This window comes from Saccostrea cucullata, unplaced genomic scaffold, assembly GCF_032062105.1.
Source record: "Saccostrea cucullata isolate Sc308-1 unplaced genomic scaffold, CSIRO_AGI_Scuc_v1 ctg1561, whole genome shotgun sequence".
Classification (NCBI taxonomy): domain Eukaryota; kingdom Metazoa; phylum Mollusca; class Bivalvia; order Ostreida; family Ostreidae; genus Saccostrea; species Saccostrea cuccullata.
The window spans coordinates 1-118,987 of record NW_026940401.1 but is presented as its reverse complement, the minus strand read 5'-3'; the positions used below and the strand labels follow the sequence as shown (position 1 = coordinate 118,987).

General features: G+C 32.9%; 2 protein-coding genes and 2 long non-coding RNA genes across 9 annotated transcripts; 2 read left to right on the top strand and 2 right to left on the bottom strand.

The window, feature by feature from the left end:
• Nucleotides 1-17,207: 17,207 nt before the first annotated feature.
• Nucleotides 17,208-20,602, top strand: LOC134255349 (uncharacterized). The gene is made up of 4 exons (XM_062737870.1): nucleotides 17,208-17,574; nucleotides 17,964-18,197; nucleotides 18,374-18,515; nucleotides 19,835-20,602. Exons 1-4 carry the CDS (start codon nucleotides 17,483-17,485, stop codon nucleotides 20,582-20,584), a joined length of 1,218 nt encoding a protein of 405 aa, XP_062593854.1. The 5' UTR covers nucleotides 17,208-17,482; the 3' UTR covers nucleotides 20,585-20,602.
• On the bottom strand, nucleotides 18,674-21,856 carry LOC134255348 (uncharacterized). Its single transcript, XM_062737869.1, has 4 exons — nucleotides 21,505-21,856; nucleotides 20,844-21,013; nucleotides 20,611-20,690; nucleotides 18,674-19,752 (listed from the first exon to the last, which is right to left on the bottom strand). The coding sequence occupies exons 1-4, from the start codon at nucleotides 21,706-21,708 to the stop codon at nucleotides 18,689-18,691; spliced, it is 1,518 nt and encodes a 505-aa protein (XP_062593853.1). The 5' UTR covers nucleotides 21,709-21,856; the 3' UTR covers nucleotides 18,674-18,688.
• A 28,195-nt stretch (nucleotides 21,857-50,051) lies between these two features.
• Nucleotides 50,052-52,904, top strand: LOC134255350 (uncharacterized). 2 transcript variants are annotated; one of them, XR_009989520.1, is made up of 3 exons: nucleotides 50,052-50,145; nucleotides 51,761-51,934; nucleotides 52,173-52,904. It is a non-coding gene; the product is annotated as an uncharacterized LOC134255350 (long non-coding RNA). The 2 variants fall into 2 exon arrangements; XR_009989521.1 differs by lacking the exon at nucleotides 50,052-50,145 and adding an exon at nucleotides 51,332-51,399.
• On the bottom strand, nucleotides 51,842-55,679 carry LOC134255351 (uncharacterized). 5 transcript variants are annotated; one of them, XR_009989524.1, is made up of 7 exons: nucleotides 55,579-55,679; nucleotides 54,585-54,734; nucleotides 53,942-54,086; nucleotides 53,012-53,306; nucleotides 52,562-52,757; nucleotides 52,237-52,407; nucleotides 51,842-51,964 (listed from the first exon to the last, which is right to left on the bottom strand). It is a non-coding gene; the product is annotated as an uncharacterized LOC134255351 (long non-coding RNA). The 5 variants fall into 5 exon arrangements; XR_009989522.1 differs by having other exon boundaries at nucleotides 53,954-54,086; XR_009989526.1 differs by having other exon boundaries at nucleotides 53,954-54,086; nucleotides 54,585-54,695.
• Between the last annotated feature and the right edge of the window lie 63,308 nt (nucleotides 55,680-118,987).

The following is a 118,987-nucleotide window of genomic DNA, read 5'->3' as shown; positions in this document are numbered from 1 at the left end:
AGAATTATAACTATTGGTTTTGGAAAATAATTCTGAATATTTATTTTCATTAAAAGACATTTCAAAGTGTTGAGCCTGGCGTCGGACCATTGTCTCTGGAACCCGAGAGGAACCCAGTGTGCCACGCAGCCCGTTATTAATTAACATTGTTCCGTGCAGCCATACAAAAGGAAACTGTAAAAATCTATTCTTAAAGGATTTCTGCACTTACGGAAGGACCAGGACAAACGGGACCTATTCATACCAAGGGACATGCGCACTGACTGACTGAGGACCAGGACCAATTAACAAAGACATTTTCAATTTATTTTATTTTTGTACATTTTTTTTGTTGGTTAAATTGTTTGTTAAAATTTCTGTTTACTTTGTTCTTTAATTTTGTTATTAAATTTTGTTAAAATTTTAAAGTTCTTCTTTTGATTTTTGTAAGTTCATCAGGGTGTATAACCCACACCCTCACAGGGGAAAATCATAGCATGCTCTGAAACATTTTGTTGCAGGTAATGTACATGTCAAATATAAAAGTCATATCTCTTTTGAATCAAAATTTATATATACGATATAAAATTTTTTAAAAGTAGGTTAAATTCTAGGTCAAGGTCAGAGAGTCAAAAGTAATGATATCTTTAGAAAAGTCTTTTCACATATAATAAACATGCATAATTTGAATGCCCTTTCTTTTCTCTTTCAAATTGATCAATTTAAAATGTTATTATTTGGAAAGTAGGTAAAACTTTAAGGTCAAGGTCTCACTTGGGTTAAAAACTCATAGTATATTTAGAAAGTTTTGTGGTAATGTACATGTGAAATAGGAAAGCATTATCTCTTATTTATATTCAAAAGTTATGACCAAGGTTAAATTTATTGTGACAGATGCACATGCTAGCTGTCATTAAGATGGGCAAACTGACAGACAAATGAGATTTAACGTCCCCTCCCTTTCCCCAAAACAGGGGACAATAATGCCCTTGCTGTTCTTGAGAAGAAGATTTATGATGGAAAAAATCCCCTGCATATTTCTTAACGCAAATCAATATTGTGTTTTTATGTCATTTTGTTTGTTATTAAACATCCCTCTCAGGAATTTTTCACTCATATGGAGACACAACCACTTGAAAAATAATCAGAACAAGTTAGATTTGAGGTCAACATTCATTTTAGGAGTTTTTAACCATTAAGACATAAAGAAATATTAACTCGATCCTTCCCCTCACCCCTTCCCAGACCCCTGTTTGTTTATGTATGCAAACTACGACTTGCATTACATTAAAAAAAAAAATTATACGAATAGTTTAATTAATGTGGTCCATCTCTGAATGATTTTCCTTCCTATTCTAGGCCGCCGCCAGAAGATAAGTTGACACAAACTCATGAATAAAATGTCAAGTAATCTATCATTGATGCACTTTTATTTAATTTAATGCAGTCATATTGTGAACATTTCCAGCTCATTAGGAGTGGGAATGACCTCCAGGGGTTCATAACCTTTATACCATTAAATTAACATAACATAATAACACAAGAAACAAAATTATGAAGAGTCAAATGGAAAAACTTTCCAACTTTTTAGGAGTCACATGATCATTTGTGAATACAGGGACAGGGAGTGGATTGGGTGATCGCCCTCTCACCCCCCCCCCCCCCCTTGGAATTTGCAGGACTATAATGTATACTGGAGGAAATAAAATGACTTTGGATGCCCTAAGCTTCCCACCTTAGAAAACAGACCCAAACATAACTTCTTTTTTTTTTAGCTTCTCAGGAAATTCTGGTCTGGAAACCCCCCTCCCACCCAGTCCCAGAAAAAAATTCTGGATCTTGTAGGCCTAACTGAATGTAACGTTGATAACGGGGGATAACTCTTCAGAATGTCAAAGCATCGGATACCTTTGATCCTTTAAACTTGAACCTAACCGTTTGCATTTCAGACTATTTTACAAAATCTATACCAAAACTTTGTACTTACCGATTGTCATTATTTAGGTCCCGTAATCTTCATGAAATATAATCCAATTAAAACACAAAATGAAATAATTCCTACTGACATATATATGCAATGATGTGTATGCCACACTAAGTAGCCCACTGCACGTGCAGTGAGATCTAAAAATGATAATGCCAGTGGTAAAACTAGTACTTAAGTTTGGTACGTGACGCAAGCCCAATGTGATACAGGTGTTCAAATACATGTATAGTGCAAGAACAAATTGAAAATTATCATTTACGAAAGATGTTTTATCTTAACTTTGCCATCTAGGCCTATTTCCAAAAACAGGCAAATTAGGTGTGTTTGTGTGTGTGTGTTGATGGGAGAGGGGTGGGGGTTGACTAAATTGATTGTGTATATGGCAGCTTTCAAGAAGTTTAGAACTGCCTTGTCAAATATAAATAAACTTTGCACATTTTGAAAAATTCATCAAAAACTCTTTACACTAATTTGAATAATATTATTTGTTGATCTATAGATATGAGAAAATAGATTTAAAAAGTTCAAATTATGTGCCAAAAATTTATACCCCCCCCCCTTTATCAAACCGTATTTACATCATTAATTTAATTCTGTTGTTTAATTTCAGACTGGTAATGAATTAAGGATATGAAATACCTATCAAAATGGAGACCATGGGTCACATGGTCACCTGAGCATATTATGCTCAATTTGATAAAACATGTAATATGTAAACTATTGAATTGACTTTTTCCTTGGTAAAGCCCAATATGAAGGAGTGTGCATTTAGAGGCAAACACCTTAGTGCGAGTATTACTGTCTCATGACAGCATCTAGTTAATATATATTTCTTGAAAAGATGTATCTTGTTTTTGTATGACAAAAAAAAATATTAAAGAAAAACTTCTGCATGCATATATTTGTGGAAACAGATGCTTATTTTCATTACTTTCTAATGTTTATTTTTTAAATCAAAATCTATTTTTAAAGCTTTATATTAAAATGTTTATTATGTTTTGAACTTCCACAAAATTATAGCATTAGGGTATTATTACGACGGTAAAACCATCAAGACTAGACAAAAACAAATCTGCTTTGCTCAATCGTGCTTCATAATTTTTATACACATGTTTAACTTCATGACTGTCAATATATGTTGCATATATTCTATTCAACTAAAATTAAAATGTTATGTCTGATAGCTTCTTACAGCACACAGATAATAAAAAAACATGTCTAAAGTGACGTCACATTATAACTCTGTTTTAATTCTAGGGATATTAAACAATCACACAATCACACATGCGAGTTCCCATCTATTCCTCCAATAACCAATCTCAAACTTATATGCTAACTTATGAAACCCTTATTAGCACATTCGTGAACGTTTTTTTTTTCTCACTGAACTAAATATGTGGTCTAAAATTTAAGTATCTTTCAAATTTGCAAAATGCTAATTTTATGCATGTTTTAAATGCAAAATATACAGGTAGACTCTATTTAAAAGTTGAAACATTCAGTGAACGCATAATTGAATTAAGGTCTTGAAAAAAATAGGGATACAATTGAATGTCTTAATTAATTTAGAATAAGAAAATCATAAAACCAGTCTCTTGCATTGTTTGCAAGAACTACCACAAATCTTCTGGGCAGATACGTCAGACCATGTGTGAGTAGTATAATGAAATCCGCATATACGAGGGTTGTTAGAAAAGTTCGCGGACACATTGAATTACAGAAAATCTATTGTTTACTGTGAAGTATGACCTATGACTGAATGAATTCTTACATTTTGTTTATTGGTATGTAAAAAATCAGGTCAATATAATAAAATCTTAAAATTTTACAACTATTTTTACTATGGGGTTATGGGATTCACGGAGCAATCACTTGACGTAAGGCGACGTGACAACCAGATTTCAACCCTTTAAGCTTTGTCGCAGTTCTATGGATCTTTAATTTCTTAATATTTTTCTCAAATTTTTTCTACTTTAAAATTGAATATCTAAATCAAGACATGTTACTTTTCAACTATAATGTCTTTTTATCTGTTTCGGATATTATTGAGATCTTAAAAAATAAAAAGGCTGTGCATTCAATCAATCAGGTATGGAAACTATGCAAAACATAGGCAAAACGCAACGTCCATGCGATAGAGGGGTATTGAAGTATCGATGTAGTTAATCATTTAAAATGTTTCTCCTTCCATTCTTATGAAACTACAACCACTTGAAAACTTGTTCTTTGTATGTGTAGGATATTCCCGGCAGCATCTTAAACATTTTAGTCTCTTTTTAGACATTTTCCTGTCTGCACACATAATTTTTACGTAGTGCACTGCTCCATGACGCTCAATGACGTTCCGATTTTTGGCTGTGTTCTTACGCGTGGATCATTTATAAACAGCTATAAAACAGCCATATACCCTCCAATTTAGTTCAAAATTTTTCCCAGTGACGTTTCCTGCATACTTTAGCGGCAGGTAAAATATCATAAATCTCTTGGCACTACAATTGTGCAATTTTTAATTTTGATAAAGAGTCTTTGTGATGTAAACGTGTCACAATGCAGCATGCTCCGTGAAGCAAGATTTATCAAAATAAAAATGCCGTATATTTTTCAATAATCACCAGAGAGCACCAAATTCTTGTATATTTATTGGAAAAAATGTGAAGATTATATCTGGAAAGTTTGACCGGTTTCATGGAAATAGCGCGATCACAATAGAACTTGTCCGCGAACTTTTCTAACACCCCTCGTATCTCTGATTGATACATGATAAACTATTCAGGTATGTTAGTGACCAAGATCTAAAATATGATCTTATCGTCGTTTTAAAATGTAATATTATTTTTTTTATTTGTGACAAATTAATTGAATGCATGTAGAAAATGTAATATAATGTACGTCAAATCGCATGTATCAGCTGTTTGTAAGGTGACTAGTATAAAAATATAAATTTTTAAGCTGAATGTAAGAAATAGAAAATGAAAGAGCATTCAAAAAAGCTTGTTTCGTCGCTTTATATCTCTTTTCATGACGTCACAATTAAACTTCCTATAAGGAGCACAACAAATGTAATTTCGACCATCCTTGACGTAGGCCAGGCAGTTAAAAATTTCTACAAAGACTAACCCTTACCTATGAGATGTATGTAGAACTAACCTTTATCAGTCTAGAATTGTGCAATACTAACCTTTTTAGCTCACCTGAGCCGAAGGCTCAAGTGAGCTTTTCTGATCACAATTTGTCCGGCGTCCTTCTGTCCGTCTGTCTGTCTGCAAACTTTTCACATTTTCGACTTCTTCTCAAGAACCACTGGTCCAATTTCAACCAAACTTGCCATAAAGCATTCTTGGGTGAAGAGGAGTCAAGTTTGCTCAAAGTAAGGGCCACACCCTCATTCAAGGGGAGATAATTAGGAATTAATGAAAATTTGGTGGCATGTTTTAAAAATCTTCTTCTCAAGAACCACTGTGCCAGGAAAGATGAAACTTATGGGGAAACAATATCAGGTAGTGAAGATTCAAGTTTGTTCAAATCATGACTCCCGGGGTAGGGCGGGGCAACAATGGCTGATCAAATTTTTACATAGAAATACATAGGAAAATTCTTAAAAATCTTCTCAAGAATAACAAAGCCATAAATGATCATTTTTATATGGAAGCATTTTCAGGTAGTGTAGATTCAAGTTTATTCAAATTATGACCCCGAGGTTAGGGTGGGGCTACAATGGCCAACCAAAGTTTTACATAGACATACAGCCTACTCCCGATATATTGAAATTCAGGGGACCATGCAAATTATTTCAATATATTTATAATTCAATATAAGCGAAATCGTGAAGCCACCATTTTTTTTTTATTAAAAGTTCATTCCCGATCTTAAAATAAAGAACAAACCCGAACAAATTAATTTTGTCATCGTTTACCTGTAACAGTGTACAGATTACATGGAATATTAGTCCTTGAAAGTTTAAATAAAATTGTTTATTTCTTTTTTATCGATAAGACAATCTTTAACCTCATTATTATTCCCCGATAGCATTTATTTACATTTTTGGTTCAATTTAAGTGAAGTAAGCTGTATATAGGAAAATTCTTTAAATCTTTTTAAAAAGGAATAGCAAAGCAATAATTGATAATTTTTATAAGGAAGCATCTTCATGTAGTGTGGATTCCAGTTTATTCAAATCATGACCCCCAGGGGTAGGGCGGGGCCAAATGGACGACCAAAGTTTTACACAGAAATATATAGGAAAATTCCTTAAAAATCTCCTTCTAAGTAATAGAAATGCCATAATTGATCATATTTATATGGTAGAATCCTCAGGTAGTGTAGATTCACGTTCGTTCAAATTATAACCCCCAGGGGTAGGGCGGGGCCACAATGGCCGTCCAAAGTTTTACATAAAAAATATATAGATAAATTCTTTAAAAATCTTCTTCACAAGAATGGAAAAGCTATAATTAATCATATTTTTTTGGCGGAAGCATCCTCAGATAGTGTAGATTCAAGTTTGTCAATTCATGACCCCCGGGGGAAGGGCGGGGCGACAAGGGCAGATCAAAGTCTTACATAGACTTATATAGAAATTTTTTTAAAAATCATCTTCTCAAAAATAGCAAAGCCTTGATTGGTCATGGGACTACTTTTGGTTTTAAACTTTTCAATAATAAACCAATTTCTACTTTTTCCTAGCCACGGTGGTCAGGTGAGCGATGTGGCCCATGGGCCTCTTGTCTCATACGTTTTGGTGATACAGGCCATTAGATAAACTTTTGCTTTATCCACGGGTAGATGCTTTATCACTAGCACTTCCGGTTTTGACACGATCCCTCGCTTCAAGAACTTATTTGATTGAAACTTTTATTTGTGAGAATTTTTGCCCTAATAAAATGAATGCGATTTTACAAATCCTCTCAACTGGTGGGCTTTTTTACCCCACCTGCTGCCACTAGTCGATTTTTGTGTAAATACACTTATCTGATACTTTTTGATACATGCTTTATAGATATTCATTATGTTATGCATTTTTGTGGATATCAAGCAGATATTTCGTTTCTTGTAATTTTTGTATTATTCTACTCTTTTGATTTTATATGTGATATGTTTGCGGATTACTGATGTTCCTTTGCATTGACAAATCCCTCCTTTGCGATACTGTAACTTCATTTGCAAATTTACATTGTAGCATCCATTTTGATACAATGGAACTGTATTAACAATTTTACAATGTTTAATCCATTTTTGTATAAGGAAACTGTAATTTGCATATCAACATTTTGAAATCCATTTTGTTATACTGGAATTATTTTTAAAAAATTGTACAAGTTTATGATTTGATTTGATCAGAATATAATCATAAACTTTTTTCAACATACCTGTGAGTTTGCCTAATTTTGATATGTAGGTAGGGAAGAGGAGGCATAAATGCAATTTATATGTATAAATGATTTTATACAGACGAATGTACTGTTAAGTCTTTTATATGTTTTATTTCATGAAATATGAACCTTTAGGAGACCTCATGTAAATATTTCCCATGGGAGCCCCTTAATCATGATATCTCCGTATGCGCATTTTGATTGGTTGAAAGATAGCGTCTCCTTTGTAGCATCAATTTACCAAAGAAGTACAGTCTGTATTGTTTTCAATTTCCCTCCCACCTCCCTTTTCACATTTTTGATTTTCAGTTTATTTTATATTTTGTTGTCTTTAGTCATTGTAGTTTTACATGTTTTGTTTTTTTTAGATCCTAGTCATTTTTAGGTGGGGCTTTTTTACCCCACCTGCTGCCACTAGTCGATTTTTGTGTAAATACACATGTCCGATACTATTTGTTACATGCTTTATAGATATTCATTATGTTATGCATTTTTGTGGATATCAAGCAGATATTTTGTTTCTTGTAATTTTTGTATTATTCTACTCTTTTGATTTTATATGTGATATGTTTGCGGATTACTGATGTTCCTTTGCATTGACAAATCCCTCCTTTGCGATACTGTAACTTCATTTGCAAATTTACATTGTAGCATCCATTTTGATACAATGGAACTGTATTAACAATTTTACAATGTTTAATCCATTTTTGTATAAGGAAACTGTAATTTGCATATCAACATTTTGAAATCCATTTTGTTATACTGGAATTATTTTTAAAAAATTGTACAAGTTTATGATTTGATTTGATCAAAATTTTATTATATTTTTATCAATAAACTTTTTTCAACATACCTGTGAGTTTGTCTAATTTTGATATGTAGGTAGGGAAAGAGGAGGCATAAAATGAATGATAAAGAGCGATAACATTGTTAAAAGCAAGAAAAAGACTCATGTATGTCAAAAAAGTGTGTTATTCTTTCAAGGAACCAGTATTGGCTACTTGAAGACGGATGTTACCCCCCTCCTTTAAATTGTTTTCGGAGAAGGTAAAGTCTAGCAATTAAGTTGTTATAAGGTTCCTTTAACATCTTCAATAATGCTTCTTATATTATTCTACGTATGCCTACCTAGCAATGTGGGTGTAACTCACCATGGATCAACAATGAATCTACAAGTAAGCCCCTAGCCTTGCCTAGCACATTTTATACTGCCACTGTACAAAGAGTTCATTTTCACTATTTCATGGTCATTACAAATTTCAGTCAGAAATCGTTTGATGTTAATTAAGTTCCATTGATTGTCATATAATGTTTTCAAAGACACAGATTGCAAAAATTCTAAATTAGGAACACGATCTAATTTCTTTCGATGCATGGCAACATCAGCGGTGCTACGTCATCAAGATATACGTCATCAATTTGAATTGGCAATCATCCATGTAGTTTCGCAGGGGAAGTCTCAAAGTTTTGTTTAAACAAAGGGCGTATGAGATAAATAGAATATCTATAATTGTGTGATTTGATATTGGTTTTATCTACATGTAACTCGTTGAAATAATGTATATTCGCTCGGCAAGCTCCGCGAATATGTACACCATTTCAATTCGTTGGATAAAGTCAATATCAAATCACACAATATAGACATCCTCTATTTATCAGTGGAGTGATGTAAATCTTATGTAATTGTGCACTCTGCGAGAGGATCTTGCGGATGTGGGGAACTGAAAAGCAGTTTTCCCTCTCATCTTATATATATCGTTGAGAAAAATACTGCACAAGATTGAATTACCATTTATCAACAGTTTCAATTTTGATTGCATTGTAATATTTCTTCCGAATTCCTTGAAGTCTCAATTGTTTTAATGTTTCACATACCCAGTAGATAAGCATTGCATATTCACACAAACATGTAAATTACTCAATGCGTATTAAATTGAGAATTGCAATTTTCTAAGATTCACTTAGTTAAACGCTGCAAAGTCTGATGTGTTTTACAAAACCTGATAAACTTTTTTCTCTTTTACTAGGATCATTTCTGCAGCATTTTTGACTTTTGAAAAATATAATAATTTTCAATTTCATTTTTTTTATCCTTTTTTATGACGAAATCAAAATAAAAAAAAATAATAACAATAGCGTCAAAAGATGTTTACAGGTGATTTTTTTTTAAATTGAAAACAATTTTTCAGAATGGTAAAAAAAAAAATCTTCATAAAATCAATCAATATCACCTTATTAAAAAACAAAATATACAAACAGATTTACAATTTTTTCATAAACATTTGTAAGTTAACTGTTTTCCTAACGAAATACTTAAGTGATTAATGTTTTGGGGAAAAAAGTCTATCGCTGTTTTGGTAAGAGTGAAATATTAACGATATTAATTAATTATTTGACTTCAAAATAAACTTGCGACAGTCAGTGGTATTTAAAATCGGTTACTCACCGTATGATTCGGTAAAGGAAAAAAAGACACAGCAGAATGTACAGTACGTACATGACTGGTCTAACATGTAACCTTGAGTGTCAACACGGAAGAAATGACAAAGACAAAAAGGTCCCTGTTTATTATCTATTCATTTTTAATATTTCAGATTAAAGGCTTAATTTTAGCTAAATATAAAACCGATCATGAGAAGGAGCACACAGCGGGTGAGACCGGTCGGAAGGGGATGCTCATTCATCCATGGCACATGATCCAACCTCTGATGTTTCGGGGGTCCGTTTTTGCTCAGCTCCTATTTTGTTTTGTTTTATGAACTTTGATATATAATACTGCTCGTTATCTGCATTTCCTTCTTAATTCCAAAATTTCGGTTATAATTTTAAAGTTTTAATGTCAAAATTATCTGATTTTTTTTTCACTATATTGATTGCACCTGCGTAAATAATATGTGAGTAAATATATAATAGTAGTTGTTCAATTTAAAATTTTGAAAAAAAAAATAGTTTCCAACATGGAAAGGTGTTAATTTTATTTATTTTTTTGTCTGTTGTCCCTATCTAGATTTTTGTAGTCCATTATTTACACATACAATTTGCGAAGCATTTCACCTAGCACACAACAGATATGACTTTTGGGCCGGGGATACTCACTCCTCCATTGCACCTGGTCCAACTTCTGATGTTTTAGAGGTCCGGATTCGTGTTTGCTCTGATGAACTTTTGAGCTTAAATACTGTCCCTATCCGTTATCTCAATATATTTCATTATAACTAAAGAGAGACACAATCGCTTACCCACAGAGAGCTGCCTACATATAATCAGCACACAGGACTATTGAACGTTGAAAAACCTTTTTTTAAAACATATTAAGAAGCTCGGTTGAAACGGACTCATCTTGAGAACAAGTCTCCATGTCTCACAGTGGATTTGAGCCTGCGACGTAACGATCAGGTCCTGCTCTGTGATTCAAGAACAGGAGCTCTAATCAGATCATCACGCAGGCGATGATTTAAAAAAAATGTTACTGAAATAAACTATAGTATTTTAGTAAACTATCGCTACCTATCGGGATTTAATACGACACTTAAAGTTAACTATTCTACCGTGCATAATGACGAAGTACCAAACGTGAATTTGAATGGCAATATATTATGCTACTCATACATGATTATTTTTACGTGAATTTACGGAAAATCATAAAGGAAGATGTACTAAATCTTTTTTTGTATTATTTTAGAGAAACGACTCCATGTAATTATTTCCACTAAATTTTATTACACTTAATTAACAATACGCATTTTACGATATACATAATTTACGTGCGATTCAATTATATCATAGATGCAAGTTTTTTCTCACAATGAACAAATTTTGTATTTTTGAAGGCAATATTTCATAAATTAAATCACACAAAAATTATATATGTCACTGTGTACCATAAAAACCACATATTCCCATTAAATCGTAAAAAGAATAACGCAAAATAATAAGAACTGTACAAATTTGCCCCCTTTCTTTAACAAATTTCCATCACGCTTGAAAAAAAAATAATACACAGTATAAAAAATACGTTCATGTTCTACATGTATACGTTGTTTAAGAAATCATTGTTATTTTTTAAATTTATGTAACTATATATATCAGAAAGAAATACTGGACATTTTTTTTTTAAATATTTGTCAATACATTTAATTGATAACGGGATTAGGAGAGCTACATTAATCTTAGTACTATGTTTCAGCATACAAATCAACCAACACAGTAACTATCATGTCACAATGTATAAATTCCCTGTATTGTTTTCCTGTTCTTTAAACCCAAATCGGACTTATCAGCTGTGTAAATGAACTATTTTGTACAGAAAAAAAATATACGCACAAAATATTGCAAATAAAAGAAACTGTTGTTTTAAGAAGAATCATTGACAGGAAAAAAAATATGACTTACGTGAGAATTTTTTTCTCTGTTTTCCTGTAATATGTTTATTTTATACTCATGTATATAGCAACCTATTTATATAAATGCTAACTATTTTTCACTATAAAAGCAGCTCTCTTTCTCTTTGAATCATGTTGTGTTTGAATACGAACTATCCGCATTTCCACTGATTCGAAAATTTGTTTTTCTTTCTAAAAAAAAAAATGTACTAAATTCGAAAAAAAAAAATTGTTTAAGCGATTTGAATTTCATAACATTATTTATCGTGTGGATAAAAAAATAACATAACATTTTGAGGTTTGTGTAAAATTGTTTAATACACACCTGCGTGATTTGAAAAAAAAATGTACATTTTATTGTATATAAAGCAAATTCTTGAAAGCAGTATTTCTAGTTATTTTTCTGTGTTTACAATTTGTAAATACTTGCTATTTCTGATAATATACACTGCTTACCTTTAACTTTAAAGTAAAAATAGATTAAGGAATGTGCATATACGAGGGGATATCAAAAAGTTTGTGGACTAGCGCCATAAAATTAAAACCGCTTTAGGTACATCAATGAATTTGGAAATGTCTATTAAGCATCATCTTTTCTATCTATAGAAAAAAGCACAAGTCATAAATTTTATTCTTTAATAAATTAGTAATGTTTTCTAAAGCAATGGTATGTCCAGGCGGCGCAACCTCGAAAACGACATTTTTCGACCTAAGTGTAACTGAGAAAAACACGTTTGATATGTACATTTGACTTCCAAAAATCCCTTTAATTCAGGTATGCGTTGGGACACTACAGTGTATTGTTCCATAAAATGTGGAATTTTTGCCTCATTCTGGAAGTTCTTTGAAATCTTAACATGGAGTGTCCGAACAATTAAGGATTGAAAATGACATCAAAAAAGGGGAGATGTTACCTTTTCCAACATTCTTTGAAGTTTTTCCCCTGAAAAAAAAACTAGTATAGGCCTAGGAAATGTTTAAACTTGCTACGAAGAAATAATATGCATCCAGAGTACTTGTTTTATAATACCAAAATAAATTCAAAGAGAAAGTGATGCAAAATTAATGTCGATTTGAAGTCAAGTGTGAAAAATTAATCACGTCAAAAATGATGTTGCAAATGTGTTGTAGCTATTGAACTCCAAAAATCAAAATATGCTGGCACAATCAAGCCATGATCTCTCCCAGTATAAAAATCCATTGGCAATACTATATATGCATTGAAACCCGCTGTACATGACTGAAAATTCATATGAACAAGACGGATTCAAGTCCTTACTCAGCTCTAGGGAATCTCATCAAAATCAGTGTATAAGGTAGAAGAAGCTGACAATGAAAAACAGTGACGTTGTAGGTCGTCATGAATTTAAACGGCGACAGCACCGGGTGATCATATGATGTCATTTTTATTTTATAATAATTTAGCAAACAATGAACGTATCAAGCTAAAATTTTCAATATTTCTTTATTTTTTGTTGTTTTATGTTCCTTATAAATTTCAAAAGCACAGACTACATAGTATTTATTTTATAGCCTCAGTCCACGAACTTTTTGATAACCCCTCGTATATTTAAGACTACATTACATTAATCTCAATTATATACTAGTATAATAACAACTATGATATTCATTTTTTATGTAGCTATCAATTTATTTACATTTGTAAAAAGACAACATTTCGAAAATTCATAAGTTTTCTACAAAAAAGTCGTTCAAGGTTTAAATGAAGCCTCTTTCATGATAAAAATGTGGGCTTTCGGTTGTATTTCATCTTGTGAATATTTTGGTCAAGAGTTAGAGTCATTTTTTTATAATTTAATTTCAAAATAAGTTAACAACTGTGGATTTAAAGTTGTATTGCTTCGAGTTCAAATTTACCGTTAAATAATAAACCGCAGTAACAGAAGTTACTGGAAGCAAGGGGAGGTAATAACTGATACATAGGCCTAGTAGGCATGTCTTTTTTATATGAGTTTTGATCGAGCTGCTGTTTGAAGTTAAAGGTTCATTTTTAAGGAGGCTTGGGTTAACAAATTAACACCAAATATAACTTTTTATTTAGATATGATGTCTAAAGTTGATAACTATCGTTTGGCAAAGAAAATTTCAAATAAATAGCTGTAAAATTTGATCATTTTTTTTTTAATCTTCATATGGAGTTCTTCTTCTTAAGGAGATCAATATATTCTAGAATTGGCCACAACCACCAGCCCGTTTACATCTGGAATTTTCCATGAATTTTGAGTACATGAAATGAGAGGATTGCATGGATACATGTACAGATGATTCAGCTGGTTGTCAATGGGGTGTGTCCCCATACCAAGCCAGATTTAACAGAAGAATTTGCGTTTCTTATCGGAAATCATCCAATGAGAGGCTGGGTTACAAACAAAATTGAATTATATAGTACGCATTATCCGTCGTGTAAGCAAAAGTTAAAGGATCAGCCAACGTAACAGTTTCTGTTCAATTTGAGCATGATCTTCTATTTTCGCTTATGACGTGGCACTTCCTCGGCGTTCAACGATTAAGATGTCAAACTAAACGCATGCTTTAACCTCTTGGCCCTGTTATCGTGTTTTGATTGCAATAGATTTCCATTCACGTTATATGCAAAAACATATTTAATGTAAATATTGCTCTTCATATTGTTATTGGGATCTTGTGAGTCTGTATATTTGTAAATGTGTTCCTGCTTATCTACTTCGTCTACTTCAGGTGTATTTAAGGAATCACTGTCTAGTTAGTACATGTATATTATGCCAGGGCATCAACGATAGTGGGAAACATGTGATAACTTGCATAACGGACGAAGCCCATTATACATAAATTATCAAATGTTTCCCACTATCGTTGATGTCCCTGGCATACTACACTAGCTAGACAGTGATACCTTATATTCCCATTTCATTGTGAAATAATTGTAGATTAAGATTTTAAAAATGTAGACATATATTTAAATTACACGAGGACTCCCCTGCCAATTTCAATTTGGTCTTCACCAACTGACGTCAAACACAAAGGAAGCCGCACGAGATTTACATGCATAGTTCGCCCCCTTAGCGTCAGACACAGAGAGAGATGCGCACGAGATTTGCATGCACTTTAGTCCTCCCTAGCTCATTACCTATTCACCTGCCTTATTTACATTCCGGTAAAATTATCAACAAATCAACTCAACTGACTTTCAAAGAGTTTTCACAGAGAAAAAGAATTAGATATGGATATATGTAAAAACAACAATAATTATGTATAATTAATATTTCCTACAACAAAATGATCTGAAATTATATTTTAAAATGAATAAAGCTGTTTTTTTTTAAATATCTTCTCATTTTAATTTTTTCCCCATCTTTTTTAAAGCGGCAATTGTAAGCGTAGGATAACTATCTATACATTCGTCGAAAAAAATTCATGTAGTCCGATCGTAGGAAATTATGCGTATGGTTCTGTACATAGAAGTTCTGATGTTGTGGAGAATGAAACAACACATTTAGAAGCCAATTAAATCGTAGAAATTGAAACACTTTTGTCAATTGACTCTCTCGTAAAAGAACACTTAAATTTCCTTAAATGATGTTTGATTGATTGATTGGCCTGGATTTTTATTGTAGGTTGTCGTACGTCCGATTCATCTTAAAACAGACGTTACAATAAATCGCTGAGGGGCTTTGCATGCATGTTGTCCTTTACTCGGCAATCAATGCCTGTGAGAGATCTTTATCATGACAAAAACCTGTCGTGCCATCGGCCTTTTCTGATTTTTCGGTATCATCTGCAGGACCTCTAAGTTACATTTCAAAGCTCCGAGCTCAATGTGGAGAAACAGGTGTTACCCATTTTTTTCGACTTAAGTCAGTCGTGGCCGAGATTCGAACTCACGACTTACTAATAACAGTTAGAGCGCTCTTCCGAGTTATCGTGAACGGTGTTAATAATGTTAATAAGGAAAAAAAAGAATTTAATCTCTATGATGTTCACCTTCTTTTAAGTATTCATAGGTATGCTTTGCTATATTATCCATTTTATATATTAAAGAAACTTGTTTTTGTCGGTAAATGATGAATGAATGATTAAGCAAGTATGTTTAACTAGTCGATCTTTATTTGTTGGAAAAAAGACAACAAGGATTCTTAGTAAAAAGATGGATTTTATATATTAACGAATTGTTAAACTGAATCAAACTTCTATATGTTCAGCTTACATTTTTTAAGCCATAGAGAACAAATGCATACAATAAACAATCGTTATTTCATGAATAATGACGCATATTTCACTTCGATGTTGCCAAAATTTCATGCAAGTATCTCGTCAGACTTTAAAGCAAAGTGTCAAGGACATGATATCCCCTCTAAATGAAAATTCACATTAAAAAATCGCTATAGAATAAGACCTCCATTCGTTTTAATTTATGATTTGGTAGGCCAATGCTTTAAACAGATGCTTTTTGGTTAACATTTAGAACCTCCTTGGGCGTCTCGCATGTAAGTATATCTCTTTATGAATAATTCAGACTGTTTGAGATGATACTGGACTGCATGGAGACCAACTGGTGTTATTTCTATACGGCTAAAGGTGCTAATTAAAATGCTTCTAAAGTGGTTGATGACTATGTATAACAATATTTCAAGCTGGTTTTGATGCAAAACATTGACTTCGGACGAAGATTTAGACCACTTCCGGTTTGGTTAATTTAAACTTTGTCCAAAGCTTTCAAATTGCGATAATTCGACCAAAAAAAATGGCACAGAATCTATAGAAAACTGTGTTTAAATGGATTTTTATACTTGTTGTTTATTTTTAAAGTAATATCAAGGACAAAGAAATACAAAGATAAAAGTAAAAAAAAAGTGTTGAAACGACGATCCAGATATGAACAGTCTAACGACTCTCCCTTCTACCTAAATGGCCAATTTCCCCATGTGTCTGTGCTTTTTTTTTTTTTTAGTTTTTCCAGTTGTTAAAGAATAACGATGGTCACAAAATATACTGATTACACAAAACACGTGCTGCAAAACGCGGATTTATTGTTTTTTTAGTTTCGTCACGGGACATTGGTTTTTAGCGGACATAAATGGTATTCGTTCAACAATTGTTGTGAAGACTCATTGGTTATGATAATTTGAAAATATCAAACCGTTCTATTGTGTAGTTTTTTTAATAAGAGTGAACACTTAATAGTTTGGTTAAGTGCTTTTGTATCATAACCGTTCATTTGCTTTTTTTTTTATTTTAACATTTAACATTTAACATTTACATGTATCTTGTACATTGTACGATAAAGATGTTTCAGGCAAATACTTTAGTAAAAAATGGCATTATGAAATATACAAGTTGTTTTTGAAATGGTTTTCAAAATTGCATAATTTTTTCTCAAGAATTATATTTAGAGGTCTTGCTTAAGGAAAATTGAAGAGTTCAAGTTATTCAAATAAAATGAAATCTGATAAAAAAAAACTGATAGTAAGCTCAAGTTTCGTATTCTCAATTCATAGTTCCGAGAGTTATCTTTAAGCCCCGCCCCTTTACGTCATCTTCGACGTGCATCACAAACATTCAACATGGCGAGCGATTCAGCCTCGGCAACAGATTCGGTGGTAGATGTTCCAGATACGATATAGGTGTCGTATCTTGATCGAAGTCAAGATTTATCCCAAAAAGTGTTAGAGAAGGGTTTAAATTATTTCACACAAGGTTATATTCATAATATTCGAGTGTCAAAGCCTGAAAATAGGATACGAGTTGATGCAAAATGCTGGCGATCCATGAGAAAGTCACAGCCGCCGTATTCGCTGCAGATCGAAATAAATGTCGAAAAATCAACTTTGACAGAATCGTATTGCAAATGCAAAGCTGGGTAGGTTTTTTTCACAACTATTTGATAAATCAAATTGAAAATTTAACGGAAAAATATTCATAATAGTTGCTGATAAACGTCAAAACATAGGCGCTTGTTACAGGATGGTGTATTTTGTGCATTATGTGTTTTTCTATGTGTGTCTGAATACCCTCATTAAAATAAAAATTCGCCGAAATTAGCACGTTAAAACGTGCTTATTTCGGCGAATTTTTATTTTTATTTTATTGAGGGTATTTAGGCACACATAGAAAAACACATAATACACAAAATACACCATCCTGTAACCAAGTGCCTATGGTCAAAACAAAGTGAATGCACTTTTAGAAACACTTTATTAGTAAGAATAGTATATTTATCCTCAAATTAGGACTTTCTTTTCCTTACAGACTCGATGGTCACTGTTCACATATTGTTGGACTTCTTAAAACGCTGCAAGGCTTAAAACTGCACAATTTCAAAAATGCACCTGATCACCAAAGTTGCACTAGTTTACCACAACAGTGGCATGTTCCCCGGGGTACCAAAATAAAACCTGTACCCTTAAACCATGTTGTTGTTGCCAGGCCAAAAGAAAAAAGGAAGAGGAAACCAGTCATTTGCCATTTTGACGAAAATTACAAGTAATTCAAATTTTGACTCTACACGTGTACATTAAATAAAAAAAAAATAAACGGTTATATCAAGTATCATTGTATTCAATGTATTACTTTCTAATGGGTCCCTAAAATACATGATTTTACACATTTTGTTGCACTAATACATGTAATATTCAGTCTCTTTTTCTTAAATTTTGAAGACTTCCACGAGTAGACAATGATGACATAGAGAAGCTTCTAAACATAAAAGGTACACCGCTGGAATACATGATTTCTAAAGAAGCACCGAAATCACAGTCACACTTTGGAGAAGTTCAAACTGGCTCCATTTTGTCATATCAGGTAATTCAGTGTATTGAAGATGACAAAGAAGTCTATAAAATCACGCTCATGAATTTAAAAGCTACAATTTCATATCAAAATCAAGACCCCTTTACTTTTCAATCACCAATATGCAAGTTTCACTGAATATTTCATAGAGAAAATAACACAAGAAAAAATTAGAAGACAAGGATTTAATGCTTATCTTTAACAAAAGTGTCCTGAAAAAGTGTTAAAAAACAACAGATAGACCAGATTTTGTTAATCTTAGAAAACATTGAAGTTGGTATATCATGCTTTACAATTAAAAATTTCTTAATCTTGGCAATCAATCTCTCTATATGAATTCTATGTTTGGCTATTTTTTGGGTCATTTTAATTTCTCCAGATGTCATTTGCTTTCCTTCTTTTATGAAAGGTGGAATGTTGAGTTTTATATTAAGTTTATTTAGTTCTTCTTCAATTGTGAAGCCTTTGTCTGCCATCACTGCATCTCCATTCAGAATGTGTCCACAGTCTTTTAGAATTTCTAAAAGTTCCAGAAAACCACTGTCCTTAGTTAAAGCCTTATCTGAAATGGACCCCGTAAAAAGTTCTGAAATGAACATTACACTACCACGAGGATCACAACCAATGAGGCATTTGAGGGTTATGCTGCCTTTGTAATCCGAGTAAAATTGGCTCTGTAATCCTAGTGCACAAGGAGTTTGGGTTTTCATTTCAGTGCCATCTATGATTATCAAAGTGTTTGGAAAATCTTTCTTAAATTTTGATGGCATATTCTTTATAATTGTTTCTCTGTGTGGCCAAATTGATAATTGTCCAAATTTGAAATACATGTGGTCAATCCAAGTGTTGAAAACTACTCCAGCAGACTGAATTTTGAGTCCAAATTTTGTTGCTAAATCTGCCAAACTAAAATCACGTCTACAGCGGATAAGAGTAAGAAATAGACCATCGTCATTCGACAGATTTTTCAAATCACTACGTCCTTTTTCATAACTCAAGGTAAAATTGTCAGGGATCAAAAAAGATAAGAGTGCCAGAAAGCGAACATAGGTAATGCCAGCATAGTGTTTAAATAAGTTTTTATGATTGGTCTTGTTATTTAAAACATGGTTCACACCAAACTGTTCTGTTTTTACTTCCTTTATCTGCTGTTTTTTAAGGTCAGAAATGATGTTTTCTTGTTCTTGAACTTTCAGTTTTAGTGATTGTACCTCTGCTGTCATGGACAAGAATTCCAAAGGAGACACAACTGAAATAAATAAAATTTATGTATTACATGAAATGTATAATCAATGTTTGATAAATTGAATGTATTTATTTTTTTTTTACAGACTAGGAATCTTAAACATCATGAACCTGTTGACAGTGTAGGGTGTGGAGACACTACCCTTCACCATAAATCCCCCATTAGTTTGCCTCCAGAATTTGTAAATTTAAATAAAATAATGACAAAGGAGGAACTTAAAAAAATAGAGATTGATACAAGGAAACAAAACAATTCTTGTGAATGGTATCAGCACAGAAAGGGAAGGCTAACAGCTTCAAACTTTGGGAAGGTGATGCACAGGAAAGCAAGGCCTTCAGATTCATTTTTAAGAGACGTTTTCAACAGGTCTTCTAAATCATCCCCTGCCATGGATTACGGTCGCAAACATGAACAGGATGGAAAAGCCAAATACCTCGAAACATTTCCTTCTCGACATTTACATGAATGTGGATTAGTAATTAATAATGAATTTAATTTTTTAGCTGCATCACCAGATGGTGTAGTTTGCGATAATGGGAATTCTGGACTCATAGAAGTGAAGAGTCCTTATAGTGTAAGAAACAGGCACATAAATGAGGCATGTGATTTACCAGGTTTTTATTTGAGAAAAAATGGCAACAACATTAGTTTAAAGAAAAATCATAACTACTATGCACAGATTCAAGGGCAACTCATGATAACAGGCTTTACATTCTGTGACTTAGTTGTATATACACAGAAAAGTATTTTTGTAGAACGCATACAACCCGATATTGACTTTATGAAAACAATGTTGTCAAAACTGAGTAACTTCATGAAAGACTATGGTAGTTAAATAAAATAACCTACAAAATATCTTACATCTTTCACTTGTCTGTGTGCTTTGCTCAAAGGTTCCACTGCACTCAGTTTCATTGAGCTCTTGAGGATCCGAGTTTTCCCTAAAAGACACATTGTCACAATGTCAGTTGTGTATTAATTTCAATGTTTATTCATGTATCTGATAAATAATTTGATCAATTTCCTACTCTTAGAAAAATTCTATAAAGCATATGGGTATAATAATGAAGCTTGAAGGATGAAAATATTCATACTTATCCAAAAATACTTCCTCCAGCTTCTGTTTTTTTTCCTTTGGTGTTGGTTTTGAAGACTTGCATGCTTTCCGTTTATTTGGTAAGGGTCGACTTGGAGTGCATGTACCTCCACATGCAGGAATAGGATCTGGATATGACTGAGTTGGTCTATTTTCCCCAATGAAGTGCTGTTCAAATACACAAAATATATTAAACAAATTTAAATAATGCGTGTGTATTCTTGAGATGTTCATTTCTCATTAATCAAAGCTTATGCCTCACATGTGTATTACACTATCAGTACACAGTTTAAGGGTACTTGTATTAAACAGGTCCAGCAAAATCTCTCTTTCTCTCTATGTATATATCTATATTGCTTAGTCAAAAGATTGTGATGGCCCCGTTAAACAGTGTATGCTAAAAATAGTTTATATATGCAACTTAGCAATAACCTGATCCATCCCAAATCTGGGCTTGACACCCTCGTTGAGTAAATATTCACCTATGCTACATATATTAATAGCCTAGTACTTCCGGGTATTAATTTCGACATCTTTATTATGCCTACATACAGTCTGTATGTGTAATACATAAACAGATAAAATGTCTCTCACTCTGAATTAATAACACCACAGCACAAGCCACAACCACCTGCATTTGGCATTTTACACATACTTACTTTACTGCACACAACTTTGTTTCTATTTCCGTCAATATTGTTTACATTTAGTTGATGATGAGGACGACCACATGCTTTAATCCATCTTAAACACTTTTCTTGATCCTGTTTAGGCTGGGGAAACGGAATTAATCGAACTCCAATTAATCTTTCGGGATATCTTTCGTCTGAATTGCAAGTACCCCACACACATCTTCTTACCATCGTTGAAAAATATCACGTATCACATTTTCGCCGCATTCTGTTTGTGATGCATATGGCGTCTCATGAAAGTTACAGATGCGGGCAGAATAAATCGAATTATTTGATTGGCTGAATAATCATATCTCATTTAAATATCGGATCGATGAATTATATATATATATATTTTTTTTTTCCAAAGAAAGGGTTATAGGCTAAATAAACCTATAATCAAAAAGGGAAATTTGTATTATATTACATGTCTGGCTAATTTTGATTATTGTATGAATGATTTGTTTTTGAATCAAATGCTTTTAATCAACGCAGGGGTAATACGAAAGTATACAGAATATTCTACTTTGACTAAATCATTGAAACATTATGACTTCATAGTAGGTAACATGACGTCAATTTAAAAACACAAGCTTTCGTAATATTGGTATATAGAGGTGTAATTCAATTTTAGAAAATGAATAGAAACGTGTAAACATTAATAAAATAAAATGTTTTGATTTTTTTATGCTGTATCTGTCATTTTGATTAAAATCTACCACCGATGACATCATGTGTGTACATCAGGTAGCTTGGGAATTGTTCAAGTCGTGTAAAGAGAATTTGGATAAGACCGCATGTACAGAGATGCGTAAAATGTTTAAAGCAAATATCGTGAATATTATGTGAAAATCATAAAGAGTTCAGTGAGTTATACAGGTATGCTAATTTATTTTCATTGACTTATTCTCGCTCGAAGACAGTCAGAAATATAGTAACGTAACCCGGTCGGCCTTTCCTCTGTCAAAATACGCAACAGAACACCAAAAACCTGGATATTACAAAACATAAGATTTGTACAGATTGAAAGCTTGCCTTCTAACATACTTGGAAAGTGCCGAGAGAATACTGAGTTAAGCATGGTTTTACGAATAATCTCGGTTCATATGTATAAAATTCAAAATATTTGGTAAGGTTTTGTGCAAATGTGTGGAATAATTATTTAACTGACAGGACAGTGGGATACTATTAGCACTTTTTAGGGAAAATAGATGTTTTTCAACTAAATTATAAACTCAAAAAAACAAAAAAAAATATTTAACTCCGGGGTCTTGTTGTGTTGTAAGTTTTTTTAAGTAAGGGATATTTTGCTATTAATAAAAATCACGTGACGCCATGGTGCTGATGCACCTTTTTGCGTTATACACTCTTTTATCTTTATACAATAGTTAATTATAATTTACATTTATCTGAGATTTTGGTAAATTATCAAACTTTATTTTTTATAATGTCTAAATTTCCTTAATATTCCCGCGAAGCGAATAAACGCAATGATAAATACAAAATAAATGACACGTTTTCATTTGAAATTAAAATATCTGCGAAAAGTATATGTACATTGTATTATATAATGATATTAAGAATATTCGTGACTTGCAGTTGTTTTTTAATTGCCTGAGACTTTTTGAAGCTATCAAAATAAATGATATTTTTAAACAAGAACTAAGATGACAATGAATAATAATTCATCATCATATAAATACTGAATAGGATTTCGATTTCTTACAAATGACGATTCTTTTTAATTATAAAGTTCAAAAATGATTATCTGGTCGGAATTCCATTTGATTCCCATACTTATATATGCCTTTTGTCACTTCAATCAATAACTTTAGTTATGAGCAGAGGACATCTTTAGATCCCTAGTATTGATTCCTGCTCAGAAATTAGTTTCCTTTAAATTCATGTAAAGGACCCTTAATCTATAACATAAGAAATATTCAACAAAAAACTAATATTTCTTAGAGTCACAAGCAATAAAGTTTATAATTTTCATTAGATGGTAGAATATCATGTGGTATTCTTCTATTCTTGATGTTGATAAGAAAGTGTTCAAGCAGAATATAATTATAAAATTGTACATTGTAGCTTTTGTCTAAAATAAAAAAGAATTAGCTCAGTCCAAGCAAATCAAGGACTGCAACCAGTGTAGATTCTTAATTGTACGCAAAAAAATTGTTTTTGCGTAATTTCACGAGATGCATCACTCGCGAAAATGTGTTACTCGCTTACATTTTAACTTTGCTGAAATGTATGTAAAGTCTGTTGATCAACTGATCATTCGCGAATAACAATTCTTGCGATTTGATGTTAAAGAGCCAGTTCGCAAAAAAAAAGAAAAAAAAAACACTTGCAAAAAAATAAGGAATCTACAGTATATGTTAATTAATTTACATTGTCAATATCAAAAACTTCATAAAAAATCTGTTAGATAAATCTGTAGAATGCATTGATTTCAATGAGACAAATGGGAAAGTGTTTCACGCTTCACATAATGTAGATTTAATTTCCAGCCCTACTCACAAATCTTTAATTAATAAATAAAAGTGTTACATCTGGATGTTGTTTTCACACTTTTCACGTCATTAATTTTTTCTGAGCCTCGGTAATTGCAAAATTCTCTTCTTTTAGTGGAAACATTCCATCTTTCTTATGTAATGTCTTTTCTATCATAACGTGCAAGTTGTTCATTCTGTAGATTCCATTTAAAATATTACTTTTGAATTAAAATGTGGTTTTAAGATATTTTCCCTTAAATTTGTATCGTTTTGAGAAAAAACACATCAAAATCAGAACATATATAACACAAACTCATATAATTTTAGCTAATCTGGTTTGATCCTATGCTAAGAAAATGTAAACGTGAGACATTTTAACGCTACCTTTTATATATCTTCACATGAATTCTGCTATTCCAAAATTCTGTAGAAAATGAAGTAAAAATAAAGTAAAAGTCAGGAATTATATTAAGAGTAGAACTGCAATGTGCTATTATTGCACATTTTTAAACGAAATTTCAAAAAAGATTTTTTTTTTTCAGTAAGGAATAAAATCAATGTATCAAGGGTAAATGAACTTAAGTAAAAGTCCATTACTTTCATACATGTATCAGTACAATCCTTTCCATTCTGAAAACAATCATTGGCACAAACAACATCTGTTATTTGGCATTCTTTAGATGTTTTGTTAACCAATTTTCTTCAGAGTACCCCACTGGACAAGGTAAAGTAAGAGTCAAATAGGGAAAAAGTAAATATTAAGCTGTACGAGGGGCGTTCAATAAATAATGTCATTAGGGCTCGGAAAGAAACAAAAAAAAAAAAAATAGAAGAGGTCTTTCCACCTTCTTTGAATTTTAAATTTGTTTTATACCTGACTCCTTAAAATTAAATTCCATGAGAAAGAAACCAGAACTCTCTTAAAGCATAGAAAAAAAATGAAAATTAAAAAAAAAATTAATGACCTTGACCTTTGACCATGAAAAAAAATATATTCAAGGTCAAAGGTCAAGGGTCATAATGCAATTGACCCCATGCTTCTATGACTAATAGTTTTCAAGTTATAAGGTCTAATAGTAAGTACAAAGAAGTTAAAGGGCAATAACTCATATAAGGGGTCATCAGATCCATTTGCACTTATACATTGAAGTTAGGTCTAAAGACCCTTGACACATTAGTGAAGGTTTGATGTCTCTACAGTCTACGGTTTCGGAGGAGTAGCGATAACAAGGTTTTTCGCACAAGGGGCAATAACTTTTAAAAGGGTTAATATTAGGGAACAAGAGTGAAATCTTTGAAATAGTTTGAAGAGTACATTATTAATGATGCTAAGACAGTTTGTATATTTTAAAAGACAAAAAAGATATAAAAAGAGCTTAATTTCTCAATTTTGGAATGACCTTGACCTTTGCATGAATATTAAGATCAAAGGTCAATAAATCTTATGCAGTTGGTCCCATGTCTTTATGACTTCTCGTTTTGAAAATTTTTAATTATTTGTAAAATTCAAAAAGTTTCAAGGGGCAATAACTCATTGAAGGGGTCACCGAATGCTTTCGCAATAATAGATTGAAGAGTCCCCATAATTAGGCAAAGCCATTAGTGAAGGTTTCATACCTTTACGGTTTACGGTTTCAGAGGAGTAGCGATGACAAGGGTTTTTAGCTCAAGGGGCAACAACTTTTAAAAGGGTCAATCTTAGGGGCCAAGATTTATATCTTCTAAAGAGTTTCAAAAGTACATATTAAAGACATAAGATAGATCGTATATGTTTAAGGACAAAAGAGCTATTAAGAGAAATTTATTTCTCAAATTTGGAATGACCTTGACCTTTGAACTTGAAATGAATTTGAAGGCAAAAGGTCATTGAATGGTATGCAGTTGGTTTCATGTCTCTACGACTTTTCGTTTTGAATTTTTTTTATTTTTTGTAAAATTTATAAACTTTCAGGGGCAGTTACTCATTGAAGGGGTCAAAGAAAACTTTTGCAATGAATAGATTGAAAAGTCTCCTAAATTAGTTGAAGACAATGGTGAAGGTTTTATGTCTCTACGGTTTACGGTTTCTGAGGAGTAGCGATAACAAGCTTAACGGTGAAAGGGCCAATAACTGCGTAAGGGGTCTAAGTTAAAACATAGGGGGTCATTTTTCTGAATAACTTTAAATATCCAGTATCAAGAACTATAAAGTTTTTCGATAAGTCTTACGGTGTCAAAACATAAGGTGAGAAATAAAATAAAAAACATAAGCATTTCAAGAGGTCTTTCCACAGAAAGGTGGAAAGACCTAAAAAACGCTTTTCTATGACTTATTCTTAATGATTTAGCGAAAATATTCTTGTTTAATTAAAACACATTTACGTAACATATTCATTCAATTTTTAATTGTTTTTCGAACACATTCTTGAGGATAACCCTTCGTATACTGGAATATGGCAGATCCTATGATTTGCTGTACTTGTTTTTTTTTTCTTTCTGATACATGTTTTTTTCTAATTTTGGGAATGAAACAAGTCAAGGTTGAGAGATCTGGCAAATTTTGTTGGTGTGACAAAACATTAACTTTTTGTTTATCCCCAGAACTCCTTTACTCTTCATGGCCTGTAAGTTTGGTCGCTGTCATGAAGAAATTTACATAAGTGAATTCCTTATTCGGTTTCATTCCTCTCATAAAGAGCTATATGTGTTAAGGGCTTGTTTAGGCCCCTACTTGAATTTTTTTTTTAATTGATCATGGTAGATGTTGAGGTCATCAAGTAACTCATGAAGTATATCTTTAATTGTTCAACCCACTCGTTTCCATGGAAACAGCCTTCTGTAAAATTCTTTCAAAATGCTACTCCTCCTACAGTTTTGGTCTTATTTCAATATAACTTGGTATATAAGTAGACGACACTAAACTACACAATTCTGTTTATCGGTTTTTGATTTCAACGAATGTTGTTGGCATTGTCACTAAAAGTAGAAATTTCTGTGAAATTCTTTCAAAATGCTACTCCCCCTATAGTTTTGGTATGATTTCAATATAACTTGGCACACAAGTAGACTACACTAAGGTACATAATTCTTTATATCCGTTTTTGACTTCAATATACATTATTACCTTGGTTAATAAAGATATCAATTTCTGTTACTCTCAAAATGCTACTTCAAATACAGTTTTAGTCTGATTATAATATAATGTGGCATGCAAGTAGACTACACTAAGAACATAAAGAGACTTATTCAAGGATCATTATTCTCTTTTTTCTAGTGTAAAGTTTCAATTCCCAACTGCTTAAGTACTTTCCTCTTCCTTTGCTATAAGTACAAACCAGTAGAGCTTCAGTCTCGACAGAGACTTCTGGTTCATTATATACTTTACAGCAATCTGTAACAAATTTTTATGCTTTGAGAGGAATTAAGTTTGTCCCATGGGCATAATTATCAAGCACTGGTCAAGAAGAATTTTGATAGCAGAAACTTGCATGTCAAATTAGAGAGAAATTAATGAGTTTATTGTCAGGAGCTAAGAGCATCTCTAGATCTGATGCAGCTGTTATCTTAATTTATCTCTTGGGAGTTGGGCAAAAAAGAAATGGCCTCATAGTTGCTTGTGTTAATTAAGATCGAGTTCTTAATGGCTATAGTCCAGATAAAGATCTTCCAATTGGTGTAATGTAATTAAAACAAATTTATGTTTTAGAGTATGATTAAAACTAAATTAGTATTGTATAATATAATTAAAACTAATTATACAAATGTTCATTGAAAAAATATATATATTTCAATTTTTATATATTTGCAACAAATTGCAGTCATGTCTCACTTAGAATTTTATAGTCTGAAGAAATTATAATTTATGTTTGATTTTTTTTTTATTAAACTGTAGCATTTCTATTATTTCATAAAATATGCAATAAACAATTTAAGTTTAAATAAGCTGCAGATGGATATTTGTTATGCTCTAACACAACCAGTTTAGAGTAATATGATGTATTTGATATAATCAATCCCTACACTGCAAGTCTCTTAGAGATGTATGATAAGAAATGGAAATTAAATCATTGAAATCTGTGTCAATCTGTTAATCAAGGCTACCTGATTTTCTTGCATCCTAACCAATTTATTATTATTGAACAATATTTGAAGGGCGTATCATGATGTGGCGCGGCACTTTATTTTTGTTTTTTGTTTTGATTTAACGTAATTTTTTTTGGGGGGGGGGGGGTTAAAAAGAGCTATATGTGTTAAGGGCTAGTTTAGGCCCCTACTTGAAATTTTTTTTAATTGATCATGGTAGATGTTGAGGTCATCAAGTAACTCATGAAGTATATCTTTAATTGTTCAACCCACTCGTTTCCATGGAAACAGCCTTCAACTTCCAAACCTTGGAATCTGACTATATTTGGCATAGATTCAAAAATGCACCTGTATCATTTAAAGAACATTTACAAAAAAAAAAAAAAAATTCAGTTCATCTCTTAATTAATCAAAATTAAAAAAAATTAAAGTTTACATTAATGAATCATAATAAACTTAAGTTTCTGTTTCCATGGCAACAACTGAGAGATAATAATAAGGAAACAAGTACTAATAGTTAAAGTTATATTATTTCATTTTTCTCCATAATTACATAAATGGTTAAAGTAATTTTGAATTAACAACTTATTTTTTCATACTGATAGAACAATTCATTAATTACAGTGTATTTTAAAAGATGAAAGATCATAGACATCATTCTATTGTATACTTATACATTATACACTCAAAGTATGTAGAGTGACTGTTCACATTCTATTTTATACTTATACATTATACACTCAAAGTATGTATAATGACTGTTCATATTCTATTGTATACTTATACATTATACACTCAAAGTATGTAGAGTTCACATTCTATTGTATACTTATACATTATACACTCAAAGTATGTCGAGTTACTGCTCACATTCTATTGTATACTTATACATTATACAATCATAGTATGTAGAGTGACTGCTCACATTCTGTTGTATGCTTATATACATTAAACACTCAAAGTATGTAGAGTTCACATTCTATTGTATACTTATACGTTATACACTCAAAGTATGTCGAGTTACTGCTCACATTCTGTTGTATACTTATACATTATAGACTCAAAGTATGTAGAGTGACTGTTCACATTCTATTTTATAATTATACATTATAAACTCAAAGTATGTAGAGTGACTGTTCACATTCTATTTTTATACTTATACATTATAGACTCAAAGTATGTAGAGCGACTGTTCACATTCTATTGCATACTTATACATTATAGACTCAAAGTATGTAGAGTTCACATTCTATTTCATACTTATAAATTATACACTCAAAGTATGTAGAGTGACTGTTCATATTCTATTGTATACTTATATATTATAGACTCAAAGTATGTAGAGTTCACATTCTATTTTATACTTATAAATTATACACTCAAAGTATGTAGAGTTCACATTCTATTGTATACTTATACATTATACACTCAAAGTATGTCGAGTTACTGCTCACATTCTATTGTATACTTATACATTATACATTCATAGTATGTAGAGTGACTGCTCACATTCTGTTGTATGCTTATATACATTAAACACTCAAAGTATGTAGAGTTCACATTCTATTGTATACTTATACGTTATACACTCAAAGTATGTCGAGTTACTGCTCACATTCTGTTGTATACTTATACATTATAGACTCAAAGTATGTAGAGTGACTGTTCACATTCTATTTTATAATTATACATTATAAACTCAAAGTATGTAGAGTGACTGTTCACATTCTATTTTTATACTTATACATTATAGACTCAAAGTATGTAGAGCGACTGTTCACATTCTATTGCATACTTATACATTATAGACTCAAAGTATGTAGAGTTCACATTCTATTTCATACTTATAAATTATACACTCAAAGTATGTAGAGTGACTGTTCATATTCTATTGTATACTTATACATTATAGACTCAAAGTATGTAGAGTTCACATTCTATTTTATACTTATAAATTATACACTCAAAGTATGTAGAGTGACTGTTCACATTCTATTGTATACTTATACATTATACACTCAAAGTATGTAGAGTTCACATTCTATTTTATACTTATACATTATACACTCAAAGTATGTAGAGTGACTATTCACATTCTATTGTATACTTATACATTATACACTCAAAGTATGTAGAGTGACTGCTCACATTCTATTGTATATTTATACATTATACACTCGAAGTATGTAGAGTGACTGATCACATTCTATTGTATACTTATACATTATACACTCAAAGTATATAGAGTTCACAGGTGTGTATGCTCAAATATTTTGATACAGAAAAATTTACTTTGTGATTTTACATATTTTAAACATGTTTTTTAAAAACCTGAAAAAAAAGTGAAATCAGTTACATCTCATGATTAATCACAATGTCCCTCAATGTAGATCTCAAGAGGCTAGAAAGATTTTTAAAATGAGTTTAAGTTACAACAATGGTTATATTCAATAAACAAGAGAGATTCTTTCTATACCAGGTACATGCATCTACACAATTATGTTAAGTTTCATGTTCTCTGCAATGTAAGACTGTTTCTGTTGAGGACAATCGAGATAGTTTCTAAACTTTGTCGTGTCACTCTATGCCAAGATACCATAAGACACTGGCTACATGAGCGCAGCATCCGACCATTCTGGCTCCAACTTTACAAGTGCAGTACCAGCCTTTAATAGGGAGATCAGTTCCACAAGAGTAGTCAATCCAGAGAGTGTGAACTGCAGCCTTTGTATGTCTTGACTGGATCTTAACCTGCAATAGCGATTCACTCTCTTTGCAGACCAACAAATCAAAATTTCCTTCTTCTGATATATGCTCCCGTGCATAGTTCGGTGCTTGCTTGATTTGATAGACTCCAAGGGTAATGGATCTCAAAATATCTAGAGATAGTCTTGGAAAGTCCTGTAATGATTCTCCATCGAGTTTTCTATATGCAGATCTTCGTCTAGCCAAATTGTTTTCTTCAACAAACAGTTTCAATAGATTTTCCATAAGTGAACGTTGTAACATCTTCTCTGCTACTTTATCATCTTCTGGCTGGTGAATTAATGCCCAGTTATATTTGTTCAGCAATCCACACATAATTTTTACAAGGTCTCCAATGCTTGGAATCATGCTGTTGGGTACAATCTTATCAAAAAAAACGAAAGTGTTTGATCCTAGCATTTGTACTCTCCACAACCCATCGGCATTTTGTTACAAGGCGTGTGAGATTAGCATCTTTGGTGGAAAGTTGTTTCAACCCTTTTGGGAGACAGATGGGCATTTTTACCATGTAACCACTGTCCTCTAAAAACTTCACAGCATCCTTAAATCCTCTGTCAACAAGGAAGACGTCATCTTTTTGAAACCAAGATGACATGTTTTCCACGTTGTTTGTAATGGCATGCTTTGTGATTGCTGCATCATTGTTATGGCCATCTGAGAAGTATGGTCCTAATACTGATAATATATATCCATCTGTTCCAACAATGACCATGGGTTTGACCAACGGTCTATGCTTGTGCATACTGAAGGACATTCTCTGAAATCGATAGTCTTGACTCTTCTGAATAAAGATGTATGTTCCGTCAAGGACTACAACAGCTTGGCCTGGCTGGGTTGTAAACAACTTCTGAGCTATTGGAGTGGTATGACTGGTGGCCATGTCATCATGGTTGATATGTTGAAAACCCACTGTGTGCGGAACAAATGTTTCCATGAGCGTTCTCCTCACTGCATGTGTAATTCTTTGAACATGAGTTGTCTTTAATCCAAATATTGTGGCCAGAATTTTATTCGCCAATCCAACCCTTAATTTCATAAGAAATACACCAAGGCATGTCCTGACTGATCTGTTTCCAGTATTTCTCACGGTTGACAAATACTGAACCATGTCATTGAAGTTTTCTTTTGTCAACCCAGTTAGATCCTTATAGTTATCTTCTGTCAATAGAGATGACACATCAAAGTTCAAATGGGTAGATGTTGATATCATTCTTCGCCTAAGATTACTTAAAAGATCCAGTATATCTGTGCGTGAAAAGAATTCAAAATCCTTTGATGACTGCATTTCTTGCAATGCTGCTGATGTGAAGTATTTATCATTCATGTGCTTTTTGCAACAACGATTTTTCTGTGAAATGAAAATTCCCTTTTCAACAAATACTTGGGTCCTGGCATCTGAAGTGACTTGTATCAATCGATGGCGATGATTTGCTTCTTTTTTGCAGACAATACAGTAGCGATGAGTCTTTGGTGCTGATTTGATGTGCAGTTTGATAGATTTGGGGGAAGAAAATGTTTGAGAATGATCATCCTCATTATCCTCTAGCATGGTAATTTGCATGGTTCGACTTCTCGTAGAAAGAGTTGACCTTGTTTCTTTGTACAGACCCTAAACAGTGCTACTACACCTCAGAAACGAACCGTACCGTTCCGTGCAGAAAGCGTACCGTACCGTGCACAAAGCATACCGTACCGTCCACAAAGCGAACTGTTCCGTGCACAAAGCGTACCGTTCCATGCACAAAGCGAACCGTTCCGTGCACAAAGCGTACCGTACCGTCCACAAAGCGTACCGTTCCGTGAACAAAGCGTACCGTACCGTCCACAAAGCGTACCGTTCCGTGCAAGAAACGAACCGTACCGTTCTTTGGTTAATTATGCAAACCACGCCCCCGATGATTTTTGAATCGTATAATGACCAAAATAAGTCATTTTGGTTTATTTCTCGCTACGGCGCCTGTGAAAGGAGGACGGAGGTTGTGTCTGCCTGTTCGAAACACTATTATCATGCATCAAGCGTCTGGATCTTCAACTTCAAAAGTAAGGAAACTACTCGAAGCAAACTACAACTGCAAAACAACTAGACAGAGTGTGAGACGATTCCTTATTTGATATAAATTAAATCAACTGGTTGTGTTTGTGGTCAAAGGTACAGTACAGGCCACGAGTTTTTCCCGCAAAACACGTACGGGGCACAGTGGACCTCGAACAATGTCGGCGTCTTTGAAGTCTTTCATTTTCATTCTACAAATTTTAGCAAATTAAATCAATTTTCTTTTGAAATATTGGCTGTATTTAAATATTCGTAATTGAACAATACAGATATTTAAATAATATTATAAGATGCCCCAAAATTCAATATAATTGTGCTCGTGCCCGGGGAAATAAACCCGCCTTAAATGTATACATGTACATTAATTCATGTTTCATAATCCTATAATTGTATTTGAAATAAAAAAAAAGTTCAATTGACTATAATACCACTAAGATAGAACACACTTTCATGAATTAATTCCCTGGTTGTCTCTACTTTTGATTTTAATTCTGCTCATTTAAATTATTAATTTAAATCTTATCGGAGACAAGATCGTTTTTGTCGTAAGTATGCATTCATATGTAGTACATATCAGATGCGTGATTTTACTAATGAATTATTTTGTAAGAATTTTAAAATATATATAAACTGTCAAATTTAAAAAAGATCCGTATTAGACTCTCACATTAATTCTGTTAAGATTCTTACTATAGGCGAATCATTGGTGCAGTTATACTTGCACTGAAAATCTGTAATCATGTAAAATATGGATTAAAATATTACATGCGGTAAACATGAAGAATTCTACTGAACAGACAGAGATAATAATCTTACTACTAAGAAAATTGTGATCGACTTTCACGCTGCATACAAAAATCACGAGCCGAATTTCTTGCAAATAAAATGTGCAAACTGCAGTATAAATATTACTTCATTCTGAAATACTTCTCAGGAAAAATGAAAAAAATAACAGTTTGCGAAAAAATGAAGATATTATAAGGTTTGTTACACTGTACCTCCATCCCCTTTCTAGAAAGCAATACGAATTAGCTGGTTAAAAGTTCTTTAAAAGTCTGCAAAATAGTACGTTGTTGTAATTTAAAATCAATCATAATCTACAGGAAACATTTTTATAAGTGTCTGAAAAAAGATAATTTACTAAATAAAATGAAATTAAAAAAATGTATATCAATCCTCTTTCAAGCCATATTATGTTTGTTACCCCCCCCCCCCCCCCTCTAGAAGGCGACACTTATGCGAATTTATGTGGCTTTAAATTGTGCTTTTGTTAAAAAAGAAAATCATTATTCAGGGATACATGCGTATTCATTTTTGTATGACAAGGGATAATTTAGGGAGTAAATTTGTAATCAGTGTTGTGGTGAAACCTGGAAGATCAGTTTGCTGGATGTCTGTTGAGCGATTTAATACACTTGATGTGGTCGGAACTAAATACCGGTAATTTGAAAGGTGTGTTAAACACACCCCCCCCCCCCCTCCCCCGTCTCTCCGGTAGTGACCCAATATTTTTTTTTAGACAGGTGTGAACTATGAACTGACGAAAAGAATGTTTCAAATCACAGGAGAAATTCTTCCTGCGTACACAGACTTTCAGGGTCACCTAGCGTCATGCCAATTTGATTGACAAGTGATGCACGAGGATTTCATGCGGCAGCATGCATGTACAGAGAACGGATTATTCATTGCACAATAGTTGTAAATGGGTTGATTTAATAGTGACTTTGGCGATGTAAATAAAACGAAGAATGAGAATAAATACAAGTTATTATTTTTTTTTTACAGATAATGTACATGTATTAAAGGTTTGCATCTTTCCCTCTCTCTCTCTCTGTCTCTCTCGACATTGTTTTTACAGACTTAACAAGAATAGAATAACTTAATAAAATAAAGAAAAACTTCTAAAAATAATTACTTAATACACTGAAAGGATTATTGAAAACATAAATACCTGTCTGTGAAAAGAATGTTTCTTGTTTCGAGAAAGCGCTCGGAAGTTATTGTATTAATTTCGTTGTGTCTGCTGTTGATTTTTGTATTTATTTTGTTTACTGATATTTCTCTTCTGAAGGAAACGTTTAAGCGATAGATCTACAATCTATGTGCTTAGCGTTATATATGTATAGAACAAGTATATACCCGGTATATATTGATTCCTTTTAATTATGTTACAACTTTATTTTAAAGTGAAAAAATATTTCATTTAATTGTTTTCCTTTTTCAAATGAAGGGTCAGCATACGTAAAAATTAAATACGGAAATATTTACGAACTCTATATATAGTAATACATATATATATACATAATGCCAAAGACATCGGTGGGATGATGTTTTTTCTTCCTTTCATTTTTTTTTTCATTTTTCCTCCATCACCGCTGTAGTGTAAAATGTTTAAATTGAAACCGAGAAATTAATTTGTTAATAGCTGAAATATAATTATATACATGCATTAAGTACTTCAAAAGTCATTTAAAATGAATAAAATTTTAGCAGCCAATCAAGAATTAAAGCTAACAGGCTCCGCCCACTTCATTTGCATACCGTTTCTCAAAGCGTACCGTTCTCAAAACGAACCGTTCCGTCCACAAAGCGTACCGTTCCGTGCACAAAGCGAACCGTTCCGTGCACAAAGCGAACCGTTCCGTGCAAAAAGCGTACCGTTCCGTGCACAAAGCGAACCGTTCCGTGCACAAAGCGTACCGTACCGTTCTCAAAACGAAACGTTCCGTTCACAAAGCGTACCGTTCCGTGCACAAAGCGTACCGTACCGTTCTCAAAACGAAACGTTCCGTTCACAAAGCGTACCGTTCCGTGCACAAAGCGTACCGAACCGTACCGTTCAAGTGGTGTAGTAGCACGGTTTAGGGTCTGTAAATCTTTGCAGTACATCGTGAGCACAGACGATCCGTATCAGTAATTACACGCTGCAATTCTTTGGTAAGGTATATGTTCAAAACACCAGTAAAACAGTGTCTACTATTCCCTATCTGGCAGCGCTAAAATCTCACAAAAACAGCAGATAATTGATTTTACCATTGTCCAACGAAGAAATAATTGCTAAAAATGAAAAAAAAAATCAGTTTTTCATCATTGCTATCATTATTTATCATATCCCCCCTTAATTCTGAAATATCTCTTTGACATGCTTGTAGTGCAGATTTATTTATAATCTTGTGGAGAGAGACAACAAATAAACTTACAGCTAAACTGATATCCTGGAGAAGATGTTGTTAAACATTTACCTGTGAGTGCTCTAAATGAAATTATTAGGATTTTATAATGTGACAAGCAAATCATTTATAGCATATGTTCATGTGTATATCCAGACTGACGAGGACTATTAAACTATCTACTGGACTATTCATTGAAGGCTACTACACACTGTCACTGTTCAGTCAAACTGGGAATAGGTCAAAGGGGAGTGCTAATACTATGTGTGTCAGAACTCTCTTTTAACCTTCCTCCAAACCTAAATCTTACTTTTAGATAAATCATTCCTTTAAAATGTCATTTGAAGGGCCAGCCACCCCCTTCTTTTGTTTTAGGAAATTTAAATTCTATGTTAATGCTTTTATTTTTTTTGTATAAAAAAGTTAACAGTCGATCACACCCTCTTTCAGTTATAATATAAAACCACATCTCTATGTGTATATTTAAATTTAATCTTAGGATGTTTTTTAATTTGAAAATAACCACCCCCGTTACAATTTGATATTAAAATTAATTGGAATATGCTTTTTTATACAGGAAACAAAGAAAGATATTTTTTGTATATTGGAACACAATATGCTTACCTTAATGTCCTTATTTCATAAGCCATAAATGTAATAATTCTGTGTGCAAATTGTTGCTGTAAAAACTGGACATATGTCTGAAAGAAGATACAGGATTATATAAGATAAATCGAATACTTAACTTATTCTTATTTTTTTTTTAACTGTGTATATATATATTTTATTTTGGAATGGTTTACACCCTAATGTATACCATAGGACCCAGTTGATTTACACCCTAGTGACCCACCATACTTATCGAACTATTGGAAAGTTTTCATTCAACGAACTCTGTAGCAAGAAATGCATATATGATGAAAGTTTTATCTCTTACCAAAGATAAAAAGTAATATTAACTTCATACAAGTTAATTGGAAATTAATAAGAGACGTAATATTTTCGTTATACTATCGGAAACAACACATGCGCACTTTGAAAAAAAAAAACCACAATGTTATGTTCAGCGTAGACCGACATACACTGTAACACTCTCAACATCCTAGAGCTGTCAAGAGTATTACGGTTCTAAATCACATTTAAAATATTTTTTAAACAAACATCAAACATAATTAAAGGTTCTTCTATAATAAATTGATATATTTTATTTTTTATGGAATCATTTACCTTTGAAGGCGTGTTAATCAGCCTGCATATCATCGTCTGTTTACATCTTCTAAGCAACAACTAAATGTGTATTCCGATCCCGATGCCAAAATCAGCTCTCGAAAACAAACATTTTTCGAAATTTGACCATGAGCGCAGTCGAGAACATGCATGAAATTTACATATAATTTAAAGAATTTATAATTTCATATTTATACTTAAAACCGTTTATGTTCTCACTTGCGCTCATATATAAATCCTTAATAGTAGGTAAGGAATGAGTGCCATTATAGTAAATAAGCCCAAGTATATGGTTTTCAAATACCGTGAAAAATTATACTACAACGTAAAATCGAAATTATCTCCATATATTCATTTGATATAAAGAGTGTTCATTTCATTCAATTCAAATTACCATCTTCTTAGGTATTTTGTAAATTCATAAATCTTAGGGGCCCAGAAGCCCTCTTAACAAATTTAGCTCTTTTTCAATTTGTTTTTTCAAAAAAAAAAAAGTTTTCTAGACTTCTCTAGAAATTGAACTTCATCCCCGAATGTGAATTTGAACAACAAGACAACTAATATTTAGAAAAATAGCATATAAAACTGTTTTATGCTCTTGCAATTCTTTGCTCTTCTTAGGCCTTTGCTGTTTTTGTCAAGTGTATAGACTGGGTCATTCTCAAAAAATGTCCAGATTTCAGTGATACAAGTTTTCTGGTAAATATTTTAATAAAATAAAAACTTCTTTGTGCTCATGAACTTAACAATGATCTAAACTTAAGAAAATAGATTTAAAGTTCGATTAAAAATTGATATAAATACTGAAAAAATCCTTTAACATCAGTTAAATTAAAGAAAATTGCTTGTGATTTCGCCGAGGGTATATTTTCAACCCTCATTATTGAGACAGTAAAAATAATTTGGGAGTATAAAATTCCTTCAATGTATTGTTTATGCTTAACATTGTTCAAAAATATGCTAAAAGGTGACTGAAAAAAGTTAGAATATAATTTTTTAAACATTAAACCTTAAAAAAAACTTTGTGATTTTCGCCGTGTCCTTGGAGTAACCAAGACATAAAAGTTATCTGTAACAGTTATTTTTCTTGAAGGAACTCTTCAGCATCAGCCGCCTTCTAAAGATATTGTACCCGCCAAAATATAAAAAGACACAAAACATGTGTGTTTCACCCTCCTAGACACAATATTTGGTTTCGGTTGAGTTTGGTTGAGAGAGTAATTTATTTTTAGGTCCTTGGAGTTACTTAAATAATGTTAAGATAATTTAATATATAATGTTTGTGATGCAATGAGCGACTTTGAAGTGAAATACACATGATGTAGGAGCTGTGCTCTATCTTTTTAATGCAGCCATTGCTTTTATACTTGTAACTTTTGATGTAGTAATTCCCTGGCGTTACTGTCCATTTTGTTACTGTAGGAAAAGTTACTCCAAGGACATATTTAATTACTCTATGGACAATCTGTACAGAAACTTCAATATTTACAATTTAAAAATAAAATATAATGTGTAAAGTTTATCGAAAATAGGATATCAATAATATTTGTATCATCTGATCATATGTTTTACATATAATATTTTATACATGCCACAAATTAATTCAATAAACGAGACGCGTAACCCAAAGGACAAATTTGGTAACTCCATGGACGTCAAAATGATGGAACATTTTCATTATTAATATACCTTTGTAGTTATTCGTGCTTCAGCGGTAGAGTAGAGAGAATTATTTATTTTGAGTAAATTGAAATATCAAAATTTCTTATGAAATACATCTTTACCCCCTTTTTAACCCTATAATACTTAACTAAGGTAACATTATAGACAAATTCAGTTACACAAGGGACACGACAAGCATTTCAGATAGAAAAATAAAATAAAAATACCATCTATGAAGTTGTAATTGTGTTCAATGTATAAAAGAAAACAATTGTGGGGAGATGGTACAATATGAGTTACATTAAATATAATGAAGTCCTTAAAAATGAGATGGTTAAAGTGGTAACTCCAGGGAAGTTTAGAAACACAAGGGAATAAAATAAAAATCTAGGATTTTATGATATATGACATTTTTTTCCTCTGAAACCTGTTGATTCTATGTTATGTTCTTTCGATGAAGATATTGGAAGCACAAAACAGTTCAAAAGTTGCAAAAAAGAGACAGACAGACAAGTGAAAGATCAAAGGAATCCAGACACCTTCAAAGTAACGTCAGATATAGAACATTTGACTATTCTAGCATGGAATGAGTATGTCCGACGATGAAATAGTTACGAATTTTTCATCACTATCAAAAGCGATATCAAAAGATTATATTTCAGAGGAACAATACATCATGAATTTTTGTTTGAATGTAGATGAAGATACTCTTCATGCAGATTTGTCTAATTGATTTTCCTCGTAAAGTTTGGAAATTGTTTGTAAACCTTACACTATAGAAGTATATTAAAGCTTTTGGAATGAAGTCAGAGCGCTGAAGTAACAGTTGGCATTATAGTAGAGGCAGTACTTAATATGGATCTCTATCTTTCCCTGCATATCTCGAAATTTATTTCAAACAACAAATAGGCATTAGGCAAAGGTATATTATTTATGCAGCTGATCAACACTTAACTTGAAATCAAATAATATATAAAAAAAAGGAAGGGCAGACAAAAGAGTACATATGAAGAAAAACCGAAGCAACCAGAGTTCCTGAAAAAAAAAATTGAATAAAAAACACTGAGACCCTGGAAAATAAACCAAATAAAATTGCTGAAACACTGGAAAAGAGACAATCAGAACTTCATGTATGATCAAAGCAGTAATGAAAATAAAAAAAACAAAATTTGACCAAAAACTGTAAAAGATGAATATTACAACATAGCTGATGTTTTGGTTATAATTCGTCCTCCACATCCTGTAGGTAGGAAGTATTAAATAGATAACCCAGTGGGGAAGGAGGCTGTATGTAAAACAAAACAAATAAAATGAGATGTCCTTTGTGTTATCTTTTGTCTTTGGTGTTACAACTTCTTTTTGGACATACAAATACTTGAACATGCACCGATCAATGATTCTAGGTCCTATGATAGTAATCCTGCATTATTCATATACAACTTATTATTATTTTTTGTTGATGTTCACGTATCTTTATAATTAGACAATAATGTCTATGTTGTTACTTTTTAATCCTTGTTGTTACTAGTCGGACTCCAAATGTAAAAAGAAATGAAATCCCAAGCAATTTTTTTCTTAAAATCATATACTTACATTAACATCTATTAGATAATGCCATTGTTGTGCTTTTTGCGGGGGAAGGGGAACAAATTTATTATTTATTCTTAAGGTTTGAACAAAACGTCTTATGTGTTACTTTTATGTCCTTTGTGTTATGAAAATGTCCTTGGTGTTATTCAACCATTTTTTCTGAATTTATATTCTAAATCTTTCCACAATTTTATCAAAACTTGCTACACAAGCCTGCTGTCTTCTAATACGAAGTATATTTGCTAAGCCAGTGTTTCATGCTGAGGTAAAATGACGTATGCTTAAGTTATATTTGTAAAAATAACCAAATTTTATAATTTTAACAACTTTCAGCTTCATGTCATCTAAAATTTCTCTCTCAAGAACCCCCAGTTTGTTTTGATAGAATATTTTTGATTAGGATGTTTAGATTATGATTCTAGAAACCTTTAAAAGTTTTCGTTAGTTATTATTTTATTGCGATTTCTAAGTAAGTAACACCATGGACATTTATTGTTGGATGCATGTACTTATAGTGGATTTTATCGTAAATGTTGATAGAATTCTTAGTGTTTCAACATTATTTACGCATCTCTGATGTTTCATTACTAACATAAAACTTAAAAGTATTTAGTTCTCAGAATTTATTTTCTCTGAATTCTGTTGATGGAATCTGGACAAAATTTGAGAATGACCCACCTCATTGTTAATTTGTTTTGAGGGCTTATAGCAAAATGGATTCAAGTTTCATTATCTGCAAAAATTTCATACAAACGTGGATAATTACAATTTAATTTTTTTTTTAGATAATTGTTTGGATATTCCTACACGCTGTCGTTTTCACTCATTTTTAAAAATATAGGGTTACCTTTGAGTGTTTAACTTTTTTACTATAAAATGTTTCTTTAAAACAGTGTGAACTACCCCCGAAATGATTTTTATCAATTAAGCTATGTGTCTTAAAGTCAATAAAACATAATCAGTGATAATTTGTTGAATTTTCGCAAATTTACTTCGGTTGTTGTAAGTCATTGTTGCCAAGGAGGGTACCCATTTTTGATGCCCATAATATAATTTTTGTTCATTGAAATCCACTTGTTCACGTGTATATAAATCAGATATTGGTTGCTGTAAATTTCACATATTACAATCATCTGAAGTTTTTGGTCTTAATCGTAAGTTCTTTTGTAAAACGGGCCCCTGATACTTCTGTAAAAAAGTGGACACATAACACTGAACTGTGTAGCATATCGGATCTTGTACACGGAATATTTGGATGAATATACTTGTAAGCTGATTCAAGTTCCTTGACAACATGTAAGTGGATTTTTTTTATAACTAACACCAACTGATTTTCTATCATATCGAATTATCATTTGTGTATTAATCTTAGTTCAGGGGACTAAGAGGAACCAGCAATATTCTGCTCATTACAATGCATTATTACCAAATCTTGACAACAATATTTAAAGACATATTATAAAAAGTATACCCCTATTGTTGTTCCCCAAACCCCGGCAAGTGTTGGCGTTTCCATATGAGTAAAAAATTCTGGGAAGGGACGTTACACAACAAACAGACATGTGGCTTTTAACCAATATTATATTTTATCAGAGTTAAAAACTCTCTAACAAAATATACGTATGAATTCAAAAGCCAAGAAAATGAATATCATTTAAGTTTAAGTTTCAATTCATTATCAGAATCTTAAATATATAGGAAAGACGAACTTTCCAGGAAAAATGTAACATTCGCTTGGATGATATGAACACTGTGCCGGATAATTATGCCACTTCAAAAGTGGCATTTTGGCGCCCGCCAAATCCTCATTTCACATAAAAATCATGTATACCAAGTGGTAGACCATCACTCACAGAGTTCATAACTACCTTTGTTACAGGTAAATCTCACCTGTCAGGTGAGATAATCACCTTTGAACAAAAAATTCCCATGGGAAAAATAAAGTTCCTATAGGAAAAATAAAATTCCTGAGGGATATTATCAAAATCCTGCAGGATTTCTTAATTTCCTGTGGGATATTTAAGAAATCCTACAGGAAATTAAACTACTATGGGAGAATTTAATCTCCTGTAGGAATACAATTTCCTATAGGAGAGAGAAAAAATCCCTTAGGAAAAATATATCCCATAGGATTTCTTAAATTCCTGTAGGATTCTCTTTTTCAGTCAGAAACTCCTGTAGGAAATTTTTTCACTTTTGAATTATTTACTTGCTCCTAGGGGAGAAAAATATCCTGAAGGAAATTTTAAATTCCTATAGGATTTCTTCTTCTCCTATATGAATTTGATTCAACTGCATTTAGCTACAGCTAAAAATTAGAAATATACCTTATATTGTGTCAACATAGTCCAAAGAAAGAATCACTTTGAAAAAAATTTACAGATGAATATTGAACAGTGGGACGGACAACTTCGGAATGGACATTTTTCCGAACTTGTGCACCCTTTTCCTTTGAAGCTATCCTCTAGGAATTTTTTTAAAAAGGTGGGATTTTTCTACCTAAATGAATTTCTGAAATAAAAACATAGGTAATCAAAGATTACGAAGCTCACCTCGACGAATGTTATCAGTTAAAGTAATGCAAATCTCACATCATATTTTCTTAATATTTAGTATTCATCCCAATAACAATTAATTCTTGCAAGTTGTGTTTAACCCCTTACATGGCATATACACATTTCTATGCGTGTAGCGTGAAAAACATGTATAGTGTAAACAAATATTCATAACAGTTAATACTGCAGATATCAAGGACTTCAAGTTCTTTTGGATTGATCTGTTCCCAAAACTTAAACCTGGTCTCTTGTATGGAAAATATAGGTCAGATCCAGCATCCGAAGCAAGTCTGATAGTGTCCATCCTTAAATGCATTATCCATGCAAGTTTGGTTTAGCTAGGGCTTATAGTTACTTGGGAATGAAAATGTAGGTCAGATCCAGCATCCGCAGCAAGTCTGGTAGTGTCCATCTGTAGACACATCATCCATGCAAGTTTGGTTTAGCTAGGGCTTATAGTTACTTGAGAATGAAAATGTAGGTCAGATCCAGCATCCGAAGCAAGTCTGGTAGTGTCCATCCCTAGATACATCATCCATGCAAGTTTGGTCCAAAAAGGGCTTATAGATACTTGGAAATGAAAATGAAGGTCAGATCCAGCATCCGAAGCTAGTCTGGAAGTGTCCATCCCTAGATGCATTATCCATGCAAGTTTGGTCCAGGTTGGGCTTATAGTTCCTTGGGAATAGAACTGCTACAAAAACTTTAACCTGGTCACTCAACCTGAAAATGTAGGTCAGATTCAGCATCCGAAGCAAGTCTGGTAGTGTCCATCCCTAGATGCATCATTCATGCAAGTTTGGTCCAGGTTGGGCTTATAGTTTCTTGGGAATGGACCTGCTCCAAAAACTTTAACCTGCTCCAAAAACTTTAACCTGGTCACTTGTCTAGAAAGTATAGGTCAGATCCAGCATCCGAAGCAAGTCTGGTAGTGTACATCCCTAGATGCATCATCCATGCAAGTTTGGTTTAGCTAGGGCTTATAGTTACTTGGGAATGGACTTGCTCCTAAAACTTTAACCTGGGACGCCAACGCCGGGGGTATAGCATAAGCTCATCTCGACTTCGTCGAGGTGAGCTAAAAATGCAACATTTTCTGCCGGTGTTTGAGATATTTAGTGTCGAAAATAAAAACCCCATGAGGAAACATGTACATAAAATTACCCCATGAAAAAACCCACAAAAACCCAGTGGGGTTTAATATTCTCCCCATGGATCCACCAATTACAAGTTTAGATCTTTGTCACACATGACATATGAGCTTAATGTTTAAACTCAATTAATAATATCCTTAATTGATCCACCACAATTCAAACAAAATAAAATAAATATCCACTCCCCATGGATCCGCCACTTATAACTTTAGATCTTGATCACACATGATATGTAAGCTTAATGTTGAAATCAATTACCCATAATCATTTATATCCTTTGATCCACAACAAAAACTTAAACAAAATAAAATTATTATACACTCCCCATGGATCCACCACTGAAAAGTTTAGATCTCGATCACACATGACAATTATGAGCCTAATGTTTGAACTCAATATGAGCCATAATCATTAATATTCTTTGATCCACCACAATTTAAACAAAATAAAATTAATATCCACTCCCCATGGATCCACCACTTACAAGTTTATATTTTGATCACATATGACATATAAGATTAATGTTGAAATCAATTAGCCATAATGATTTACAGTATATCCTTTGATCCACAACAAATATTTAAACAAAATAAAATTAATATCCACTCCCCATAGATCCACCACTTATAAGTTTAGATCTCGATCACACATGACATAAAAGCTTAATGTTTGAAATCAATTAGCCATAATCATTAATATTCTTTTACCCACCACAAATATTTAAAAGTAATATCCACTCGAAGCTCCCCTTGGATCAACCACAACTATTATATAACATTAATTAATATCCACTCCCCCCTTGGACCCACCACTTTAAATTTAAGATCATGATCACACATGACATATAAGCTAAATGTCTGAAATAAATTAACCGTAATCATTGATCATTAATATTCTTTGATCCTGCATCCACCACAAATATTTTAAAAAGATTAATATCCACCCCCTTGGATCCACCACTTATAAGTTTAGATTTTGATCACATATAAAATATAAGTTAAATGTTCTAAATCAATTAACCATAATCATCACATGATCATTATTGATTCCTTTGACACATTATAAAAATCTAAAAATATATCTATCCACGCCCCTTGAATCCACCACAACTATCAAAACATTTATCAGTAAAATATACATGCCTTTGATCCACCACTTTATATCACACAAAGAAAAATTACCTAAATGTTTGAAATAAATTTGCAATAATCATTAGAATGAATTAGAATAATAATAAGAATGAAATTTAATTGCATCTGTATGTTTCTAATATCAGCAACAAAAAAAAAACAAACAAAAAACAGGTACAATGAACATGATGAAATAAGACAACATTTTTATAAAAGCATTCATAGATATACTACGGTACTTTATTTACTACTAGTAAGTTTTTGAAATTTATCACCATGATCACATCCACCAGCTCGACTATTAAAACTACATTGGATAACAAATCAATTAAGGTTTTACATAAATTATGTTCATAATAATTAATATTAGAATTTATATTTACATTTATATATGAAAGTCATTTTTGTGTAGACTCACTCTTAAACTCCAGGGAAGAACCTAATAAAGTTCAAACTATATAACAAAACAAAATATGTTGGGTATGACCTTATAAGAAAACTGAATTTTCATCCTGCATGGTGCAGTCAGGCGATATTGATCAATATCGCTTTTTTCATTGAAATAGATCTACATGCACGTCAAACTTGATTTTTTTTTCTTATGAATTTACTTAGACTTTCTAAATATAAATTATTCATTTATTGTTAATTAATTAAAAGAAGACCTAAATTTTTATAGAAAGCATTGCATCATCATGTCAAGGTCAGTCAATCCCTTTTACTGTATGGTTCTCTTGATTTTTGTCCTCCACTTTAGCGAATACAAAGAGTTTATTAATTGTATCTTAATATTCATCTGTCATCTGTAAATCTGTTGGTCTAGCAGTTCATCTGTCACAAAAACTTAAAACCTTGGTCAAAACTTTTGAATGAGATGAGATAGGGCTTTCGAAATGTTCAGATTATACATGCATTACCTGTGGCAATTCCTTTCTTAATGAACTAGTACATGTATGTATTTAATAATGATTTTGTCCATGATACCTTACCCTTGAAGTATGACCTACTTTTCAAAAATAATCAGTCTTCCATGGTACTTTTGATTTAGAAGACTTCAAGAGATAGGGATTTCATATTATACATGTGCATTAACTGTGGCATTATATTTCTGAACATGCTATGATTTCTGACCCCTTGATATTTACCTTCATGTTTGACCTAATTAAAAAAATGGTGCTACATTGAATTAACTCTTCAATGACATATGATAGGGCTTTCATATTTGACGTAATATGTCATATTATACAATTATTGAATTTTGATGAGGTCTACTTGTGACTATACAGACCTGGTCAGGTATTGGTTGACTGAGGTCGAAGTCAATAACCGTTTTATTAAATGATCAGGAATTTTACCACACTTTTGACATTTTCGTTCTTGTCTACATCAAATAAAAACACTCATAATAAAATGCAAAGTGTAACAAAACTTTCACATGTTGTTATACTTCAATAGCTTAAACTAGTTAAAAATGGAAAACAATATTATTAAACAATCAATACTCAACCATTTTATTTTATTATCAAAAGTGTTTAATCTCCTTGGTACTGGCGTCTGACATGTTTACATTCACACCAACACATGCTTAAAAACACGCAATCTGATTGGTCAAAAAACTGTAAACACATCTATGGTTGATCAAGAGGAGAAACCCGAATAAACCCCCCCCCCCAGAATGTAGACATATGAGGTGAAGTCACTCTGATCGAGGTACGTCTCAGGAAATGGTGTCTATACCAATCAGAGAGCACCAAAATTCCTGATCATTTAATCCAAATACTATTATAACATCTCACCAGGTATGAATTATTCACATGATACAGAAAAATAAATTAAGATTCCATAATAAGGTATTTCCATACATATCGTATGATTGGTTCTTTGTTTTTGATGTGATAATTTTTGGTTCATACAGTTTTTTAAAAAAAGAAAAATAGAGATTTCACATTCATACCACTGCAGCAGTTGAACAGATCCACCATTGTGAGTACCCCATAAAAGTACACCCCCCTCCCCCATTTGGGGCTTAATTTTTTTGAATTTATTCCCAATGACTGACTTTTATTAAATTCATAAATATACAATGAACTTGAACTTGATTAACCTTAGACAGGCACAATGTGTCATTATGATCTAACTGATATATCTCAGTTGACAAAGTTGCAACTTGTGGGGAAAATATTCCATGCCAAAACATATTCCTCCTCCCTTGGGTAAGACAGTAAACTAATAAACGTGATAAAAATTTCATTTTTGACCATGTATACACCCCAAAAATCTCCAGTCTCTATGTGGTAATATCTACCACATACACTGTATGATACAGCACCCTGATTCCATTTTGCCAGAAATAACCCCCAATTAAATTCATAGCATGTTAATACAGTGTAATAGGCTATTCTCTTTAGAGAAGTGGACTGGATGTAGGCGAAAGCCTGTCCACTTCTCTAAAGAAAATATGTAATAGGCTAGTAATACTTACATCACTCATCAGTTTCGTACACAAACTTTCTTCAGACACTGACTGACAGCAGAATTCCAATGGACATGGGGATGATGTAAATGGAGTAATTCACACACGCTAAATCAATCAAACTGATTTAAAAACTTGCGTGAATTAACCCTTGTTAAAATAAAGTTAACTTCTTACTTCCATGACATCCAGACAGGTGGTCTTCTTGTAAAGCGCTCATTTGACTTTGACCAAGTGTTCACTAAAAGGCCGAATTGACTTTTGACATAGTGTTCAGTCCGAATAGATGATAACCCAAAAGCAGTAGATTTATTTATTTTTGTTGTTGGAATTTTTAAATTTTCTTATATCAAATGTATATTAACTGCTCAATCTGGTCTATTTTCATTTTAATATTTTTTTTCTCATGATTAATTTACCGTTACAAGCATATGTTACTTTTTCTATTGAAAATGTTCATTGAAGTATAGTTACCCCCCCCCCCCTCCCCCCCGGTTAATACTACGGTAAAGTAATATAAGGGAAATGTAGAATTGTATGCAAAAAAAAAAAAAAATGGTACAGAAAGAAGTTGGCATCTGAAAAAGTGGCCTCTAACACCCCCCCCCCCCAATAGGATTTTCGAGTTTAGGCAATTTTTTTTTTTTTGTGGTTTTTTTTTTTTTTTTTTGCTTGTCAACTTTTCCAGTGCACGTAAGTAAAAAATAAAAATCAATTGTCTAACTCCCCGTTTGAAAAACGATGCCACGTGCTTGAAACATCAGTTTATTTATTTTTTATTTCCATGATTTTTTTTTTTAATTGAAAGATTTAACTATCAATTTTCAAATGTTTTGTGTTGTGCCAGATGGTATAAAAACATGCTACATTGCTATTCGATAGAATAAATTTTATACATTTTATTCTATATAAATAATTTGAATCCCATATTGCTAATGCATGGAAATCGCATATATATTAGGTATGATAGAGGGGCACATATATTCAACCATTGTTTACTTCGGCGCACAGAGAATGTTCGAACCACTCTATACACATGCAGAGGATAGAAAATCTATTGTAAGATTCACCCTCAGGGCTGTTTTCCGAGGGGTATACATATACGCACATGTGTACGTATATAAATTATTACAGGATTCGGATCCACGCATAAATACTGACACCTGCCATTTCTTATTTATACTGCATAATAATAGTCGTCCAGTCCCGTCTTCGAGCACTTATACATGTACTTTCAAAATGTTAATTTCAGATTTTAAAATTATGGTTTCTAATAATATAAATAGATATCATTTCTACCTCAACTGAGGAAGCATACAAAAGATCGCAAGCATGTTTTGCTTGTTTTTGAAATTGAAATCAACAATTAAATCTGTTTATTTTTTTTTTCATAGATTTTAAACTCTGGACATATTTTATTTTAAATGTCAGTTTGTTCAAAAGTGTAGCGGACAGTATTTAGGGAACTTATAATGCCTCACTAGTGAGCTAGCTTTTCTGGTGATGCGGTAGAGTCTCCCTCTATTTCAGGCAAGTTAAGCAACGGCGAGCCTGTTTAACCCTTGGATGGGTGACCGCTTCACGTTACAAAAGTAAAAAGCAATAAGTGATGGGGGTGGAATATCTAAATATAAATCTGGGGCGTGTAGATATTGTTTCTCGAAAGTTAGCAGAAGGGGATGAGTATACTTAACTCCAAACTCTAGTTGCTTTGATATTAATCAAATATAATTTGAGATTATGAAAATAAGATAAAACCAAGAATTTTGATTAAATTTCCGTGAAATCCAACTCGGGTGAAAAGAACACAAAAAAATTCACATTCAGTATACATGTACATTAATATATATTAAATTATCCCATGTTTCCCACTTTTGTTGATGTCCCTGGCATATACTCTTCAAACTAGACAGTGATTCCTTATATTTCCATTTCATTGTGAAATAAATTGTAGACTTAGACATTTAAAATGTAGACAAATATATAATTAAGACACCCTCGCTCAAAAAGATGGACCATCGGACCTATATGTCACTTTTAACAAAATATATGAAATATATACACAAATATTACGCATGGCATTTTTTATACAACAGAGATTGCCTGTGCATGTATGAAAGGTTTAAATATTTTGACGTCTGCCTAGGAAACTTTGTTAAAAGAAAGGTTACAGCGTTAGTGCATAGTCTGGTCCCCTTCCCACAATTCCGTTCGCGCACTCTCTACATTGAGGTCAGGCATCGGTTGATTCACTGTAAGACGTTGCGCAATTTCAAAATGGCGGACAAAGTAAGTAACCATCTCGAGAAATAATTGCTCATACCTATTTGTTTTACATCATGACAACTTATTTCATCAATGCTGACTGTTAACCAATGTTGTTTTCTATTTATTTTTTTATTCATTTGATTTATTTTACGTAAATTTACACTGTTATCACTGGATTAAAAAATGTTTACATTTTTAGAACGTGGAGGTAGTCAAAATTGACCCCCAATATTTCCTTTGTCGTGGACCGACATCAAAATTTTATTGTCTAGTCTAATGTATATATGAATGATCTATGTTAGGATATACAATGTTTTATATGTCGCTCCTTATTTAATACAGTAAAAGCACCCCAGATTTTTTATCATAATTCTATCAACAATTAGCATGTGCTCTGGCCAACTATTGCATATATTTGACATAAAACAAAGGTTTAACGCTTCTGTATTGTTTGCATTTTGCTTGTTACACACATCACAACAATTCACACTCACAATCTCAAACTGTTATCCAAAGCATCCAGTCAGAAACTGTCTTCTGAAGGTGTTACACCTAACAAATTTTTTCATGTTATAATCTTGAGTTTGATTTTTAGTCAAGAAATTTTTTTCTAAATATTTTACAAATTATTGACGATTCCCTAATACACATACATTTATATTTGTCTTAGATATTTTTATATCTTTTTTTTAAATTGTATAATGCTGTGGAATTATTTTGATGTGACTGTGGAGGTCAGTTTTTGTGGACAGACATAAATATATAAATTTGTTTTGTGGACAGGACATAATTTATAAAGGTTAACCAAATAATAATTAAATGAATCTGTGGACTTATAAAATATCCAAATAAGCATTTGTGGATATAAAAATGTAGCTGATTCACTTGATGTTCAATCCAAAAATGTTAGTCCTCCTTCCTCAAACAATGATGATTCCATAGAAGAATAACTGCAGAACTGTAGCTCTCCAAAAAAATATTTTGACAGACCTGAGAGCTACAGTGCCACCCACTGAAAGAACTGTATATTTATTGTGCACAAAATTTGTGCTTGCTTCTGTTTTAATTCTTCCTTACTTCTCTTAGTATCAAGTACTCTCGTAGTTTACGACTGCATGAAGCATTGCAAGACCGAAATATTTTGCAAACCAAAATGGTAGTATAAATAGACGAAATTTTCGATGATGTCAATTTCAGGTCCAGAAGGGCTACTAACATCAATTATAAGGAATGTTTTGTTGTGAAAACAGTGAAAGAATATGTTAGGGACACATGGTTAGTAATATTTTGAGATGACGGTTTAAAAACATGGAGAAATAAATCAGGAAACATTTCTTGTGCGCAATATATATACAGTTTTTTTTTCAATGGGTGGCACTGTAGCTCTCAGGTTTGCCCCCAATATTTTTTTTCAGAGAGCTACAGTTCTGCAGCTAATAGAAAAATAGAGCTCTACCTGTCTAAAATAGACAAAGTAAATCCTCATTATTTTTCCATGAATTAAGACTTCTGCTATGCAAAGTAAAATAATACTGTGCTTTTTGCTATCATGATTTTATTACAGCTTGTTTAATAACAGATTTTAAATAAGTCTCAGAATCAATTACTTTGAATATAAAACTCTTTGACACTACAGGATAACTGATGCTGCATGTGAAAAGAAGATATGAAACAAAAGCCCGTGAGAAAATGTCAACATGAATCATTTATGAATGAAGATGGAGTCTCTAGCCTAAAATTTCTTGAGATAATCAGTGTTGCCTGGTTCATCCAATGAATCAGAATGATCACTCCATTTGCAGACTATCAGGTATTCTTTGGTTCTGTCAATACTTTGGACCTGAAAAAAAATATTGATTCAACATTTTTTAAATCTGACATACAGATTTCAGTGTATGAAAATACTTTAAGAAAGTCTGTCAGTATGTAAAGAAAAATTTCAAGGTATAATAAAATTCAGATCATGCTTATCATATTACATGTACAAGTAACATGAACTGTTTACCAATTTAAAAAAATGCATTTACATGGTCATTTCTCATTTTCAGGTTCCAATCTGAAGTATACAAGGGAAGAGTAAAATCTTTTTCATTCCTATTTACAAACACTTACTAGATCCAGAAGAATATCCTGATTGCTTTGTGTACCATAAGATGAATTTCAATCTGACACATAATTCTGAAAAATTGAGTGGAACACCATGATCACTGGATGGTCTTCTTCAAGCTGGCATGTCTTTGTCACAATATCTTGACTCTGCATTGTCATCAAAACTTTGCATTCCTTAAAATACAAAGACAATTTTTATAAACTAAAACAACAGACTTGATAAAAAGGCTAATATCAAAAAAAACATGTCATTATTTACCCTTTTTTTTTCATTTTTAATTATTTTATGAAATTAAAACTCTTGCGAAAATTAGAACCTGCGACTTACTGTCAAGCAGAGGTGTCCAGAAATAAGATAAACGGCTCTTTTGATGGTAGGATAACCAGATGATGTAGATCAGTCACTGGGACAACAGAAATAGAACCTCTGTCGGCCGTGAAGTCACCTTCAGGAAGAATGCGGCGAATATCTGAATGCTATGGATTCATGGTTTCATCATACTGTATATATCCACCACTGAAGCCTAAGATATAAATGTTACAAAGTATTTATAGTGATCATATTTCTGGTATTCCTAAAAAAAATGGTTTTATCTTCTTTTTTTTATTGATATGCACCACTGTGACAGCAAATTTTAAGTATTTTGTGAATAAAAAAATTGAATCCACAGCTTTTGATTTAATTTGATTGTGTAATGGTTACAATTGTTTGTTTACATTTGCTTGAAAATTTAATTATAATTAGAAATAGCGGTAAATCTATTTCTGCATTATTTACCAATGGGAAAAACCCCTCCTTAGCGGTTGCCGGTAGATACAATATTTTCCTGCAGGCCAGCTTGGCGAAATTGTATTTTCTTCCGTTTTCTTCTTAGTACAAAATTTGTAAAATGTAAAGGTGGGCTTTGAAATGATGTCAGCATTAAATGTGGAACTTGTGTGGTCCATCCTGGTGTCTTTAATATGATGTGTAAAACTGCCTTCATAAAACCCACTGGGACAGCCAGTTACGTGTATCCAGGTACTTAATCTGGTAAAGGTGTCAGATGGCCATTTTGTTGAAATCATTCGATCTGAAGAAATAAATATTAGGTACCAAAAGCTTTTCTGAAATTAATTCATCTTATTCTTTAATCTCTATAAGATATACATGTATTTTTGTTACATTTGCCTCCGTTTGGCTAGGCTGAAGTAAGGACTTATTTGACCTTGACCGTGTCTTGGAGGAATAACATAAAATAGTCATGATGGAGCTTTTGGCACTCCAAACTTTTATGCCAAGTATGCAGATTCAATTTGATGTAAAATAATAAGGGAATTTTTGAAAATAAAAGAACATTTTTTAATTTTAAAGTTTGTACAATTTTCTATCATCACTGGACTTTCAGAAAAGTGTGGCATTCTCGACACTACATGTACGTAGTTAAAGTATCCCAAATGGCAAATAGATTCTCATTTGTTAAGAAATTAATAAATCAGAACTTTAAATTTTTGTTGACGACGATGAAATGACCTAAGTCGTACCTCTTTGCTGTGCGAAATGCTGTTAATGAGTATTTATTACACTCGTTGACATTCTCCCAAATTTTTTCCCATATATATTACAACAGTGAATGAAAGCTTTGTAAATTTCAGATGCTTAATATGTAACATTCAGAACACCACACCTTATTGAAAGCCCAAGGATAACAGAGAGTTGTATATGTACTAAGTTAAATACCCCCCATCAAAATGGGTCGGACATCCGGTATAGAGATCCAGACCCTCGGGACAGCAACAAGTACACGTGTCCTTGACAAAAGCGGGGTTACCAGAGTTGGCACAGGTCAAAGAGAAACTGGTACACTTCAGACCTATAAACAGAATATAGTAAACTGAACATAAAGCGAAGAGCATTACCTAATACAGTAAAACTCAGTTTTACAGAAATTACATCCTATATCCTTTTAAAATTCCTTACATCCATTTTATTCATTATATATAAGGAATTTGCTTAATTTATATTGCTGAGAATACAAGATAACTTCCCTATTGTGTGAATTCACAATATTCATCATCGCATATTTGTATTTAACAAGTTTAACTGTATGAACTTTGACTTGCTTTTTGAGTCCTGATATACACCATATTAATTTGCATATTATTCCTTTTGTAAATCTGTAAAATAATTAATTTATAATTAATTTGACTTACTCTCCTTGTAGCTAATATCATTTGAACTGATAAATCTGTTTCACGGTAATATCATTGTTGTCTGTTCATTTGTACTTACAATAAGATTGTAACCACGCAATGACTTGGAGAAAAGGACAAACATTATACGGTGTGCAAGATTAATTTAAACGAATTACTCTTCAAGTTTAAACTGTAAGCTGTAGAGGGGTTGTTCCTGTTGGGCTTCCATGCTCTCTTTTGGCTGACCATCATGTCTTTAATACAGGGGATTAAATGTTTTCAGTATCCTGGTAAATTTTATGAAATGCAATGAACGATGGAAAAGCCTAAAAAAACCCATACAAAATAGAGATATTAATGATTATCTGAAAGCTATAATGAACCTGTTACAATATAAAAAGGATTGGTACATTTTTCAAAATGTATTGCCTTGGCAAGTTGGCATTACAGTTGTATGAAAAATTATTATGTATGCAAGGATATTAATAGATTGTGGTGACCTACCAAACTAGCACCACCTTTAACTGCTAAACATCTGTATAGTGGTGGGATTCACTTCCACAAGCCTTCATGAAAATTACATGTTAGATTCATGCTATCATGTAAATATTATGCTGGATAAAGTGGAAGGAAATTACGGTACCAGCTAGGGGAATCATAATAAAACAAAATAATACACAGGGGTTTAATCCCTCCCCCTTTTCAACTTATATGATGATTGCATGGACAGCAAAATGCAAACGATATAGAAGCGTTAAACCTTTGTTTTATGTCAAATATATGCAATAGTAGGCCAGAGCACATGCTAATTGTTGATAGAATTATGATAAAAAATCTGGGGTGCTTTTACTGTATTAAATAAGGAGCGACATATAAAACATTGTATATCCTAACATAGATCATTCATATATACATTAGACTAGACAATAAAATTTTGATGTCGGTCCACGACAAAGGAAATATTGGGGGTCAATTTTGACTACCTCCACGTTCTAAAAATGTAAACATTTTTTAATCCAGTGATTACAGTGTAAATTTACGCAAAATAAATCAAATGAATAAAAAAATAAATAGAAAACAACATTGGTTAACAGTCAGCATTGATGAAATAAGTTGTCATGATGTAAAACAAATAGGTATGAGCAATTATTTCTCGAGATGGTTACTTACTTTGTCCGCCATTTTGAAATTGCGCAACGTCTAACAGTGAATCAACCGATGCCTGACCTCAATGTAGAGAGTGCGCGAACGGAATTGTGGGAAGGGGACCAGACTACGTTAGTGCAGTGTCTATGGAAAGGCAGCTTCCAACTGAATTCTCCATGTAATTCTGGTATCGGTGTAAATCTGTGAATCCCCAAGTAGTAACAAAGTGCGCGATTCTGTACCATCTCAATGCAGTGATAGTTTCGAAGACCCCATATTTCACTACAATAGTCCAAAACTGGTGCTACATAATTCAGAAAGTTTTTTCGAAAGTTGAAATCCCTATATCTTTATTTTGAGGAATTTTGGAAACCATCCCTCCGAAAGCACGTCCTCCTGCTTTTGACAACGTATCGGCATTATTTTGGAAAGTAAGCTTTTCATGGAATATAACACCAAGATATTTGTAATCCGACCTGTATTGTAGATCCTCGTTTACGGAAATGCATTACTGCTGATTTTTCATATTTATACGCAAGTAACTAGATAAGTCAAATATATAAACCTCCGATTTAATGCAATATCAAATGTATATATTAGTTTGGTTATATATGTTTTAAAGTTGGAGGAAGATGATCAGAAGCATACATTATACATACCTCTGGGATGTTTTGTAATATTACATTTTAATTAAAAATTAAGCCTTATATTTTCAAAAAGAGCAACCATTAACTGATTAACATGTTATAATTAATAACAATTGGTACAGTGTTCTCTTAAACGACCCTTACTTTTATCTATATATTTTATACACTTCTCAACCCTTTATTGTCGCCTCTGTGAAAGTCTACGTACAGGTGCGCGATAAACTGGCTTGATTTTGAATTGTCTGAGAGATTAAAGAAATTCTAGCACAAACGAGTTTTTTGCTTGTAGAAACGGTTATAAAGGGTTTGGAGGCGTCTGAAATATACATATTTATTAAAAACGTGTCTAGAATCATTATGCATGGACAGGTTGGTGATTTACAAATTTTGGAAAGTTGAGAAATTCTCCCCAACAGTGCGAAAAATACTTTTATTACACGTTTTTTTTTTTGCATTACAGGGTCTGTAGCGTTATGTCAAATCTTAAGATATTAAACCATAACGCTACAGTTCTGCGGCTAAATACATGTTTTTAATCTTCATATAGCTGAATGGTTCTTGTGTGAGATATGTCGTCCAAGATATCTGTTGAATTTTGGTGAGTGATTTGCCGTAATTGAAAGTCCAATGATAAAATGGAATACATGTATAACACATAAGAAATTATCACCAACGGCTTGAATTACAAAAGATTCCCTTTTCGCATGTGTTATCTTCGTAAATACCAGTACATATATGGAAACAATATACACTATGCTATAATTAGTACTTGAATTAAATCGAATTTCCTCTTACGTCTGTCTTTATTCCTAATGGAAAGGTGAAAAATAACGAAAATATGAATATATTATCATCACTCTTTTACTTTTTCATCGACGTAAAAAAATTAATTAAAGGACAAAATACATAATTACAAAATTAACACATATAGTCATTATTAAGGATCATTGTTCACAGTGAGGAACTTTTATATTGAAAATACATGATTTAGTCTATCTTCCATGATTTTGCCCCGCGCTTACTTCATAATTACATGTTTCATATGTGTTTTTCTTTTTTTTTCTTTCTCTCCCTTTTCATATTCTGATTATGTACTTCATATATTCTTGAACCTCTGACCTGCATTGATGTAAATATATAGTTTTTCATTATCCTCATCATGTACCATGTATTTGAAATGATTTTGAGTGAATATAAATGAACTTGAACGAGTAAGATAATTACTTATTAGTACATAGTCTATACCAAAGTCGGTAGATAGGGGAAATATGAGCCTGGGGAGTAGCGCCGAATGGGCTAGCTGGGATTACTAAAGAAGTACTAACAGTGTATATACACTGTTACGCACGCCTGAACTTCAACGATAGCCCTAAACATGGTAAACATCAACAGGGCTAAACAGTGTATATACACTATTACGCACGCCTGAACTTCAACGATAGCCCTAAACATGGTAAACAGCAACAGGGCTATGTCAGTCAACGTAATGTAAGGGGAGGGTGTAAAGAGAGAGATTCAATGCTATATTTGAATAATAACTAAAAAATCATTCCCAAATTATTTTCGTCCTTTCATAATTATACCATGTTTCTTCAACATTTAAAAAAAAGTTATAGACTTGACATAATTACGGTACTAGGATTGCGGAATGGTTTCTTGTCCAACCAATTATGAAATAATTAATTTACTCCTAACAGAGACATATAAGAAATATTTTATGAAATTTAATCTGTTACAATTATTCCAAAGGTGTAATAATGTCAAAAGAAGTCATACCCAAGATAATTTTTTTTTCATTCAAAATTGATAATCGAGTGAAATTATTATATTCAGTTACCTGCGCACTTATAATCGGCGATAAATTTCACTAATTATGACTATCTCAGTATAATGTGAATATAGTAGACAGAACATGATGATAAGCAAAGAAAAGACAGGTTTTAGATTGCTAACGGATCTAAAGAGGTAAAGGCTAAAATATGTCACGAGAAAGCAAAGAGTACAATAGCGGAAAAAAGCTGTATAATTCATGTAATTTGTCATCGGAAAGCACGATTTTTCTCGCGGTAAGCTGTTTTGAATCGCGAAAAAGAGATACTGCGAGTCTCAATCCTGTAGCTTTCGCTGAATATTCAGCGAAAGCTACAGGACTGGATGAGGGATGAGAAAGAAGTGAATAGACCCCCCATCCTGATAACTATATGCGTGTGAACGATGAACGATGGACATCGATCTTCTTAAGGACATACACAACGTACCTTACCTACTGATAATTTTCCAAGATATTCTGAATTTAAACTTATAATATCATTACATGTTTTTAAACAAAAAATCAGCATGTGTTACCAGGGGTTTTGAAAAGATATCGAATTTTGAAAATTTTTTCATTATTCAAATAAAAATGTATAAAAATTATAAAACATGAATTCCAGATTTTTTTTTCATCGAAATTTTTTTTAGAAGAGGTGTACAAATCCATATATAGACTTTAAAAATATTGCACACAGGTCCTTCATTTAGTGGAACTCTTCAACTCCAGGGAAGAATCCAAAAAAGTTCAAACTACGTTGCATATGACCTTAAACGCGCATAGACATATTTTCTCAAAACATATTAATTAAAGATCTTATTTTATCTAAAAATTTATTGAAACTTCAAAGAGCTAAGTTCACGAAGTGCAAAAATCCGCCTAGTCATCGAAATAAGTGAAACTTGCTGAAATTATACTCGAAGATTTGTATATTGTAAAACATTTTAATTTTTAAGAATATCTTTTCTGGTTTTCTTTTTACAGCCGTTTCAATTTAGCATTGTTTTCTTAATCAATGCTGTCACGTCATTACGTTGACGTTATGTGCTTCAACGCCGTGACGTTGACGTTTTGCATTAAAATAACACATAAACGTTTATGGAATAAAATTCCAACAATGTAGACCATTCTTCAAAATTTTAAAATTTCAGGACAATGTTTCTCTGAATTTTTTAAGAAGTTCTGAAAAATGGATTGTTTTTTTTAATTTATCTGTAATTCAAAGAAATGAGAACTTTTTGTTATATATTTATAAAATAATGATTGAGTGGAATAACCGTGGATACATGCAACACCTTTTAAATGAAAATAAGGGGCAGATTAAGTTGAACACCAACACAAAGTGTTAATCTATCATATCTGAGTAAAACTGAATTTTTTGTAGTAAAATATATACTATGGTAGTCATGGAGGAAACGGATTTTAATATCCTTAAATAAGTTATTATATGGTCCTACGGCATACAAACTTAAAAAATAGAGATTTTGACAAAGAATAGACAAGTGTTCTTTAATAACGAAAAAACAGCATGCTCAAAAAAAAAAATTCTTAATTAGAAATGAATATGTTTGTAGTTAAATCATCATTTATTATATTGTCATTTAAAGAGTTCGCTGCACTTCCTTAATTTATCTCATTTCCTGAACATTTGATACATGTATGTACACAGTTTTTACATGTAATACACGAAAAATAGTGACAATATTGAAGGCTACATATCTTACGCACACAGAGCATAATATATATTTAGGACAGACAACAATAGTCGACTTTTAAACAAAATTGATGCAAAGCAGGCACACGTAGCATCGTCTTTGAAAGTGTGGGGGGGGGGGCAGAGAATTTTTTTTCACTTGCAAAAAAAAAAAGAAGAAAAAAAAAGAAAAAAAAATTACTCAAACTCGAAAATCCTATTTTTTAAAAAAAGAGCAAAACGAAAACACAAGATTTCCAAAGTATTAAAATCATAAAAGTTAAAAAACAAGATAACCACCATATTCGCTAGCTAAGGGCTTGAGAAGATGGTTAAACGGAAATAGCACGTAAACCAATTATTATTATACCCCCCGCTTGAAAAGCGGGAGGGTATATAGTAATCGTTAATTCCGTCCGTCCGTCCGTCTGTCCGTCCGTCCGGGTTTGCAGTCTAATTTTACAATTTGACTATCTTAATGAAGAGTACCCAAGAAGAATTGGACAAGTAAACATTACCTGTTGGGTTTTATTCTAGTGTTGGGATGTAATATCCAAGAGGAGTTGAACCAATGTCCAATACCTATTGGGTTTTCTTTCTTATGAAAAAAAATTTGAGTAACCCAAGAAGAATGTCCAATAACTTTTAATTTATATACTATTGAAGGGATGAAGATATCCAAGAAGAATTGGACAGGTGTCCTTTACATATTGGGTAGTATTCTTATGAGGAGATTCCCAAGAATTAGACAATTGTCCATTGCCTGTTGGGTGGGATGTAGATATCCAAGAGGAGTTGGACAGATGTCCATTACCTGTTGGGTGGTATTCTGATGAAACAATTCAAGAAACCCAAGAAGAATTGGACAAGTGTCCATTACCTGTTGGGTGAGATGTAGATATCCAAGAGGAGTTGGACAGGTGTCCATTACCTGTTGGGTTGTATTTTGATGATGCAATTCAAGAAACAAAAGAATTAGACAAGTGTCCATTGCTTGTTGGGTGGGATGTAGATATCCAAGAGGAGTTGGACAGATGTCCATTACCTGTTGGGTGGTATTCTGATGAAGCAATTCAAGAAACCCAAGAGGAATTGGACAAGTGTCCATTACCTGTTGGGTGGTATGTAAATATCCAAGAGGAGTTGGACAGGTGTCAAATACCTGTTGGGTTGTATTTTGATGATGCAAATCAGGAAACCAAAGAATTATACTAGTGTCCATTGCTTGTTGGGTGGGATGTAGATATCCAAGAGGAGTTGGGCAGATGTCCATTACCTGTTGGGTGGTATTCTGATGAAGCAATTCAAGAAACCCAAGAAAAATTGGACAAGTGTCCATTACCTGTTGGGTGGGATGTAGATATCCAAGAGGAGTTGGACAGGTATCCATTACCTGTTGGGTTGGTTTATTGATGAGGAGATTCAAGAAACCCCAAAAGAATTGGACAAGTATCCATTTCCTGTTGGGTGGGATGTAGATATCCAAAAGGATTTGGACAGATGTCCATTACCTGTTGGGTGGTATTCTGATGAAGCAATTCAAGAAACCCAAGAAGAATTGGACAAGTGTCCATTACCTGTTGGGTGGGATGTAGATATCCAAGAGGAGTTGGACATGTGTCCATTACCTGTTGGGTTGTATTTTGATGAGGAGATTCAAGAAACCCAAATAGAATTGGACAATGTACACATGTTCAATTGTTCTTGGGTAATTTAATCTCTTCGTCAAAATACAACCCAACAGGTATTGGACACCTGTCCAATGCCTGTTGGATACCTTCATTCTGCCCAACATGTTATGGGCATTTGCTTATTATTAATTGGTCATGACTCAAAAAGGTTTCTCCTTAAATACTTATTTTTGTTATTCAAGAAAGGTTGAACAGATTCTGAGATGTGTTGACTTGTGTTTGCACAATTCATTTTTTTTTTTTTGCACTTTGGTATTCATATATTTTAATATTAGATATTTTGAAATATACAGGTGTTTATCCTTATTGCTAAGAACAAATTAGTTAGGTGTTACAATAAAAGAGCTATATCAAAGGAATTGACAAAAATATGGGTTCAAAACCAAAGGTTTTCAGTCTTGCCTGAATTTACCAACAAATATTAAATATATAATAAATTTGGAATGAATTAAAAGCAAAAAGAAAAAACCCAATAAAATACGGACACAAGGATTAATATCCAATAGGATTTGAACAGTAACTACCCAAATAATGCTCTCTCGTGTGTACACTTTTTTTGTATCCAATAAGCAGTATCCAATAGGACTTGGACTTGATGTACCCAATATATAACCAAATGTGTGTCCGTCCGTCTGTACGTCCGTCCGTCCGTCTGTTACGCTTTTTCTCTTATCCGCAACTCCTCTTATACTACTGAGTGGAATTTAATGAAACTTTCACAGAGTCTTTATTACATATTGCCATTGTGCACCTCCTATTTTACTTTTTTATTCGACACGTATTTTAGGTTTTCCATAGCAAAACATGGACATTGCCATTTTTTGTTTACCTATGACGTCACATGATAGAAGCTTCTGGATAATATTTGATAGGACGAGTTATTCCTCTTTACACATTACAGTAAAACAATATATTATAATAGCAACACATCGACATTATGGGAGGCGGGGGGTATCATTTAGTGAGCTAATTGCTCACAGTACCTCTAGTTTAATGTAAATTACTTAATTGAAATAAATCCACCAATGAACGATAAAAATGTTATATAATCAAAATGAAAAATATTATCAAACTTCTCTCAGTACCACTTTTTATTTTAATAATCTACACTTCTTCTTCTTTGAAAACACTGCAACATGTGCGTGTTGAAATGGGGGGGGGGGGCTTAATTAAATTAATATTTACAGATTATATAACTAATCAATATTCTCATAACTGAATAAGATCAAAATTTATATTTATTGAAAAACTAGAGGGTTACGGATAACCGCGACTTAGCATGCCTAGCTTTTAATATAGACTTTTTGTGTTATTTTTCCATTTTTTATGAAAGTTGAGTACAAATCCAATATCTATTGATTTTCAATGTGTTATTCAATATAACCAGTACAAGGCCAGATGTTATATAACTTTTTGGGCAATGTAAAGATGTTGTCAGCTTATTATCTTATACTTATTTACAAACTGTGTATTCGGACCAGGAGATTGAGTAATAAGATCAATCGCTATCAATAGATTAAATACTTCATGTAAGTGGTCAGTGTTCTCAGGTGATAACTGTGTGAATTTTGGTTAAACTTATTGACTTTGAACATGTCTTGAATTGAAGATATCGAATATGAAATTCTAAATTTGGCAAAGGTTAATTTCTTAATAGAATTACGAAAACACTGATCACAAGATGACCACATGTAGTCAAGTCACATGGGTACTGAAAAAGTGAACAAGTTGTAAAATTGGCATGGAAACCGGTCCTGGGGTATATAATGGCCGTGCGAGCCCTGAAAACCTCAGTTGCGGTTTCTCAATTTAATAAATTCGTAAAAGCATACAACTTGTTTTCTTTTAAGGTACGTACATATAAAATTCAATCATCTTTATGTTAATCATATTTATATACTGTTGAAAAGTTAACGCAACTAAACCTATGTTAAATGTCATTAATAATTTGTTTCTTTTTCAGAATGTTTTGTAAAATTTATTGTTTTATTTAACGAGTTGCGGTTTCTCAATTTAATAAATTAGTAAAAGCATACAACTTGTTTTCTTTTAAGGCCAGTAACCACAGAGGCTGAAAACCAAGTTAAAAATCCATCCCTCACTAGCCAAGCGAGAGCCCAGCTCACACCAAAAACAAAATATATACTTTTCATCTATAACACTTTCGACAGAGGGATTAGCTAAAAAAAAAAAAAAAAAAAAAAAGAAATACGCACGAGGATTAGCATTACTAGCTATCGACGAAGAGATTAGCTCAAAAACTAACGCACGAGGATTAGCTGATTCACAGCGATTTCTATGGAATTGTTCAGATCTAATTACTTAATTTCATATAGGGAAAATTCAGTAGAGGTATAATAAACGAAACTTCCTTCACGTGCTAATATCATGAATCTTTGTCATGTGACAACGCCGATGTTCTTTCAAAATATATGCGGGATGAAAAAAATCGTTGTGTCTTTTGAAACTAATTTATCTAGGACTTCTTTTCAGAAAACCTATTACAGTATATGAGACATTTCGGCACTGTAATTCATATCCTGACAACATGTCAAGCAACATATTACCTTACCATACCCCCCCCCCCCCCACCCCCGCATACCATGTTGAATGAATCAGAGAAAACGCCCTATCTATGATGTTATATTCTATACGTTATTTCAAGAAAACAAAAATGACAGACAGGTAAAATTACCAGTTCAATCCGTTTATGATACATGTAATACAATTGGGACATACCGGTATAATGAATTAATCCAAAGACCGAGTCACGAAACATCAGTAATGTTCTTAATTTTTATCATACCGAGTTTTAAAAATAAATTAAAATGCAATTCAATTATTAATATCTTTTTAAATATTACTGTATCCCTGTAGTCTCTTTATTGGCATATTCATTCAGATTGCATATATATCATTGTCTTATAAACAAGCACTAAAGTTATCTACATTGTTATTTGTGATAGATCAGCAATGATTTGTCATACGTCATTCAATACAGTGATATTGTGGGGATCCGAACCCCCCCCCCCCCATTAGCTTCAGGCTATTTTTTTTCGTTAGAAGACCTCACTCTCTCTTAGCTTCTAATTTTATGTCCAGGCTCAATCTTCTATAAGAATGTACTCTACTATAAACTGACTTGCTAATCTCGGCTGCCCTCTTTCCCTTAGACCTGAAATTGAACAGGTTACATTTGAGAGGAGTAACTCAAAATAAAAAGAGATAAACAAGTAGCCTCCCTTTGACTTTTTTATACCCCCCGCTTGAAAAGCGGGAGGGTATATAGTAATCGTTAATTCCGTCCGTCTGTACGTCCGTCCGTCCGTCCTTCTGTCTGTCCGTCCGTCTGTTACGCTTTGGGGTACCCATCTCTTATCCGCAACTCCTCTCATACCACTGGATGAAATTTGATGAAACTTTCACAGAATCTTTATTTCATATTGCAATTGTGCACCTCCTATTTTACATTTTGATCCGACACATATTTTGGGTTTTCCGGCCACACCAAAACATAGAGTTTGCCATTACAACTACTAGTATATGGAGGCGGGGGGTATCATTTAGTGAGCTCATCGCTCACAGTACATCTAGTTTTTCATGTGGCATGAAGGCGAGACTGGAATTACCTGCAACCATTCAGAGCTGTCACTACCTCGGTACATGTAGTAAGTTATTCGTTTTTACAATGTACATTGTATTGTTCTAATAAAGGCCCATCACAAAAATTACACGCGATCCAAAATCAATATAGTTTTGCAAATTGTTTATTTCAATAAATCAAAGACGTATAAGTCTCTGAATAAATCTATTTGAATTTTCAACTCGAATTTTCTAGGTTCAATACTTCGCTAGGCCTACATATGTTATAAACTCTCGGATCGGAAAATATTTTTAATAATAAACTTTTTAAAATTAAGCGGTCTTCTTGAAATGCAAACAGCAGTTTCTGAAATGCATGTTGGTTTCGGATAGGACTTGTTGCTTTGTGCGCTTGTATCTTGACTCAGCCAAACGTAAATCATTTTTATCGTATATGAAGCCAGTCGATGCAGACTTCACGACATGCACAATTTGTGTTTTGTAAAGGGGTAAAGCAATAATTTTTACCGGCCGCCAGGAGGCGGTCGGTTATATGATATGAAAGTTTTAAGTCGCCGTGCGTTTCTGCGGAGTTAGAACAATTTGAATAAAAAATATTAACATTCATGTAATAGAATATTAAGAAAGATTTTTTTAAAATGTTAAACAAAAACACACAATAATCATAAAATTAAAATTTTATAAATAATGGGTTAAATGTTTCATCTAATCCTGATTGACAAACTCCGACGTAACTGAAGTGCGGAGAAACTAGATGTACTGTGAGCGATGAGCTCACTAAATGATACCCCCCGCCTCCCATATGGTTATAACTGGTGAAAAAGTCCATGTTTTCCTGTGGCCGGGAAATCCAAATTATGTACCGGATCAAAAAGTAAAATAGGAGATGCACAATGGCAATATGTAATAAAGATTCTGTGAAAGTTTCATCAAATTTCATTCAGTGGTATGAGAGGAGTTGCGGATAAGAGATGGGTACCCCAAAGCGTAACAGACGGACGGACAGACAGACAGACGGACGGACGGACGGACAGACGTACAGACGGACGGAATTAACGATTACTATATACCCTCCCGTTTTTCAAGCGGGGGGTATAATAAGCAGACATGTAGGGCATAGTCTAAAGCAAGAGCCGCGTTATATACATGTATAAACAAATTTACTTTCTCTGCTTCAACAGGATTTGTTGTATATATAATTTAAAATGACGTGTAAATATAAATATACAATGTACTTTTAATACGGAAAGTTTTCAAAAATATGACTTAATCTTATTTATTATCAGACAGAATATTAGGAGATTTTTCTCCAACAGACAAGGACAAAGCGCGTTTTATAATATGCCAAGCCTTTTCCCGCCACATCTCACACCAAAACAATTTGGGGGTTTTGATGGCAAAGAGTTAAAACTACTTAAACATCAAACTTTCGTCAGAGTTCGTTTGTACAAATAAACTGAGTGCGGGGACGCAGAGGACTATGTGTAAGTTGTTTAAATACGAGGGTTGTCCCGTAAAATCGTGGACAATTTGTCTAGTGTGAAAAATAAACATCACTGCATTCTGAAATTTTCATTATTATTTAGTACATATTTTAGTGATATACACAGCAAATTTCAGATAAATATGTGCATAAATAAACAAATTATGAGATTTTATGCCATGTATTGTATCATCGTACGGCGCATGGATTATAACGTCAAAATCTAAAACAGCGTCACGTTTTATCTTTGCTGAAAATGGAGTTGGATGAGTCCGACTTAAATTTAGGAATTTTATTGAAACACATTCTTTAGTCTCCATAAACAGTCGAAGAATCAATTGGCACCCTCATGCGATATTCTGAAGATTTATTAGTAAGTTACGGACAATATTCTCACCACCATTCAACAAATAGAAAATCTCATGTGGGCGGTCTACTGTGACAGCGTCTTTTGCTATTACATTAGGAGTTTGTCCGTATGTTTTGTGCTCCCCAGGGACTCGATCAAAAAGACTTCGCTAAGAAAACTCCTATTTCATTTGTATACTTAAGATATGGTGATATTTTTATAATCCTTTTTTTCTATGGTCATTCCAAGTCTCTAAAGTGTCATTACAACATCGAATTAAAACTGAACTGCTCTCCGGTGCGCCGTAACGTCATAAAACGTCGCTATTTTTCGTGTGTTGTGTTTACCACTTTCCCATTTCGTATGCTCGAGAAACTGCCAAAAATTAACGAAATGCCTTAAAATTTTTACAAAGACTACAAAATTGATTGTTGAATTGAATGAGGATAATTTTAATCCAAATCTTATCTATTTAGAACTTTTATTTTGAATTCAAACTTAATTGTGTATTCTTTAATAAAAACTTGGTTTTTTGACCGTGCGCCGTAGGACACTACCCCGTGCACATTCAAGCATAATAAACTCTTTATTTTTGCCTATACTTTATCAAAAAAACTATCATGCACTTAAATATAATAAATAAACAATTACATGTACTGAAATTTTCAGCTTAGTGCGCCCATTACTTTTCGAGAAAAACGCTTAGTCCACGATTTTACGGGACAACCCTCGTACATTGTACATGTAGCAATGTACAGGTATTATGTACTGAACAAAACCCTGGAATGTCGCATTCAAATGTTTAATGTCATAGGGATATATATTAACAGATAAATATAAGAATTTATAGTTTCTAATTGTAATATGAAAGCACTAATTGGTTTGCGGCCGATTTTTGACGCTTGCGTCAATATGTTTCTTGTTCAGTTTATATATACATCCTGGTAGTTGCTACCGATGTAACTGTGTATGTTAAAAATATATTCTGGGACTATTTATGACTTGGTGACAATAAAGTTTCTCGGGTGATCTCCTTTTGATTACATATTGATAATGGAGATAAAACATCAATACATTGTTTGTAAAATAAGTAAGATTTGGGGGAAAGAGTATCCATTTTTTAAAAATATTTCAGCATAATCAATGACAATGTAAACCTCCATCAGCTGCGCTTGACTAAAAAGTCTTGGGTTAGGAATGAGTCACCATTATTGCATCTTCATGCAGTCATGCTTATAAAGACTCAGAGAGACTTTCGTACTTTTTTTGCACCACAACACAAAATAACTTTTAATAAATGGTATTTTTGCATTTAAAAACTAATTAAAATTTACAAAAGCAACATACATGTATATTCTTGTTTCTTTTTAATTAATTTGGGTAAACCCCCATTATTTCCACTTTGGTGGTCGGTGCAAAGAGATTTGAATCGAACGAAAATTAAATATTTCGATGTGGCCACACCCCTCGAACAAAATAAAATAACACTCCATTTGTCCATTTTTTAATTTTCTTTTTCATGGTGTGAATTTTATTTTGTTCAAAGGATGTGGCCACAGCAAAAATTTGAATCAAAGACGAAATAAATGCTAAATTTTGATAAAAAGTGGCAAAGTTCACGTGTTTAGACGTTTTCTGCACAAATATGACGTCATCAAATGAAAATTTTGGCGAAAATTATTAAAGTTTGATACCTAAGAATAATATTTTCGAAAATAATTTTCATCTCCCCTCACTTTATTTTTCCTAAAATCATTAGGCCGATTTAGCACATTCATGGATTTAGCTCTTTCTGGACAGGTTTTAAAACCTTTTTTTAAGGAGAGTTATCAAAAGGTGGAACAAAATTAATATCTAATCAAAGGCAGGAAAAATTAACAGTCTGTTTTGTAATTCAGTATTTTAGTCACGACGGGTATATGTGAGGCCATTGGAAAGAGTGTGTCAAAAGTCATCTTGATTATTCGTTAATGTGTAGGGCTGTACTTATATATACACACTTTTAGCTGTTCCCGCCCTGTATCTCTTCTAATGTAATTTTTTCGCTAGGGAATCTGGCAAGGTATGCAAGTAAATATTTCCCGGTAAATTCATTACAGTTACCCAAACGGAAATTACTTTCCCACAGGCCTGTAGTTTGATCGAGTCTATCGTTATAAATTTAAGGACACACATCTTTTTTCTTAAGAAGAGTAAATTAATACAGCATGTCGGCGAATTAAAATAAAATATTGAACAACATATGTTTGTAGTAGTTTTGACAAACTTCACATCTTTATAAATTGCAATAATATCAACAGAAACTGCATGACACAATTCATTCTTTTTATAGATTGCCTTAGCATAGGGTAACTTCAAAAGCCGTAACGGTTGTTCTTGAGGAAAACAAAATCGTGTGATGAAATACCGATATTTAAGGAAATAATTTAATTTTTAACAGGATAATTTTATTTCAAATCAGTGATGAAAATTGAAATCTTATAAGTTCTAAATAGTTTTTCTTTCACTGAACTTCTTAAAATAAATGTAGGTTATTTTATAGATATGATCTCTTGTGTAACTTATGAATTATTATACAATAATTTTTTATGATTGAATGAAAAAAAAAATACACAAATTGAATCATCATCTTGCGGAGACTGTGTGTGTACATGCACGACAACAGCCCTTTGTTCCCTTTAGGTAGAAAACCCTCTCAAATCACATAGAATATACAAAAAATACACAGTGACAGGTGTCTTCCTGACACGTGTCTCCCCCTGATATGACACGTGAGGACAGGTGCCCGTAGTTACACAGACCGTAACAACGTTTTCAAAAGACTTTGTGGGGGTTTTTTTGCCGGGGGTGGGAGAGATTCCCAAGAAAAATAGACAAACAAAACAAATAAAAATAAATAAATAAATAAAGGAAAACCTAACAAACAACAATTTTCTTAATATTTTAAACAATATGTGTTATAGCAAAATACTATTAATTTAATACTCAGACCCCACCCTATTCGATGAATGAGTTTTTTCAGATCAGTTTACATTGATTTCTATGTAACTATACTTACTCTTCTTTATTTTGTTTTTTTATTCAATTGTCGCAACTTATTTCTTCATGGCTGATTTCTATGTAACTACACGTATTCTTCTCTATTCCAATTCACGCATTCGATATATGAGTTTACCAACACTAATGTAATAAATAAAATTCAAATTAACTTGCGTTCACGGTCAATACATTTTATCACACAAAAATATACATCTAGGTATTTTAGGCATTTTTGAAAGGTAAATTTATTATTTTGATTCAGGACATGTATGTGTACACGTTTGAATAATAATATAATGTATATCCAATAATGTAATCGTACTTTGCATATAATAAAATATTAATGTATAATATTTTATTATGTAAAGTACGACGCTGCATTTCATTTCCGGAAATATGCAGAGCATTTCCGACATTTTTTTTATTTCAATTCCGACATTTTTTGTTTTCATTTCCGACATAATTTTTTTTCATTTCCGGAATTTACCTGAGCGGCTATTCAATGTTTTCTAAGTAAAAGGAACTGGAATGTTAAGTGTATTTATACCAAAATATTGATAAAAAATAAAACAAAAATCCATATATGTAAAAGAGTTTAATGAGCATTATTGGATATACATTATATCATTATTCAAACGTGTACACGTACATGTCCTGAATCAAAATGATTAATTAAATGTACGAAGGAACTTCAAGGATATGGAAATAACAATCAGAATAATCTAATTTTTCTGTAATAATACTATGTTTTGGAAGCTCCTTCCATACATTTTGTTTCCGGAAAATACGCAAATTCAAGCATTAAATGTAAATTAATGTACCGAACAGAAAACTTAAGTTACAGGAATCTCCCCCCCCCCCCCCCCTCAATTTAGAACGTCGTGAATACATAAGGTGTTGTTTTTTTAAGCAATATGAGCTGTATGTGCTATTATGATTAATTTGTATGTAATTTAAACCCTTTTGACCAATTAGCCCAAAATAAAGTTTCAGAAGAAATTAATATTTATTTAGGGGACGACCATTTGATTCTGAGGGGGGGGGGGGCTGGCAGATTTTGGAAATAAATAATCTGTCCCTGAAAATGTTGAAAATAAATAATCTGTCCTCTTCTGCAAAGAAAATAAATAATCTGACCTTGACTTATCATATTTAAATATTGTGAAAATACCTTTTTATTTCCGTGTAATTAACCTCAGAATCTTCAATTCAGCATTTTTTTTTGGCTCGCTTCGCTCGCCATTTCAGAACCAAATAATATTTAAAATCAGATTACCAGACTGAATACTTGTAGTCAGTTGATCAACATGACAATGTGCACTTAGTAGATGTGATGAATCACTTTAAATACAAGCTAATTCTTAAACATCACAAAAGATAATTTTTTTGTCAAAGAATTATACTTCCCGATAAATTAATACAAAGTATACAGTGGCGGATTTAAGGAAGGCATACATGTGTATGACCCCTCCCCTAAAATTCAAAGTATGATATGAATTATATTATTATTGCCATACTTAAGAACAATATCAATATTTCTGTGCCTAGTTTTACTCTTATAATATACAAAAACCCAAGAGCTTCAGAGGACTTCGCCCCCTGGGCCCCCTTCATTCAAAGTATGATATGAATAGTATTAATTATGTCATACTTTGGAACATAACTAACCAATTCCTACATAACTGCGCCTGGTTTTACTCTTAAAATACACGAAAACCCACGAGCTTTAGGGGGCTTCGCCCCCTGCACCCCCTTCATTCAAAGTATGATATGACCAATATTAATAATGTCATACTTTGCTACATAATAACCAATATCACTATATTTGTCCTGGTTTTACTTTTAAAATACCCGAAAACCCAAGAGCTTCTGGGGAATTTCCCTCCCTTGGCCTCCACCAGTGCTTTGCCCAGAACCCACTGGGAGCCTTAAGGCGGCCCCAGACCTCTTGCCTGAACGAAGTTATACATGCCCCCACATCCTGAATCCGCCTATGGTATATAAATGATTAGTCTTTTAGAATCAATCGATCAAGGTACCGTAAGACAAAGAAGAAAATAAATAATCTGTCCTCGATAATCTTGAAAATAAATAATCTGTCCTTGACAGGCATGAAAATAAATAATCCGTCTCAAAAAAATTTGCCAGGCCCCTCCATCAGAATCAAATGGTCGTCCCCTTACAACCGAATATACAGTTTTATATAAGAAATCATTATTGTACAGGACGACAATAATTCAATTTTGCTTCATTTAACATGTTTAAAGCTAATAAAATTTCCATCGCAAATATAAACAGCAGAAGTTTATAAATGATTTATTTTTCTGTTAATAAATTAGTTAATTACAAATTTGCAATAAATTTTTCGTACATCAAATATGCAGCTCATATTGCTTTAATTCATTTTTTTTTTTTTTTTGGTATTTTTTTCTGGTTTTTTTGCTTCTTAATTTATTTTGGGGGTTCCCTTTCTTATATATGATTCTATGCAAAAATGCTGGGTACACCGACCTGGGACCCCCCCCCCTTTCTACAATTCCTGGATCCGCCCCTGTATATACTAGTATATAGGTCCCTGCATCATGGTAAAATGACTACGATCAGTTCCTTCAAATTGTTTATTTGATGTACAGGTTTTGAGAAATTCATATCAGCTTTCATTTTGCGTTAGATGCATAACTGTAGCTCCCCGAAAAAAATATTTTGAAAGACTGGAGAGCTGCAGTCAGATCCCCCCTTTCCATCTGCATTCTACAGGAACCTTTCTCTTCGTCATTGAAAATGAAATATTGAAATATTTTATACAAATGACTTCAAAAGGTTAATTACTTTTGAAGATGGTCCGAAAATGGTATATTAAAACTTCGCCGGAATCTTCCTTGCATGTCGCTTAATTGTGGGTGGTCGGAACCCGTAGCCAGGGTTATTAAGGTACAGGTACACGAAGGAAAGCAAATATACGCAAAAATCTACAGATCTAACGAACAGAAAGGACAGAGTTTTTTTCTTCAAATTATTAGACGTATAAATATATCTTTATTACAGAAAAATCTTTCTCTTTCCTTCTCTCTCTGCTCTGTGTACAAAAATAAAGGGGGTGGGTGGGGTTCCAACCACCGACCCCCCTCTGGATCCGCCCGGTAATGATATGATCCCTTTTTTAACAAACTTTGCTCTGCTAAAAGTTTTTTTAATTTTCACGCAAAACATGGAAACACGTTTTTTTTTGTTTTTTTTTTTAAATCGGAGTGTGTAGTTTGTTTCCTTGAAAATGTGATTTACAACTTACGTATAGTAGTTGACTGTTCCCTATAACACCTCCTCCCATGAAAGTATTTGTTTTTACTATTCAAAATAAAACAAGAAACACAGAAATAATTCTCTTTATGTCGCATATTCAACTTTCTAAGCATTTGTAAATATTGTAAGACTTTGTTCATTTTTTAAAGTAAAAACTAAAATCTATATTTTCAACTTCGGTAGGTCTTTTTTATGTAACAATATAAAACACAAATTTAAACAGTGTATGTGTTTGTATCCCCCTCCCTCCCCCTTGAGTTCGATTACAGGGGTACGCCCAATCGCAACTTCTCGGGCCTTTCCGATTAACGGAAAAACGAGGTTGCTTTTCCGACCTCTGACGGAAAGACCCGAGATGATGCGATTGAGTGTACACCCTGATATGATCCAAGTCAGTAAAACGCTTTATTAAAAAGAGCATGAAATCGAAAGTAAGAACAAGAACTGAAGAAGATCGAAGGGATAATTCATGCAAGTGTAAATCATTCTGTTTGAGTTTCTTGATTTAAACTGTGTGAATTACTCCATTAACATCACCACCAACTTTACCAAGACCAAAAGTTAGCAGACGGAAGTGCCTTGAATGTGTCATTGTAAGTACGGTTAGCATGGTTCGTACCGCGCAAACGGATTAACACAATTTGCACACGTAACTTAGGCCACATTCTGTCACATAACAGTCTATCTGATAATATTTTGATTGAAAAATTAGGGCTATCTTGTCAGTGTAAGAATTTTAAATAAGATTTGTTCAGATAATGGCACATATTTAAAGGGGAGTTAATAAAGAAATATGTATATTTGTAGCCATCTTTCAAAAATCTTCCCAAGAACCATTCATTGGCCCATAAAAGTTAAAACTTATGTGAAACATTTATTACATAGTGTAGATTCAAGTTTGTTCATATCATGACTCCGGAGATTAGGGCGGACCACAATAGGAGATCAAAATTGTACATAGGAATACCCTGTATTTTCTTTAAAATCATTTTATCAAGAACAACAAAGATTTGATCAGTCATTTTGATATGGAAGTATCATCATGCAGTATAGATTCAAGTTTGTCACAATAGAGAATCAAAGTTTTACACAGCAATATATATATTATAATATATATATAAAAGTTTAAAATCTTATTTTAGAGAGAAGCCATGATTTAATCCTTTTGATATGGAAACATCCTCATGTAGTGTAGGTGATTTTTTCTTCTTCAAATCAATGCAATCATGACCCTTAGGGGAAGGATGGGGCCACAATAGGGAATCAAAATTTTACATATTAGGAATACCTAGCAAACTGGGTCTTCAGATAACGTCAACTAAAAAGTAGGTCACAAAGACTTACATTTTGAATTTTATGGCTATATTTAAATATTTCCATTTCTAATTTTTTTGTCTGTGATAACTCTTTGAAAGTTAGGGGAGTTTATTTTTTGATAATTCTGCCGGAAAGTAAATTAGGCAGTCAGATTGATTGGTCAGGAGCTAAGGAGACCTAATATGCATGCAAATCTCATGCCCATCTGTCTCTGTGTCTGATGCTATGGAGGCCACATATGCATGTAAATCTTGCGCGGCTGTCTTTTTCAGTGGTCGAGGACTATTGAAATTGGCATGGGAGTCCTTGTGTAATTTAAATCTATTAGTCTACATTTTTAAAGTCTAAATCTACAATTTTTAATATTTCACAATATTACTCGAAGCCCGTTATGCAGATTATCCCATGTTTCCCACTATCGTTGATGCCCTGGCATACAACACTAACTAGACAGTGATTCCTTAAACATCTCCGGTACTTATTGGCTTAGAATCATCATCCTTTGTCAGTTGATGCATCATCATAGGTCTTCAGAGTGTTTTAACCAAAATGTAGGTCATGATGACCTACTACTGGAATTTCAAGGCTTTGTGATAGATTTTACAATTTATCAGAAGAGGGATTCAAGGCTCTTAGGGCTAATGTTCTTGTTAAACACTGATATCCACACACAAATAAGAGGAAACAGTACAACATACTCAAAATGGGTAGATACAAAAAATCCTATTGGAATAATATTTTAAATTCCTAAGGGATTTTTTTTTAAACTAAGATTATGAAATTAAGACGAAGATGGCACAAAAAATAATCCCATAGGAATAACTCTCAAATTCCTATGGGAATTTTAATCCTAAGGGAATTTTTTTTCCTAAGGGAGAAAAAAATTCCCTTAGGAGAAATTTTGTTTCCTATAGGATATATTTTCTCCCATAGGATTTATTTTTCTCCTTTAGGAAAATAAATTCCCTTAGGAAATTAAATTCTCCCATGGGAAATTTAAGTCCCACAGGAATTTTTAAATATCCTGCAGGAAATTAAGAAATCCTGCAGGATTTTGATAATATCCCTCAGGAATTTTATTTTTCCTACAGGAACTTTATTTTTCCTATGGGAATTTTTTGTTCAAAGGTGATTATCTCACCTGACAGGTGAGATTTACCTGTGACAAAGGTAGTTATGAACTCTGTGAGTGATGGTCTACCACTTGGTATACATGATTTTCATGTGAAGTGAGGATTTGGCGGGCGCCAAAATGCCACTTTTGAAGTGGCATAATTATCCGGCACAGTGTTTATAGCTTCAACTAATGTCGTTAATTTCAATATATCTTAAGCTGAAGATGTGTTTAAAAGCTACGCATGTACGATTTGTAAGGTTTCCCAGAGAATATTGCACTGTATTCTGTACAATCATTTCTCTAAAGGTGTATGACGTCATAATCGGAAATTGAAGTCAAGTCATTGCAAACTTGATCTGTGAGGATGGGGATAGTGTCACATTTTTTAAACCTTATTTCAATGAGTATACAGAGAGTCGTAAATCTAGTGTAAAATAAAAGTGTTTCTATCTTTTTTTTAAATATCTGATATATCCGAATAATTTAGATAACTTTGCCTTAATACATAGTGCTCTTGTTTAAAAGTCTGCGTGTTCAAAATATGTTCAAAAAATATGTTTGGCATTTACCTTTTCATACCCGTGGTTTTGAGCATAATTCACAATATGTGAATGAAATAGCCTGTTGCAGGATATTGACAATTTATTTGAGATCTCTGTAAGAGGAGTCCCTCTTACTTAATCTTACTTGGGAATAATGTATGATGGCTTTGTTTCACAACAGATTACGATATTGAGAAGAAAATACCCTCAGATTTGTCGTAAAATTGAAGTTACTGTGAAATATTTTGAACAAGAGTAATTGAAAAATTTTCCCAAGCACATTTCGGGTTCACAAGGATGCAACGAGTTTACTTATGTGAGAAAAAAATAATCCTACGTGGATATCGCATGAAATCACCTTCGAAAAATTAAATTGATCGCTTACATGTTTATTTCATGAAGAACAAACCCGATCATTTTTTTTAAGAAGAAAGTACTTATACATGTACCTGTACACAGACAATATTTTTGCCTTCGTTACTAAACTTCCTTAAAAAAATCTTTAAAAATATCTGATTTTACTTTATTCTTTAAATATGCATATTAATAAAAAAATTACTTTGGATTACATTCAATTAATTTCTTAATTATTAAAAGATATATTATGACGTAGGCTTCTACTAATGGAAAAGAAAAACACTTGGATTTGAATTATCTTTATAACCGATAAATTTATTTTTTTCAAAGGTGACTTCACAACAGATCTTAACTTCCCGTCAGGAACTTCTGTTTGTCAAGTAGATTTTTGATCTATGTTTTACATGTTGTAGTGAATTATTAAATCAATGTTATAATTTATCTTTTATATTATCTATGTAATGACGTATTTTTATTGTGTAAGATAATATGTGTCTGTTTCGGATTAAGAGGCTTTAACATTACTCTGCATGAAAATAAAAACCTCTCTGCCATAAGCGTCAATTTACAATGGGCGTATTTGCTATAATTGAAACTGTTTTATTGTATATCTTTTCTTCACTTTGAGTTATCTTTATGTCTAGATCTATTCAGCAACAATGAAAAACTCTTTGGAAAAAAATGACTTTTTTAGATGGTCTGTTCAATAAAATGTGTGTGTGTGGCGGGGGGGGGGGGTCTCAGATTAAATTGTAAATTGAAAACCGTATGATAAAATTGGAAGTTTACCTAAAGATTTTAGAATAATTTATATAACATCATTGAGAAGGACAATATTCCTTAGAATATGTTTTTATACTTTCTTTGATTCATGTAACTCTGGCACAACATACAATTTTATTAGCTCGCCTGAGCCGAAGACTCAAGTGAGCTTTTCTGATCAAATCTGTACGTTGTATGTCGTCGTCGTTGTCGTCGTCGTAGTAAACTTTTCACATTTTCATCTTCTTCTCAAGAACCACTGGGCCAATTTCAACCAAACTTCCCACAAAGTATCCTTGGGTGAGGGGCATTCAAGTTTCGTAAAAAATGGCCAAACCCTCTTCCAAGGGAAGACAATTATAAATTAATGAAACATTTATCTTTTAAAATTCTTCTTCTCCAGAACTATTAGGCCAGGAAAGATGAAACTTTTGTGGAAGCATCATCAAGTAGTTTGTTCTAATCATGATCCCCGAGTTAGGTCGGGGTCACGAATGCTGATCAAAGTTTTACAAAGGAATATATAGGAACAGTCTCTAGAAGTCTTCTTCTCAAGAACCACTGGGCCAGGAAAAATGAAACTTCTGTGGGAGCATCCTCAGGTAGTGTAGATTCAAGTTTGTTCAAATCATGACCTCGAAGGAGGGGGGGGGGGCTCTAATGGCTGATCAAAGGTTTACATCGATAGATGTGTTTGTGAAACACTGATGCCCCCGTATGGCAACATAGGAAAGGTTATATTTTCTTTTATGCAAACTCACTGGAAATACAATTATGAAAGTAGGCCTGGGTTAAAGTTTTTCCTTAAGTTTGGAAATATCCAAGGTTAAGGTCAAAAGATCAATGTAATTGGTATCCAGTGAAAGGTCTTGCCTCAAAAATTATTGTGAAGTATGGAAGCCCTAGCCCTAACCCTTCAGAAGTTATGACCAATGTTAAAAATTTTAAAAAGTTAATAAAACTCCAAGGTCAAAGGGTCACATGAAATGTCTTGTCACAAGGATTACATATGTAAAGTATGAAAGCACAAGCCCTAGCTATAGCCCTTTACATGAAATGTCTTGTCACAAGGATTACATATGTAAAGTATGAAAGCACAAGCCCTAGCTATAGCCCTTTAAAAGTTATGGTCAAGGTTTGCTTTTTTAAAGTAGGTCAAATTCCAAGGTGAAAGGGTCAAAATTCTTCGTATCCATTGAAAGAACCCCGTGGGGATCCGGGTTAGAATAGGTCCTCAGTACCCCCTTGCTTGTCGTAAAAGGCGACTAAATGGGGCTGTCCTTCGGATGAGACCGTGAAAACCGAGGCCCCATGTAACAGCAGGTGTGGCAAGATAAAGATCCCTCTCTGCTCAAAGGCCGTAAATGCCGAGCATAGGGCTAAATTTGCAGCCCTTCATCGGCAATGATGACGTCTCCATATCAGTGAAATATTCTGAAGAGGGACGTTAAACAGTATACAATCAATCAATCAATCCAATGAAAGATCTTTGAACAAGGATTACATATGTATAGTATGAAATCACTAGCTCTTGGCGTTCGAAAGTTATGGTAAAGGTTGATTTTTTTCATAAGTACGAAAATCTCCAATGTCAAGGTTAAAAGGTCAAGGTTATTCGCCTTAGTCCTTACCGTTCAGAATCTATGGTCAAACTAAAAAAAAATTTAAAAAGTAGGTCAAACTCCAAGGTCAAGGTAAAAGGGTCAAAGATCTTGCAATCAGCTGAAAGTTCTTGTCACAAGAATTAAACAAGTAGAGTATGAAAGTACTAGCCCTTACTTTTTTAAAGTTATGGTCAAGGTTTGCTTTTTTAGGTTTGTCAAACTCCTAAGTCAAGGTCAGAGGGTCAAAGTTCCTAGTTTCAAATAAAGGTTCATCTCAAACGGATTATGTATGCAAAGTACGAAAGCCCTATCATTCTACATCTCAAAAAGTTATGGCCAAGGTTAAAGTTTTTATAATTACAAAAATCTCAGTTCAAGGTCAAAAGGTCAAAGTTGTTGGTACTCAATGTTAGGTTTTTCCATAAAAAATATATTTGTGAAGTATAATTGTCCTGGTTCTACTGTTCAAAAGATTTGGGCACAGTAACAGATTGGAATTTTTGTGTAAAAGTGGGTCAAACTCCAAAGTCAAGGTCAAAAAGTCAAATTAGGTAGTACCCTATGAAAGGTCGTGTCAAGAGGAATACCTATGTGAAATTTGAAAGTAAAAGTTCCACTAAATCAAAAGTTATGGGCAAGGTTTAAGTTTTTGGGGACAATTAGACAATCAGAGAGAGAGAGAGAGACAGACAGCTAGAGAGACAAACAGAGAGACTGACAGAACAGACAAACTGACACGACAAAAACTATCTACCAACGAAAGCTGGTTTACGTGGGGCATAATTTTTTTTAGAAATACGGGGCCACGAGGGACGATCAAAGCTTTACATAGGAATATATAGGAAACATCTTCAAAAAACTTCTTCTACAGAACCACTGTGCCAGGAAAGATGAAACTCATGTGGAAGCATCCAGAGGTAGTGTAGATTCAAGTTTTTTTTCTAAATCATGACCTCGGCTGGTAGGGCGGGGCCACAATGGCTGATCAAATCTCAACATGGGAATACATACGAAAATCTCTCAAAATCCTTCTTCTCTAGATCAGCAAAGCTAAGATTGGTGATATTATTATGGAAAAATCATCAGTTAGAGTTTATTCAAGTTTGTTCATATCATGACCCCTGGGGTACGATGGGGTCATAATGGGCGATCAAACCTTAACATAGACGTATATAGGAAATCAAATCCCCCCTCCCCCATCAAGTAAACTTTTCAATTTTGAGCTGATTTGTGTTTTGAACTAGCCCATGTGCTCAGGTGAGCGATGAGGCTCATGGATCTCTTGTTTGGTAAGGATTTTATCATTTCAATATATATTTTCATATAAAAATGAATGGTATGTACAGATTATGCTTATCTGTATAATTCAATCAAAGTAGAAGTAGAACATATTAAGGAGGTAAATGTTTGAGCTTGTATTAGGTAAAAAAAATCGTGATGTCTCCATGACGCACGTTTGTTTGATTTAGACACAGGTAAACCCTCTATAAAAATGATAACGACTATTTTCTTTCTTTAAATACAATGTGTTTGTGCATCAGACAAGTCTCCACTTTCTTTATCCGGATTCTTTCCTATCCAATGGAAAAAACATTACTTTACCTAGATTAATAAAAAAAGTAACAGAATACTGAACAACTATAAACAGCTGATTTATTTGAGAAATTAATTGCTAAGTCAGGGATATTGATGATCCTGTCTAGAACATACGGACGTATTATTTTAGGCTTGACTATTTGTTTGGTTTCCATTCCACCCTTCCCCCAGCTTATGAAATGAAAGAGTCCTGAAATAAAATTATAAATTATAAGTGATGAGTGTTGCATCCGTGTTTTTCTTTCGGATGCCACTGTATGTCAGTGAAGGTCTTCAGCATTAGACATACTAAGCAATAGAGGCTATTGAAAACTGGGATGTTTTCATTTAGAAATGCTAAGCATGTAATATTATTCCGGTTTTTAGCGTCTTAACCAGAAACCCCTGACATTCATATTTAAAGAATGGAGCTTAAAGGAAGAATTTTCACTATCCATGTTTATGTCTTAGGTTTTACATTGTACAACGGGGAAAAGCCTACAGTTTGATTACTGTAATCCGTCTCTTGTTAAAAAACTAGTCTCGTTCAACCAGACCCTCGGCTGTCTCCGTAGATCTCCGACCACCCAGAGGGTCTGGTAAAGATACGTATTATCGTTTGTGACGCCAAATCGAGGCTTACCGAAATTCTGGTAAAGTTTTTGATTGGCTGAAAGGAACACACCTACACGATTTAAATAAATACATAACAAATCAGCAGAAAAATAACTTAAAGATGTAAACATTATGTGTCTAAAACTTAAAGATGTTAGAAAGGAGTTATTCACGGCAATGCCCACCAGTTATAGGTAAGTGTGTTTTATTATGTCTTGCAAATATTCTGTACGAAAGCAAAAGTGAAAGTAGTGTAGCCCTACCTGCGTGATACACATTCCTTCGATTGATATCGTAATTTCTCATTTCGAGTCCCAAATTAAAGATTAGTTTATTAATATAAAGTCACAATCCAGAAGAAAAAACACACTTAACGTTTGTTTTCAAAAAGGATCTTCAAAATGAAAACAAGATAGCGCCCTCTGACGGTTACAAACGCTTACGTGATTCTTTACCAGACTCTCTGCTTGTCGGAGTTTACGGAGACAGCCGAGCGTCTGGTTGAGCGAGACTAGTTAAAAAACACGTGTGTAAATCATTTTAGCCGACTGTGTAAGAAAAGAAGAATTTAAAAACCCTCGATTATATCTGAATTCTCTCGGGAACGACACACAGCCATTAACTCTAGATTGCACCTGGATAGATAACACAATCTTATCGACATGCATAAGAATTAGTTTGGTCTTGTGCATTTAAATGTTAAAAACACACAGCATTTACCTTGTCAGTGCATTGAAATTTTACTGGGAAGAAAATGTGAAAGATTACCAAATAAGGTATGTGACTAGTTAACACGATTAGAAAAACTAGATAACAAAGGCATTTGGAACGATTTCTGAATCGTTCCTCAAATTTACAATATTCTTTTGAAAGTCATTTTATATAGATGAGAAACACACTTTGTGGAATTACACTGGTGCATATGTTTATTTTCGTCGGTGAAGGTAGGACTAGATGAGTGCTTTTTCTGCTATGAACATTATTTCAACTTGTTTCAACTGTTTGTCTATTTTGTGGAAGGGATCATGCGATCTGTTCGGTATTTTTTCTTAAACTGACCAAGCTTATTCAAACCGAAAAAAAGTGATATTTTAAAAAATTTCCAGCCCAACATGCTTTCTGAGACGTCTGGCAGATTAAACGCTTGAATGATCTAGGGGCATATCCGATTATGTTAAAACATAAGTCCAATCATTGTACTTAATGCCCAAGAGTTTGAATTTTTCGTCTGAGTTGTTTATGAAGTTACTTTGGCTACAAAATATTGTAGTTATCTTAGATTTATTTTTAAATCAGCATTTCGTAAGATATTTAAAGTTTTACATGTCATTGTATTGAGTGAAAAGGGAAAAACACCTAGTAGTAATCAATTTTATAAAAGTCATGCGGCATAGCTATATATCTTCCTAAAAAGTGAATCTGTGATAAAGTTATCAGGTTATATTTATAGAGTACATAATCAAGAGGACAGTTTTAGAGCAACGAGATGTCTTCCTTTAGGGTTCTGTGATAGAGAACACATTTAACTTGCACATAACGACTTGGGTCAGGATCCTAACGCAGCCTCCAAAAACAGTTACCTGATGAAACTTAGTTTTGGTTTTGTGTACTATGAAAAATACTTACCTTGTATATTACACGGTATTTTATATGCACATTTTACTGAATTTGTTTCGTTTAAAACCCACACCTTAATGGCTAGGTCTACATATACATATACATAGTAGATGTATATAAAACAGGATATCGTATCCATAGCCAGAAAGAATGTCTAAAATGTATTGATATTTTACATATTTTAATCAGCTTTAGTCAAATAAAAAAAAAAAAAAAACAGAACTAACTGCTTCAATTGATACATCTCTACAACACATTTTTATCAATTGATGAAATATGACAATTGCAACGTTTTGGAACTTTCCGACAACCTTTTTTTTTAAATTGAGACTTCAGAACATGCAATTGCACACACTAACTAGAAGTTGGTATAGAAATATTTCACAAATCATAAAGGTATTGTGTTGCTCGTGCAACCGTTAGGGCGAGCGAGAAATCCAGTTTTCATTAGATTAGACTCCCCAAACTGCACGTGACATTTGCTGCGTCTAAGACCGTTTTATTGACTATTCTTATGTAATAAATTCATTAAATCAAGGTAAGTTTTTTCGTTTAACTTTTGTTGTTAACCTCGCGGGAACGTTGCTTTAGCTTTTGTGTACGAAGCGATGCACTGTGGGTCCAATTTACTCCGGAAAAAATTCTATCGAATGAATGTGCAGTAGTCCGAATTGTTCGTTTCGTTAGACCTCGCAGTGACGAGCGTCACGACGCTTACTGTGCTCGCTATTAATTGTATTATCATTATTTTCATGTCTATTCAGAATGATTATAATACTCGTGCAATGATTACTGCATTTTTTCCTTTTTTAACATGCACCGAATGCAAGAAATATTTCTAACAATAAATAATCAATATTCTTTTTAACATGGTATTCGTTGCCATCTGGTGTATAGAAATTTTCATTGAAAAAGAAAATTGCATACTTTTGATGATTTTAAATCAGTAATCAAAAATATATTTCTTCTATACATGTACAATCTAGATAAAATGAGTCTAAAACGACTTTTCATCTATAAAATATAAGTAAATAACGGACATAAATACAGGAAAAATAAGTACCGTGATCTTAAAGCTATTTTAGATAATCCTGTATCAGTGAACATCAATATACAGATGTAATAATAATAATAATGATTGGATTAATATAGCGCTTTTCTAGCATAAATGCTACTCAAAGCGCTTTGCGATCATTATAACCCCAGCAGACCTTAACAATCCAGAATCTTTCTCAGTGCAAGCTGCCGTTATCAGCGCTAGAACACTAACATTCTGACAATATCTTTCACTGTCTATAGCCAGGTACCCCTTTTACACTTGGGTGGAGTGAGGAAATTCGTGTAAAGTGCCTTTCCCAAGAACACAACGTCTACCTGCCGCGGCCAGGATTCGAACTCACAACCTTTCGGTTTAGAGTCCGGCACCTTAACCACTAGGCTACCGACGCCACAAAAAGTTCGGTTATGTAATCCACTTTACCTGAAAATTATTTCAATTAAAAACTATTTCTGATGTTATTGATTGAAAATGTGTTTTGCTTTTCTGTACAGTAAAATATCAGATATTTATATCGACATCTTTCTGGCGTATTGTACATTTGCTTAAAATTGTAGAAAATGACTGATTCATTTGTCTCTTATGCCCAAAACGCAGTACATGTCTATGTTCTATCTAAGCTTAAATGTTCCTAGCTAATCAGTTTTCAATTACACAATTTTATGGTTACTATTTAAGTGTGCTGTATAACAGCGAATTTTGGATTGTAAATATTGAATACAGCTAAACCGAAAAGACGTATAGTAAACATTTGTATGATGTCAGAGAAACCCCATTATAGAGTATAGCTTTCTAGTTTACATTTGGTTTGTAATTGATACATGTATATTCCGTAAAAAATGTCTTCCAATATGATGGATGAAAGATACTTGTATAAAATAAGGAATTTTTTTGTACTTATTTAGGTTTTTTTAAATATCTCATTCCTGGTAATATTAATACAAATCTTGGTGACAAGAGCATTTGTCAGGTTTCTCATGGAAGCAAACTTTAAAGCATTTACAAGAATCAATGAAATTTTTCCCCTATTTTGAGCAGTGATGCACGTTGGCTAAGAAATTATTAAAACATGTCTCGTATTGAAAAGTTTTGATAAGATGAACTGGTCAACAAATTTGAATGTAGACTACATGAAGGTGCTTCCTTATATCTTTCATAAGTCATGGATAAATAGAATGTAGTTTTTTTTACCTATAAGTTTGGCTTGTCCTACCACTGGGGCATAATTAAAACATTTTGTGCTGCCTAAGTATTCTTCTCAATATGTATGACAAATAATTTTTTTTTATCTTTATCAAAAGAATAGCATGTACATTCTTTTGAAGATAAATAACTTTTATCCCTTTTAATGATTCCTACCTATCCGATATGGGAAAAATAGAATCTATATAAACTATAGATTCTTCTCTTTAAAAACGATCCACTGTGGATTTGATGTTCTTAAAATGAAAAAAAAAAATACATCCTACGTATTCCTTTATACATGTAAAACATAAATCGCCCACTGAAGCATTACCTTACCTGGAGACAAGAGAAGGGGTGGTTTGAAAAAAAACAAAACAAAACAAAAGCCTGGAAACAACATTACCTTAAAAAGCTTCCATAAAGTTAGGATTAATCTTGGCCTTTTTGTTCATTAAAAAATAAAGAATTTTCAAATTTATTCCTATTCAAAATTGTCATTGCCATTTTTGACCTAATTTACCACCGGGGTCATTATCTGCGGAAAATTGAATCTACATCTATACAACCTGAGGATGTGTTCACATTAGTTCCATATATTTAGAAGTTCTTGAACAAATTTTAAAAAGTATGCCATAAATTTTTTTATCTCTTATTTAAAATTTTATAAAAATCCAATTTATTGGCCCTTCATTTGAACAAGCTTAGGATAAGACACAATGGATAGGCCAAATTATTCCTCAAATTCAATTTTTCTGAAACTTTGATATTTTGTTCTAGAATACATAATTCTCTTGATATTTACTAAAAAGAAATTCAACCATACATTTTCTTGGCCCACATAGTTTCAAGTATGGCATATCAAACATATGGACCAAAATTAACACTGCATTTAATAACAGACTGTTATATGCTTGTTTTTGTATCTAGATAGCGTAAACACATTTTTAAATGTAAGCTCCTAAGTGGCCAATATATAAATGTTCTGATTTTTTTTTCACAAAATATCACGACTTACTATATTTCTTACGGGGATTAATCATTGTGGTCAATTTAGTAAGATTATTCTTTTTTTTTCATCCAATATTTTTTAAGGAGTGCCTTATAATAGAATCTAATAGTGTTTTGTACTACCTTATATTCCCATAACTAAGTTAATTCAAGATGTGTATCGGATTTCACATGTTAAAAAATGAATTCCATGTTAGTGCTTTAATTTTTCATCACGCTTTTAGAATCGACAAATAATGAAGTTTAAATCGAAAGTGAAACAAACATGAATTTTGTGACAAAACTTAAGTGTATTTTTGATACATAGGTGGATTTATAAGACTCTTTTCACAAAAAACAAAAAAAAAAAAAAAAAAAAACAAAAACATTTTTTTGTTGTCTTAATATAGTCTAGCAAACGCATGTTTGTAAGCTATTCTTAGGAACGCTGTCATAAAACAGCTGTTTATAGCTTCGGGAAGATGGAAAATTCCATATGGCTACACTAAGAAATTTTTGCTTCAAATTTATGCATTAACAAGGACAAAAATACGAAAATACATTATTAATACACATGCTCTTTAAAATACAATTATGCAGATAAAAAGATCATGCTTCTCCTTGTAAAATATGTTAACTAATTATTTAAACTCGCCAAAAAAGCAAAAGAAACCCAAATCAGAATACATGTATTAGTTAACGTCTCTTGTTCTTTCAGAAAAAGAAAAAGTCATTCACAGGATGTTTTTCTTTGGCCATTTTGTAAAACTGAATACTATAAAATACAAAAATTTTCAATCCATGACACATAGCATATTCAATATTTTTGAAAGATGATTGCGGAACAAGCGTTGGAACCCCTTCAAAATTAGTTTATTTACTTTCTGTCACTCTAATAAAAAAAAATGAGTCAATATTTGAAATAGAAATGATTTTATATACACCATTATTATGCTTTCTGTCAGTTTGTCTCTATATAACCCATACCCTACTATTCTCGAACACTGTTCTTAGGATTTATATAGCGTAAGCATACCATGCCAAATGATTATACTTCTGTTAAAATGTTTCCTATATAAAGTTAAGAAAGTAAAATAACTATCTTTTATAGTTCACGCATAGCAAAGCTATACCCCGGGGTATAGTTTTTGCTATCCACCCTCAGAAAATTTTCATGCAATTTTTGCCTCCAATTTTGATTTCCAGCGATAAATCTATTGACTGATGATGTCATAATGACTTCTGTAGCATTGTGACGTCATCAGGATTTAAGATTATTCTTGCAGTATTATCTTATTCCAAAAAATTCAAACCTCAGAAATTGTATTATACATCAGTATAATAAAACACTTATCCACTAGTTGTGAGTGGGATAGCTCTTTTATCAAACCCTTGACAGGGACTATTCCCCTCGGGCAAGCCCTCGGGGAATAGTTCCATGTCGCGGGTTTGATAAAAGAGCTATCCCACTCACAACCAGTGGATAAGTGTATAATAGTACACGGCCTCCATTTTTGAGGAAAATCCGACAACGCCCATACCGGGGAGCGAACTCACGACCCTGAGATTGTCAGTCCGACGCGCTACCGATTACACCACAGACGCCGCTTTGTATAGCATTGTACTATAATATATATATAAACCTAGTTTCAAATATTTTACACTTAAGATTAAAAATAAACAAAATAATTTTTCTAAAATAGTTTCTTGCAACCCCTCTTCCTTCACTCAAATACTATTCTCTAAAACTCTCTGTAGATTATACCTAAATGATGGAACGTTCAAAACTAAAGAAAAAGATTATGACGTACATGTTGCACAAGGTGACGTCATAATAGAGTAGATGAATGTAGCAGGTGATGAAAACATTGAGAATGAAGAAAATATTGCCGTTTTTATACAGTAACAACAGTCAGCATGATAATAACAATAGTGTTGTGTTTTGCATACACTATGCCTAAATAGTAGTCAGGGTTTGACACATAGTGCACTCGCCTCCGGCTCGTGCACCATGTGTCAAACCCTGACTACTATTTAGGCATAGTGCACGCAAAACGCAACACTATTATATAAATAGTGCACCAATCACTTTTTGTCCAGAATCAATTAAGTGTTTATTAGAGTATAAGATTCATGAAACACCGGTAAACAAGATCTGTATTTAAGATAACCAGGTAAGATACTGTTTGATATATATCATTTAACAAACTTCATGGGGATTAAAATGAAAGCTTGTGACGGTTCATGAAATCATACCGCTTCTTTATAAAAGCCACTGTCTATAAAATCCAGTGTATTTCTTTCTGCATTACACCGGTGCAACTTCTTGTGGTAATGCTTGCAGGTACGGCTATTTAAGTTTATGCTTCAAGACTAATGATCTGTTTACTTGCAGATATACCATGATTTTTAAAACAAGTTACAAGCTGAATTGATTGAAATACAATGTCATTGTCCTTTTTATTCATACGCCTATTTTTTAAGTAGCTACATTTTGATTCTGATTATAATTAGTGATAATTGTCATATGGTAGAAAATTTAAAGAATGTATAGAGGGGATAATATAAGAAACTTATTTTCATTGTGAAAAAATACTTTAATAGGACGGCATGTACCGGTACTTGAATGCATTCAGGTAAAAGTGTATTTATTAAGCTTGATAATTTTTGCATCGAGTTTATATTTGAGAGTTATACTTATTATGAAACACACTGTAGCATATGTGCATGTATATGACATTGTAACAGGATACCATTTCACAAAACTGATTTTCTGTAGTTCAGTCTTCTACACCACACGGGTCTAGTATATTTGTTTTAATATATGTGACGCGCCAAGCAAAAACCTCCCTTAACGAAGAATTTTGACATTTTCAGTTTTTTATTGATTCTTGTAGAGATTTTCTTTCTCTTTCAATTGATATATAACATGACATATCTTTCAGTGTATAAATGTATAAAAAATCCCATGACAATGACGGAATATTTACTTTGACGTACAGTGTAAACGTGCGTAACTGCATGAATTTTCATAACGTGAAATCGTAAAATGACGTAAAGCTATATAATAATTTGATGATATTTATTATTATTAAACTTTTTATTTGATTTCCTCAAAAGTATCAACAATTAAGATTTTTTCATTGTAATAATAGAAAATAAACATTCTAAAGTATATCTTTGAGAAACAAAAGAGGGGGGGGGGGAATGATCGTCAAGGGAAAAAACAAAACTCAAGACAAAATAAAAAATCTTCTCTTCCTCTGGGAGATCTTCCAATTTATGGCTTTTTAATGCAGTAAAATGTCAGAAATCTACATCACTGCAATAGTTAAAGAAAATAAGCAACAAAATGATTAAAAAATCCTATTATGGTAGTACAGACGACACACGTACGGCTTCCTACTAGCTTAGGCTAGTGGGATAACCTTAAGCATATTCGGTAAAGCAAAGAGGCCTCGGGTTCGTTCCCAATTAAGCAGAAGCACGTAATTTTTTCTGTTACATTATCAAAGTATTTATTTTTTTTAAAAAAGTTCGAGACAGCCCTTAACCCCCCCCCCTTTCCCCCGGGCATTAAAAGTCTATACTATGCACAGAATAGCTTATGGTTGAAGTTTACCAAGTGCAAGTCAAACTCAAAAGTCAAGGTCAAAGGTCAAAATTGTTGATATCCAAGGAAAGTCTTGTCACAAAGAATAAACCTGTGAAATATGAAAGCCCTACTACTATCAGCTCAAAAGTTCAAAAAGGTCAAACTAGAAGTTCAAAGTCAAATATTTTAATTTATACACATTGAAAGGTCTTGTCACAGTAAATACACAAGTGAAGTATGAAAGCCCTAGCATCAACTGTTCAAAAGTTATGGCCAAGATTCAAGTTTTGGAACTTTCTTAAAAGTGTCATACTCAAAGTTCAAGTCAAAGGGTTAAATTTGGTGTCTGAAAGACAAACTTTCAACCACTAAAATGGTATGGCCAATGTGAAAAGTTTTTACAGACAGACAGACAGACAGGCAGGGCAAAAACCATATATATGATCCCCAGAATCTTTGATTAATGAATCAATGCATTATTTGTATATGATCAATTAAGCTGCATGTGCCTTCACATCTGATCCACCTACCCGAGGGGCTATGAATGTCTTAATTTTAGTAGGACTCAATGTTCATTACAATCTTGCTAACAGTTTACTTAATATTCATTTAAAAAAATCAATTTTGAATAATTTTGATGGGGTTACCTTCCCTTAGATCGGGGAAGGGGAAGGGGGGAGCTGTAAATGTTCAAATATTACCAGACAGTGCACAGTGTTTGACGATGGACAAAAACAGTATACACCTATTTACTGGCTATGAGGTCAATAGCCAGTTCATCATTCCCCAAGACAGCAACCATTTACAAAGATGCACCGAGGGAAATAGTTTGGTGTCAAGGGAAATGATAAACTAGCTATTGTCCCAATAGTCAGTAAATATTATTATACTGAAGCTGACTTTACTTATATGTTATTTCCAATCTGGATAAAACCAGAAGAGTTCCAAAATGAAAAAAAAATGAACTTACCCTCTGCATTAATCTTCCATAGCTTGGCATTGGACCCATTTGTTTTTGTGTGTGTTCCAATTGTACACTATTTGTCCTTGAGGTTAAAAAAAATATGTTTAAAAAAGTATTTGCAAGTCTTAAAGCAATGTGAACAGAAAATCTTATTTCTTTTTTAGGAGTATATAATTACCATAATCATGATTATGCTGGTTAAACTGTCAGAATCTGTTTTGAAGTCCATTCTTGGCATTTCGGTGTTAACAAAGATGAGCTTCAGCCACCATCCTGGAGTGCATATTTAAAATCACATAGAAATTCACAATCTCAAACACATGAAGTGCACAAGATTTATATTCAGAAGGATGAAAAAATGCATACATCTAAAAATAAAACATAAACCATTATTGCACTAAAAGATAATAATAGCTTTAGTTTACCATGTTTACTGTAAAAAGAAATAAATGCGATGAGTGGAACTTTCAATCAAATTGTATAATTTGTTGTTGTTGTTTTTTTTTCGACATCTTATTCGTTATGTTAAAAATATTTTCAAGAAATACTTAATTGTTGTTAGAGTATTTTAAACTTCACCTGCATTTTGCTATAACGTGCCCGTGTTGATGGGTAGTACACCTGGGTGCTGACCAAGATAGCTCTGCCTCACTGCGTTAACATGGTCAATATTTTCTATTTTGTAACCCAGGTTTCCATTATGTAATACACTGGGGAAAAAAAACACACCCCAATGTTAACATGCAACACACAGTCATAAAGTAATTAAATAATTGTTGCTTTTATGCATTTCTTACCGTTAGCTAGGCACTTGCAGACGTCAGACTTCTCTTTCCAGTGACGTCACTGGTAACGTACATGTAAAACATAAATGGAGGCTGGAAAATTCCGGAAGGTATGTTTAATAAGTTTTATACGGACGCTACCCACGGTATATTTGATATTTATTTGGGTGAATCATTTACTCCCTTTTGAGATTCGTTGTGAAATTATTGTGAATTACTTTTTTTTTTAATTTAGTTTTGCTCTTGAATTCGGAATCATTATATCTACCGATGACCGAGTTCAATTTTATGTGCCTCTGTCGATATCCGATACACTTGACGGGATAGGAAAACTTTTTATGTTTAACTTTGTTTTACTGATTTTAGAGTAAATTTTAAACCAATGCAAACTGATAACACAATGCCAGACATGAAAGTGGACGTAAGGTAAACAATGGGAAATAAATAGAAACATTAAAGATGCAAAACACGCACGACATTCACAAGTCAACAACGCACACATCTGTGAGATTTCAGTTGTAATTGGGTTTAAACAAATATCATAATAATGCTCAAGTTACAAAATTTAGTTTAGATTTTAAAGTATTATAATGATTAAAATCCATGCAACTTCTGATCCAGGGACCCGTTATAAGATGGATTTTATAGATGGTCATATCACCATGAAATATCTTACTCTGAATAACAGGTTAAGCCTTAAGGGCCTATTGATTGATATATATTATTTTGATTAGTTCTTCAAAATCACTTTAAACTATTAAGTAAAATAGTTAGTTGTGCAGTCAGGCATACCTTTATGCAAAAAGTTCCTATATTTTAAGCGAATATTGTAGTCCTAGCAACAATAAATGTTTAAGGTATTGTTTTTCTCATAATAGCAAAAATTAAAAGATAATTTATATCAAATTTGAAACTAGGGCTAATTGTAACGGGAACCGTTACAGATGTTCCCCAAACGCTCCCCACCTCCCTTTTGGTGCCTTATTCCCTGTAAGCTTCATTAAATAAGACAAACGTGATACATTTAAGACTTAAACAAAGTTTTACCAGAAGTATTCAATTTCAGCATTGCACGCATGCGCATATGAATGCATGTGCATAATGACCGTATCATCTTGTCTACACTACTGATATATTTTAATATGCTAAATATTACAGCATTTAATCCAAAAATATGTTTAATCTAGTGTATTTTGAATTTTACTCATTTCACGTGCACGCACGTGCATGCATGTGCATGATGACCATTCCCTGTTGTCGGAGTCTACAATATCTATTTATGTTCTGAATCCCATCCTGTTTGGTTGAAAACCAAGGGAGTTATAGCCATTTAAAGTTTCAGCCAATTAGATTGCAGCGCACTTGCATGCGCGTGATTGGATGAAAATTATTATATATCATATTGTAGGATATCCTAAAGCATGCCTATGTTTTAATTTTCAAAGCATTTCGTCAAAAAACAAAAAAGATATTGAGATTTTTGTTTCAGCCAATCAGAGCGAAGCGCACGTTCATGCACGTGCAAGCATGTTCATGATGACCATACCTTCTTCTAGGAGTCCATTAAGTTTGTCTATGTTCTAAATCCCATGCTGTTTGGTTGAAAAACAAGGGAGTTATAGCCATTTAAAGTTTAAGCCAATCAGATTGCAGCGCACGTGCATGCGCGTGATTTGATGAAAATTCTTATATACCATATTGTAGGATATCCTAAAGCATGCCTATGTCTTAAATTTCAAAGCATTTCGGCAGAAAACAGAGAAGATATTGAGATTTTTGTTTCAGCCAATCAGAGCAAAGCGCACGTGCATGCGCGTGAGTTCGTGCTAATTTGACAGTGTCACATTATCTACACTATTAATATATCTTTATATAATGAGTTTCAAATCATTTTATTAAAAAATGTAAAAGTTATAGCTTTATTAAGTATATCAGTCATTTCACTCATATCACGCGCACGCACGTGCAGGCGCATGCGCGCAAAATGACCTTCGTTCCGCACACCTACACTACACACCTATTAACCCTAAAAAGGTTTTAACTTAGTTGGGTGAACAGTTTCTGAGAACACTTCCGGACAAAAAAGTACCGGAGAACAAATAAGAAAAAAAAGAATAACTAGAGCAAAGCTCGTTGCAAAGCAACGAGTAGGTCTTCCGTCCGGTTTTGACCAGAAGTGCCGGAAGTGACGGAACAAAAGAAAGCAATGAGCTAAGTAGTCTCCAGTGACTTTTTAATTTCAATTTTGCATCAAAACCTTCAAAATAAGCCATTTTTGCTACTTCCGGTTTGACCGGACGTGACGACAACGGACGGAAAAACTACTTTTGATGCTCACAGAGACATATGTAACCCAAAAACTTGTCAAGAACGGCAAAAAACGCGTTTTCCGACCACTTCCGGTTTGGCCGGAAATGACGACGCCGGACGTATTTTGACGACTCCAATAGATTAAGCTTGACATTTTGAACAACTTTGCTTCTTTGACGTATTACAAATTCTAAATACTTTTTGAGATATAAAGGAAAAACATTCCGCCCCTCTCAGCCCCTAATTTAAGGGGCCAGCCCTTTTTGCAAGGTATCATTTGAAAGATCTTGGAATTCTATACTTTTATTGTTCTACATGTTTTAACAAAATATTTCTATACTCTGTCCCACCAAGTTACTGTAAGCACTTTTCGCATAATATCTCAAAATATATAAATACCTTGGCCTTCAACCCAGTTCCGATTGATAGATCATTTTTTTTCCAACCTTCCTCCGTTTATCCGAACCCTCGAGGTCAACCAGTGTAAACACACGGCGGCAAATACAAAGTCTACGGGAATTTAACATGGTAAACTCGTCCATTAGCGTCTAGAATGCGGGGCCGGGAACCAGTTTTCGAAGGGAGTAGTCGTTCTTTGTAGAGTAAATTTCCAAAAAATCGTTAAAAATTAAAGGAATTCATTTAAATTGCTTTTATTGATAAAATAACTTTTACTTCGAAATAAAATGAATTTTAACAGCATTTACAAAATTTAATTATAAACTGCGAGAAAATAGTCCGAATCTAACGAAGTACAACTTGTGATAATGGATGTTGACATGATGATGCAAGCTCGCCAGTGTTTAAAAACGTAAGACGGTAAGTTGTTTATTTAATCTATGGTATTTTTTTGTAGCTGTTGTTGTTTTACTAGCTTATATACACACAAGAAAGAAGTGTCTACAAATGCTCAGAATATATTTATATTTATTTCATTACGCGTGACATGCTGACATTGATTCAGATATCTGCTTAGGGCTCATGGTAAACCGTTAGTGCTGTAACGGTCTGTATGTAAGCCAATGTGTGAAAAATGTAAAAGGGGTATATCTATGATTATGATGGAAGAAGAAGATGGTTAAACAATTAGGTGAAATGATACCAAATGGAAATAACAGCTGAAATTTTAAAAATTTTATTTCTACTTTCATTTTCAATTTATAACATTTCATGTACATGCATTTGGCAGATTAATAACAAAAAAAAATTAAGCAAGAGATCTAAAGTGCATTTTTTATTTATTTTTACATTTATGTGTAGTATCAACACCCTGGAGACCTTCATTACTAAATTCTGTAGGCTCCAGTATACTCATAAATGTTGTTACAACCTCAAAGGGGTGAGACAGAAATTCTCTATATTGTAGCTATTGCATTTATATATGTATGTCAGGAAATCCTTTTTCCATATAGAAAAGTTTGGAACATGTAGATCGACACATAAATGTTACAGACCATTCAAAATTTCATCAGATATACCGTATATACTCGCCTCTAAGTTTTTCTTTGGGGGGGGGGGGGGAGTTAAACTTTGGTCAAAAATTCTTAGTCTGACTTATAGGTGAGTTATAAAAAACGTTGGTATCTTTCAGGGTCAATCGGACTCAATCCCTATCTTATTTATAAGCTTAAAATATGCAACCAACTTATAGGCCAGTATGCACGGTACTCAATTGTAATAATAATTCATCTGTTAATATTTCCATGCTGTAATTGTCTTTTATATGTTTTAATATGATATATGAGGCCATCTTAAAATATTGTTTAGTTGCCCTCTCTCGACCAACTGACTAAAAATGGCCCAACTCAAATTTTTTTTCAAATTTCAGGGCATTTATTTTTTTTCTTCTTTTTATTCCCTTTATCCCACCAACAAATTTGTTGAAATTTTATGGAGGAAAAAAAAATTTCCCACCTATCCATTGGACCAATAATTTTACATTGATTCAGTGGGGGGGGGGGGGGGCAAACAAACATTATTTTAAAGATGGCCTGGCAGTAATAATTTATTGGTCTGATACATAAAACACTTGGTCATAGGCTCATAGCTATGTCTCAGGTTTAAACTTTTCCTTGCTTATTAAAAAAAAAATCAGTATGTAAGCCATAAAGCTGGGCATAGGGACATGAATGATCTACCCATGCAGTATTTGTCTTCCTTTTTTTTTTTATTAAATTCATAAATAGTACAATATTATACAGTTATTGACTGTGTATGAGGGCAACATATGATTTGTTGGACCTGAAGGTGAAAATGTTGCCCGAGGCCGCAGGCCAAGGGCAACATTTTTTTCAGGTCAACAAATCATATGTTATCCCAGCTATAACTGTTTTGTTAACCCTTCACTGCTCACTTAAGAGTGATCAATTTAATCAATACACGCTATATTATCAATTATTTTGTATGGAAAATTATGGCTTCTTCAGTAAATATAAAACATCAAGCTGAGAAAGAAAAAAAATCAATTATATATTTATTATATCACAAAAATTATTTATCACAAAATATACTCTTCCCTTCTTTATTACCTAACTGTTAGCAACAACTCTTGTAGCTCTTAACTTCGGCTATTTTAGCGTCGCCGATATTTCACGATGATTAATTAATTGTGACGTAACAGACGAGTGACGTTGCGGTCTAACAATTCTTATGTAAGACCGGTCAATAGTGAAATTGTTAGACCGACGTAATAAACAGTTCTTTTGTTGGACTTTTTATAAGTAATAAATATTATAGAATGATATTTATAAGGGTATAACAATAGTTTTTGGTAGAACAAGCAAAAATTCAGTTAGGGCAAGTAAATTTTAACCATGTTCTTTCCCTTGGACAGGTGCCTTAAACACTGTTAAAAATCTATCTGTCAGCCCCTGTAACATGTCAATCACTGGACACCACATTACTGAGTTATGCATAGCACATTGTCTAAGGATTTCAATAATAAAAAACAAAACAAAATATGGTATGGAATAACAGTAAATAATTTATTTTACAATTAAGAAAACATCGTACATACATTATATGTAGTTTATAAACAGTCTCAGCTAATTATTTAAATGTCTATAAACAATTATTTTTTACTTTGCAATAAAGTTAATATCGTGAATTGCCAAATATTTTTTTTATACAAAAATCATGATAATGAATTAAGAATACATTATAAAAAAAACTCAGGACTTAAGTTAACGAGTTAATCAGCCTAGCATTGAAATTCTCCTTAAATATTTTGCACACAGAAACTAATTGCTATACTAGTAAATCAAACATAGAAATAAGAAATTTAAAAAAAAATTAAATTGCTTACTTGGACTGTATGTAAACATTTGGCTATGCCACAAAGACGGAAGTTTACAGACATCTCTGTCGTGCCAGTGACTCCATTATCATGTAAACCAACAATGAAATGTGTACTGAATATTGTAAACCTCTGTTATCATATTCATGGCCCCATGTAGGTATATGTATAATTGTATATGCTTTACCACATTTTGCTATTGTAGTCTAGATTTGTAACAATTATTTTCACATATTGCAGTAAATTACTGCTAATTTTGCTAGACTACAAAATGTTACTTTGTTGCAGTGCATTTCACACCACCTTTGTACACATTCAATGTTTGGTTGAAAGAACCTTAAGTATTACATGATAAAACCATAATGCAAACAGACAGTCATATACAGAAAACTTTATAAGAATTTTGAATAAAAATGCATTGCATATGTAAATAACAATTACATCTCTGTGTGAAAACATCTTACAATTCAAACATTTCACTTAAACAATTTCATTGAATAGCAATTACAATTTAAATATAAGAATACTGCTATTTTCATATAAAATGAATAGATTAATTGCAGTGAATTATTATGAGTAGATAAGTGAAAAAAATTGTTGAACAGCCAAGTACTTATCACAAAGAAGAAAAATATTGAAAATACATGTAGATGTAGATTGCAGGAGAAAACAGCAAAATTTTTATCACAGCTAGTATGTAGAATGAATACATTAAAGACAGGAAAAATATATAAATCTAATTAATTAATTACAACAGTACAGTTTTTATATTTATCATAAATTCATATAGTTCATATTTTTGAAATAAGTACTTGTATATACAATTTAACAATAACATAATAAATATATCACAACACATTCTATCACAGTAAATTTATGATGCATAATATATATATGCTTGAAATTAATATATACAATTTAACAAAAACATGATAAATATATCACAACACACTTAATTATCACAGTAAATTTATGATGCAGAAATGAAACTACAGTAGAAATTTTATATCTTTTTGTTTCAGTTAAATAAATTGTATTAAGAATTAGTACCAGTTTTACTGTACATTGGTGAATTAATTAAAACCAATGAAATTGTATAGATTTGTAAAACTTTCCTTGCAATTGATTATATGTATATAAGTTAGATAACAGCATATATCAAATCAGATTTTATCCAAGTACAACAGGAATTATCTATATATTTATGCTTGAATAAACAAATGTTTCAATATCAAAATTACCAATGAATTTAAACCACTGAAACTTGTACAATATTTTATAACAGTTGAATGAATTTTACAAAGTATAATAATGATAACAAGAAATGAAAAATATATTTATCATGCAAGTCCCAATTGTAGAGGAGAAGTGGACCACAATAAGGAACTGAGACTAAATGCTGGCCTGTGAAAAGTTAACATGCAGGAGATACAGAGGAGGGGAAGCAGCTTCACTCATCTAAAGTCAGGTTTGTTGGTTCGGTAGGGGGCATTGTGTGTAACTAATCATGTAATATACTTTTCAATTCCATACCCAAAGGTAGAGTTAAAGCATGCATACTATGAAATATAATAATTTCTTTACCTATGTCCTTTTCTCCTTTTGCAGTTCATTAACTCAATAAGAAAATAAGAGTGAAATTTATTACAAGTCTGTATATTTAAAAAATAAGTTTTAAATCATTTTTGAAACAGCAAGGGGGCAAATATTGTTATTCACATACAAGCATCCTCATAAAGTGTAGATTTAAGTTTGCATGGATCTGCAAACAGGAGTTCAAACCAAGAATCGTATTCATTACTTTCAGAGATACATGTAGTACCCAAAACAGAACTTGTCTTAGATATTCTTATGATAAATCTGTATACCAAATTTAGATCATTTCAGTAACTACAACAGTTGTGAAGATAATGAACAGAAGCTTGGTGGACTGACAGACCGACCGACCGACCGACAGACAGAAGCAATGAAGGGGGGGGGGGGGGGCATATAAAGATTAGTTACACACAGTCCCACCTTTTGAAAGATAATTAATCATTTAACAATGCATGTATCATAGATTTACCAGTTAATTTATATTAATTAAACTGTTTACCATATCTCTAAACTAGATAACATGAAATAAAAAGGACTTTTTTGCCATAGCCACAAAGAAATGAATACAGCAGATTGTGTTTACTATATGTCTCTTTTATATATGTCTCTTTTTTTGTAGTCTTTTTCTCTTATGTGTGTAGATAATGAGCTAATATTTAACCTACCAGTAGTTACAGTTTCACAGCGATTGACCTATTCACAAAAGTTATTGCCCTTGGAAAAAGACAAGTTTCAATCTAATTTTCACTTAATATCTATATATTTACATTTTAAAATTTTTTGTCCGAGACAAAACTACAAATAGTAGAAATATTCTATTTAAACATAAAACTTCTGGTGTGGTTTAAAAAAAAATCACATGCAGGGCGGGACAAATAGAGACAGACATGGGCTTATAATATGTAAAGAATAAAATATTAACATTATATTTCACTTATTTGGACTTTCTAATTTTCAGTTGGGCCTTTTAGATATATCTATAGTTTCAAAATAATCAGTATAGGTACATTTTTATGCTGTATTATTCATTAAAAGCAAATGTTGTCTTAAAACATTTAAATTTTAAATTTGAATATTTTCTGACACAGATTTGACAGTGATGAAGACTGGTTGAAGAAGTTTGTTTGCAGCTTTATCAAGTAATGAATACAACGTATTCAAATTTAAATAAGTAATTTTCTTGTCCTTCATCTAATCGTATATTAAATTATCTCTTGCCTTGCATCAATAAATTTACATTTTATAGTAAAAATTTCATTGAATCATGGTTTATTGCAATGGCTTACTAATTTCAAATACATGTTTAAGTATTTCAAAATATCATAACATATATTTTAATCACCAGTTGATACATGCATCAATGATTAATAGTCTTTCTTTTACCTTTAAAGAGGAACAGTTCACCAATCATCAGAGGAAGACTCATGAAGAAAGCGGATTCAGTCCGTACAAACTGTTCCAACATCGGAGGCACTTACCTGACTTTAGAGAGGGCTTGGTGCATATGCGGTGACTCCACCTCTTACACAACTCACACTCCACCCACGCAATCTTTCGTGACCGTCCAGGAGCATTATAGTCACCACATATGCAACAAGTGACTTCATCATCAGATTCCTCGGCGGAGTTCATGGAAACGTCAGAGTCAGCGTCACTTTCGTCATCACCAAAATCTGAGTCTAAGTCACTGTCACTGTCGTCAGAGTCCGTCAAGTCAATGATCACCGGAGCGACCTCGTCATCCTGAACTCTGTCAAGTTTCCACAGTTTTGTTTCTACCTCGTTTATCACGTGGCTCTCAACCCTCCTCCACTTCTCCACATCGTAAGCTGATCTTGCTTGATTGAATAGCTCCATCACTTTGTCTTTCTTAAACGTGGCGTTGCTCCTGGCGACGAAGCTTTTCAATTCAGCCCAGACCAGCTCGATGGGATTCAGCTCACAGTGATAAGGAGGTAGACGCAAAACTGTGTGACCTGCCTGTGAAGCCAAATCGTCAATCACATACTTCGGACGAGGCTTATGCTGCTTCACCAACGTGAGTAATTCAGCCTTGATCATTGCCGGGGTGTAATGGATACCCTTTCTATCAAGCCAAGACTGGATCTCGGCCTTTCGCGCCGACGATGTCGGACACTTAGACTCAGGATCCAGATGACTGTGATAGGAAGCATTATCCATCACGATGACTGAATTACCCGGTAGGTTAGGGAGCAACTGCTCAGTGAACCACCTCGTGAAGTTTCCTGAGTTCATCTCATCATGATAATCCTGAGTGCCAGTTTTCGACTCAAAAACTAGGCTTGATCCCGGGATCATGCCTACAGCCGAAGAACCAGCATCCACGATTATCAGACGAGACCCCTTCCCAGGTGGGACGAAGCGCCCATGACCTTCACGGTGTGACTCAAAGGCAGAGGTAGAAGTCCTAGGACAGTCCACCCAATCTCCCCTCGCTACATGATTGGTGTTCAGCCAAGTCTCATCCAAGTACACAATAGGACGACCCGCCTCTCTAAAGTTTCGGATGGACCTCAGGTAAGTATGGCGCATACTGACGATGTCATTACGCTCACCAATAAACCTCCGATCTGAACCAGATTTGTAGAATCTGAAAAAAAAAGAATAACATTTTTAGAAATAAAAGATTTTTAAAATTCTCTTTTTATTTCATGCAAATGTCTCTTTGTAACACGAATTGATTTGTTTTTGCTCTAAGATAAATTGATTTGTATATAAATTTTTTGATAAAATTAATTTGTATATAAATTTAATGATAAAATTGTAGAACATGTATCATATATTATGGATAATTTTTATTAAAACCAATTGTTTGCCTCTAGAGTACTTTACCTGAATCCAAGTTTCTTCACGAGTCTTGCCAGAGATGACTTGGTGATCCTGATTCCCCTTTCTACCAACACACCTGACAGTCGACGGAGAGAAACATACTCGCCCCTCAGCTGCATCTCATGGATGGTCCTTTTTACCAGGTCCTCATCGAAGTCATCGAGCCCCTTATTGGAGTGGATCTTCTGCTCTACAGGAGGGACTTGCAGATCCTCAACCACCTCGTCTACTGCATCCGGCAAAATCCATGTCTTAAGATTTCTTTCTGATATTCCTAAATTATGTAAAACATTCATGTACCTCATATGTAAGAGGATGGATTGCAAATATTATGTAATTTTTTTTCTAGAGCAAAAGTATATGAATATAGCCGATGTATCCATCAAGCCAATTAACAGTTTATCATCATTATAAAAAAACTTATAAATTGATCTAATGACCCCCTCCCCCCTTTAACAAAATTGCAATTTGCTCATCAAAACATTTTTTTTTAATATGATTTATATATGACACAGCTAAGCACACTTGTAAAACATGCTTAAAACAAAATTATATTCATTCTTGACTTTAAAAAGTATTGAACACTTACTGGATATAATGAATTACACTTGTAACAAAGCAAAATTGTATGTTTCTGGCATATTGTTAAAGATGTGCTTTACTGTAAATCACTTCTAAATACCTGTGGCAGTTGACAATCTCCTTAGAGGATTAGATATGTTTTTGACTTTTCCCTCCCTCATTTCTTGAGTAAATGTATTATACACTTTCTTAAGGATGTCAACAACCTGTGGATTCCAAAAAAATTCTGTTAAAAAAATGGTTTTAGAGATACCCGATTTTAATAATACATTCAGTCCATGGCCATTAACCTCAACAGAATTGCAATACCTGAGTTGTTTAAAAATCATATCGGTATTCAAGATAGCCAAGTTCAATTGTATATTGTGTAATTTCCAAATCTCCTAAAATATGAAATTCAACTTATACTCTAGAAAATATATCACAATATTTACTGGGTATTTAAATGTTTAACTACTTTATCTATAAATTTCACAAAAGACAAATTATTTAACTTTAAGTGTTTAGGAAGAAAAATGCACTAAAATTTCATCCAAAATTTACAATTATAGCATTAGTTATGCCCCTTACCTCTAGTAATTTTTTTCAATTGTAATTAAAGTACAAAAAGGACAAGATGTCAATTTTGATGGTTCTTTAAGTTCTTGTCACAAGGAATACACCTGTGAAATATGGAAGCAATAGCTCCACCCCCTCACAAGTTAAGGGCAAGGTAAAATTTTTTTGCTGCCAAACAGAACTACAGATAGACAGGGCAAAAACTATAAAACCTCAAATCTTCAATTACAGGAACATTAAAAGATCTTTAAATGTCTTCAAGAACATCAAGGCCATGATTGAATAAATAGAAATGCGAACATCCTTGACTTGAGTACAGTGTAGTGCATTGAAATTTGTTCTATTCATTGTCCTAGAGTATTGGGGGGGGGTGTTGCAATAGTGGATAATACAGTTGAACATTGGTATCTTGAACTCTGATATCTTGAATACCATGGATATGTTGAAGTGATCTGGAAGTCCCAACCTCATATTTTTAAAGTAAATTTACCCTCAATATCACAAATCCTAGGATATATCAAAGTTCTTTCTCAGCCCAATCAGATTGGAGATAACAAAGTTTGACTGTACATGCAGCTCCATATAAATTGTAATTTATTGGATTAATTTTTTTTAAAAATCTTTCAAATGTATTAGGACCTTAAATACTCTCATGTGTGAATTACAGTCTGCATAGGTCAAAACACCTCCATCTCATCCTATGGGGGTTCAAATTTTCATGTGAACAAAGAGGTAATAGTTCTTAAAAATCAGTAGCAGCTGGACAAAAGGTTAATCAGTGTAACTTATGGACCTCTCGTTATTGTCTCTCATTGTAAGGGGTAAGGGTGCAAATATTGTCATCGGAACAAAGATTTTTACAATAATAATATTACTTGCCTAAGCTTTTGAATTAGGTAAGGAAAACTGATTTTAGCTTTTGAATAGATAACAGATTATCACTCTCCCCCTTCCCCTTTTAACACTACCAAGATCAGTGTTCTTAATGCCTTTCATATTACAGTCAAACCTCATTATTTAGAACTATTGTAGACTGAACCAAGATCAACTTTGAGATATATTATGATTCAAAATAACCAGGGCACATTAACATAACAGAAGATGACTGGTGTTTAGGAATGCCCAAATATTTCAACATATCCATAGTATATGAATATTCAAAATATCAAAGTTTATCTGTAAATTGTGTGATTTCAAAGTCTATGTCCTTTGGTACATTTAATTTTAACCTGGAAGATTAATTGTTTGAGCCATTGCAGTTATCTATCTGCCACACTGACTCTTTTATAGTTTTGAAACCCGAAACAAAATTCTCTAGAGAAAAATGTTCATTTGAGACAAAAATTTTGAAAATTGTCCAAGAAAAAAAATGTACAAATACATATTGTTGCTTCCAGAAATTTTTTATTTTCTAAACCGTAATCTCAAATTTGTTGCAAATGAACACTTGTCCCAATAAAATTTTGTCTTGATTTCCAAATATTTGTTAAATTTTTTATTCTGCACTCTTATTCTGGTGTAATTTCATATAATATAATTGTCCAATCACAACTTCTTCCATGCAATTAAGACAGAGACAATTTTGATTTATGATATAGGTACCTCTCACTGGTACATGATAATATTTAGAAAAAAATAAATTCTCATCTATCAGATAGTCATCTGATTATAGAAGTTGTGAAAGGCTCATATTCTTGATATTAAAATGATTTCAATTTTAACTAACATGCATGGTTTGCAACTCATGACTTCACTATATTCAGGTTTTCTCTCTATTTTTAAATGATAAAGATATTTTAGTTGTTGTTATGAATATCATATCTTGTAAAAACTGTTGGACAAACTGTTATAAGAAAACATGTTATGAATTATAGTTCTTATTTTTCGTTTGATCTATGGGCAGTTAATTATGGGAAATAACTCTTGGAAACTAATTAATTACATTTTCTCATCTAAGAGTTATCTTTCTTGTTTACTTAAAAAATGTGGTGTGTTTAATATATTCTATTTCATAGAATCTTCATTCTGAATATAATATTAAGTAAGATTTGTAAAGGATACGTATTATGTATAGTCAAGAATAAAATCATAACTGGATTTAGTTTTCTGTTCTTTTGTTTAATACATAATTCTCCAATTGACAATGTTAACAGAACGGTTAAAATTTATGCGGGGTTGAATAGACCTGTCACCCATAACAAAGGGCAAGGTCGTTTTTTGACGCAAAATGCAGACAACTTGAAAACTTGGCCAAGTTATTGCACCTATTGATAAATTGGGAAATTTTCAGTGTGTGAAGTGCTTTGAAAGATTGCAATTAAGTTCGGATATACTACTCAAAATATGGATAACTATAATGTATTGGATTTATACAGATGTATGGTTATAGGTGTTGCTTCGAGGACTGCCCCCGTGTGCATGGAGTTCTCGTGAGGTAAAGTAGACTTTTCTGTTACAGCAACTGAGATAATTAATCAGGATTTTTTATCAATACCACCAAAGACTAAATATGTTTTTTATGATTTTGATTTTTTCATGACTTGAAGACCTACGGAATATAGCTCAGCCATAGTTGCAACCGACAGTGATAAATCTGTCGACAGATTTCATTACTTTTGTCAATACCTTCAATGACTTTGCCACTTGCCGGCTCTTCTTTTTCTGTCTTGGCATTGTTGAATAATCAGAGTTGTGTATAAAGTTATATATAATAAAAAATATGTATATAAATATAAGTATAAAAGGAAACGGATATCGTCTGATGAAAGTAAACGCATGCGTAAATAACGACAACGTGCGCTGCGTTTAACGTCAGTGACGTCACGGACGGAAGGCTCCGGAAAGTAACGATAAGTAAAAAATAATCTATGATCCCCTTCCGAAGTGGCAGCCATTTTGGCAATGTTAAATCCCCGTAGACTTTGAATTTGCCGCCGTGTGTATACACCGGTTGACCTCGAGGGTTCGGATAAACGGAGGAAGGTTGGAAAAAAATGATCTATCAATCGGAACTGGGTTGAAGGCCAAGGTATTTATATATTTTGAGATATTATGCGAAAAGTGCTTACAGTAACTTGGTGGGACAGAGTATAGGTAAAAAGTTATTGCAGAAAAGGTGTTAAAAATTTTGAAATTCTTGATAAGACTATTTTCGGGCCATAGCGAGCGTCGGCACTTCGTACTTCCGGTGGTTGTGATATACGAAATTCACTTCTCCAAAGGTTGCTCTAGCATCACTGAAAATTTCATGCTTCTGTGTTGAGTGGTTTTTCAGAAAACTGCCGGACAAAGTGACCCTCTGAAAATCACTAAAACGTGGAAATCTCAAAACCGGAAGTGACGTCATCAAAACAAAAAATATATGTCTAGATTTTTTAATGCTCTATCAGTCCTGAAAGTTTCATGAAAATCGAGCGAGCCGTTTTCGAGAACTCGCGTTCACAAAATCGGTAAGAAAAAAAACAATAATAATAATAATAATAATAACTAGATACGATCTCGTTGCGAGCAACGAGTGGGTCTTCCGTTCGATTCTTGATGAGATGAGATCAGATTTTGATTGAGATTTTCATTCTTAAGTAATGATTTTCCATATTCTGTAAAAAGGCATTGAACAATAAAGACTTCTAAAATCGACTTTTGGCCCCTCACGGCCCCTAATGTTAGGGATCAGCCCTTTTTTCTTCATAACATTTTAAAGCTCTCAGGATTATGAACACTTTTTGTTCAACAACTATTCAGAGATTCTTTCTCGTTTTCGAGTTATTCAGAAAAGAAATATTAAGGGACCAGCCCTTCAACTCCCTAATGGGGACGTTTAGCGAAAAATAAAAGGTTGCATATTGTTCAGAACATCATTTTGAACATCTTTTGTTCAATATTACTTATCAAAATATTTCTCACTTTTGAGATACAAAGCGTCAAAGATTTTGCCTTCTGGCCCCTTGTGGACCCTAATTATGTAATGTACGACTTTAAAATCATAATATACAGTTGTAGATTGTTGAAATAAACATTTTTGCTTCAGTAATGTATTACAATTTATTGACTGTTAAAGAGTTATCGAAAAAAGACTTTAAGCCCCTTTTGGCCCCTAATTTGAGGGCCCAGCCCCTTTTTCCTGATTTCATCTTGAAGCTCTTAGGATTTTAAACAATTTTGATCAATAACTATTCAGAGATTGTTTTTCGTTTTCGAGTTATTTGTAAAAGAAATATTTAGGGGCCAACCCTTCAACTCCCTAATGGGGACGTTTAGCGAAAAATGAAAGGTTGCATATTGTTCAGAACATGATTTTGAACATCTTTTGTTCAATATTACTTGTCAAAATATTTCTCACTTTCGAGATATAAAGCGTCAAAGATTTAGCATTCTGGCCCCTTTTGGCCCCTAATCGTGTATTATATGACATTAAAATCATAATATACAGTTGTAGATTGTTGAAATAAACATTTTTGCTTCAGTAATGTATTACAAAATATTGACTATTAAAGAGTTATCGAAAAAAGACTTTAAGCCCCTTTTGGCCCCTAATTTGAGGGCCGAGCCCCCTTTTTTTGATTTCATCTTGAAGCTCTTAGGATTTTAAACACTTTTTGTTCAATAACTATTCAGAGATTCTTTTTCGTTTTCGAGTTATTTGTAAAAGAAATATTTAGGGACCAACCCTTCAACTCCCTAATGGGGACTTTGAGTGGAAAATGAAAGGTTGCATATTGTTTAAAACATGATTTTGAACATCTTTTTTTCAATATTACTTGTCAAAATATTTCTCACTTTCGAGATATAAAGCGTCAAAGATTTAGTATTCTGGCCCCTTTTGGCCCCTAATCGTGTATTATTTGACATTAAAATCATAATTATTAGTTGTAGATTGTTGATATAAACATTTTTTCTTCAGTAATGTATAACAAAAAATTGACTATTAAAGAGTTATCGAAAAAAGACTTTAAGCCCCTTTTGGCCCCTAAGTTGAGTGCCCAGCCCCCTTTTTTTGATTTCATCTTGAAGCTCTTAGGATTTTAAACACTTTTTGTTCAATAACTATTCAGAGATTCTTTTTCGTTTTCGAGTTATTTGTAAAAGAAATATTTAAGGGCCAACCCTTCAACTCCCTAATGGGGACTTTGAGTGAAAAATGAAAGGTTGCATATTGTTCAGAACATGATTTTGAGCATCTTTTGTTCAATATTACTTGTCAAAATATTTCTCACTTTCGAGATATAAAGCGTCAAAGATTTAGTATTCTGGCCCCTTTTGGCCCCTAATCGTGTATTATATGACATTAAAATCATAATTATTAGTTGTAGATTGTTGAGATAAACATTTTTTCTTCAGTAATGTATAACAAAATATTGACTATTAAAGAGTTATCGAAAAAAGACTTTAAGCCCCTTTTGGCCCCTAATTTGAGAGTCCAGCCCTTTTTCTTGATTTCATCTTGAAGCTCTTAGGATTTTAGACACTTTGTGTTAAATAACTATTCAGAGATTCTTTTTCGTTTTCGAGTTATTTGTAAAAGAAATATTTAGGGGCCAACCCTTCAACTCCCTAATGGGGACGTTTAGCGAAAAATGAAAGGTTGCATATTGTTCAGAACATGATTTTGAACATCTTTTGTTCAATATTACTTGTCAAAATATTTCTCACTTTCGAGATATAAAGCGTCAAATATTTAGCATTCTGGCCCCTTGTGGCCCCTAATCATGCATTATACATGTACGACATTAAAATCATAATATACAGTGGTAGATTGTTGAGATAAACATTTTTTCTTCAGTAATGTATAACAAACAATTGACTGTTAAAGAGTTATCGAAAAAAGACTTTAAGCCCCTTTTGGCCCTTAATATGATGACTCAGCACTTTTTTCTTGATATCATTTTAAAGATCTTGTCATTTTGCACAAATTTTGTTCAATATGTTTTAACAAAATAATTACACTTTAAAAGATATGATGCAAAATGTCTTTAAAAATCAGTCATGATTCGTGTCCTAAATTTTGACCCCTACCGAGCTTCCATACTAGATACTTCCGGAAAATATCCTGACCCAGGTGCACCATTGCAACATGTCCTCTATTATCACTGAAAATTTCAGCGCTCTAGCTTAAGCCATTATTGAGTTCTATCACAGACACGGAGGTCGTTTGAATTTTAAGAAAAGGGCGATAACTCTAGACCGGAAGTACATATCCCTGAAAAAACCCACCGGAATTAACTTCAAATAACAACGCATCAACCCTGAAATTTGGATAAAATCGAACTAGCCATCTCTGAGAAATCGCCTGCACAAATTTTGTAAGAAAAAAAAAAGAATAACAATAATAAAGGGGAAAAAGAAACCGAAGAATAATAGAAGGGTCTTCCGCTGAAGACGTAAGACCCTAATAAAAATAGTGGAAAAGAACCCTAAGAATAACAGTAAGGTCTTCCGCTGAAGACGGAAGACCTTAATAATAATAACTAGAACAAAGCTCGTTGCAAAGCAACGAGTAGGTCTTCCGTCCTGTTTGACCGGAAGTAGTAATAATTTTTAACAAAAATGAGAAATAACGCCTAAAAATGGTTTGAATCCTTTAACGCTATGTTAAATAATGCAAAAATAAGCAATTTTTTGCTACTTCCGGTTTGACCGGAAGTGACGACAACGGACGAAAAAATTATTTTTTAGCTTCTAGAGACATTTGTTACCAAAAAACTTGTCAAGAACGGCGAAAATACGCGTTTTTCGACTACTTCCGGTTTGGCCGGAAGTGACGACGCCGGACGTTTTCTGACGTTTTTAATAGATTAAGCTTGTCATTTTGAACAACTTTGCTTCTTTGACGTATTACAAATTTTCAATATGTTTTGAGATATAAAGAAAAAACTGTTGGCCCCTCTAGGCCCTTAAATTTAGGGGCCAGCCCTTTTTTCGAGATATCATTTGAAAGATCTTTAAATTCTGCACTTCTTTTGTTCTGTACGTTTTCACAAAATATTTTCAGGTAAAAAGATATCGAAGAAAAGGTGTGACAAAAATTTTGACATTTGTGATAGGTCTATTTTCGGGCCAGAGCGAGCGCCGACGAGCGTCACTTCCGGTAAATTTGATATACCTGATGCACCTCTCCAGACATAGCTCTACCTGGCCTCAAAGTTTGAAGTTTCTATCTAGAGCCGTTTTTCGGGAAAATTGTGGACAATATGACCCTTAAAAATCAGAAAATCGACGATATCTCTAGACCGGAAGTGACGTCATCGAAACGGAAAAAAACGCATAAGGTTCAAGTGATGTTCCATACGTCCTGAAAGTTTCATAAGATTTTGTTGAGCCGTTTTCGAGAAATCGCGTGCACAAAATCGGTAAGAAAAAAAAAAATAATAAAAGTGAAAAAGAAACCGAAGAAAAACAATAAGGTCTTCCGTTTTTAGTGCCCAGCCCCTTTTTCTTGATGTCATCTTAAAGTTATAGGATTTTGAACACTTTTTGTTCAACAACTATTCAGAGACTCTTTTTCATTTTCGAGTTATTTGCAAAAGAAATATTTAGGGGCCAACCCTTCAACTCCGTAATGGGGACGTTTAGCAAAAAACAAATGGTTGCATATTGTTTAGAACATTATTTTGAACATCTTTTGTTCAATATTACTTATCAAAATATTTCTCACTTTCGAGATATAAAGCGTCAAAGATTTAGCGTTCTGGCCCCTTGTGGCCCCTAATTATGTACCATACGACATGAAAATCGTAATATATAGTTGTAGATGCGGGAGATAAACATCTTTGCTTCAGTAATGTATTACAAATTATTTACTCATAAAGAGTAATCAAATGAAGACTTTTGGCACCTCTTGGTCCCTTATTTGAGCGCCCAGCCCCTTTTTCTTGATGTCATTTCAAAGCTCTTAGGATTTTGAACATTTTTTGTTCAACAACTATACAGAGATTCTTGTTCGTTTGTGAAACGTATATTGTTACACGCATGTTATACGTACGTTGTGCCACATATGTGAAACGTACGTTTGGAATACACGTATGTGTTACATACGATTCACGTACGTGTAACATATGTTCTGTGCAACCATACTTTAAACGTACGTGGCACAATTAGCTGTGTACCTGTATCCACTTCGGAAAGATGGAACATTCCATATGGCTACATATTTTATATGCACTACCAGTGCACCATACTTTTTGTCTAGCGTTGTTTAAGTGTTTATTGGAGCATTAGATTCGCGAAAAACCGGTAAACAAGATCTGTTTTTAAGATAACCAGGTAAGATGCTGTTTAATATATATCATTTTTAAAACACACTTAATGGGCTTAAAATTCAAAACGTCTGAGGGTTCATGAAAACATACTGCTTCTTTACTAAAGACTAAAGCCACTAGTTTTTTTTTTTTTTTTTTTTTTTTAAATGCAGTATATTTCTTATTAATTAAATCGGTGAACCTTCGTGTGGGAAACCTTGCAGATACGGCTATTTACGTTTATGTTTAAATACAAATGATTAGTTTACTTGCAGACATGCCATGATATTTAAAGCAAGTAACAAGTTGAATTGATTGAAATACAACTGTCATTATCCTCATCATTTATATGTTTATTTTTTGTATCTGACTATTATTTATCTGAAATAAGAAGAGAAGGGGGGAATGATCTAAATTTTGATTTGGATTATTATGGCTGGTAATAATTGTAATATGGGAGAAAATATAAAAAAAGTATGTGTAGAGGGGATAATATCTGCTTTACATATCCACACATTTTATGAAGGGTTAGCTATTAATATTAAATAGAAACTATGCTTATAGAATTTTTTTTTATTGTGAAGAAATTCTTTAATAGGACGGAAATTACCGGTAAATGAATGCATTTAAATACAAGTGCGACTGAAAAGTATTAGATTATTCAGGAAGCTCAATATGCTAAGCGCTCGGTCTTATTCAGAACGTCTCAAAATCAAGATGGAGCCACGACATACTTGAGTGAGCAGAATATGGGTAGTATTTCATCTTTTGCTTGACACTACGAGCTTTAAATATGGCGAATTTTCGTGACAGGACTTCTAAAATTGTAACACCATGCCAAGGCATGCGTTTATGAAAAGAATTGCATATTTACCTTGATCTTGAGTAAAGGGTTTGAATCCAAACACTCCCCAAACATATCTCATGAGTAAAATGATATTCTGAGTGACATAAAACTACAATCATTATTATTTTTGTTAGAAAAGAACTGTAAATATAAAGAAAAATGCAAGGCTGTCATATTAAAAAAAAAATGCTTTAATTTCCATAGAACTACATATGTTTTGTACAAAGCTGTTTCAAGTTACACAGTTTATATGTACAAACTTAAAAAAAACATAATAATTAAGTTTTATATCTGTAACAAAACAAACAATTAATTGAATAATCAAATAAATTTAAAACAAAAACAATAAGACTGCATTAAAAATACCACATCTGACTTTTCATATTTTTTTTACAAACGTTCAGCTTTTCACAAAAACGAGATTGGAGATTTAATTTGAGTTTTATGGTAAATTTAATCTCGTATCAACTCGTATTTATAGACCGATAGATGTTTAAAAATGATACCTTATTACTTATATTTACATTAGTGACTTCTTCATATTTTATATTTGCCTGATTATGACCTTAATGCGTGAAATGTTTTATTTTTCAAACCTAACGGTTTGTAATCCACTGTTTGCACGTCGAACCTCAATGACCTCACAAAGAAAAAACTTCAAACGTTTATGACGTTCGAGGAACCTGTATTTAAACAGTTATAGATACACTTTGCTTTCAAAAGTGTTATATAAAGGGAAATATTTGCAATGGTAAATATTATAAAGAACTCTTTAGTACTTGATAAGATTTATTAAATGTTTGGCGGATCTGGCTGTGATGACCTAATTTATGGCAAATTTGGTATGGGAAGTCGGTTCGTCTCCCTAACAATAAATAACAAAAGTTGCTACCACAAGTTTAGTAAATTGTGCATAAAGCAAAGTTCATGAATGAACAAAGTAACACAAAATGAATATAAAAGGACGATATCCCATTAACACTATTATCAATGTCAAAATCATTACGATATGGAACAAAGGGCATATATCCCATTGATAAAGCCTTCAATATTTCATCAATACAGTAGTGGTTAATAGGCCAATATGCAAAGTTGGAATTTGTATTATCAGTGTTTAAAATAAAAATAATACCTTTCAAGTTCAAATGCAATTAAAAAAAAATAAGGAGTCAGTTATATATACATTATTTACATTTAGAATTTATTAATCTTTGTACTATGCATATAGTTTCAATTAAAATAAGTTCAGTCTCCATAGCCAATTTTAATGGGTTACATTTATCTTTTTTAAAATTTAAATCGTATAAGGTACCAATTTGAATGAATCAAATGTGCATTTCGACAAAGTTATGTCTGATAGTTTCGAAAATTTAAAGAGTTGAAAGATTGAGGCCAAAATAACGTAGGATCAGAGATTTGCAGAGGAATATATTTTTTTTTATATAATTTTTTAAGATTTGCCATGGAAATTTAATTTATATCGGTATTTTTAAGCTGGTATAGAAGTACATAGGGATAATCCTTTCATGAAATTTGAAATAAATTTCTAAAATTGTTCATATGCCAAAGTAGTTAGATATGCATACATACACACACACACACACACACACACACACACACACACACACACACACACACACATATATATATATATATATATATATTGTATTTTCAAGCCTGTAGTAAATTACTGAGCTAATGTCATAAGATATCCTTCATGATAAGAATTTGAAGGGGAAACCATAAAATATAATAATAACAAAAACAATTTCACGAGGATATCGAAAACGCAACCAAAGTTTCAACCTTTATCCTCCTTAATCATTTCATCTGCTATCACCTCTAACCCTTCCCCAATCACGTTTCCATTTTCTATAAAATTTGAATTTCCTTCTTCATGCACAAAAGATATCAATGCATTGTAAGACAAGTATATCATTTAAAAATGAAAAAGTTATTATTTAGGAAAGAAAAAAAAATGAACTAGTACTAATTGTAACGGGAACCGTTACAGATGTTCCCCAAACGTTCCCCAACTCCCTTTTGGTGCCATATTCCCTGTAAGCCTTAATAAATAAGACAACCTCTGTTCATTTTTGAGTTTAACAACGTTTTCCCAGAAGGATACGAATTATATTCAAATTTTAGAATTGTACACATGCGCACATGAATGCATGTGTGTAATGATCATATCATCTTGTCTACACTATCTATATATTTGAATGTACTATATATTATAGCATTTAGTCCAAAAGTATGAAAAATCACTCATTCAAGTGTATTTTTAATTTCACTCGTTCCAAATGTACGCACTTGCATGCACGTGCATGATGACCATACCTTTTTGTAGGAGGCCCTTATATTTATCTATGTTCTAAATCTCATCCTGTTTCGTTGAAAACCGAGGGAGTTACAGCCATTTCAAGTTTCAGCCAATCAGATTGCAGCACACGTGCATCCGCGTGATTTCATGAATTTTTTTCTAAATCATATAGTAGGATATCCTAATGCATGACAATGTTTTAAATTTCAAAGCATTTCGTCAAAAAACAAAGGAAATATAGACATTTAAAGTTTCAGCCAATCAGATTGCAGCACACGTGCATGCGCGTAATTTCTTGAATTTTTTTGCATTTCATATTGCAGGCTATCCTAATGCATGACTGTGTTTTAAATTTCAAAGCATTTCGTCAAGAAACAAAGGAGATATAGCCATTTAAACTTTCAGCCAATCAGATTGCAGCGCACGTGCATGCGCGTGATTTCATGAAATTTTTCCCATATCATATTGTAGGTTATTCTAATTCATGATAAACTTTTAAATTTCAAAGCATTTCGTCTAAAAACAAAAGAGATATTGAGGTTTTTGTTTCAGCCAATCAGATTGCAGCGCACGTGCATGCGCATGAGTTCATGATAATTTGACAATGTCATATTATTAACGCTATTAATATATCCTTATGTAATGAGTTTAAAAGCATTTCATCAAAAAATGTAAAAGTTATGGCCATATTAAATATATCAGTCATTTCACTCATTTCACGCGCCCGCACGTGCATGCGTATGCGCGCAAAATTACCTTCGTGTTGCACACCTACACTACACACCTATTAACCCTAAAAAGGTTTTAGCTCAGTTGGGTGAACAGTTTCTGAGAACACTCGCGGACAAAAAAAGTACCGGAGAACAAAGAAGAAAAATAAGAATAATAATAATAACTAGTGCTAATTGTAACGGGAACCGTTACAGATGTTCCCCAAACGCTCCCCAACTCCCTTTCGTTGCCATATTCCCTGTAAGCTTCATTAAATAAGACAAACTCTGTGCATTTTTGACTTTCACAATTTTCCCAGAAGGATACCAATTATATTCAATTTTTAGCATTGCACCCAAGCGCATGTGAATGCATGTGCGTTATGACCATATCATCTTGTCTACACTATTTATATATTTTAATATACCATATATTAAAGCATTCAGTCCAAAAGTAATAAAAATCACTCATTCAAGAGTATTTTTAAATATACTCGATTCAAATGCACGCACGTGCGTGCACGTGCATGATGATCATACCTTCTTGTAGGAGTCCCTTACAGCTATCTATGTTCTAAATCCCATCCTGTTTGGTTGAAAAACAAGGGAGTTATAGCCATTTAAAGTTTCAGCCAATCAGATTGCAGCACACGTGCATGCGCATGATTTCAGGATTTTTTCTCTATATCATTTCGTAGGATATCCTAATGCATGACTAAATTTTAAATTTCAAAGAATTTCGTCAAAAAACAAAGGAGAAATAGCCATTTAAAGTTTCAGCCAATCAGATTGCAGCACACGTGCATGCGAGTGATTTCATGATTTTTTTCTATGTCATTTTGTAGGATATCCTAATGCATGACTATATTTTGAATTTCAAAGAATTTCGTCAAAAAACAAAGGAGATATTGCCATTTAAAGTTTCAGCCAATCAGCTTGCAGCACGCGCACATGCGCATGCTTTCATGAAAATTCTTATATTTATCATGCGGTAGATCTTCATAATGTAGGACTATGTTCAAAATTTCAAAGGATTATGACAAGAAACAAGAAAGTTATTGAGACTTTAGTTTCAGCCAATCAGAGCGAAGCGCACGTGCATGCGCGTGAGATCTTGCTATTTTGACCATGCTTTCTTGTCTGTACTACTAATGTATCCTTAAATTATGAGTTTCAAAAAATTTCATCAAAAAATAGAAAAGTTACGGCAATATCCATTATATTGGCAATTTCACCTATTGCACGTGCGCGCTCTTGCAAGCACGTGCGCGCAAAATGACCTTTGTTTGGCAACTCTACATAACATGCCTACTAACCCTAAAAAGGTTTCACCTAAGTCGGATGTGTAGTTTACAAGATCACTCGTGGACAAAATTTTCCCAGGACGAAGAAAAATAATAATAATCATAATAATAATAATAAGAAACAGAGTAAAAACAATATGTTCCCCAACTTCGTTTGGGGAACATAATAAGAAACCGAGTAAAAACAATATGTTCCCAAACTCCGTTTGGGGAACATAATTTCGGGGTGCTTCATTACGGTATTATTTTAGTCATCTTTAACAGCAATAAGGTATGGATTCCCGAAATCTTCGTCTTTCCTCTTTGATTCCATTTGAGGATGAGGAATAAGAGGTAATTGGTCTTCGATGCTCTCAGGGGACATATATGCCATATTCATGTTGACATTGGCCACAGGAAGTGAGCAGCATTCTTTCAATTTTATTGTATCAGCTGATTTCATAATGTCAAAAGCTCCCATGCTTCTTCCTTCTTGGTCTGACTGTTTTGTTTGAAACCCAACCTTGAATACTTTCGTTTCAGTATCATATTTGATTTTTACGTCAGCGACTCCGTCAAAAAGTACATCGTTATCATGATGCAGTAGGTAGCTCTGCTCGATGTTACCTAAGCTATGATAATGATCTGATTCACTTGAAAAATCTTTTGGTTTGAGTGATTGGATTCCTTTGGTTTTCTGTCTCCTAACTAATTTCTTAATAAAATGCGCAAATACTAGAAGCAAGAAGAAGACAAGAATAGAGGCAATACCAATTTGAATGGCAAATTGAAAGTTGTTGTCATTTTCATTTTCGTGCTGGTATTTCTCAATGCCCCAAGAAGCAAATTTGGTAGAAAAAATGACTTTGATATTTGCTTCTTTGAGGTGAGTCGAGTTCTCCTTTTTATCAAAGTTCTCAAAAACTGATGGTATTGTTTTTGTTGTAAGCATCGAATTCCATTTTCTATAATCTAAAATTGAAACAGAGCATTCGATATTTTTCAGTAAAACTAAAAAATATCTTTAAACCATATTTTTTTATTTAAATTTTAAGCGAATATATTGAACAAATATTTTTAGCGTGCAAGTATTTCAAAAGTTCCTTTAGATTCAAGATAATTTCAATCTTTCAAAGAAGGTGACTTACAATTTAATAAAAAAGACAAACAAACAAAAAAAAAACGAACAAACAAACAAAAACAAACAAAATAATATTAATAATAACTAGAGCCGAGCTCGTTGCAAAGCAACGAGTAGCTCTTCCGTTGGAGCTTTGGACAGGAAGTGCCGACCTTTGGTCAAGGTCACTTTACTTTCTATAAGAGCATCTTCTATTCTCAGGATGAGCCTCTTGTGAATCTTAATTACAAAGTTATCCTTGAACATTTTTTCTTTCTGTCAGTGACCTTGATTTGCCTTCATCAAGGTCATGACGCAACTTCTATTTATAAATAATCTATGTTTCAAGTACGGCCTCCAATGATTTTTATCTATTAATTCGTAGCGTGGAAAAGAAAATATTTTTTCTGTCAGTAACCCTGATCTCTATGGAATAACCTTGGATCTGTGTCAAGACAAACCCTCAATCTCAAACAACTTTTAGTCATTAGAAATTCATAAGCCTGACAGGAATTTTACAACTTTTTCTGTCAGTGACCCTGAATTTGATAAAATGGCATTATTTTTAGTCATCTGAAACCGGAAGACCATAAGCAATCTGTATCAAGTCTGAACTTAAAAAAGAAAATGCTAGATTGAGTTTATACTATTTTCTGAGTCAAAATGATACAAAACCTTTTTGTCACAAAAAATCTCTTTATCAAGTATGAGCTTCCAGATATTCTCGATTACATATATAAATGGCTCATACAAAACATTAACTCTTTCTCTAGTGACCTTGAATTTTCCATAATATTCCCTTGAGCCAATGCCATGACACACATTAGAATCATTGGAAATCTTTGTATCGAGTAGTATGAGCTCCAAGATTCTCCATGAATTTAAAGCCTGCCTTCTGAAAAAACCTTGAGAGGCAGAAGGACAGCTGGACAGTGAAACAGAAAATGTTATTCCTAACCCATCCAACCCCACCCCACCCCCAAAATACACAATTACTTTGTTTGCGGGGGTACAACTTCCTATGTTTAATTTTGAATGCCAATTCCAGTCATGATTTGAAAAACAGAAATCTTTATTACATGTATTTCAGGAAGCTTTGATAAGTATGGTTTCCCATTCTTGCCCAGAAGTTCGAGAGAATAACATTTAAAAAAAAAAACTCTCCTATTTTTACTAATCGTTTTTCTGCATTATCTTCATTTTATACCCCCCCCCCCCCCTAAAGGTCGCTGATCATGTTCAAAAACACGTTGCCTAGCCGAAACCACATCGGTTTATACACGCCGTTCAATTTACATGTATTTACATTTTTTTTCTGTGAAGGAGGACGCGCAGGTATAAAAGATTAAAGAAAAATTCCGGATATTCAACAGCACCATGCATGGACTTCATTTAAGTACTACATATTGTGCTTGAAGTTGAATAAAATCTATAAATAAATTTAATTAAAATAGGAAACGGAAATTACGTTTAATAGAATGAATTCAACAATACCATTATATTTGATAAAGAACTATTTGATAAATATATGTATGTATATGAGCAAAGCGAGTCTCTCTCTCTCTCATTCATGTATTTTTTAACCAAGAAAAATTAATGTGCGTAAGATACAAGTTCATTATTTTAAAGAAAATACTCAATATTACATGTACATGATGTATATACGGTAAACGATACAAATGGTTTGACTATGCTGCCGGTTATGATTTTAACAATTAAAATTAAGTCGTAAAAATGTAGTAATTACATGTAATAATGATAAATTTGTAATATGCAGTAGCTACATATTGTTATAAAAGTTCTTAAATTTTCAGTTCTGGAAATGCAGGTTTATTACTTCTTACATTTAAACCCGCTACCGATATTTAATCACGGAACAAATGAAAATTAAATGTTAGCACACTATAGCTATACATTAAAAAAAATTATGGGTTTTGAATAATGGTAATTATAAAAACAAATGGTATTGGCAAGTATGGTCCTGAAATACCTTTTTACCGGGGTACCGACTAGTGACTGCACATTAATTAA

What these genes read in the sequence shown, in the direction of transcription:
- LOC134255349 (XM_062737870.1), top strand. Translation starts at nt 17,483, where the DNA reads ATGAGAAAGTCACAGCCGCCGTATTCGCTGCAGATCGAAATAAATGTC. An exon ending in CATTTTGACGAAAATTACAA is followed by an intron (nt 18,198 to 18,373) that starts GTAATTCAAATT and finishes TAAATTTTGAAG; the next exon opens with ACTTCCACGAGTAGACAATG. An exon ending in GCTCCATTTTGTCATATCAG is followed by an intron (nt 18,516 to 19,834) that starts GTAATTCAGTGT and finishes TTTTTTTTACAG; the next exon opens with ACTAGGAATCTTAAACATCA.
- LOC134255348 (XM_062737869.1), bottom strand. Translation starts at nt 21,708, where the DNA reads ATGGTAAGAAGATGTGTGTGGGGTACTTGCAATTCAGACGAAAGATAT. An exon ending in ACAAAGTTGTGTGCAGTAAA is followed by an intron (nt 21,014 to 21,504) that starts GTAAGTATGTGT and finishes GTATTTGAACAG; the next exon opens with CACTTCATTGGGGAAAATAG. An exon ending in CACACAGACAAGTGAAAGAT is followed by an intron (nt 19,753 to 20,610) that starts GTAAGATATTTT and finishes TATTTATTTCAG; the next exon opens with TTGTGTCTCCTTTGGAATTC.